This window comes from Tinamus guttatus, unplaced genomic scaffold (genome assembly GCF_059628265.1).
Source record: "Tinamus guttatus ecotype Peru unplaced genomic scaffold, ASM5962826v1 Tinamus_guttatus_pri_ptg000226l, whole genome shotgun sequence".
Lineage (NCBI taxonomy): Eukaryota > Metazoa > Chordata > Aves > Tinamiformes > Tinamidae > Tinamus > Tinamus guttatus.
In genome coordinates this window covers 2748380-2854750 of record NW_028288760.1, presented here as the reverse complement: position 1 = coordinate 2854750, position 106371 = coordinate 2748380, and the positions used below count along the sequence as shown (strand labels likewise).

Below are 106371 nucleotides of genomic sequence, written 5' to 3'. Positions count from 1 at the left end.
AAGCAGCTGCAAAACCCCCGGAGCACTTTGGTTTAACACCCGGGGTGCACGGACAGCCCCAATCCTGCTTGGTCCCTGCTTTGCAGTGCTGCTGCCCCGGGGCTGTGCAGCCTCTGCAGGAGCAAACCTGGAGTTTCCATCGCTCTGGCTATTCCGGGGCGAGAGATCCCTGCTCTCCACCTCTCTCCTTTCCCTGCTGCACACGGTTGGGAGCATCCCCGCTCCATGTGCAGGGAAGGCTCCGCGGGAGCTTTGCCCGGGCTTGTTCCCCGAGCACCCAACGCGCCGCGTGCTCCGCTCGGCTCCGCTCGGCTCCGCTCGGCTCCGCTCATTCCCGTCGCATTCCCAGCACCCGCGCGGTCTCCGAGACACCCGGGATGCTCCGGGCATGGCCAGGGCATCCTGAGGGGGACAACAACCCCCTCGTGTTTCCCCAGGTGCTGGAGGGCACGAGTGTCCCGGCACGGGGATGACACCTCCGGCACGGCCACGGAAACGCCTCCCTTTAATCCATTATAGCCCTTTCGGAGAGCTGGAGCTGCCCATCACCGCCGTCTTCCCCCTCCAGCATCCCCAAGGATCCACAACGAGCTTAAAGTGGGGAAAAAAAACAGTGGGGGAAGCAAAAGTCAGGGGCAGCATAAATCTTTTTTCAATAAATGGTAAATATGACATAAATCCAGGGAAAGTTTCCATTTCGAGTGGTCTTTGGGGGTTAAAAATAATGGGATTTTAGGTACTTTTTAAAAATAGTGTTCATAAAGTGCCTCTCAGAGAGACCTTGGCACTCATCCATGTGATTAGGGAGTTAAAAACATAAAACCTCCCCACATGTTTGAAAAGTTTTAATAAGTTGAAATTAAACGAGCAAAACTCTGGGAATATTTTTTTGTTACTGCAAGCTAAGAAAATTATGTCCGTTAAGCAAAACTTAATACAAATATAAACAGGTAATGCACATCTGTAAATTATTTTCATGTCTCCAGGGGCTGGAAAAAAAACTAAGTGAGACCAGCATTCTTATATATATTTTGCCTTGACAGCTCAGGAAAAAATTTGCCAAAAACCAGAGTTAGAGCACTGGGCTGGCGTGGGAAAGTTGGTTTAGTGAGAAATTTGCCCTAGGCTATTTAAATAAAAACAGGCCTTTTTTTTTTTTCTTGCTTTTTTTTCATGGTAAAAGCCTGTTGAACGCAACCGCGGCGGCTTCCATTCGCTTGAGTAACCGGTGTGCTTCTTTTTTTGGGCCACTTTCATCTCTTTTTATCATTGTGGTGGATATTTCGCTGCCGCATGACGGCGGCAGGAGGGATGCGGCGGCGCTGGCATCAATCCGGGTGGCTCCCGCTTCCCGGGAGCCCGTGCCGGGGCTTCGCCCTCTTCCTGGCTGTGCACGCACACGCTCAGCACACACGTGCCAAAAAAAAGAGGGAAAAAAAAGCAAGTTGGGTAATTATCCGTGGATCCCGGCGGGTAGCGCATCCTGGAGAGCCTGAGCGGATGGAGCTGCAGCCGCCCACGGAGGCTGCGATGTGGAAGTACCCAAAGCTGCCCCGGAATGGGATTGCGCTGCAATTCCTGGGGGCTCCAGAGAAAGCAGGCTGGATTTGCAAGGATGGTCCAAATCCAGACTTTATTTATTTATTTCCCCCCCTTTAAACAGGGGGTTGTGAACGGGTGCTCGCGGGACGCACCGCGCTATCCGTGCCTTTCATTCCCTGAAATGTTCCCTGTGGCGCGGAGGCCATTGGGCACTCGCCAGGTTGGGAGCATTTGCTCCCAAAACATCCTGCTCTTTGCTTTTCCCTCCATTCCTGCTTTCTGCTGTTTGCATTGATGCTATTTGCATTGGGGCATCAAAATTCCGGGCATGAGCCCCATGCTCCAGTTCTGGACCGCTGAGCGATGCTGGGGTCGTCACTGTCACCACTGGGTCCCCAAGGGCTGCGCTTCCCTCCTTCCCTTCTCCCTCCTTCCCTCTGGTCCTTCCCAGCATCTTGGAGGTGCCGATGCTCCGAGACGGAGCCGCCGGGGCCAGCACCTCCTATCCCGGCAGCATCCAGAGGCAGACGGACATCAAAGCAGCTCCGACGGCAGCGGATAAACAGGAAGGGACGGGAAGACAAACACGGCTCCCTGCAACCGCTCGGGGACAAAAACAAGTTGCCCCACGGCGGGGGGAGGTCGCTGCCCTCCCGCCTGTGTCCCCAGGGCCCCGGCTGGCAAATGGGACAAATGGGCCAAAAGGGCCGGGGGGCCCCGCGTGCTGCAGCGCAAACGGGCTGCACGCAGCGGGTGGCTCTGGGCTGCGCCTCGCTGCGTGAAAAATGTGGAGAAATTGCAAAAGAGAAAAGGAAAAAATGCAAAAAAAACCCAAATTGCAAAAAAAATGCAAAAAGCGCCCTGTGGCTTCCTGGTGCCAGGGCTGGTGGATGCCCCCGCACATAAGGCCAAGCAAAATGGCCTTGGAAATCCCGAGGGGATGAGGGGAGCAGAGACTCCTTCGTCCCGGCGGTGCCGTGTCCCTGTGCGGGGCCGTGTGTCCCGGCTCCTCCGCGGTCTCGCCGGCTCAGGCTCCGCTAATAGGATTAGGGGCCTCGTCGCCGGCTCATCCCGACCTAATCCCGCCGGGAGGGGAAAAGTCAGGCTGGGACAAAAGGCCGGGAGCGCCGGGGTGGTCCCGCATAGAGCCCGGCCGCAGCGCGGGAGCAGCGGAGCATCCAGAGCCTTTTCCAACCGGGAAAGTGGAGCGCGTGGCCGGGCGGGTGCCCAAAGCAGCTGGGAGCGGGTTTGCCCAGGGTGATCTGGAACCACCTGCAAATATTGGTGCTGCTCGCCTGGGTTTTGGGCTCCCCGTCACCACCCCGATGACTTGTGACAAGTTCCTGGGTTGCAGCTTGCGGCGCCCCGCGAGGTTCAGCAGCTCCTGGGGCTGCTCCTCCCTCTCCTGGTGCAGGTTTAATTGCTGGGATGGGTCATGAGAGCGCGGAGGGGTGGGGGGAGAAAAGAAAAAGCATCTGGGAAAATAGGACCTGTTCGGGAGAGTCCATTAATAACAAAATAATTGTTGTTCTGCATGTGATTCAGACAGCTGCCTAATTGCTAATTACCTCGATATGAGAATAACAGGTAATTACAAGGCTACCTCATCAGGATCTGACTTTTTTTGCCTGCCTGGGTCTTTTCTTCGGGCGCACGCCGGAGCTGGAGCCGGAGCGTGTTCCGACAAGTCGCTCCAGCTCGGCTCCGCGCTGCTCCGGGCCTTCCCGCAGGGCTCCCGGGTGGCTTTTGGGGCTCTTCCAGCTCCTGGGAGCAAACCCCAAGATGTGGAGGTGGGGACAGACCTGTCCTTGTCCTGGGCCACCTTCCCGCCCACAGGGACGTCCCGGCTGCTCCACGGGGCTACGGTCTCCGAGCAAGCAAGAAGCGGGAGTTCTCGGTGACCTTGGCCATCGAATTCCCGCAGATTGCTTCGTTCAAGAGGCATTCCTGAAATGTTTTCTTCCCATTCATCGGCTGCAAGATGTGCTTGCTTTGCAAATGTGCACGCGCATACACAGACACATGCACATGTGTGCAACCACATGTAACATGTGCAAACACGCATGCATATGTGTGCAAACACGCGTGCGTGTGCTTAGGAACACCAAGCAAGCAGCAGACAGAGACAGGACTCCATCCTAAGCTCTTTTGGCCCAGGGAACCTTGCCGTGTTCCCTCTTCCAGGGGTGAGAGGATGGAGGAATAAACAACCCGTATTGAAAGTGCTGGTAACATCTGTGTAACCAGTGACGCCGCTGCTGGGGATTTGCCACCGCAGTCCCGGTGCACGAGACCCGATCCCATGCCAGGCATGCCCAGGTGCAAGAGGAGTGGGATGCAGAGCCGGATTGATCCCGGGTTTTTTTTCTCTCTCTTTAGCAGTGTGATTTTGGGCAGCGACAGCTCAGTGTGTGCCCTGCAATTTTCCTTCCTGCTCCTTTTTATCTTATCCAGCACTTCAGGTTTCTGCAAGAGGGAGAGTCATGGAAAAAGCCACATCCGACAGGAGCCTCCAGCCACGCCGGGGGCCCTGGGCGTTCACACCAGAGAATGAAAGAAAAGTGATTTCAATCCAGAAAAAGCTGTGGAGCAAATAGGAAGCCTCGCGCCGCGGTTCCTGTGCTGCGGATATTTATAGCGGGCTGCAAACGCTCCGTGTTGTTCTGCCCGTCCCACTCTCACCTGCGTTTTGGGGAGGAAACGGCACATCCCGCTCACGTGCCATTCAGCCCATTGCTCTGGCACTGTGGATGCTCCCAAACTTCCCAAAAACCTGAGCGCTGGTTGGGCTGGGAAGGAAGGAGCTGGCTGGGAAGCCGGGCCCTGCGCACGGGCTCCGTGGGGCAGGTTGGTGGCCATGGGCCACCCCCAGGCAAAGGACTGGCCCCGATCCCTGCCCGCAGCGATGACAGCGCTTTGTTTTCCTAAGCAAACCACCAAGAAGAGGCTAAATATATATTTTCCACAGAGGCCCCCAAAGCAGCGATAGGCGGGAGCCTAAAAATAGCCACTCCGGATTGTGCCTGGTGCAGAATTAGGCGCTGTCGGACCAAACCTCCGCTCGGCTCCATCCCAAACTTATCCCTTGGGATGATTCACGGCCGAGAGACGGGAACCCCGCAAGGGCTGAGCGGAGTCCCCCCCATCCCAGGATTCTGGGACTCGGAGATGCCCCCAAGCCTGAGCCTCCTCCAGCCGGGGCCGGCTGCTCCCCGCCGCTCCCTGCACCGCTCAGCGAAATCACTTCTTTGAAAGGGAAGCGGGTGGGAAAAAAGTCCCCCAGACCCCGTAAAACTCTCCCGGGCTGCAGGGGCTGCTGCATTCCCATAACCTTTGCACCAGGCGCCGCTCACGGCGGCTCTCGGGAGACGGGATTAGCAGCCAGCGGCGCGTGGGCCCCGCGCGCTCGTGGGCGCCGCCGCTCCCCGCTCCGCCTCGGGAAACACGCGGAGCACAGGGAAGCGGCGGGAGATCTGTGCCAAGCAGGAAATATCCCATTAATGCTTGTCCCCGGACAGCGCGAGGGGCTTCGCACGTGGGGAGCTGCGGGGTTTGGGGAGAGGTACCGGGGGGCTGGTCCTGCCCCGTGGCGAGACGAGGTCGGGCTCTTCATGCAGCTCTGGCCCCCTGGAAATCTGCTCCTTCCCTCACCATTCCCAGCTTTTTTCCTCCAGGCCTCCCTCCCCATCCCCCCGAGAAGATGTGAAAAATAGATCCATCTGGATGCTGTTTCCACCCAGGCCCGGGGCTGGGAGCCAAGCGGCTGCGAGCGGCAGCCGTGGGAGCCGGGCGGCCGCGGCGGCCACGGTCCCGGTCCGGCCGCCGCTCGGGCTCGCTCCGCAGGGAAGCGTCGGGATGCAGGAGCAGCCCCGGCCGGGCCGGGACCGGCCACCGCTGCGGGGTTTGCACCGTTCGCCCCGGCAAAAAGGCCGCGGCCCCCCCGGCGCGCGGCACGGGAAGAGCCGCTTCCTGCTTCCCAGGCTTCCCACGCCGCTCCGCGTTATTTATGAGCCGCCGCTTTGCAACCGGAGCGGCGGCCGGGGGCGGCCGGAGGTCCCGCCGTGGCGCTCCGGGCCGCTGCCGCCCGCCAGATCCCGGCGCGCGCGGAGCCGGCGCTGCGGGAGCGAAGCCCTTATCCCTCGTGAGTGGGATCGGGATGGGAAATAAGCAGGAGCCGCCGTTGGCTTCGTTTTGCCGGTGCCGAATCAAAGGATTTCCTGCGCCCGGGTCCCATGGGACAGCCCAGGTGGGCAAAGCCACCAGGGCTATCGCTGGCCATGGTGGGACGACGCTGCTCCCAAAGACGCCTTGGGAGCCAGGGATAGGGAATGGTCCCTTGGGGATGGCCAAGCACTGGCAGGAGGGGAGCAGGTGCCTGGGGGTCCCTTGGGGCTCAGGGTGGCTCCGTTGGGGACACGGCCGTGGCCTCGGGACGCCTCTCGCTTCCCCCCTTCCCAGCGAAACCTCCCGCTTCCTCCCGCCCGCTCACATCTGATGACGGTGTCAAAACAACCGCGCCGGATGAGCGGAGAGAAAATAAAGAGCAGGAAAACGGGCCTGGGCGCGGGCGCGTCGGGCCGCAGCAGCCATGGGATCCCAGCCCGTGTCCCGAGCGCGGATGCTTTGCATCTGCACGGGGCTTCAAACCCTCCAAAAACCAGATCTGGTGTTTGCGTTTCGCTTAGTTTCTATGCGCCCTCAGCGAGTCCATGAGCACAACCGTAACTCGGAGCAGGGATGAGAAACCGGTTTCTGTCCGCGGCGCGCGTCCCGCTCCGCGCTCTCCGCGCCGGGGCCGGCGTCCGGCTGCCCCTTCCCAGGTTCTCACGCGTTTCGCACAGATGTAGGAAGCTCGAGTTCATCGTCCCGTGGGGGAACCGCTATATTTAACCACTTGAACGGAAAACAATCTGTTCTCCCTGGAAAAAGGAATGCAGGAGCGGGGGCTTTACGGGCGCTTTTATAGGGCTGCTCCTGCCGACGCTCGCGCAGCGTTTGCACCGGGGTTTGGAATATGCTGCCCGTTTGCACTTGGGATGCCAAGAGCAGCACCGTGAGCCGAAGACGTTCGGATCGCGGAGGCAGCAAATTTGGGCAAAACGTGTCCAAACGGGGATCCAGCACCCCATGCTCCCCACACTGGGAAGTGGATGCCCCTTTTCCCCCTGTCCCTCCTCATTCTTCTCCTTCCCTGCTCCTGGGATTAACCCTTCCTCCCTCTCTTGCTGTTGCAAATGCAAAAAAAAACAGCAGCAATTTGGTGGTGTCGAGGGGCCGGGCTGCTCTGCAGCTGGACCCGGCAGCTGTGCGAGGAGGAGGAGGAGAAGGAAGGAGGAGGAGGAGGAGGGAGGAAGCCATGCCCAGGCAGGCAGGAATCTGCTGCCTCTGTGGTGCAAAATCCCGCTCGGGATGCCACCCTGCACTCCCACCCTCTGCCCCGTCCCGCTCCGGAGCATCCTCAGGATCAGACGGGAATGGTCTGGGGCTGGGCATGGAGCAGCCTCTGGCCCCCCGTTTCCTCCTGGTGTTCTTGGAAAAACAGCCCCCACGAGGAGATCCTGACATGGTGATTTTGGGCCACCAGCTTGGCACCCTGGGCCATTTGTCCCACATGCCGTGGGCTTTTCCCCTGGGGCAGCCCCATTCCGACAACAGGGAGCGGGAGCCCAACAGGGCCGAGGAGGCCGAGCCTCCCCGGGCACCCTGAGCCCATCACCCCGGCCTCGAGCCGCCGGCCATCCCGCGAAGACGGGAAGCGGCGCAGGGCGAGGGGACACCCAAGGAGAAGCAGCAGAGCAAGGGGAGGGAGAAGTCGCCCCATCCTTGGTGCAACAGGTATCGGCAGGACGAACCTTCGGAAAAGAAGGGGGAGAGGAAGCGTTGCCGGGGGGGGGATCCCCCTGGGAAAACACATACATGTCCCGGGCGCGGGAACAGCAGTGCTCATTACTCATGAACAAACAGAAGTTCTTTTCAGGCATCGGCTTCCAGCAACAAAGCCAGATTGATGGAAAGGGGAAAAAAAAAAAAAAAAAGTGCTTTTATTTTTCCTTCGCCCATAGAGGAGCTAAAAAAAGGATGCAAAGAATAACCCGGAGAATGCGGCGAGTCAGCTGGGGGAGCCGCTCGCGGGGGCTCGCGGCCGGCGCGCCGCCCCCGCGCTGCGCATTGTGCTGCCGAATCCAAACAAGCGGCCTATTCTTATTGCAATTCCCCATGCGATTCCCTGCGCGATTCCCTGCGCGATTCCCCACGCGCGGGAGGCCCCGCTTCCCGCGCGCTGCCCCAGCCCGCACGGCTCCGCGCGGCTGCGTTTTTGGGGGCAGAAAGGGGGTTATCGGGCGCCGCGGCCGCCCTCCCCGCCGCGCTGCGGCTCGAGCGCGCGGCCCTTGGCAGCCGGACCCCCGGCACCGGCACAAAAGCGCGATTGTTTGCAGCAATTTTGCCCTCAATTGCTTTCCCCCTCCCCGCTCCGCGCGCCTGCGGAGCGGCGCAGCCAACCAGCGCGCCGAGCGCGCGCCGCCAGCGCCCGCGGGGGCCGCGGGAAGCTCCGCTCGGCTCCTTAGGGGGAGGGAGGCCTCTTTTTTGGATTTATTTCTTGCAGTTCCACGGGCGGGCTCCGCTGGGGGGGATGCTGCCCGTCCTGGCACGCCGCGTGCCAACGCGCGGGCACGCTCCGTGCAGGAGGCAGCGACCCGGCGGGCGGCACGCAGGGATCCGCAGGGACCGGCTGGCTCGGCCGCGGGGACCCTCCGCCCCGGCGCTGCCGCAAAGCCCCGTCCCGAGTGTAACGAATGGGTTGGTTTTGGCCGGGCCCCAGCTGGAAGGGCGCCCGCGCCTGCAGCCGCCCTGGCCCTCGCGGCCGCTCGCCAGGATGGGCCCCTCGCCCCGGCATCCCGGCTCCGCGCGGCTCCGCGCGGCTCCCGGTGTCCCCAGGAGCTGGTGGGGCTTCCCTGGCACCTGGAGACGGATGGAGGAGCAGGGCCAGGCTGGGGATCTGGGACACGATGGGGACCTGGGGCGTGATGGGGACTAGGGAAGTGATGGGAAGCCGGAATGGGAAGATGGGACATGATGGGAACCAGAGATATGATGAGGACCTGGGAAACAGGGAGGACCTGGGACATACTAGGGACATTGGGCATTGGGAGCGTTTTGCTCCCAAGCGGGCGCTTATCCCGAAGCACTGCGGGAATTTGGCTGCCGTGCACGAGGGAAGAGCCACCGCGGAGAGCAAAAGAGGGGGATGTCCCCGCTCAGGGGCACAAAGTCCCTGTCCCCAATCCCGGTGTGGGGCGGGGGCTGCAGCGTGGGCTCCCGTTGGGAAGGGCCATGGCAGGAGCTGCACGGGGTGCAGGAGGCTGCCCGAATCAAAGCGGGAATTTCATTAACATTTCCAAGCGGGCGGGATAGCACAAGGAGCAGGTCCGCACCTCCACCGGCAGCGCTGGCTCTGTCTGCGCCGGCAGCCGGGCTTCATTTGCATCCTTAAAGAGCTTCTTAATTGCCCGAGCGCTGGAACGTCGCAAGGAGGGGAAACCAGAGAGGACTTTTCATGTCTGGGCCTCTGCAGAGGCCCCGGTCGTGCAGCCTCCCCAGGTGGTGCCGCGCGCGTCCCGCTCAGCCGCGCGATGCCCCGCGTGCCGGGTGCTGCAATGCGCTTCGGTGCGAGCTCGATGCTGTGCAACGCGTTTCAGGGTGAGCTTCATACATTGTGATGCATTTCCAAATGAGTTCGATGGGATCCAATGCGTTTTGAAGCGAGCCAGATGCACGGCAGTGCATTTTGGGGTTGGCTTGATGTGCTGCAATGCTCCTCGAGGAGAGCTTGGGCCATTGCAATGCATTTCAGGGCAACCTCGATGCGCTGCAATGTGTCTCAGGGTGAGCTTGATGCACTGCAATACGTTCTGGGGTGAGCTTGATGCATTGCAATGTGTTTCAGGGCGACCTCGATGCGCTGCAATGTGTCTCAGGGTGAGCTTGATGCACTGCAATACGTTCTGGGGTGAGCTTGATGCATTGCGATGTGTTTCAGGGCGAGCTTGATGCACTGCAATGTGCTTCAGGGTGAGCTTGACGCATTGCAATGCGTTCCAAGGTGAGCTTGACGCATTGCAACGCGTTTTGAAGTGAGCTGGATGCACTGCACGGCATTTCCGTCCGAGTTCCAGCCTCCGGAGCAGGGAGCAGCAGCTCCGTCTGCGCGGGTGCTCCTTGCTGAGCATCTTCCCATTGCATTGGCCGCTGTCCCCAAAGCACCTGGGCTCTCCCGTTGCTCCGACGTCCGCAGCGGGACCTGGAGCGGAGCCGGGGAGCGTCGGGAGCCCTCGAGCTCCCTCGAGGAAGCGGCGGGAAATAAACCCGGCAGATGGATCCCTCGCGCCCAAGAGAAAGGGGCGCCTTTGTGCGGGCCGCGGCGCCGGAGCCAGCCCCCACCTGCGGCGCCGGCCGCGCTCCCGGCTCCGGAGCCAGCGGCAGCAGCTGCCCGGCTGCTCCGAGCCGCCCTCAATGCTCCCTTTGACGGCGCGGCGCGTGCACCGAGCGCCCCGGCTCCGCGCGCCCCTCCGCAGCTCCGTCTGTCCCACCATCTGCTCCCATTCCTGGGATGCTCCGGGCGCCCGCCGCAGGGCTGGGGGCTGCCCGGCATTCCCGGGAGCCGGTCCCGGGAGCCTTTGATCCGCCCCAGTTGCTGGGCCGGGATTACGGCCCCGGCTGCCCCGTGTGCAGCTGCGCCGCGATCCCCTTCCCGGGCACCCGGTGCAGCTGCCAACGTGGCCCCGGCACGAGGTGACCGAGGGGACACCGGCCCCTGATCCCCCCCGGGCCCGGGAACACTCGGGATTTGGGGAGGGAGCAGCCCCGGGAGCTGGTGGGGCTTCCCTGGCACCTGGAGACGGATGGAGAAGCAGGGCCAGGCTGGGGATCTGTGACACGATGGGGACCTGGGGCGTGATGGGGACTAGGGAAGTGATGGGAAGCCGGAATGGGAAGATGGGACATGATGGGAACCAGAGATATGATGAGGACCTGGGAAACAGGGAGGACCTGGGACATACTAGGGACATTGGGCATGATGAGGATCTGGGAAATAGGGAGGACCTGGAACACGATAAGGGGGGATCTGGGACACAATGGTAAAAATGAGAACCTGGGACATGAGGAGGATCTGGGACATGGTGGGGACCTGGGGAATAGGGAGGACCTGGGACACGGAGTATCCAAACGGGGAAGATGGGGCCGGGGCAGGCGCAGGGTGACGCTCCAGCTCCTCCTGCGGCTCCCTGGCCGAGACGGTGGCGCTGGAAGCGCGGCTGTGCTGGGAGCGTTGGTCGCTTCCGGAGAGGAAAATGACATAATTTGTCACCCAGAATAATTCCATCCTTAAAGCAAACGCCGCCGTATCTGCCGGGGAGGCCCTGGGACCCCCCGGCCCCTAATCTGCAGCCTGGGGCACGGGCGGTGGAGCTGAGGTCCAGCGCTTGGGTGGTTCAGGGGGAGTTTGCTGGGAATCAGTGCAGATTAGGAGGGATAACAGCTCCGAAGACGCCCGGGCCCATCATTCCGTACGCGGAGCCGGGATGTTTGGCAGCAGCATCAGAAAGGAGCTCAAGATGCCTAATTCCCGCTTACCCCCAAAATAACTCGGAGCAGACATGACTTAACTGGGAAAGTGGCCCGGAGCCATGCCGGGCGGAGCGGGTATTCCCGGGGAGCGGTATTCCGGAATCGCGGGGCCCGATTGGGGCAGGATCCCCGCTGTCCCCCCCACCCGGCCTTGACGTTCCCACCCGGAGCCGGGGCCTGCGCCTGGTTATCTCCCCAAGAGGGGCCTGGAGCCATCAAGATCTGCTACAAACAAGCGCTTCCTTTCCCAGGCACCTTCCCGAAGGGAAAAAAAAAAGACAAAAAAGCCCAAACAATAAAAGAAACAACAAAAAAAAACCCTAACAAAGCGCTCTGCTCCGGCGGAGCTTTCCCAGCGCTGCCGCCTCTCTTGCCTTGTGCTTTCCTGTCCCCACATCTGCCCCGCACGGGGCTTGTCCCTGTGGGAGCCGCATTCCTGGGAAGCGCCGTTTTGGGGGGATTTGCCTCTGCCGGGCCTCCGGGATGGAGGGTCCCCTCTTTGGTGGATCCGGGCGCTGTTCCCATGGCCCCTGGTCCCCGCGGAGCCGCGGGGCAGCTGCGGGGGCCGGACCCACGCGGACGGGGGCTCCGTAATCCATGGGCTGTGCCCGGAGCTGCCGCCGATTGTTCCCAGCGCCGGCCCTGGGGACGACGCCGGCGTCCGACCCCCTGCCCGGCCGCCTGGTGCTGCAAACGGCGAGAGGCCCTGGAGCCGCTGGGCCCCGCGCACGTGTGTGCTCTTGTGTGCACATGCGTGCTCTGGCATGCACACACGTGTTCTTGTGTGCACACGGGGACTCTTGCATGCACACGTGTTCTTGCATGCACACATGCACCCTCTTGCATGCACACATGCACCCTCTTGTATGCACACACGTGTTCTTGCATGCACACATGTACCCTCTTGCATGCACACGTGTGCTCTTGTATGCACACACGTGTTCTTGCATGCACACACGCACGCTCTTGCATGCAAACGTGTGCTCTTGCATGCACACGTGTACTCTTGCATGCACCCTCTTGCAAGCACACATGCTCTTGCATGCACACATGCACCCTCTTGCATGCACACACGCACCCTCTTGCATGCACACGTGTGCTCTTGCATGCATATGTGGGCCTTCACACGTGTGCAAGTGCACCCACTGTCCTGGAAAAGCTCCCAGGGGTCCGTGGAGGAACTGGGGGCTTTGCTCCGCTCGCCTCTGTGAGGTTTTTGGGGCTTGGGAGCCAAATTCCCCTTCCAGTGTGCCTTTTTCCAGGCTTTTGAGGTTTTTGGAGGTCCGTTTCCTGCAAGACAGCCTAGAACCAGCAGTTTTGGGCAAAAGCTCTCTGGCTTCCCAGTCACAGGGGATTTTGGGGTGCAGAGGAGGAGTGTGGCCAAGAGCTGCCCGCGTGGGGTCAATGCCCATCACAGCGAAGCCTCCTTGGAGGACACAAGGGCTCTCACCAAGGGGAGCAGCCACAAGCACTTGCGTTTTTGGGGTTCACAGCAGCCCAGGAGCACCTTCATGCACAGGGACAAGGGAGAAACCTCTCTCCAGCCCCAGCTCTCCTGATTAATCACCACGCCGAGACCTGCTGCTAATCAGGCTAATTGCTGCAGGCAGGAGGCTGGATCTGGAGCGAGTGCTTAAAAGAGCGGCCGGGGGCAGGACCCCCCAAAGGTGCTGCAGGATGGATGGGGAAGGAAAGAGCTGCTGGAGAGGGAATTGCACAGGTAGGGCATCCAGAACAGGGATTTTCAGGGCTGAGGTGAGGAGATCGTGATGAGGCCGAAGGGCTGAGCTGCCCCACACCTCTCTGTGCAAGCCCCGGAGGCAGCGAGGAGGAATTCCCCATTCCCTGTGCCAGGGCCACGTGATGCCAGAGGAAGCCAAGGGAGATATCGCTTCCCTGGGCTGCTATCTCCTACCCTTTTGCCTAGAGTTTTCCATGTGTGGAGCAGCTGGTGCTGGTGATAGGAGCAGAGAAAAGACCCCCTCGCAGTGCCTGGCTATTCCTGTTGATCTTGGGCTCCTGCTCTGCCGGCGGCTTCATTTTCTCATGCGTGAGCCCCTGTCCTGTGCACGTGGGCTGGATGGATCCAGCAGGATGGCTATGGCAGGAGAGGGGCTGGATCAATCCAGGAGAAATCTAGTGCCTAGAGGGTAGGAGCAAAAAAGCTCCAGGCTGTTTTCGGGGTCATCCCCGGACACGGGAAGCAGAGGAGCATCCCTGGCTGTGGGGCTGCTGGTGCGGAGAGCAGCAGTGCTGGCTGCTCCGGGCCTGGGAGCGTTCTCATTTTTATAAATTTAGCTTTTTTTTGCGTGTCAGAGCCATGGGTTTTGCAAACCACAGGGTCTTTCATAAGCGGGGGGAAGTTTTGCAAGGCTGAGAACCTGCCTGCGCCCTCTCTGACAGCGTCTGACCTCGGCCCGCGCCGCTGCCTTCCCCTTTCGGCCGCGGGGGCTGGCACTTCTGCCACGAGCTTGCCAGGCCTCGGGGACCGCTGGGATGCAGCGGGATGTGGAGCTGGGATGCGCTTCCAGCTGGGAGCAGCATCGCTGCATCCCTCTGGCACGGCAGGGAAGAGGGAGAAAGTCCCAATGGGGTGAAATGGAGGGGGAAAACGGCTCTCCCGGCTGGGATGCGGTTGGGGCCGGGAGCTGCCGAGGCCCCTGCGGTGTCCGCAGGTCCCGGCTTCCCGCTCCGGTTGTGTCTGGAGCGCTCGGCCTCCACAGCCGGAGGTCACGGTCAAAGCCCCTTCTGCAGGGCGCGAAAGCTGCTCCTTCCGTTGGGAAGAGGCTTTTCTCTCCCTGGGAAACCTCAGCCGGGGATCATTAATCACCAGGCGGGACAGCGGTATTTGCTGCACGACGGGGCCGGGGTTTCGGGCGGATTCGCCGCGTGGCTCTCGCCGAGCACCAGGCCGGCCCCAGAGCGCGGCCCGTGCGTGTCCAAGGCGGGAGGAGGCTCCGAAAGCGGCCGGCATCGCTCCTGCCGCGGGCTGGCTGCGGAGAGGCTTGTGCATGTGAATCCAGCGCTGCCTTTTCAAGTGCAAATCTCCTGCGAAAACAAAAGGCGTCCTGAAGCCGGAGCACACGCTGCATTGCAATAAGCTGCTCTTGCAACATCCACCCCGGAGCTGTGCTGAGCTCTCCCTCCTCCCGTGCCCGGGTCCTGCCGGGGAGCTCCTGGCTCCTTGTTTTTGTGCCCTGCTCGTTGTTTTTGGCTTGCACAGAAGAGGCACCTAAGCACCATCCGGAGCAGCCCCTTGGCTGTGTCCCCCTGTGCTGTGCAAGGGGTGCTTGTCCTGCAGCTCTCCTGGCCCCTTCTCCTTCCAGCTTCCTCCTCTGTTTTCCCAGACAGAAATGCTCCGGGTTTCCCTGTGGTTGGGAAGGCCATGCCAATTCGTGACCAGGTTGCCACCCTTTGCAGAAGGGAGAAGGACTTGGGAAGAGGTGCATGTGGCTAAGGGGAAAGATTTGTCCCCCCCTGGCCCGTTTCCCTCTGCACCCTCCAGCCCTGCGCTGGGGTTGCTTCAAGTTGCAGGATGCTGCGTTGCATCTGTCTGCAGGGAAACGAGTTCATCCGGTCTCAGCCTCTACTCGGGCTCTTCTGCTCCTCTCCTGCCCCAGGGAGAGGAGCATCTGCTGCTTTCCTCCTGCTGCCCCAGGGTATCCGGGTGCCAGGGCAGCTCCTCCTTGCCCGCATGTAGATGCACCCGGATGCTCCAGCCTCTCTGCCTGCAAAGCGGCAGCTTTTTCCCCATCCTGGTGTCGTGGCAAGGTGGAAGAGCAGCGCTCGGCTTCGGTGTCAACTCTGCAAGAAAAGGGGGGAAAACCTGTGGATTCTGTCAATCGCTGGGAGCGAGGCTGCCCAGGGGACAAGCAGCAGCTCTGTTCCCCCACTGAAAGGCCCTTTGAAGTCTGGTTGCCAGCCAAAAACTGACAGAAACAGCGGCTGTTCCTGCGCAAGGGTCCGTTGGGGGCGGCCCCGCGTGGCGGCTTTGGGGAAAAGGCTGCGTTTTAGGGGCAGATGTGGGGCCAGGTCCTGGGGGACGGAGGGGCAGCTTCCCCCTGCCATGCGGCTCCATCCCTTGGGAGCAGCGGTGGGGACAGTGCTTTGCTGGGGGACGCACACGGTGCCCTCTGTTTGCAAAGGGCAGGGGCAATGGCCAGGGCTGTGACTCGTCCCCCTGCTCCCTTGCACAGGGTGGCAGTTTTCCTGTCAAGGATGGGCCATATCCCGCTGCTATCTGCACGGATGTTGCTTCTGTCCCTCTCCTGTGCCATGGGGACGCCCTGCAGCACCCCGGCGTTGCAGAGCAGCTCCCCGCGCCGCCGCGCTGCGCTCGGAGCAGGGTTTGCACAGCCGAGCTCCCGCCAGCCGCGGGGACGTGCCCGGGCACAGCCCTCATCCCTGTGTCCCTGCGGAGAAATCCCACGGTGCGGAGCCGCCGCCCGGGCAGGTGGAGCGCCCGGGGCCACCCATCCCCATCCAAACCACACGTGTCCCGGCGCCGATAAGGAGGCGGGAGCGCGCGCGGCGCCCCGGGCGGGAGCGCGCCCGTGCCGGAGGCCAGCGCGTGTGTTGCGCTTCCAAGGTGCGCACGGCTGTTGCATTTGCACACTCGGACGTAAATAACAACAGGAAGCGCAGGCAGCGTCTCAATCAGTCCATGGAGCACCCAGTGCCCCGGGGGGTTTAACCTCGCTGTCTCCTGTAGCTTTTCCCGGGCAGGCATGAGGTGCTGGTTCATCCAGGGGCTGCAGAGCCTCTCGCTGCATCCCAGCGGAGCTGGGGACAAGCAGGATCCAGCAAAGCACCTGGAGAAGCTCTGGGAGGGCACTGGGCTCCCCTGTTCTTTATCCTGGTGACAATCAGGCTGAATTCCTCCACTAGCCACTGAAGAGTGGCCAGGACCTTCCTGGGGAGCCGCTCTTGCTCTTTGTAGCCGCCTGCTCCGGTGGGAGCAGCGAGGGGCTGGACTGGGACCCTGTGCCCACTGCTCCATCCCGACTCCATCCTGGCATCCATGCGGTGCTGCAGCGGGAACCGGCCTCTGCCTGGGCATGTCCTGCAAGCGACTGGGAGAGCCGGGCTGCGCTCCTGGCCTCGCTCCTAGCTGAGCGCTGGAGCAGGGAGCTGAACGTGCCGTCCTGGTGCATCCCCAGGAGGGTCTGCTCCTCCCCAGGGGTTTCCCCGTGGATTCAGTCCCTTGCCTGGTGCTAGGACTGCAGGGAGCACAGGGATGCTCTCCGATCCCCGTGGCACCGCTGCCTCATTAAGAGCAGACTAAGAAGCACCAAGCATGTGGTTCTCTCTGCTACTTTGGGCACCAGAGCCCTGCACCAGCAGCCACCCCAGCTCAGATCCACCCATCCTGGGGCTGCAGGAGCCTCTTGGATGTCCTGTGGGCCACAGAGATGGGTGGAAGGTGTCAGGGGGCTCATGCATTTCTCAGTTTGCTTTCTGACTCGTTAGTTTGGAGGGCCCATCTTGACCAGCCTGTGCTCAGCAGCTGAGCGTGGACCCTGGGCCTTGCAAGGCCTCCATGGGCACCTGCACCCAGCCAGGAGCATGAAGGAGTCCCGGCCTGTCACTGGGCCCAACACAGGCCTGCAAGCCCGAACCGAAGAACCTGCCACGTGGAGGGATGGAGAAACCCAAAACAACCCGACTACACCGTAAAAACATCAATCATCGCTCAACATCCGTGCGATGCTGATCCTTCCCTCCTCGCCTGGTATTTTCTCACGCTCCGGAGCTGGCAGCCGGCGCTGGGAAGCGGTGTTGGAACTTGTCCTGCCGTCCCAGCAAGGCCGTTTATCTCCCGCATCGCGCCCCGGAGCCAGCGCGCGGCAGGTAGGGGCAGGGCGCGCTGCCGCCTTCCCTTGCGTCACCCGCGCAGGGGCTGAGCCGGCGCCCCGGGGCCAGATCCCACACGCAGCGCCGTGCCCGGTCCTGCCCGTCCTGGCAGCCCGTGACACCGAGTGCCATTGGGAGCCCTTCCTGGCCAAGGAACCGAGGCGGCACCGTGTCCGGGTGCTGCACGGATGAGGTGTCCCCTGGACGTGGCCCTGGCTGTTTGGGGACGGGAGATGCTGGGGAGGAGCAGAGCGATGCCCCGGGGCCGCCCTTGGCTGCAGCAGTGGGATGGGGCACCTGCTTTCCCTGTGGATACTCGGCCGCGGCGTGCTCAGTGTGGGATCCTGCTCAGAGCAAGCCTTGTTAATTAAGGCAATTAACAGGCAGGCTGCTCTCTTGCCTGCTCCCTGATGAACCCATGGGTTTGAAAAGCCGGCCGGGCTGCTCTGCACCCTCCTCCTGCCACCGCAGCTCCCGGCCTCCCGCTTGCACACAACGGGGCTCCCGCTCGGAGCCCCATCCCGTCCTGGAGCCCGAGCCGGGCCCTTTGCCTCCCCGGCCTCGCGCCCTCTGCTTTGCACCAGGGCTTGCTCAGCAGCCTGGCATGGCATTGCATGGCACGGCATGGCATTGCATGGCACAGCATGGTGTTGTGTGGCATGAGATGGCATTGTATGGTGCAACACGTCATGGCATTGCATGGCACGGCATGGCACTGCATGGCACGTTGGGACCTGTAGGCATAGTGGTGATGGGTTTATGCTTGGACCTCATCATCTTGAAGGTCTTTTGCAACCAGAGTGGTTCTAGGTTTCCATGATATTGCATGGCATGAGGCAGTATTGTATGTCACAGCATGGCAGGGCCACCACGACCAGCAGCTCCATCCCCCTCACCCTTCCCACCTCTGGCCTTGCCCTTGGGCAGGCAGATGTCCCATCCCTTGTCCTGGCAAAGCCTGCGGTGCCATCCCGGGCCCTCGTGCAGCATCTCTGCAGCGGGGCAGGGAGGCCACCGCTCTCCCGAGCCTGGAAGGACCCCCTTTTCCCAGGAATCCGGCCCTGGGTGCCGGCCAGGAGCGCGCCGCTATCAGGAACGGGAAGCTGGAGCTCAGTGAAACGTTATTGGAGCCACAGTGGCTGCTGGCAGTGCTGCCCGTGGGGACACGACCAAATCGCGGTGGCTGCATCGGGCACAAACCTGAGGGACACGAGGGCTGCAGCAGCTGCTGCTGGGAAGCCAGGGGAGCAAAAGTTCCCTTGTTTGGCTTGTGCCAAACCCCACGGCTGGGCGAAGATTCCCTTTGCAAAGTCGAGCACTCAAACGTGCTCTTTTGGGACCGAGCGCGCTGTTTATTCGCTCCGTTTTGAGGTGACATAAAAGCCAAAGGAGCCGCAGGCTTGGGGAGCGTTTCAAAGCAAAAAGCCCTTGCTGAGCGGAAAGCCGCAGCGGCTCGGGGTGGAAAGCGTTAAAAGGCAGCTCTGAAAATATTTATCTTGGGCCAGCTATGAACTTCCTTTTTTTAACAGAAAAAAACAGTCTTGTTCAAAAGATTCTGCAGGATCCTCCTGTTCCCCCAGGCCAAGACCTGCCTGCAGGTTAGCAGCAAGGCGGGTTTAAACCCTGCAAAGCCATGGAGTATTCCCAAAAAAAAGAGGAGAGAACTAGCGAATTTGCATGTGTTTGTGCAGGGCACTGGGTGGGTGATTTCCCCACGGCCGGGTGGGCTGCACCAGGGCTGCCACCCCGGGGCGCACGGGGGTTGTCCCTGTCCCCGCGAGGCGCCCGGAGGCCGTTGCTGCCCCCAGGGCTGGGCGCAATTAGTGCCGAGGCTTAATTGTGTGCGCTAATTCGACATCTGGCGACTTGATGAGGCTGCGGGGACTGTTTGCGCTCGCCTCGTGCTCTGTTTGGTTAGCGATAGGAGCCTGGCAGAAGGCGATGCTGCGGGCACCCCCTTCTCGGCCCGTTTATGGGGGTTTCCTATGAGAAAGGCAGAGATAGGGCTGAGCCCTGGCAGCTGCCCATCCAGACCTGCTTTCCATGTTTTTTTTTTTTCCCTGTTTAGCTTCTACCTCATCTCAAATAAAATGAGTGATTTAAAAGGCTTTGCAATAAAGCAATTCAAACAGAAGTCGGGTGCAGCACCTTGTAAGGGGGGAGCGGGCTGCGCTATTTGCTTAACTGAGCGTCTCTGTTTGTGCAGTACTTGTGGGTGAATTGCTTGCAAATAACAGGTGAGTTTATTCCTGCTCCGAGCCCTGGGATTGGAGATTAGAGCTGGGATGGGAGACAGGAGGCCAGGGGGCCCTCAGGACCGCGGGTGACCCCAGCAGGTCCCTGGTCCCTAGGGACCCACAGGGTCTGATCTCCATAGGGGTGTTGGGGGCTGTGAGGATGGGATGTGGTTTTGCTGGAGGCAGCTGGTAGCAGCAGCGTATGAATCACGTGCACTTTATCCTTTTATAAGTTGCAGATAAGACTTAACTGCTTTATGGAGTCACCGTGTAAAATGAAGTCCATTAAAACGGGAGAAGAGGGAAGGTTGTCTGAGCTTTGGGAAAACCTGACTTCAGACCTTGGCTCAACCATAAATCTGGGCAGGTCACTGGCTCCTGGGTCGCTCCAGTGGGGCCCATGGGAGCCCTGCGCCATCCCCTGGGTCCATCTCCCCATCTCAGACCAGGGCACTGCTTCATTTGGAGGTGCAGGAAGGAGAAATCGCTGCCCGGGCCTTGGCCACTGCAGCAGGGGGGTGGATTGAGGCTCGGAGGGATCACGGCTCATGGAGTCGGGAAGGAAGCGGAGACCCGCGCGGTGCTGGAGCGTGCCGGAGGCAGCGGCGTGCCCGGCGCGCGCGGGTGCTGAGCGCTCCCGCCGCCTCTCTGCCTGCTGCTTTGCCTAAGCTCGCGCTGGCGCGCGGCGCTGCGGGTGATGCAAAGCCGGCACGGAGCCACGGGTGATCCCTAGCCGTGATCCGGAGTGTGGGAAAAGCGCAATCGCTGCAACCCATCAGAGCGGAGCCGGCAGCAGCATGCCGCGAGCCGGGGAGGAATTCGGAGGCGCATTCCAGCGGGGATGACAAAGGAGGGGCCGGGAGCGGGCCGAGGGACATGCTCCGATTTGTTCCGTTCCTTCGCCCTCATGCTCTGCTTGGCTTTCGAGTAAAGTCGTGCGCGGCTGCAGGTGGGTGGGTGGTTGGGAGCCGGGATGCAGCAGGCACCGGCTCTGCTGGGTGCACAGCCGCCCCTCACCGTGCTGCCAGGCCTCCCGGCGCCCAGGGAGCACGGCTGGTAACATGTCTGCACTGCCCCAAGGAGGAACGTGTCCCTCGCAGGGGATGGCGCAGCTCCTTGCTCCTCTCCCCAGCGATTCCCAATCCCCTTCTGCATCGCACGGCCGGAGCCAAGCGAGGGGGATGCGCAGGGCGCGCTGTGCCGGGCAGAGCATCCGCGCGGGCAGCAGAGCCCACGCTCAACTGCGTGCCGATATTGCAACGGGGACTGGTGCTAAGCTTGCCAAGCAGAGACCCAGGGGGGACCCGGGCTCTGCAGGGGACCGAGGAGCCTCCGGAGCTGCTGGGGACGGTGTTGGGCTGCCCTGCGCCGGGTCGGCTCTTGGCGTGGCCGCCACGGCCAGCCGGGAGCTCACAGTGCTCGATTGCTCGTTTGCTTCCCTTTGAAGCCCTCCAAGGTCTGTATTGATTGGGGACTCCGGGAAAGCATCTGCCCCTCTCAGCCTTCATCAATGACTTTCCCACATTAATCCACCTCTTCCCTTGATAACCACGCTAATTAAGCTCAGCTGAGCTGGCTCTGGCTGCGGGGAGCAACCTGCTGCATGGCCTGTTGTGCCTTAAAGCTGCACGTCCCTGGTCAGGACTGGCTTGATCCTTCATGGAACTGGCTGTGCTGGGAGCACGGAGGCATGGGCTGGCGCAAGGAGGTGTCTGTGGTGATGGGCACAGGGCGAAAAGCAGGAGGAAGGTCCTTCTGGGGAGGACTCTGCCCCGTCCTGGTGCTAAAGGCTGTGTTGCACCAGGCCCCTGGTTTTGGGGCAGGTCCCCAGAGCTCACCTGCAGCTAAGGACTGCAGCAAGCAAAATGCACTGGGTCAGTGGGGGATTTCAGGATGCAGGGGCTGTAGCAGGTCCCTTTGCCTGCGAAGAAGCACAGGAGTTTGTGTGATGGGACAAGGCTGCTGCTGGTGCAAGCCCGTTGGAGATGCGTGCTGCTCAGAACGGTGCTTTCCATTCTCTGGACTACTTGCCTCCCAGGGAATTTCTGCTATTTTGGCAGGGATTGTGGCCCCTGACCCTGTCCAGGTGGGATTCGCATCCCGACGCCTTGCCTACGGCCACCAAGGCTCGGGAGGGGGCTCATCCATCCGAAGGGCTTCCTTGGCTCTGCTGCAGGCTGCTTCAGACCACCATGGGAGGTTCACACCCTTCAAGCCGGGGTGGTCCATGCATGAAATGAGGAATTTTCCACTTCACCTGGATTTCCTTGGAGGGGGGAGAGGGGAGGTGTGCAGTGCCGTGACCTCCTCCCCGCTGATCCGCTGCAGTCAGGCCTGTGGGCAGGGATGCAGAAAGGAGCCGCTTGGCTTGAAGGCTGGATGTGTTTCCGAGCAGCTCGAGGACAAGGGACTTGTTCCAGGCGAGATGCTGGGGGCCCTTGAGGCCTCCACAACCCCCGGTGCGTGAGATCTGTCTTGGTGCTGCTGCTGCCCTGGGCTCTGCAGCTCCCTGAGGCTTAGGGATGACACGGGAGCTGATGCACGGCACAAGGAGATCGGGGTTAAACCAAGCGGAGCCTGCTCTTCTTGAGAGCTAATGCAGGAGGGCACGTCCCGACCTGTGATCCCGGAGCGGCAGAGGTCAGGAACGTGCCAAAGGGACCTGCTCAAAAGAGTGTGAAAGCCCGAGGACAGGAATCAGCTCAGCAGCTGCTGCAACAGGAAAGACTGTGACAAACAAAACTTCAGGGACCTTGAGGGTGAGATTTAACCCTGATCCAGCCGGGATCTGGCAGCTGTGGGACAAGTCTAAGCCGTTTGCAGGGCTCACGTCACAGCTCTGCTGCCTTCTTGAGGCAGATCGACTTCATTTTGTACAACATTTTTGTGTGTTTAGGATATAGCGAGTTAGCAAATTTAGCCTGGCAAGGGGAGGGAGGTGTGCTCCTCATCCATGCGAGTCCACTCCTGACCAGCAGATATTCCCTATCTGCTTTATAGCAAAAATAAGAATCCCTCTCCAAAGTCAAAGCTCATTTTTCTCCCTCTAGAAGAGAGCATTTTGCTCACAGTTTTCATAAACATGGTGGGCAACACAAGCAAGCGCCCAGTGGACGAGTGCCCATCGGTGGCTCAGTTGGGAGACACTTTCCTGGTCTCTCTCTCCCACAGGGCACCATTAGCCTCTCAGGAGGCAATAAACTCTGCCTAGAGGGTAGCAAAGAGCCAAAGCGGAGCGCGCCGAGGGAATGTGGAGGCGTGCGCCAAGGAGCCAGCATGGAGGCTCAACGGTTGAGGAGCTCTTGTCCGCCCGCATTGTCCCAGGAGGGTGACGCTGTAGCGAGCAGGAAAGGGAAAGCAACACAAGCCATGGAGACCTATCTCGGTGTTATTTACTCAGGCGCGATTGCAACACAGGCTGCCGCCCCCGCGTGCCATCTGCTCTGCCCCGCGCTCCGGAGCGCGCAGCCCTCCGGGCAGGACCGCCGGCTTGGCCTCCCTTCCTGGCCTTTTTCCAGTGAAAGGCAACTCCATCTCGGTGAAAACGCCCATCCCGGCCAGGAAGAAGCCCTGTGAGCTCAGGAGAGCAGCCGGGATGCAGGGAAGGCCTGCGCGGGGCCTAGGCCTGGTAGCCATTTCTGAGGCGGCGCCGCCATCTAGCGCCATGTTGACCAGCGCGCCCGTCCCGAACATCCCAAAAACTGTTCCCAAAGGAAACCGCTTTCCACCAGAGAGCAGATCTGCTACAAGGGTCAAGGATAGCTCTAACCCCCTGTCCCCACTACTGTATTTCTTCCTCCCTCACTCAAGAAAGTAGTGGAGGCAGCGGGCCAGCAGGTCTACCCCCTTGGTTCCCCCAAATCACTATTTGCAGAATAAATGAGTTTTGTGGAGGCAAATCCCCCTCGGAGAGTGGCCAGGTGTTCCTAGGTTGCAGCCACATGCAAGGTGGACCTCATGCACAGGTGACAGGCTCCAGCCTGCCCCACTGGGCTCAAATTTGCAGCTTCTGTGTAAACATGATATCTAGGGACAGACTCAATAGGAGAATTTGAGGGGAAACGGCTGTTCCAGCTCCCCAGCTGACCTGATAACCACAGGGACCGAGCCAAACACAGTCTGATCTGGAAAGAGATCCGCTGGGATGTTTCCTTTTCCTCAGTTCATTTTGCAAATGTGCTTGATCCGAAATAAAAGTGCTCCTTCCTTTCTTCAGGTCATTTAATATCCTTCAAAACCTTTTTTTAAAAATTATTTTATTCTTACACTGAGATCAACTTTTCAGGGAAAATGTCCCACAAAAGTCAGTCATTTTCACACTCTCATAAATGTTTATTATCTGTAAAACCAAGGAAACCTCACTTCCTAAGCCACCCGGCCCAAGCTAGCGTGGCTCTCCCACTCCATCTTGCTGTCACCTGGAGATGTTGCTCCCTCCTTGCTTCCCTCTGATTTTTTTTCCCCGAAGATTTCCGGAAATGTGCTCAGGATAGGAGTGTTTCTGGGGCTGCAGGCAAAGTCAACAGAAGTTGCTGGAGCCCAAGCACTCTCCTTGGTGCCTTTTGCAGCCCAGACATGGTGGGGGCTCGATGGCTGATGCGAGATGGCCAATGCGGTGCCCTGGGACAAAGTGGCCACACCGACTCCCTTGCAGACCGAAGCAGCCCATGAAGGGCAACCCCGAGTCCTTCTGCTCGCTCACACTGGGACTTTCCCCCGGAGAGTCCTGGTTTCCCGTTGGCGGGTTGCAGCGAGAGCTTTTCCTGCGGACGGAGCTACCACATCCAGGAGCAGCCACGGCGGGGTGTGCTTCTCCTTCTTAAGCGCGCGGGCAGGCGCTCACAGGGAGCTCGTGCCGGCTTGGGAACCACGCGAGCACCTCTCCCCTTCCCCATCGCTGCTTCCTCCTTCCCGGAGTCACTTCAGGACTTATATTTAGCCCCAGGTGCTGCGAGTCCTTTTGCTTCGCTCCCGCGGAGCGACTTGCGGGATCAGGGTTGCTGCTGGCAGCTCCCCTTCTCCCGTATTGACAAGGGATGAGGGCAGGTCCTGGAGCAGAAGGTAACTGTTCCTACCCTGCAAGGAGTTCGTTAAAGCTAATTTAGCTCTCTCAGACAGTGAGTGATCCGAGGACAAGCTGCCGTGACCAGGAGGAGGCCGGGGGAGCAGTGGCCTTCCCAGGCGGAGCGGCAGGCACTGCATCCCTGCACCGCGGTTTTCGGGACCCCCGGCCCAGCTGCTTGTTTCCAGGATGCCTTTTGGAAAGTGCTTTTTCCCACATCGCTCACTCGCACCAGGGGCAGGAGGAAAGGCAGATAAGGGGTTGCCTGCGAGGACTCACTTTCCCCGTCACATCAAAGCCCCCGTGTTTATCTCCGGGGGCCCGGCTGGGCGTGCGGAGCTGCTGGCCGGCTCCTTTTGGACAGGCTGTGTGGGGAATGGGATGGATTCTGGTCTCGCTTGCCCCCGGGTGACACCGGGGGAGCAGAGCTGGGTGAAGCAGCCCTCCCGCTTTCCACTGCTGCTGATCCGGCTCCCGCGGCCCCAGCGCAGAAACCAGCGAGTAAATTAACCACCTTCCCCATCCTGATGAACCTGGCGATGGAGATGCCTCCTGGGGGCCGTAGAGCCAAGTGCGCCGTGAGCGATTGCTTCTCCTAAGCATCATTGCATGGAAAAGTCTGGGCCTCCTGGCCTCCAAGGATGCCAATGGGAGCAGGGTTCCCTCCTCTGCACAGCTCTGCCACCCTCCCTGCCCGTGCATGGGGCCACCACGCTGCTGAGAGCTGTGCTTGTCCCCACGGGAGCCCCTCTGGTGGCATGGAGATGGCTTTGGTGTCCCGGCAAGCACAGCACGTTTAGGAGGACGACAAAATGCATCAGGGGGTTAAAACTCAACCTCTCTCCCAGCTGTGGCCCCAATGGGGCAGAAGGAGCTTTCTGAGGTTATCAGCCGGGGTCAGAATCTGGAGCAAGGCACTGAGAGGGGACTCGGGGCACCAGGGTGGCAGTGCCACCGGTGGGGACCAGCCCTGCTGTGCATGGAGCTGTGCAGAACATCACCGGGTCCTTTGCATCCTGCCCAAGCTCCTGCACGGAAGCGAGTGCATCCCGCTGCAGGAGCCCTGTGTGAGAGGCAGCCCCGAGCCTGCCGCTGCCCTGCTTGGATGTCATTAATGTGACAAGCAGAGTTAATTAAATGTGTTTGGAGAAGGCTCCGGCTTTCCTTCCCTTCAAGGGCTTTCACTTCAAAGGAAGGCAAAAAGGGTGAGCATCTCCCTGCCTGACATGCTTCGGGGTAAGCAGCCCAGACCTGTGGCTCCCAGGCCTGGCTCGCTTCCCGCTCCCCTGCAGCCGGAGGGGAAGAGCCTGGGAGCCTCTCCTGGTGCTTTGCTGTCTGCCTGCTCCTCACTCCTGCATCCCTGCTCCGCATCCCATCTCCATGGGATGGGATGCACCGCATGTGCCACCTTGCTCACCGGCGGGGATGCAAGAGGGATGCACAGAGGGGTTGGAGCTGGGGACGCCGGCTCCAAACACATCCCAAAAAGGCAGGCCTAGGAACGGCAGCAGGAGCAGCCTGGAATGCACGGAAAGCCGCCCCGGAGCTGCGGCCAGCGCACGGGCTGCTCGCCAGGCCCCGGCGCCCGGCCTCAAACGGCTCTTTGTGCGCGCGGGCGCGAGCGGGACGTTCGGACGGGCACAGCGGAGTACGAATATCCCACCCCTCGCCCCCGCCTTCCGTGACCCCGCATCCCTCCGGCACGCAGCTCCCTCCCGCCGTCTCCTATGGGCCCTTTGCAAGCCCGGCTGCCCTGTGGCTGCGCTGCAGTTTTGCACGGCCGCGGGGCTGGTCCTCGCCGTGTTTTTTTGGAGCGTTGGTAGCAAAATAAGGCTGTTACTGGCCTCCCTTTGCATCTGTTTCCTCTGCCTATATATCTTTCAGAGCCCGCTCGCCCCAGTTTGGCCTTCAAAGCGCGGACGGGAGGGCTGCAGCTGCGAGAGGAGCAGAAACCTCCTTGGCACGAGCAGGATTCGGGGCTGCGGGAAGTGCTATTCTTTGGAGCAAAACAGCACCTGGGAGCCCCGCACAAGCAGGCCGGTCTTCCCTGGTTTGCAAGGGTCAGCACTGCTTTCCCTGGGGGATTTTGTGTGCAAAGAGCAGGGAGAGAGACAGGCTGAATGTCTCATAGCTCGACGGGGAGATGCAAGAGAAAATAAGGCTAAGTGCCCAGGGAAGAGGCTCTTTGCAGCTGCAGGAATCGCCTGTGTTGAGGCTGCAGGACAGCGGCTCCCAGAGCTGGAAATGGTGGGATGCTCCCGGCCATTCCCGGGGCTGGTGGACCCGCTCCATAGGCTCCATAGGCGCCTGGGGTGCGCGTGTGCCGAGGGATGGACACGGAGCCTCCTCCGTCGCGCAGCAGAGCTGCTGCTATTCACTGTGCAGGGAAGGAAAAAGCAAAAGTCGGAAGCGCAAAGCTCCCCACTCCCTTCCCAGGGGAGTTTGCTCCTTATCTATCCCTGCTCTGGCTTCCTTCTGGGATAAACCAGGAACAGGCGGCTTCGCTTTCCTTCGCTTTGCAAGTGATAACGGGGGCCGGGCGCTGGCAGCCGCAGCGGGATGGGGAAGCACCTTGGGGCTCCTCACCCTGCAGGGACACAGGGACATTCCCGTGCTCGGCGCCTCCAAACTGCCTGGGACAGATGGAGGAATGGGAACACGCTAGGAAATCAGTGGGGCCTCTTCAGCTAAGATTAGGTGTGTTGTAAGGGAGCCGGGGGCTCCCTGGGAGCTCGGGATGCGGCGGGACGCGCGGCCGCAGCCGGACGCTCCGCCGGGATGCTCCAGGGATGCGGCAGGGCCGCGTGCGCCCCGATCCCGGCTGCCCCGCGCGCCCCGGCTCCCATTTCCTCCCCGGGGCGGCCGCGGCAGGCGGGATTAGTGATTTATTAAGGGAGCCGCTGGGGCGTGCCGGGCGGAAACGTCTGCTCCGAGAGATTGGATAACCCCCCGGCCCGCTTCCCTTCCAACGGCCGCGCTCCCGGGGGCACCGGATCCTCTCCCCCACGCCAGACCTGGCTGCCCCCCTTTGCCGGAGGGGCAAAACGTGCGGCGGGAGCAGCCTGGATTACCCGGTCCTGCAAATAACAGGGTCCCCGCTGTTATTTGGAACGTGCTCCCTCCAGCATCCACTATCAGCTTATTATAACTGGTGATAGCGGATGTTACCATTCCTGCTGTTTTAGGGGCAAAAAATGGTGCTCTTTTTAACTATGGGGAATGGTAAAAGCAAACACGGAGAGAAAACTCGTTCCTCCTGGGCTCAAGTCTCGCCTGGGTGAAACTGCAGCCAGGAGCAAATATTTATGGCTGAAGTGTAAATGCCTGGGAGGAAGGTGGTTTTCCCTGCGGAGATGCCGTGTGCTCTGCTCCGCTGCCGCCGTCACTCCAGCCTCCGAATGGCTGGAAAACAAGGAGTTTGCTCCAAGCAAGCTCCATCACCTCGGGATTCCGAGACGCTCCCGTTTCCCCCGTGCCGGCGCGGCCGGGGATGCTCCACGGGCCGCAAAGGCTGCGAGCGCCGGGCGCCGGGGCCGCTGGAAGCGACATTCCTTCGGAGATGGGCCGTTCCTGCTCAGGAAGGCCTGAAAAAAGCCCGGGACAAAAGGGGGAAGTGATGGCGGCCGCGGGCGCAGTTATCTCGCCGCCGCAGCCGCCGCCGCGCTCGCCCGCCTGGCTCCCGCGCGCAGGAAACGCTCATCTCCGCCGCGCGCTTCCGCGGCCCCGGCACCCCCGATTCCCCGTGTCCCGGCTCCGAGCAGCCCCTTGGATGGGGGGCGATGGGATAAAGCGGCTTTTGCCCCATCCCGCTCGCTTGGTTCCCTCGGAATGGGAAGTGAAAGAGCCGAGGGGCGTTTGGCCTCACCCTGGCTGCTTCCGAGCAGTTTTCTCCCTCTTTTGGGGTGGAAAAATCACACACACATTTTCAACCCGATGGCACCAAAAACCTGAGCAAGGAGCTTATCTCCCACAGATCCTATCGTCCCCGATAACCCGGGACGTGGTTTATCGCGGCTCTGCACGCTCCTGTGGGCTGTGCTGGGAGCCCGGCTGCAGACTTAAGTTGCATTTCGGTATCTTCCAAACATTTCTGCAGCTCTTGCAGGCACCAACCCCTTGGGCTGCCTGACTGAGGCTCCCACCTGGCCCGTGTGTGATCGCAGGCCCCCGAGCTGCTTATTTTTACAACCCTTTTGGTATTATTTGCTTTGCAAATGGCAGGTTTTTTTCAGGGCCCCGTTAGCAGCGATGCCTCCAGCCCGCGGGAGCCCAGCGGTGATTCCAGGTGCTTTTGCTGCAGAACTGGGTCATTTTTACAGCTTCTCAAGCGAAGACACAGAAGTGCAAGCGAGCCAAGCAACCCGGTGCCCGCGCTGAGCGTTTTTACTCTAGTAACAGCTCTTGGAGGGCCAAGTTCCTAAAATCCTGCAAAAACAGGGCTTTGTCATGGAAATGCTGAGGCGACATTAATGACCGTGTCCCCAGCAGCTCTAATTAAAGAGAGGAAGGAGAACTGAGGCAGGATGTCCTGTTTGGCGGCCCGGGATGGAAAGCTTGTCACAAATAAAGTGCGTTCTCGGCCTTTGTCTCCATCCCTCCGCACGCGGCTTTCCCAGATCTGCAGACCTTCATTTTCTTATCTCTCCCAAATTCTTGTTTCTTTCCTTTGCTTTTGCAAACAGCTCCCTGCAAGAATGTCGTTTCTCGGCCGTATTCACGCCGAGCGCTCCGCCGTGCCGAGCAAACCCATGTCACCTCCTCGAGCACAAAGCCAATGTGCTTTGGATTCCTTGCACAAAATCACTCGCACACAAGATTTTGCTCCATGCAAAGAAACTTCCCTGTGAACATCCCAGCAAAAGCTCTGGCAAGCAAGCGGGGCAAGGTGGTAAATATTTCCTTTTGGAAACAGCCTTTCCACTGAATTATCCTGGGATTTGCTGCTGCCAGTCTCGGGAGTGATTGCTCTGATAGCAGAGAAAGAGATCAGAATCCAAACAAAGCAAAAAAATAAAATAAAAATAGGGAGGCGAAGATTGAGAAGAGGGTGTAGGCAAGTGATTTGGTTCACTGTGTGCACATGGGTCCTGACCCAACTGATTTGTGCTCATGCAGATTCTCCTAAGTTTTGGGACCTTTGGGCTGGCAGGGCAAGGCCTGGGTTTGGGGTTTGTGGGGAATGAGGCGCAGGATCCCGGCTGGAACGGGCGCCTGCGGAGACGGTGGCGCTGGGCACGCGGTGCCGACCCGCTCCAACGACCCGGTTTCTCCGGCATCGTCGGTATCCTCAAATAACCCTCCATGGGTTCCCGGCTCCGTGGGCTCGACCGTTGCCCAGCACCTTGTCCTGAGCCGGAGCATCAGCTGCGCTGGGGGACGTCACCTGGGCACGAGCTCCCCATCATTCTCGCTTCTCTCCCTGCTCCGGGCAGGTCGGAATGGGCAAAAACACCATTTGGAGCTGCTGGATGGTGGCACTGGGCGCACTGCGTCACCTCCGCCCCACGCCAGCCTTGCTGCCCTATAACTGCGATGGAGACGATGCTGGACCCGCTCGGAGGAGCTGGGATTTTCGCTCTGGCGCCGCATCCGCCCCAGCTTTGTCCCTCCGAGCGCTGGCCAGAGCATCCCTGCAGCTGCGGGCGGCGAGGCCGGACAACTCGGGAGAAGAAAAGTGGCAACGTGCCAGGATGTGTTTGGAGAGCAGCAGCCGGGGCACCGCGCGGTGATTCCACGTGAGCTCAGCTGCCCGGTGCCCGTGATGCTCCATCTGCTCCCCGGGCCCCTCCACACAGGGATAAGCCGGGATGGCTCCTCCAAACCCAGCGGGGCCGCACGGATAAAGCGGGATGGAGCAACACGGGAGCACAAAACGGTCGCCTTGGCCATTTGGCTGAACTCATCCTTCCCGCATGGATCGCCGAGGAGGGAGCTCCCGCTGGGAGGAATTGGTTTTGTCTCATTAGTTTCTCTGCCCCTGACATTTGCTGCTGACACTGCCCAGGCGCCGCTTCACCTTCTGAGCAAATATTATCCTTGGGTGGGAGCAAACCTGCTCCGAGGAGCTGGCGGGAGCGCGTGGGAATGATGATGGGGGCCCTGTCCCCGGTGCAATCCCTGCTGTTCCCACGAGCAGCCCTGGGAGTGATGGCTCCAATGCACCAAAGTGCTCGGTGCTCCCAGGGGAAAGATGCTCAAGTGCTCTCCAAGCCTCAGGTCCTGTATTCCCCATCTCCGGAGATGCCTCGGGAATCCAGCTTGCATGGGGGGAGAGATAAATACAAAGGAATGGTGTGGGCTTGGTAGGACCTTGTCTACCTTTGTGGCCTGAGGTTATTCAGACCCACAAAAATGGGGGCTTGGGCCATGGCTGGGACTCATGGGGAGACCATGCAGGTCATATAGTGACAATTAGGGAAGACACCGAGGCCTCGGGACAGATGCTTTTTCCAGGAAACATGGAGAGGGTTTTGTCATTGACTGGAAAGGGACAAGAGTGAGTCCTTGGCCATGTAACAGGTTGAGTGGACACCCTATAAATAGGTCTTTAGGGGAGGAAGGCAAGGGGATCTCCTAAATCTCATCTGACCTCCTGCACTGGCAAAGTGCTGGGAGAGAAGTAAATATGGCAAATGGTAAATATTTTGCAAAAATAAAGAAAAAAATAAAGAAAAAAAAGCCTAGGGACTGTCCCTCCTGAACTGGAACCGTTGACAGATTTTGGTGACGCCCTTCACTTAGGACAGCTAAGAGGGACCTGCGCGACACAGCGCAGCGTTGGGATGATGGAGCTTAAATCCATGGCAATCTTCTGTCAGGAAAGGGCCTCTGTGACTATATTTGTGCAGGCTGCTCTAAGTGCTTAGACCTTTATTCTTCCAGGCTTTTAAACTAAAGGTCATTTTCTCTTCCCTTCCAGAAAAAAAAAAAAAAGAAAGAAAAAAAGAAAAAAAGGTGAATTCCTCTTGACGCAGATCCCCTTCCCCTCTGGATGGGAGTTTAATTGTTCTTGTGAGCAAACTCCAAATCTGCCCCTTGCATTCGCTTCCTGTTTCCTGCCAGAAAGGAAACAGAGATTTCTGACTCTGTGAACTGCTCCTTTATTTAAGGATACGAGAAAATAGCTGAACGCTAATTCAGAGCAGCGCGAGGCGCTTGGCCGCGCCACGCAAACAAAAGCAGAGAAACACAAAGCCGCCCTTCCCCGCCGCGGTGCTTCGAGCGTGATGGATATTTATGAAAGTTGCACTAAAACACAGACCGAAGCCCCGTGCAAACCCCAGCCGCTCCGTCAGGAAGTTTCTAGCTCCCAAAAATACTCGCCAGGGCTTGGCTAATGTTTTTCAGGATCGCGCGGTTCTTGGGAATTTCCTCTTCCCTCGGTGGAGATAAGTGATTAAACAAAATAATGGCCGTGGCCATTTTGATATATGGCAACGGGGCAGGAGGACACGTATCAACAGTTCTTTTTTTTGTGTCTTTTTCCTAAGTCTTGACTTCTGCATTCACTGCTGGGCTGAGGCTGAATTCCACTTCTCTATTATGTTGCTGAAATCCAGTGAAGTCAGCAGAAAAGATGTGAAAAGTTTCCTTGCTGGGACTTTTGAGCCAAGGTATAAGACCCACGAATGGGGAGACATTTATCTGTTAGACACCCTATTAATTTTATAAAAAAGACCTCGAGCTCTGCTCAGCTCTGTGTTATTTGGCTTAATATCCATAAGCACCAGCTAACTCCTGTAGAAGACCATTAGTTTCACGTCCCTTCCATTCTTCTGGGCTTCTCCATGGAGATCTCTTCCGGATTGAGTCCCCCGCAAATGAGATCAGAATTGTCCTTTTGAGTGGGTTTCTCAACACACCGCATATTTTTGACAATGAAAACTTCGAATCATTTGCAAGGGCTCTGCATCTGGGCAGGTTTTAAATTTCAATTATTCTCGCCTGTTTACTGAGCAGTAAAAGTTGTTGGGAAAGGGAGGGTCGGCTGAAAGCACCGAGGAGGAGGAGGAAGAGGAGGAGGAGGAGGAGGAGGGCTCTGCAGCTCTCAGGGCTTCAGTGATGGATGGAGCAGCCCCCAAGTTGCCTCCCCAGGACCTAACACATTTTGTGCCCTGCAAACAGCTTTGCTGGGAAGGAAATATTTCCTTTTTCAGTAGCTTTACCCAGAACCAGCATTGTGTCGGGCAGCTGCCCAAGTCTCCTGCTTCTCCACGTGCAGAAGCCTGCCTGCTCCAAGGGCTTTATTCCCTCCTCTCCATCCCAACCTCTGCCAGGGGATGGCTTTTGCTCTTTCCCCTCTTTTTTTTCCTCTCAGACATTCCTCATGAGGTTGCATGAGGATTTTGTAGAGATTGTCACTAAACATAGCCCAAAACTTGTGTAATTGGGTCCTTTGTAGGGGACTGCAGAGCGCAAAGAGAAGAGCCCAACACCCAGATAAGTCAATTCTGGAGAAATCCAGCTTGTGCCTCTCAAATCCACGTGTATGTGAGACGTGCATTATAGTACCCGAGTTGTTGCAGTATGACTCATTAAAACACTTGTTAAGTTTCATTAGTTCTGGAAATGTCCAGAGCAACTCACTGAAAAGGGAAGGGGCATTTTCTTGCTACCTCCTCAAAAGGGCAACAGATCTCGGGTGCTCTTTATCCCTTCTATCATTCAGTGTTAATTTAAGGGGAGCATCCAAAACACTTATATTTTGTGTCTCCACTGGAAGAAAAGCTCTGTGCTCACTGAAATTGCAGAGGCTCCAGCGCTTGGACCCGGGTCATCCCAATGTAACCCTCCTGCACCTCCTTTTCCCTCCATTTACGGATCTCGTTGAGCAGGAGCAGCAGGAAGAGCCGTTCTGGGAAGGCCTTTGGGCCAGACGTGGGTTCATGGAGATCCCAAAGCCCTACTTCTTTGTGCAATATCGTGTTGAATATCCGATTGACAAATCGCAATTAGCCTGTGGTGTTAATGAGCTGCTCTTTGCACTGATGGGCCCAGTCCGAGGGCAGGGATGCCCCTTGGGTGGAGAACATCCCAAAGGAGGCACTTCCAGGAGGAATGAGAGCACTTTACCAGCACTGATAGATTTTTTAACCAACATGGGCATTTCTTTGGGAAAAGCACAAGGGCAGTTCATCTTTCAAACTCCTGGGCCTCCATCTTCAAAACTCCATTTTTTAACTGAAAGATTCTGAAAGTTTTGGAGGAATTTTCTTTGAAACGAGGCTCATCAGAGGTGGCACTTTCCGAGATGGAGAAATGCAGCTAAATGTTCTTCTCGGAGGATTTTCAGCAGGAAAAAAACAAATCTGTTTTGCAGCGGGGCTGCGGTCACCCTCCAGGCTCCCGAGGTCCTCCCCGCGCAGCGAGGCCGCGCTAACGAAGAAAACGGCCTCTGAATTTGATTAATTACGTCTGCAGTGCCCGGGTATTCCCACGGCACCCTCAAAACTCCTCCGGTCCTGCCGCAGCGGGCCGTAAAATCCGGGATGGATTATCCCGGCGGCGCCGCCTCGTTTGCTTTGCACCGGCATCCCCGGCATGGGCCTTGGCGATGCCGCTGTCCCCCGGGGCTCAACGGGCAACATCTATGGGTGGTTTCTGTCCCAGCCCACGTGGTTCTCCAAGGAGATGTCCTCTACTGCGGGAAAGGACAATCCGGCTGATCCAAGGGATGCGGGAGGCGTAGGAAAGGCCCTGAGGGAAGAACCCTGGATGTGCAGGGCTCCTTCTGGGCATGGTGTCCAAGCAGGGAGCTCCAAGGATGTCCATGGAGTGCCATATTTCACCTTATGCTTCCAGGTTCGAGCGAGCATCTGCTGAGAGGAGAACTAGACCCCGTGAGCGTTTGCCACCCCCGAAAGCAGGAGTTGCGTTTCCGTAGCAGGTTTCACGCAAGGGTTTGAGATCCATGGGTGTTAGTCGGGTAAGGAGACCTCTGTGGTGGGGCCCAAGGAGAAGCCAGGCAAGAGGGGCTCAGAACGCTCAGTGGATGGAGGAATCCAGTGGGAACAGGACCCAGCATCCTGCACCCCATGTCCCGCTCTCACGATCATTCCCTGTGCTCCCCAAGAAGCAGTTGTCACTCTCAAGGCTTTGCAGTGGCCCGAGCCTGGAAAAATGTGACCTTATGTTCCTAAATGTATCCCAGCTCCTGAGCCAGCTCGATGGAGCCTCCTGTGACCCCATGGCTGCTCTGCCAGGCAAGGCTGGGCTCCCTTGGCCTCGCTGCATGGGAAAAGATGTGTTGGCTGCAGCTGTAGTTTCTGCCATCTGATTTTCCTTTATTTTGGGAAGCGCTGCACCTTGCTACGGGACAGCACGCTCCCGGAGATCTGGTCTTACCATGATTAAATGCCAAGCGGCTGCAGCACCGTGGCAGAGGGCAACACGGCAAGCAGCCCCAAAGGGGCAATAAACTCACCCAGGTGGATTTTACCTTCTTGGGATTGGCTGAAATTTGAAGGGCAAAAAACCTGCTTAGGAGAAAAGTTTCTTGCACTGACACACTGGAGTAAAACCGAGTTTAACCCAAATGCGGCCTCAGCGGGATTAGCACGGCCAGGGGCTGTGCGAATGCAGCCCCCAGAGCAACATCCCGCACTAATTGACCAGAGCTAATAAGGATCCTAAAAATCCCTCCATCCCCTTGGCTGGTTCATGCCTGAGAGAGCCTGAATGCCACCGGGCATGGGGCAGAGCAGTGGAAGGGCCTCCCTGGCCTTTGTGTGGCCATGTGCTTTGGTGGCTCCAGCTGCTTCCACGCCCCTGCAGGCTTCCCAAATAGTCACGTTTTCCAGGGAATGCAGAGAGCGCAGGAGCGGCCGCTGCTGTGCGTGCATGGGGGGATGCTGCAGCTGCCACCGCGGCGCGCTGCACGGCCGAGCGTCACGATTTCCAATGCAAAAACACACGTTCTGGTGGCCTCTCGTGACCGCTTCCCACCCCGCCGGCTACTACTAAAGAGGAGCCGGTGGGTAAACAGGAAGAGTTTTCCACGCATCCCGTTTCACTCCTGCTGCCGGGGCCGGAGCAGATCCGCTCGGCTCAGTGAGGGCGGCTGGTAGGTGGCAGCGACGTCCTATGACCTGTGTGGGGAAGGTGGCATGAGCCCAAACGGCAGCTGCTGGAAGGGATAAAGGTTGCTGGAAGGGCTGGAGTTTTCCCCAAAGTTCAGGTGGGAGTTTTAGAGGAGTCTGAGGTCCTGGGAGCCTTTGCAGAGACTCTGCACAGTGCAGGACTGACAGCACCCAGTGCAACATGCACAATTGTGCATGCACACACACGGTGTAGCATGCACCATGGCACATGCAGCCCCACATGCACAACTGCACGAGTGCAACACGCGCGATCACACACGCACAGGGTGCAACACGCACAAACTGCACCGCACGCGCGCTGCAACGTGCTCAGCTGCACGGGGCTCCTTTGCACGTGCGTTTTTCCAAAGTGCCTGTGCTAACGGCGAGCGGCACGGGTAGCACAAGGCCTCCGATTCTTGAAAAGCACCGCGGGCGGCTGCAAACAGCCTCCGAGCAGCCCGTGCCAAGGAAAACACGCGGGTCGCCCTCTCGCCGGGCGCTTGCACAAACAAACACGGCGAGTTTGCACGGCCCGGCCGGCCGCCCCGCGCTCCGGCTTGCTGGATGAGGCCGGCAGCGATCCCTGCCTGCAGCTCCACGGGCCACCCTGAACCCGGGCTGCGTCCTTAGCGCGCGCTCGCCCTCGGGAAGGAGGGAATTGGGGCAATTTGGGTGGTTTTTTGTGCCTTTCCCTGCAGGCTGCCTCGGGCACGGCCATGGTGCAGGGGGCAAGAGCGGAGCCCTGCTGGGACCCCCATGCTGTGGGTCAAGGGGACCCAATGGAGCCTGGGGGGATCGTGGCCTCCTCTCCCTGCCGAGCTCGTCAGGACGGGGCCACACGAGGAAGTGGCCACTGGCACCCGGCACCGAGGGCCTAAATGGTGGCGTCTTGGCACGGGGGGCTCCAAACTGCCCCCATTCACCATCCCAAGGGGTAATGATGTCCCCAACCCCAATGTGCATGCATGGGGGATGCCAAAATTGCAGGAGGGCAGCGCGGCCCCGTTCGGCCCGTCCCAACGTGGGGCGGTCGCCGCGTGGCCCCTTCGCGGCGCCCCGGGATGGCGGCGGGGGCCGTGCCGCCGTGGGGGGAGGTTTGGGGCCGGCCGTGGGGCGGGGGGCAGGCGGCGGCCCCCTCTCTCCCCCTCGCCGCCGGGGCCGCCGTGTTTGTTCTGCCGCCGGCGGCCGTTATCAGCGCGCCGCACACGCAGGAAGTCCTGTCTGGGATTGTCCATCCCCGTCCTGATTTATACAGGAAGAAAAGCTTAAAAAGCCGCCCTTCCACCTCGGCGGGGACCGACCTCCCGCCGGCCCCGCGAGGATGGCGGCATCGACGGCGGCATCACGGGGACGCCCCGGGCCCGCTGGCCATGGCGGTGACGGTGGCCAGGAGCCGAGCGGGCACCGAGACGCTGGCAGGTGGCACTCGGAGCCCGAGTGGCACCCGGGGCACTACAGGTATGGCCGGGGCTGGAGCAGGGTGACAGGGTGGTGGCAGTGCCCGCGGGCCGTCCCCGTGGGACCCGGCGTCCTCCTGCCTGGGGATGCACAAATCCAGGAGCCGTTTTCCAGATTCCCTGGACAGCAGCATCCGGGGAGGATGGACGGTCTCTTATCTCCCGTGCGTGCAGCAGGCACCTGCACCGCTCCTTGGGAGAGCGCTGGAAATGCCCGGTGGATCCGCTGCGTTTCCATCTCCTACTCCCTCCTTCCACTTCTCCCTCTCCACCACGGCTTGGAGCCGTGGATTCCAGCCGCAATATCCCGCCGCTCCGCTCGGATAACGCTGTGGGATGCGGAGCAAAGCCGTGCGTGCAGGGATGCACGGGCATCCCGTATCCCTGTGCACGCGGCAGGGAGGATGCAGCGGGACGGTGCCAGGGAATAGCTCTGCACAGAAACCATCGGGCACGAGTTTTTCCTAAGGTCAATTTATTTTATGCAAAGAGCCAAATCTAAATAGCAAGGCTGTGTAAGTGGTAAAATTCCATTGGAAAGAGGGCTGGGGAGCGCCTGCTGCTCCCACCTCCGGGATGGTGTGGGAGACAGGAGCTCAGATACAGGAGCCAGAGCCAGAGCATCCTCAATAACTTCATCCCTCTCCTGCATAAAACTGGGGCTAGGATGGGCACAGAGATCACCGAGTGATCCCTGTGATCCAGGGATTAATGCTGGGGATTGAATCAGTTCCTATGGATAGTGCTAAACTCTCACCTCCATGCAAGCTTCCCTACAGATAAGGACAAAAATATAGAATTTGGGAGCTTTGTTTGATTGAGCCATTTCCCATCATCTGCTGCAGCTGGGCTGGCTCCGGGGAGCAGATCTATCAACTGCAGCAAATTAGAGTAAATGAATCTGATTCACACCCACACTGGCAGCTGAAGGGCTCTGTGGGGGAAGGTTTAACTGGAACTTCCAACTTCCAAGAGAAGGGTAAGGAAAAGGAGACTGAAGAGTGGTCTGCAAGCAGATGAGGATCTGTCCTTTCTCCCAAAGCGGATTCCTGGCTGCTCCCTGGGAGGTGCCTGCAGAGAGGAGCTCAGGCTTCTGGAGCTGGAGACTTTCTCCGGGTATAGAAGCATCATCAGAGCTTGTTAAAGACTCTATTCTGAAAGCGGCTGCTCGCGGGTAAGAGTGAGATTAGGAGAATGACAAGGCTGTGTGTGTAAGCTGCATTTATTCCTGCTGCATGTTCTGGGTGCTCCCTGGGGAGTGATTCACTGGAAAAAATGCAGAGAAGAGCAGGGTGAGGGGTTGTTCTCCGCTGACTAATGCCACTTTTTTCACCAGGGAGATTTCATGGAAAACAGTGAAATTCAGTATATTCCTGGATGAGATGAGTCATTTCCCAGTATTCACACAGTAGCAATTACTGTACTGTGTAAATGCAAATAGCTCATCTGTGAGTAGCAGTAACAGGAGAAAATAAACCTGGCTAACGGTACAGGATGTTGCCCTGCTCACCCGTTTGCTTTTGCGTTGTTAAAACTCTGTCTTAATCATAGTCTGGAGTTGCAGCATGCCAGTCAGGAGGTCTTTAGTGTTTGTGAAGCCCTTACCCAGGCAAAACACTTGCTTTGTGGGCTTCAGATCTGGGTCATAAATGCATAGCCCTGTGCGACTGGTGACGACAGGCCGAGTGCTGTGGGCCAAGTGCTTTTCCTGGTTTGACCTGCTTTGATCCCGCTGACATCAACGGGCTCCAGGAGATTTTTCGCCGCGATAACCGCGGCTGACGCCAGGGAGGACAACACGGGATGGGGAGGATGGTGGGAGGTCTCTTCCCTCGCCGAGCGCTGCGGGACGGGGGCTGCTCTGCGCCCTGAGCTTCGGGGCAGGGTTTATCCGCAGCCTTGCGGAAAGCGGGAGCAGTCGCTCCTAGCGCAGGAAGAGCCGACGCTCCCCGTTTTCCAAAGCCCCGGCGCTTCAGCGAGCGCTTCCAGCCCTGTGTGAGGCCAGCGGGAGCGAGGGCCGGCCCAGCTTGGAGCTGCTGCCGCGTTTGGCATCCCTGTGTGTGTCACTCTGCTGTCCCTGCCCATCCATCTCTATCTGTCACCATTGCGTGTCCGGCCCCAACGCGGGGAGGCCCTGGCGTATTCGGGTGCGGGACAGGAGCCCTCCTCTCCGGGAGAGGTTTCACCTTAGTGCTGCCCTCCTATCAACTCTCCCCTGTTAATCATTTCTTTTTCACGACTGCAGAGCCTGAGCTGTCTCCTGAGTAAGGAACCAAGTCAGGTTACCCCGCACTGTCCCCAGACAAGCTCTAAACCCACCTGATGCTCCAAGGCTGAAGGCCACATGGCCCCTTTGATCCTCGGTCTGCGCGGATCCCAGCAGGACAAGGCAGAAACTAGAGCTGGGCACTTAGGAAGGCTGTGGGATGCAGCTAGGAAAGGGAGGGTGGGCAAAAGCATCGCCCTGGCATCTGATCCCAGACCTGGTCGGTGCAGGCAGGTGGGGAATCTCCTAATTCACCCCAGTGGTTAAATCTGCGTGTCAAGGAGAGGCCGTTTTAACTTGGTTAAAGCCAAGAGGGAGGCTGGGCAGAAGCATTTCTCTCCTGGCCCGGAGACAAGCGTTAATATCAGATGTCGTGGGAGTGAACTTCCAATGTGCAAGGGAGAAAGAAAGAAAGGGAGGGAATGTGTAAAACAGCAGTCCAGGGAGGACCTCCCATCCAGACAGGCTGGAAAGCAGGAGCCAAATCCCTTAGGGCCACGGCTGGAAACTTGTCACACCTGCATTAACAGAGCGGCAAAAGGGACCCCCTTTGCTCTGAGCTGGCCTCGCTCCACCGAGCTCAAGGGAACGGTGCCAGGCTGTGTCCTGGGGGATTTCCTCCCAGCAAAATTAATATTAGCATATAAAACACGGAACCCTCCCAACAGGCGGAGGATTAAATGCTCTTTTAATGGGATATAGGCAGTTCTTAAGTAGATAACACGGGTACTTGCTTGAGCAAAGATTTGACCTAGTAAATGGAGCTGAAAAGCAAACATTTTGCAATTAAATTCTGCAGTTACTTTTAAAATGCCGCGGGGCGCTGGAAGGGTCCTGCAATGGCCAGGGAGGCTCCGGCGGAGACCTTGAGCGGAGCCGTGTTTAGTCCTGCCCAGTGCCTCGTTATCTAGCGAGGAAGGAAGAGCAGCTGCGGATGAATCCATCCCCTCCCGCATTTGCCATGGGCATCCTGGGCATTTGTGCAAGGATGTCCCGGCAATCCCCATCCCTAAATGAGTGCGTGCAACCCATGGAGGGGAGAACCGGGACCCACGGGATGCTCCTGTTGGACCCGCTCTGCAGATCCGTATGGGCAGGAGAGGAGAAGCGGGTCCTGCTGCCGGCACCTACCCGGGCCTTGGCATCTTTGCAGGATGAGCTCGGAGCCACAACCAGGCACCGGGTCCCTGTCTGCTCCAGATCCAGCCTTCACCCTTGTCCTCTCCGCAAGATGCTGGGGAGCATCCCGGGAATCGCACATCGGTCCGTCATGGGCAGAGGCTGCCTCGCTAACATCTACCTGCAGGAAAAGGGGAGAGTAACAGAGGGGATTTGCTTTTGTCTTCCAACAGTGAGAAACCAAGATGCTCCTTCAGGAAAGGATCCGTGCCCAGGGTGAATGACGGAGCACCACGGAGAAGGTGAGTGTTCCCGGCCGCAAAATTCCATCCTCCACTTTCAGCACGGTCAGACAGGGAAGATTTCCACCCGCAAGTCCTTTAGCAACTAATAGCTGAGTACCAGGCTCTGTTCATCTCCCCCTACACCAGAAAAAATCACGATCTGAGATGATGCCCGTCCCTTCCAAGCTCTCGGGACAAGTTGGCTGGGCCTTGTGCTTATGAGACGGAGCTGAGAGCATTCCCGGGAGGCTGCCGGATCCAGGCAGGCCGAGCCAGCCGTTCTGCTTCCCACTTCCATGGGGCTGGTGAGGGGCTGCGTCCCCAGCACCCCCGAGCTCCATCCTTGGAGCCGGTCCCCTTCCCCAGGAGTGTTTGGCCAAAGGGATTTAGGCTCCTTTTACACAGATCCACCCAAAGGCACCTCCAGACCTGGCTGGCACCTGCATCCCAGGGCAGCTCCCATCCGTGAGGAAGAGCAGGGGATGGCCCAGCGATCCCGGGGGCTTTTTTGGAGCCGTTTCCGTGCAGCTACTGAATATTCCTTGTAAATGCCTACGTGCTTTCAAAGACACGCGAGGCTCAATGGGAAGAACATTCCCATGGGGGTGTATCCCGCCGTGCGCACGTCAGGCGCCGCTATCGCTGCGGCCGCTGCCGCCCGTGGGCAGGCGCCGGGGCCGTGGGGAAAACAAGGGGCCTCTGTGCTCCGACGGCCCGGGGAGGAAAGTGGGCGAAAAAAGGGGCAGTTTGGCGCAAAGGGAACTGCGTAATTTTCTTTCACAATGAATGCCTGGTTATTCATCGGAGCTGGCGGCTGTGGCTGGGGTCCCCGCTGGGCTGTGCGGAGGGCAGGTGACAACACAGGGGACACCACAATGTGTCACCCCCATGGCCAGGCTGTGCACAGGGGCACCTGCCCTGTCCCACTGTGTCCCCCCATCAGCGCCAGGCTCTGCTCTGTCCCTCAGTGTCCCCTGTCCCCCCTCCACAAGCATCAGGCTCCAAGGAATGGGGACCTGCCCTGTCCCCTGCATGTCCCCCCCAGGGCCAGGTTTGTTTGGGGGAGGGGGCTGCACTGTCCCCTGGGTGTCCCCTTCCCCCCAGGGCCAGGCTCTGCCCTGTCCCCCCATGTGCCCCTCCAAGTGCCAGGTTCCTGGTGGGGACTGAGCCCTGTCCCTGCCCCCGGGCTGATTTGAGCCCTGTCCCCCCAGTGTCCCCCTCCAAGTGCCAGGCTCCTCCTGGGGATTGAACACTGTCCTTCCCCCCTCTTCCCCCTCCACCCTGTGCCAGGTTGAGCCCTGTCCCCGCGTGTCCCCCTGTGTCCCCCCCGTGCCGCACTGAGCCATGTCCCTGCGTGTCCCCTTGTCCCACTCCGAGCTGATCCCCGTGTGTTTCCCGTGTCCCCCCCGTGACCCCCTCTCCGAGACGGTCCCCGTGTGTCCCCCCCGTGTCTCCCGTTCCGCTCCGAGCCGATCCCCACGTGTCCCCCCCCGTGTCCCCCTCTCCGAGCCGGTCCCCGCGTGTCCCCCCCGGTGCCGCTCCGAGCCGGTCCCCGCGTGTCCCCCGGTCCGAGCCGGTCCCCGCGTGTCCCCCGCGGGCGCCTCGGGGCGGGGAGGCGGCGGCGCCCCCGGCGCTGCCCCCGGCCGGGAGGCTCCGCTCCGCTCCGCTCCGCTCCGCTCCGAGCTCATTGGGCCGGCACGGAGGCACCGGCCGGGCCGGGGGAGGGAGCGCGGGGGACGCGGCGCGGCGGCCACTCGGCGGCTCCGCCACGGGCTCGGGTGAGTAGCGGCCCCGGCTCCCCCCGGCCCCGGCTCGGCTCGGCTCGGCTCGGCTCGGCTCGGCTCGGGGCTCCTCCTGCTGCAGGTGGGCGCCGAGCCCCGGCCCGGCCCGGCCCCTGTATGCTATCCCTGTCCCTATCCCTGCACCCCGTCCCTGCTCCCTGCGCTGCTCTGCAGGGTCCTGCATGCGCCCGTCGTGCCCCAGCACCGTGTTCCACTGCGACCGTGTCCCTGCGCCTGTGTCTGCAGCGCTCCCCGGTGCCCGGCGTGTCCCTGCGCCCCGTTCCGCGGTGCCTGGCATGTCCCTTCACCCTGTTCTGTGCTGTCCATGTCCCTGCACCCCGTTCCGCGGTGCCCGGCGTGTCCCTTCACCCTGTTCTGTGCTGTCCGTGTCCCTGCACCCCATTCCATGCTGCCCATTGTGTCCCTGCACCCGTTCCGTGGTGCCCACTGTGTCCCTGTGCCCCCTTCCGCAGTGCCCGGCGTGTCCCTGCACCTTGCTCTGTGCTCTGTGTCCCTGCACCCCATTCTGCAGTGCCCATCGTGTCCCTGCACCCTGCTCTGTGCTGTCCGTGTCCCTGCGCCTCATTCCGCGGTGCCCATTGTGTCCCTGTGCCCTGTTCCGCAGTGCCCATCATGTCCCTGCACCCTGCTCTGTGCTGTCCGTGTCCCTGCACCCCGTTCCGTGGTGCCCATCGTGTCCCTGCGCCCCATTCCGCGGTGCCCATGTCACCGTGCCCTGCTTCGCAGTGTCCTGCAGTACTTTGCCTGGCATCGCTGTGCTTGTTGCTCTGCTCCGTGCTCCCCGCATCCCTGTCCCCGCTCTGCTCCGTGCTCCATGCATCCCTGTCACCCCGTGCCCCGCAGCGCAGCCCAGGCCGTGCGGAGAACGGAGAGGATCCTCCTGCTCCCGCTGTGGGCTCGGGAGCGGCTCCGGGATGAGGCTGGAGCAGCAGGTCCCCGCGCAGGCCCAGGCCAGGCTGCCCAAAGACGTGTCCTCACCCCAGCAGGAGGGGACTGCGCCCTTGCGAGGACGTTGGATACAGACCCCGTTCCCACCGCTGGCACCTCGGGGCATTTTGGGCCCGCTTTTGTGGGCAGAGCTGCCGTTTTCCTGCGCTGGGCTGGGCTGACGCAGGTTAGAAGCCCTGCAGGGAGGTTTGGGGCTGCCAGGGACAGGGACCTGCTGCAAATCACAGGAGCACGAGGTCGGCTGGGGACTTTGCTGCCCCCTAAACCTGCAGACACTGAGATTCAGCTATGGAGCTTCCCATCCCCACAGCACCAAGCTCGAGAAACTGGAGCCTGTGCAAACCCTGCTGGTCTTTCCTTTTTCTTTTTCTCTTTTTTTTTTTAAACATGAGAATGTTTTTCTTAAATTAGGTGCTTTAGAAATGAGCACTCAAGAGGCAACAGGTTGGAGGATCTTCTGCAGCTTTAAAGGTGATGATCTGCATGGAGTCATTAATACACATGTAGATTCTATAATTTCTTTCATTTTTGAAACTTTTTCTGGTATTAGCCATCACCTTGAGATGCAGAGGGTTATTCTGACTGCTCGAGCTGCTCACCTTCCAAGAGAAGCAAACGGAATATTTGTCCTATTAGAGCCTGGAGAGAGTGGATGGAGCAGCTGGTGCATCCCTGCTCTGCGCTGGGATCTCTCCAGAAGGCCTGGGAAGGGAGAAGACTTTTCCATGATTTTTTTAAAACCTTCCTCCAGATCATCCAAGATTTCCTGATGATGGAAATACCACGTATTAGTCATTAGAAGGCTAATTAGAAATAGTTTTCATTTAAATTCTAGATAGCTCCCTGCCTCTGCAGTTGGAGCGGGATGTTTCTTGTCTCCTGCATCCCACTCCAGCAACTCCTCTCTCAAAGCTTAATCAGAAAGCCTGATCCTTTTTGTGCTTGGCGTGTATTTAAGGTGGGTTTCTCTATTTCCTCCTCCTTTAAATGCTGCCATCCAGAGGCCAAGTGTTTTGTTCAAATCAGATGAGGTTTAAATTAGATATTGATACTGACCTGCATCATGTCTGTCCTTAGAAACCCACGGCCTCTTGCAGCGCGGTCAGTACTTGCTCTCAGACTGTGCACGCGGCCTTTAAAGCCCTTTTTTTTCCCTCCTTTGGCAAAAGCCCGTGTGTTTTAAAGGAGGCAGATCGGATTTCAGTGCTTGGGGTGGGAACAGGCAGCCCTGCAGCGCTCCGTGGATTAGGAAATCGCAGCCCGCTGTCTCGGCCCTGCCGCCGGCTCCGCGAATCCCGGGATCCGGGAGCCTCCTGCTGCGGCGGGAGCCCTCGCGCCGTGTCCCTCGTGGTCCCCTCTGCTTTGGCAGTGTCCCCCTTGCCTGCTGGCTGCAATGAGCCGCCTTGCGTGACGGCTCCGTCCCGCTGTCCCCACAGGGGCACGCAGCCCTTTGGTGGCACCGGGCAGACGCTTCCTCTGTCTCTTCAGTCCTTGCAGCGAGTCCCAGGGGGACAGGGGGACATTCTCACGCCGCTGCTCTTCCCATTCCAGGCTCCAGCGCCGAGACATGCGGTAGGAGCCGGCGCCTCCCGTCGGAAAACGACGCTCCATGGCGGCACACGGGAAGGGCCGGGAGATGCCCCGACGCGGCGCCTGCCTCCTCGCAGGGCTCCTCTTGCTCCTCGGCGCGGGCGCTTTCGCACACGCAGGGTGAGCCCTGCGCCCTCAACACAGCCCTAACCCAGCCCCATTGCGGGACGCATTTCCCACCGGATTTTACAGCAAAACGCTCTCCTCTAGCATTAAACCTGTTGCATTCGGAGCATGGCGGAGGTGACAGGCTGAGTGCCTCTCTCCCAGCCACGCTCTGCAATTAGAACTTTGTTTTAGGATTTGCAGAGCAAACAATTGCTGTTTATAAACTGCATCTTCCATCCCATTAATCAGGGGGCTGAGGGGAGATTGCTGCAGTTAATGGAAGCCATCTGATGTCCGGGTTAATTCCCAGCCTTTTTATTCTAGTTGGGCTGGGAAGCGGAGGTGGATAGGCAAGTTCCTAAGTGGGGCTGAATGGCTTGGGCTGGAAAAGATTGGAAAAAGACTCTTTACCCGAGACCACTCTGGCTGTTCATCCCGGGAAAGTTTCGGCCTGGATCTCTGCAGTTATCTTAGGGAAAATAGAGGGCAACTTTGCCCTGGGCCTGACCCTGTGAACTCGTGAATTTTTCAGTGGCCGCAAGGACATCAGCGGTGGGGATGCGAAAGTCTCAAGGCGGGGAAAATCCACCCAAAAAGCCAATGGTTTTAGGGGAAGGAGGCTGAACGGGAGGAGATGAGCTGGACGGGCACTGCGGTGCTGCGGGTGACGCGGGCCCTGGGGTGACGTGGTCCTGGGGTGACGCGGTCCCCGGGTGACGCGGTCCCTGTGCCCGGCAGGCGCCGCGTGTGCTCGGCGGAGGCGCCGGGCCCGGCCGTGCCCGAGTCCCACGTGCAGCCGCTCTACCAGCCCTACCTGACGACGTGCGCGGGCGGCCGCCTCTGCAGCACCTACAGGTGAGCGGCCCCGCTTCCCGGGATGTCCCTGCTCCCCGGGATGGCCCCGCTTCCCAGGATGTCCCCGCGCCACCACCGGCCTCACTCCTTGCCTTGCAGGACCCTCTACAGAGTCTCCTACCGGCTGGTGGCCAAGCAGGCGGCCCGGCCCGCGGCCTCGTGCTGTCCCGGCTGGAGCCGGGCGAGCGGCTCCGCGCTCGGCTGCAACAGAGGTAACCGCGCGGCACGGACCAAAAATACACGTTATCGGCTTGTTTGGCATCAAAACATTGTCCCCATGGGTCCCCAGCACCGCTCCGGATGGTGCTCCACAGCTGGCACGATGGTTTATCCATGCTCTGCCTGGCTCTCCCTGGAGGGAAGCGTTCACATTTTTGATAGCGCAACGCCAAGCAGCTCCATTTCTGCGGTGTTTCTAGCCTTTCTGTGCAGCTTCGCATGCCTTTCTCCTTTGGGATAGCTTATTAGCTTGCGAGTTAGCAGAGGATAAATGAAATAAGTTCTTTCCGTATAAATCAGCAGTGATGGAAGAAAGATGCTTTCAGGAAAAAAAAAAAAAAGGAGATGCACAACACAAAATAACTGCAGAAGGCAGCAGCAGCTGATCCCTCCCCAGCTGAGCACGGAGCGCGGCATTCCCAAAGCGCCGTGAGCGGGAGCCGGCCGGGATGTCCCCTCCTCTCTGGGTGCTGCAAACCCTGCCTTGCTCTCACACCCCGCGGCTCTCGGCTCCATCCTGCCGGCTCCCGGACCACACGGAGCATCCCGGGATGGGGGGGTGTGTTGGGATCCGTGGCGGGAAGGGCTCCGGAGCGGGTGCCTGTCCCGCTGACGCCCGTGTCCCTGCTCCCGCAGCCGTGTGCTGGGTGCCGTGCCGGAACGGCGGGAGCTGCGTCTTCCCCAACAGATGCTCCTGCCCGCCGGGATGGACGGGAGCAGCCTGCGAGACGGGTACGTCGCTCCCAACGCTCCGGCCGGGCATCTCGGAGCAGCGGGACGGGGGGGATGCTTGGGGGTCAGTGAATCCTGGAGCTCCCTTTGGCATCTCCGCTGCTCCCAGCCCTCAAGCCTGGCCCTGCTGGCCACGTTTGCTCTCCAGCACTGCTGGAAAATCAAAAATAAATGGGAGGAAAGGGAAAACTCGGAGGCCTCCAGGTTCATCGCTGGTGTGAATGCAGGATGCTCATTGCCAGCCCAGGGGCAGAGCAGCTCTGCAGACCTCGGCGTGCTGCAAACGCTGCGGCCGTGGGGCAGAGCAGGAGCACGTGGCAGTGCCGGGCAGAGCCGCCGCTCACGGCTCCGGCTCCAGCGCGTGGAGGAGAAAGGATTTTCCCACTGCCTGGAGCAGCTTCTGCCGGGCGTGGGAAGCAGCTCTGCTCCTTCGGCTTTGTGGGAACAGCTTTAATAACTCCCCCGTGTGAGGAGAGGTTACTGGGTTTTATACATACTTGAAAGGCTTGATAGCTCCTCGCCGCGGCCGGGCTGGATCCAAAACCCCGGCCATAAATCCAGGATGAGAGCCAAGGCTCGGAGCGGCGGCCTGGGAACAGCCGCTCCGGGGCTGCTGCCGGCCCCGGCCACGGTTTGGACCTTCCTGAGCACAACTTGTGCTTCCCGCTGTCCTGATGCGGAGCGGGAAGGAGGTGGGAGATGCCCCCAGGAGGAAACCTGGAGCAAAGCCCATCCCAAGGCCGGTGGCTCCCGGGCTCTTGTCCTGCTCCCCATCCGCCCACGCTGCCCTCAAGGGGAGGCTGTGCCAGGGGACAGGCCTTGTGGCGCCCTGTCCGCCCCTGCCACCCCGTGTCCATCCTCGTGTCCTGCATGTGCTTTCAGACGTGGACGAGTGCGCGCGCCGGGGCCACGGCTGCAGCCAGCTCTGCACCAACACGGCCGGGAGCTACCGCTGCTCCTGCCGCGCCGGCTTCGTCCTCGCTGCCGACGCCAGAGCGTGCGGACCCGCCGAGCCGGAGCCAGGTAACCGGCCCCTTCCCGGCCGCTCCGGGGCTTGGGGAGGGGACGGCAGCCGCAGCCCCTCGCCGTTATTCCCGACGGCACCGGAGTCGTCGCGCGCAAACGCGGCCCTCCCTGCGCGAGGCCGGCGGCGTCGCCGTCCCCATCATCGCCGCGAGGAGCAGCGGGCACGGCTGGTGACGGCCCATTATTACTTTTGGTACGCGCTGTGACACTTCAAACTCGTACCGTGAGTAATAATGCGCTGTGGCCAGCGCCGGCGGCACGCGGAAGGCGCCCGGCAGGACGGGGCACCCAGCGGGACCGCGGAGCCTGCACCCCCTGCGCACGGGACACGGCGGTCACCGGTGCCGATGGCTCTCCTGACAGCACAGGGGCAAAAAGCCGGGCTTTTCCCCAAGCAGGTGCTGCCCTGGGCGCCTGGGAAAAGCCCACTTTGTTCCAGGTATTCCAGTGGGAATTGGAGGCTGGTTCGTGCCTCGGGGCTGGTGCCGGGGATACGAGCGGGATACATCCTTGCTGCACTGCTCCAGGGATCCTGCACGGGGAAGCAGCTCCCTCCCCTGCACTTGGGCAATGGATTTTGCACTCACTGGCCCTGCTCATTTTTTTTTCCAGGTCCGTCCAGTGAAATGAAGGAAGAAATGAAAGACTTGAAGGCCAGGGTGGAAGCGCTGGAGCAGGTGAGCGCCGCTGCCTTCCTTCCCTCTGCCCGCGGCTGTGCGCACAGGCGGACACAACCCCCGGCCGGGGCTGTCCCTCCACCCCTGCTCTGTTTTTAACGTCACACCGGCCTCGTGCTCGCAGCGATCCCCGCTGTGCTGGGTGTCACCTGCCAGGTGACACCGCCGGGGTGCCGAGGACGTGTCCCCAGCTCCTCTTGTCCCCGCAGAAGCTCCAGTCGCTGCTGGCCCCCTTCCATAACCTCATGCCGTCGGCGCCGGACGACGTGGGCGCCGACCCCATCAGCCGGCTCTCCCACTCCCTGCAGCAGCTGGACAGGATCGATTCCCTGAGCGAGCAGATCTCCTTCCTCGAGGAGCGCCTGGAGACCTGTAAGTGCCCGGGAATGGGATGGTTTTTAGCACCACACGTCGCCGTTCTCCCCATGCAGGGGGGCAAACCTCAAATTCAGCAGCATGTAATTAATAAAAGACGAGCACAAAGAGCCTGATAACTCCATTCCAAAGCTCCTCCAGGGCTGCAGCACCTGATTACCCTTGTAGCAGCCAAAAGAGAGGAGCCTGGACCCATGGCCATGGGGCAGAGCAGCGGGAGCCTCTGCTGCAAGTCCTGGCTCCGCTCCATTGCTGGAGCATTACAGCTTCACACAGGATGAAATGCAAGGAAAGGCTGTAACTCCTAGGGAATTAACAGCCCAAGAAAGTCAATCAGAGCAGTGCAGGGAGCGTGCTGAAGCCGGCAGATTTACGAGCCTGGGAAGTCTCTAGGCCCGTTTCTTTTGAAGTCTGCAGCCCCATGGAGAGGGTTTATTTTGCTTCCCAAGTAGCAGACCCTGCGAGCAGCTTTAAACAGGAGCCCCCGGAGCAGGACAGGCTGCAAACAGAGCCACGGAGCCCGGGTTAAATCGCCCGGGTCCACGCGGAGGGTTGTACGAAGCTTGTGCTGAATCACTGCAGTTTGAGGCACAGCTGGGCATAAAGCAGCTCAACGCCTTGGTACCCAGGGCACGGGCCGTGCCAGCCGTGCACATGTGTAAAGGGAACCTCCAGGATCTCTTCTGAAGTCTAAGTGGTTGCAAATTGACACTTAAAAAGAAAAAATAACTCAGAAAAGCGTAATTAATCATCAAAGCCACTGGGTGTCCCAGCAGTGCATGCTTCCTAGCATTGCTCTATACCTATTATTAGTGACAACATTGAGCAATTTCAGCAGCGTCACACGGATCCACACATGGATTTAGTCCAAGGAATGACTCCCAAATCCTGAAATTGGCCTCTGCCAAGGCTCCTCCAGCAAGTTCAACTTGCTTTTGTCCTGCTCACGTTCTCGAGGGTCCCTGCAGGCCCCGCAGGGGACGTTTCGCCCGTTTGCAGGGCACCCCCAGGGCTCTTGCGGGCGAAGCAGGGACCATGGCAGCCCCGGGGGTTTCCTTTCCATCCACCGCAGCGGGTTTTCCCGATGGAATTGCGATCGCGGCCGCTCTCCCGCCTGGCACTGACGGGCAGCCCGTGCCAGCGCTGTCCCCGCGCGGGGCCTTTTACAGCATTTCCCAACCCCACACTACGGTGTCACCCCACCCTGCAATTACCTGCTCAGCGCGGGTGTGAGAAACGTTTCATTTCCCCTAACCCGCCAGCACGAGCGCAAGGGCTAATCTCCTCAAACCATAACAATTTTAGCCCTTCTAAGCCTGAATTACCCCGTTCCGCACAGGCTGTTGCTGTGGGCTGTAACCCCTCTGCTCTACAGAGAGCCCGACACGTGGCTGCATTTGGTGCTTTGCAGAGCCCAGAAAAATGGAATTGAATTCCCTCCCGGGGCTCCTGTTTGCTCCAGAAAGGGCTCAGCTGAGCTGGGAGAGCAACAGGGTTTGGCTACAGTCACTGCTGCCTGGCTGGGTCCTATCTGCACCTTCCTCCAAAGGCTAAAACTTGCTGGATGCAGCCTGTAGCAATGGGGTGTTGTCAGTACAGGTGGCCAGATCCCTGCAAAAAGCTGTTGGAGAACAGCCTAACGCTGACAGATGCTGTCCTGGCCCTTGTCAGCCCCAGGGACAGGAGTCTTGCGTTACCCACAGCACCGGTTGTTGTCACCAAGCTGAACCCCGGATAACAACTCCGTTGGGTTTCTTTTTTCCACCTTTCCAGGTTCCTGCAGGAACGAGCTCTAGCCACGCGTCCGAGGGAGCGGAGCAAGATGAGCACATCCAAACCTCTCATCCTGACTGCAGAGACGTCGCCTCCTCTTCGGGAAGACACAGGGTAGCAGGAGAGGCTGGTTTTCCACCAGCATCTCCATCATCTCCAACCTCAACGTACTGAAGGTCACGCAGCCACTTCCAGACTGGCCGTGCAGCCCTCAGCATCTCCCGCTCTTCTGCTGGAGCAGCAGAGAATAAACATCTCACCTGGTGCCCGTAGCTGTGCCCTGGCTGCTCAGCTCTGCCCCGGGGTGACCCGGGACTGCGGTGCTGGTGCCACCCGTGCACCCTGGTGTCACACAGAGGTGGCCTGGCCAGGGCAGGGGCTTCTCCCTATGCTCGGCCTCCCTCTCGCCCTCGTGTCCTGCGGCCCCCGGCTTTTGTGGTGTGCACAAAGGGGCAGTTTGGAACAGAAAACCCTTCCCCACGAGCCTGCAGTGCCCAGCACAGAGCGGCCTCGGGCCAGTGCCATGGGCAGTGCCACCGTGGCGAGGTCAAGAGGGGCCAGGGCCAGTGCCCTGTCACCTGGGGCCTCCCCCCCTGCAGTGACACGAGTCACTTGTCCCCAGCGCCCTGTGCTCAGGCCCAAGGACGTGGGGCCAGCCTGGCTTCCCGCAGAGCCATGTGGCACAGGGGCAACACGGGGCTGGGGGGACACTAAAACCACCCCTTGGGACCAGCTGGGGACAAGGCCGGGCCCTGCAGGACCAGCAGCACTTTTGTTCCCACATCAGCGCCTCTCCCCCTGCCCTCCGCTCCCCACAACACGACAAGAGTCTCCTTTATTTAAATAACCAAGGGTGGACTTTTAAAAAAGCAAATACATCAGCAACCCGCTTCCCCGTGAACAGCGGACACCCCCGCCCGGGGACACCGTCCCCTCGCTGCGGGGACGGCCACCACGGGGGCTGCACAGGGGACACCTGCCCAGCTCCCCCGTCACCCCCAGGGCCAGGGGATTTTCGCCTCCACGACACCGTCCTTCCCTGCTGCTTTCCCAAGTGCTGCTTTGGTTTCAGTCCCCGCCACCCCGATGCAGCCTGCGGGCTCCCTCCTTTGGGGCTCGCTGGTTCTCCAGGAGCTGCTCGGTCCTGAACGGACAAAATCCCCCCCAAAGGTCACCCTGAGACAGGCTGCAAAAGCCGTGGCCTGGAGAGGGCCCTCACGGCAGCACCCAGGGGTGCTAAAGCCTCCCCAGCCATGGTCACAACCTTGAGCCACCGCTCAGAGCAGCTGCAGCCCCAGGGACACCCCAGGACCCCGCTAGCCGGTCACCCCAAAACCCAGGGCAATGAGCCCATGGGGACGCGTATCCGAGCTCCCTGCAGAGCCCTATGGAGCCCATGGCAAGCGGGAAGCCGGGCGGCCCTGGCTCCCTGAGCAATTTCCAGAGCGGGAGCTCCTCCAACAGCAGCGCAGAGCCGCGTCAGAGGCACCATCTTCCGGCCGGCCCCGACATGACAAGTGGCCGTTCGTGCAGCGGAGCCCACGGCAGCACCAGGGACCACGGTCACCTGCTGTGATTCCCTCGCCCTGAAGATGCTTCTGGGGAGACGGGGGCAGCATTTGGCTAAGGACCCCCCAAGCACCCGCTGGCCTGCTCAGGTGCTGCCTCCCTGTGTTTCCGAGCACTTGTACAGACAAGGAATGAAGCCCTAGGACCCCTCTCCAAGGCTACGCGGCCCCACACATTCCCCTTTCCAGCCCTGGCTCCCTGCTTCCACACACAGGCTTGGCACAACCCCAGCACGAGGCGCCGCTGTGGCCCGAGGGAGCTTCCCAAGGAGGGAAGGTCACCGGGCCCTTGAGCTCTGCTCCGGATCCCCCTGGGGAGGACACCACATTCCCAGCGTATGGAAGGGTTAAACGGGCAGGATCAGAGCTCAGGCTGGGCCCCTTGCCTGAACGCCCGCTGAGAGCGATGCTCAGCCCCAAAGTTGGGATATTTTGGCCAATTCTCAGCCCTGCCCAAGCGGTGCCAGGGCTGCTGCCCTGCAGTTTTCCAGCCTGGACTATGAGCCACCTCCCTCCCTGCACCTGCAGGGACATGGGCACACACGAGGCAAAGCCCGGCTGGGTTTTTGGCACTGGTCCCCCAACCTGAGCTGGGGGGACTCAACTCTCTGGTCAGCGAGCCCTTTGGTAGCACAAGTTTGATGCCTGAGAAACTCAGGGAAAGGAAAAAAAAAAAAAAAAAAGAGATTTCATTACAAGATAATGAACCCACAAGAGAATTCCACTCAGCGGGGCTGGCTTGACACCCCGTGTGTGCCAGAGTGGTGTCCCCAGAGTTAGAAGTCACTGCAGAGGAAGAGAAGTCCCTTTGGTATTTGGCAACAGAGCGGTCCCTTCGGCCACCACCACATGGTGCCACCACTGGAGAGGCATCTAGGAGGAGCCCTGCGCTTGGGCCGGGCGGCCCGACAGCCTGAAAAGGGTCTCCCGCATGAGACAAAAGCACCTGTCCGTGAGCGCCGAGACGTCGTCTGTTGTCAGCCCCTTGGTCTCTATCGGTGGCAGAACCTCAACCTTGATTTTGCCTGGGGAACAGAGAAGGTCTGTGAGGAACCTGTGTGTCACAGGGGCCCTCCTGCAGCCAGGAGAGCAGCCTGGTGTCCCCAACGGGCTCTCTGGCTAGGGGAGCTGCTCCAAGGCTAAGCAGCACTTGTGAGGCTCAAAGGCAGCTCTGCTCTGAGGAGGACCCTTGAGCACCTTCTCCTCCCCAGATCAGTGCCACCTCCCCTCGCACCCCCAGCCAAGCCGGGCAAACTGCCCCTTCCCGAGCTTGGGATGGGAGGTGCTGGCCAGGGGGGAGCACGGGGTGCAGGACCTGCTGTGCACAGCCGGCACTGGCAGTTTTCCAGTTTTCCCCTGCCAAAACCCAACCCTGCCTCCTCCTGACTGCGGAAGGAGTGGCTGGAGCTATGGCAGTTACGTGCAGGAGAGGTGGTGCCCGGTGTGGAACCAAAGCCTCCCCTGGCACGCTTAACTGCCCTCTTTGCCCAGGGAGCCCAGCCCATGCTCTGGTGCCAAGTGCTCTGACACAAGCGCTCCACGTTTCTCCCAGGGAAAGTCTTCCTGTTTATCCCAACTGCCTCCCGCGCAGGAATGGCTGCAGCTCCAAGGGGCTGCAGAGACTCGTGCTCTTTTGCTACCTGATTTGAAGAGCTTCTTCTTCGGGTCGTAGAAGGAGGTGTAGGAGGAATACACCACAGGGATCACAGGGACCTCGAGAAGGAAAAGCAGAGAGTTACTTGTGCTGCAGCACTTGGCGCACGGAGGGAACCCGGGCAGGCCAGGGACCAGCAGCAAGTTGCAGGCAGCAGAACCTGGCCCAGCCCTCGGCTCCCTGAGCGGCCCCAGCAACAAGCCCCAGCGTGGCCGATGTCCCAAGGTTGTCACCGTCCTGATTTGGGGGCGCTGAACCGCAACCCAAGGGACAGGGACATGCTCAAGGGCTCCTCCTTCCAGGACAGCCTCCAGCACCCCAGCGCCTTCCCAGCTGCAGGGTTCCTGTTGGAACAAGCCCTGCCGTGTTTCCCAAGCACGCGCCGAGGCCGGGCCTCCGCCACAGAAGGTGGGAAGGCCCCGTCTGCAGGCGATCCAACGCCTCCAGCAGGCAGGGACGTGGCCAGGAGCCAACTCGGCTTCTTTGTGGTGACAAGAGACCCTGACCTAAGGGCAGTGCCTCTCCGGCAGTGCGAGCAGAGGGGATTCCTCTTCCCAGGGTTGTGCTTTCCCGTCAGCAGCATTGGTGGGGCCCAGTCTGCCCCACATTGGCCCAGCTCCTCTGCCAGAGGGGAGCCAGCTCCAAGTTTTCCACCTACCTCCCTCCTTTCGCAGCTCTGGGGGTGGCAAATGCCAAGCCCATAAGCCCAGAGCTCTGCCCAGTCCAGCCCCACGGCTCCTTTAGGAGCGCTGGCAGCTCCAGCACTGCCTTTAGGAAGGCTCAGAGCACTCGTGTCACCCTTCCCAAAGCAACACGTTGCCTCTGTAACCTGAGGGACCAAGATAGGAAACTAGAGCTCCTAGGAAGCCCGGGGGCAAGGTCACAGCATGGTGCTTGCCAGGCTGCCAGAGGCTAGAAGAGGCTCTGCTCCTGCTAGGCAGCACTTGTGACACACCTAGGCTGAGGATCAGGGATTGCGTGCTGGGAATAGAGCACGCCAAGACAAACACAGCACCTTGTTGCATAAGCAGCCTGCAATAATGTGGCAAAAAAACCTGCCAGGAGCCCCCTCACCTGCGCCTGCACGGCGATGTGGAACGCTCCTTTCTTGAAGGGCAGCAAGTCGCCGGTGCAGTTCCTAGTGCCCTCCGGGTACACCCAGACCTTCACCTGCGCACGGGGACACAGAGCCCTGCTCCGGCAACGCGCCCGCACGGCTCCCTGCTGGCCACAGGGCAGAGGAGCCAGCACTGGGAGCGCCACACAGGGCCACCCTGCCACCAGCGTACTCACGTTGTCTGCCACCATGGTCCTGGCCACCTCAGCCATCACCATCTTGGCGCTGCTGGTGCTCTTCCTGTTGATGAAGATGACGCCGCCCAGGTAGATGATGAGCCCCACGCTGCCGGCGTACATGAGCTCCCTCTTGCCCACCTGGACACAGCCATCGGGCAGGACCTCCATCAGCCCTGGCGTGAGGGCAGAGGGTGAGACCCAGCAGCCACCCGCCGGCTGCGGGCGCTGGCACGCGCAGGGGCCACAGACACGTGCCCAGGTGGGCACAGAGGCACCAGGGAGAGGTCAGGGCCTTGTTTCTCTGCTGCCTTCTGCTGGGTTGACCAGGGTTGACCTCAGGGCTGACCACAGAGCACATTAAATGGGGTCAGGCCACCCCTCAGCCAGGAAGCCAATGCTGGGAAGCACCAGAAGTTGAGCAGCACTTGGGATGCAACATGGGGGCTTCTGCCTTCCTCCTAACTAATAGAGCAGGCAATTTGCCAATAGAGCAAGCTGGACAGGCTGGATCTGCAGGACAGACTGGGCAGGGAATGGGGGCAGCTTGGCCAGGAATCCCACCAGGAAAACCCTGCACAAACAGACCAACATCTGCTCTTCCCCCAGCCAGCTCCTCACCCATCATATCAAGGATGCTCTGGTGGTTGGACACGATGATAGCAGGACCCTCCACCTCGAAGTTCTCCAGGCCTTTCACCTCAAACTTCAGGCCAAAGAAATACTTGAAGCTCTTGACCACAGCTTTGATGATTCTGTGGAAAAGAAAAGCAATTAGTCAGCGGCAGAGCAGGAGCAGGATGGGGCTGCACACAGTGATCAGGAGGAGGCAAAAGGAAAAAGCTCTGCCACAAAGGAGGCCTCCATCTCCTCTGCTCTGTGGTTCTCCCAGGTGTCTACATGCATGATCATTCCTCTTGCTGCTGGTGCCATCCACTCTGTTTGGTGGCTGTGCTCTACCCGGTGCTGGCCAAGCTCCCCTGCCGCAAGGAGGAGATCCCTGTGCTGTTCAGACAGCCCTTCCACGAGCTGCTGCTCTCCAGCACGTGCATGGAGCTGCACCGCCTTCCTCCAAGGAGGGCCACGTTAATCCTGCCCCTTGCAGGGCCGGAGATGCCGCTTAGCAGCGCTAAGAAACACGGAGGGTTGTTGCCCCAAGGACATCCATAAAAATGAATAAAAGCAGCAGAGTAAGAAGTGCCTCCCTATGCAAAGGGATGCAGGTGGTGATGGTGGCAGGGGGGTGAGGAACCTTGGGCACATTCACCTGCAGGCCAAGAGCTTTGGTCCACTGGGGAGCTGCAGGTCCCAGCAGCGCCAGGTTCTTCCCCCCAAGGCCTGGGGCCACCAGCAGCTCCCAGGGACCGGCCAACGCATCCAACGGGCTCCAAGGCCCTTGCTGAGCGCCCCCGGCCCACGCAGAACCACCACGGAGCAGAGCCCATCTGCACCAGCCCTCGGCAGGGCGAACCTGGGCACCCTCCAACTGGGCCAAAGGACAGCGCAGGAGCTGGCAGCACTAAGGGCTATTTTGGGCAGGAAGGCACCGCTTGCCAGGGCAGCGGGCAGAGCAGCTCGCAGCTGAACAAAGCCTCCCAGGAAGGGACACGAGCTCGGCCCTGGAGCTCCTGCTCTGATGCGCCCCGTGCCCATCTGCTGCCTGCCGGAGAGGGGACAGAGCCTGGCTGCCCGCCGAAGGGCACCGAAGCTGTGAGAGAAGCTGCGAGAGCCTCAGCGCTGCTGGGGAAGGCTCCTCATCCCCGTATTGCTGCTCCCAAGGGCAGGGAGGAGCCCCCAGCCGGAGCCGGGGACACCACTGCCACATGAGGGGTCTCGGGGATGCTCTTTGCCGCCTGCTTGGCAGCCTCCCCTTCCCGGCCAGGGCTGCGAGCGGCCCCGTCGCTGCCATCGGCCTCTCTGCTGCTACCTGCAAGGCCAGTGTCACCGGGGTGTCCCCACGAGCCCCGACACGAGCGTTCAGGCCAGGCCGGTGGCCGCGGGTGACACTATCAGCCCGGTGGCATCCAGAGCCGCGGCAAAGGTCACGGCCGCACCCAGGATGAGGGAATTGCCGCATTCCCGAGCGCCGGCACGGAGCAGGGCGGCACGGAGCCCAGCCCAGGCGCGGGGAGGAGGGCACGGGTTAACAGAGCCACGGTGACACGAGGCGGTGGGGACAACGCCGTGCCAGACTGACCTCAATCCCACTTCTCCGCCCTCGTGACTGCCAACCAAAGCAGAGTTCGCCGCTCCGGCAGCGCCTGGGAGAGGCTGGTTACACATTACTCAAGAGCAAAACATCCCGCTCCCCCCTGCCAGGAAGGAGGGAGCGTTTCCTTGCACAAGATGTGGGCCGAGCAGCCGGCAGGCAAAGGGCCAGAGCTCGCACGTGGGCAAGACCTGGGCAGCCAGCAGCGGGGCTGGACGGAGCCCGTTACCGTCCGCAGGACCCTCCTCTCCTCCGCTGCTAACAGGAACCACCCCGACCGGTGCAGCCAGCGCCACAGGGAGCTTTAAATGCGACCACCTCAGCGCCTGGCACCGGCAGCGAGGGCAGCACAGAGGGCAGGGGCCCTGACTTGGAAACGCAGCGATTCCGCAGGCTCCGCTGCCGGCTGCTCCGATTCTGGCGGCTGAACGTGGCTGCTTACCTGGTCGGCAGCTCTCCCGGGGGGTTTTGCCACTCGATAAACATTTCTATCTCTGGCAGGCACCGAGGGCAACCTCTTCTGAGGGAGCTGGCTTGGCAGGGGCACGGTGAGGGCAGCGTGCCCCGGGCCACACAGCAAAGCCATTACCTGGCCCCCATGTGGGCTCTGCTCCAACCCCTTCCCTGAGCCCCACGAACAGCCTGGGATGCGGCAGGAATACGGAGCATCCCAGGCGCAGAGCTCCCGGGACACAGGAACACAGCACTCACGGGCCACTGCCAGCACCTGGAAACCATGAGTTTCTGCGACAGGAAAAGCGCAGATCTGGCTAAAACTCAGCTCTGAGTTTCAACAGGAGGATTATTCCCTGCAAGGAGCCCTTGTTCCCAAAGCATTCATTGCTAAGTTTATGGAACTTGGGAAGTCTGGGGGGAAAAGAGGGCCTGCAGAAGCAGCTCCCGGGGCTCCAAACTTGCTCTCCGGCCACTCTGCAGCTCCCGGTGCTGCCGGAGCGGATCCCAGGCCGGGGGCTCCCCAGGGCAGGGCAGGAACCCGCACGGATATTCGCTCCGTGGCGCACGCGGCGCTTCCCCCCCAGGCGCAGCGCTCGCTCCACCCAGAAACCACACACCAAAAGCTGCATCACAGCCAAGAAACGACCAAAGTTCAGCGCCACCGGCTGAGCCTCGGCCCCGGTTTTGGAGCAGGAGGATGCACTGGGGCTCCCTGCTCTTTTCCAGGAGATTCCCCTGCCGTTAGGGCTTAGTCTGGGCCCAAACTCCCCCGGCTGCTGCGGATGCGGGCAGCAAGGCAGGCAACGGAGCCTGCAGCCACAGAGGCCTCCTAAGGCAGCTGCAGCAGGAGCGCAAACCCTGCCCTCAAAACGCTCCTTGGCCTCCAGGCAGGAGCTGCTCTTCTCCAAGCGCTCCCTGCCCACAGCCTGGACACGTTTCCAAGCATCCAGTTTTTTCTGGGAACACAGAGTGAGGCTGTGGGCAGCTCTGTGGATCGTAGCCTGGAGCCTCCCGGGAGGCCCGGGTGCTCTCCACAACCTGGATCCCGCCGGGCAGCTCTCCCAGCCACTTCCAGGGAAAAGCCACCGGCGTGGAGCACTTCCCCCAAAAAGCGCAGAGCATTTAGCAACACCCCTGTTGCTCCAAGGCGGTTGCTGTCACCCAATACACCCTGATGGCCACACAGGGGCCGGGTCTGAAACTCATCTACTGCCTTTGCTCGCTGGGGACACGGCATCTTTCCTTGCTTTCCCCTCCTCGTATCCGATTCGGAAGCACCCTGGAGCACCAGAGGTCAGCCTGGATGTGAATTTCCTCCTGCCAGGGCAGTTCGGGGTTCCTAGAGGAGCCGCGTGCCTCCAAAACGGGCTGGCTTGTCCCCCTCCGCACAGGGGGACTGCAAGGAACCGCCTGTGCCACCCGCTTGGGGACATCCCTCCTGCCAGAGCCACCACCCCGAGGCAACAAGATCCTGCTTTGAAGGCCCCTCTATCCCGCTGGACAGCGGGGACAACACCGCTTCCTCCAAACCGCTCTCCCTATCCTGGGCCTCCTCAAGCCTCCCTTCCCATACGGACCCCAGAACAACAGCTCCTTCCCAGGAACAACAACCAAAAAAAAAGCCCCCAGAATAGCAGAGGGGAAGGCCCCGCCACTCGCCTCATGTTCTTGACGGAGCGGCCGCCGTTGACGAGGATGCAGACGGGCGCCGCAAGCGTGGAGCCCAGCACGCAGAGCACGGAGTAGAAGGAGATGCGCAGGGCGAAGTTGGCCGTGGCGCTGAGCTCCATGAGGACGTGGAGCCCCAGCAGCAGCGCGGCGCCCCATAGCAGCAGCCAGCCCAGCTCCATGGCGCCCGGCGGGGTCCTCCCGGCGACGGACGGCGACGGGGACGGAGCCGCCGCCAGGGCCCGGGCGGCCGCTGCTCCCGCCCTCACGGGGGCGGCGCGGCCGCCTCCCCGCCCCGCCGCCGCCGCCGCCGCCGCCGCCGCCGGCTCCTCCCGCCCCGCGCGCGCGGGAAGAGGCCGCGGCCTCCGTGTGGCGCCGCGGGGGGAGACCGGGGTGGCCTTGGGGGACGGGCCCCCGTGTGGCGACATGAGGAGGGGGCTGTGGGGTCCCGTCGGGGCTTAGTGTGGGGGGTTTGGTGGTCCCTCCGTGGTGTGGTGAGGAGGGCTCTATGTGGCCTCATGGCATGGTGAGGAGGGCTTGGTGTCCCCTAGTGACATAGTGAGGAGGGTTTGGTGTCCCCCCCCATGGCATGGTGAGGAGGGTTTGGTGTCCCCATCATGGCATGGTGAGGAGGGCTCTATGTGCCCCCATGGCATGGTGAGGAAGGCTCCATGTGCCCTCAGGACATGGTGAGGAGGGTTTGATGTCCCCCTCATGGCATGCTGAGGAGGGCTCCATGTGCCCCCATGACATGGTGAGGAGGGCTCCATGTGCCCTCATGACGTGGTGAGGAGGGTTTGGTGTCCCCCCTCATGGCATGGCGAGGAGGGCTCCATGTCCCCCACATGGCATGGTGAGGAGGGCTCCATGTCCCCCCATGACATGGTGAGGAGGGCTCCATGTCCCCCACATGGCATGGTGAGGAGGGCTCCATACGCCCCCCGTGGCATGGTGAGGAGGGTTTGGTATCCCCCTGCCATAGCATGGTGAGGAGGGTTTGGTGTCCCCCCAATGGCATGGTGAGGAGGGCTCCTTGTCCCCGCCATGACATAGTGAGGAGGGCTCTATGTGCCGCCATGGCACGGTGGGGAGGGTTTGGTGTCCCCCCTCATGGCATGGTGAGGAGGGTTTGGTGCCCCCCTCCATGGCACAGTGTGGTGGCCCTTGGGTCACTTCCAACACAAACATGGCGACTTCTAGGGTGTTCCTCACAGCAGGGTACAAGGAACCCATGGGGTCCCCTTGTACCACCATATAGGGGCTTTGCGTCCCCTCATGGCACAGTGAGGAGAGGATGGGATCTCCACAGGTACCTTACGTGCCCTGCTGGGGTCCCTATCTGCAGGAACAGCAGACAAAACCGACTTCACCGGGGACTCCAAGCCTCAGGCGCTAATAAAATGCCAACCTGCTGATTCCTGTGGCAAACTTGCTCCGCTTTAGCTTGATTTGGGTTTTTGCGGGCGCAAGCGTGTCGAGTGGGAGGGAGTTTCCCCCTCTGGCAATGGGGTTAGGTCAGGATCAAGCCTAAAAGCTTTTTGGGTGCCAGCTCACAAGGGAGATGAAAGCCAGTCTGCTGAAACCAACGCGAATCGTTTCACTGGCTTCGGCACGTTTTACAGTGACTCTTTATAGTAAAATCCCACTGCCAGTGAGGATAGGGACTTACCAGGTAAGTTGTGGCCCTAGAAATGTGGGTTTATAGCCTTGGTATTGCCAACGCGAACGTCCTATCTCCTGTTGCTATCGGGACATCACACCACACAACTGGAAAACTGGAGGAAAAGCAGTTATCCCTTTCCAGATAACCCTTGTTCCCTCCACCCTTCCTAGACTCAACAAGAGGCTGTTCCCAGCGGAGCTCTCACCAAAACAAGGGGCCGGTTTGCTGCATTTCCACGGTCCCTCGGCAGCTTTCACCAAGAGCCCGGTTATTTCTCTGTATTGCAGAGATCAAGGCCAGCGCTCCCCGCGGCTGCCAGGCTATGACATCTCAGAGCCGGTCTCATGATTCCTGCTAATGCCACAAAGAACCATTATTGTATTAGCATCTAGACACAGTATTAGATTAATCCCTGGGGCCTGCGTTAGCCCTGCTCCCGCACTCCGCCACCCAGCATATGCTCACGAAGACTGCGGGTCCTGGAGCATTTTTGCAATATCCTCGTGACTTTTGCTTTTGCCGACTTGGGAAGGAAGTCAGTAACAATCTGTCACTCGTGCGAGGCGATCAGCCTAATTCGTGGATGCTGGCTGGCATTAGAAAACCGAAATGTGAGCTGCAGCGTGGATGCTATTAAACACAGTGCATAAGGAATCTTATGCATTTGTTTCATGCATATTCTGCTAGACTAATGCCCTTCACTCCAAGCTCTCTAGTACATTATTGGGAATAACGCAAATGAAACAATTTACTCTGCAGCTCAAGGAAGGGGAGCAGTTTCTGATGCCAGATTGGAAGTCAGGCATGGGCCTGCATGCTAGAAAAGCTGTCGTGCTGAGTGATTTCTTAAGGAAAACGGCTTTGCAGATGCTGCCAGCTGACGACAGCCTGTGCATTGATGTTATCACAACAAAGTGCCTCATGGAGCACAACCCACGGGTTCCAGTGCACGCTGCGAAGTGCAGCAGGAATCATGTCGTCATCCCTGAAAAACGGCCATTTCCAGGGAGAGACGCAACTCGGAGGAGAAGCAACCCGCTGCCCTCCCCTTTCGGGCACAATTCAGCAGCCAGAACGGAGCAGTTCCAATTTCTCAGAAAAAAAAAATACTAGATTGCACTGCGTGTTTTGCATGTTTTAACCGCTAACTGAATTATTTAGATGCGCTGCAAGTGTGCCCTGCAGCTAGGCTGGGGAGCAAAGTCCAGAAGCATTGGCAGAAACCAAGGTCTCGGCAGCATGGACAGATGGACTTGGCCGTGGCAGCTCTGCCTGTCCGTGCTGGGCACGTGGGGTCCGCTGCTGTAGAGCAGGTTTGACTGATACCCCTCAAAACTGCCTCAAATAAAGAGGGTAACAAGGGCAAAGCACCGTCCTGCCATGCAGCTTCCAGCCCTGGGAGCAGAAGGTCCACGCAACGTGGCTGACATTGGGATTTCTACATCTGGGCATGTGAAAAGCTGTAAAAACAAGACTATTCCTATTGCTTTTGGCCCTGAGCTCTTGTAGCAACCTGTTCTTTGCCTTCTATTTGCCCCAAAGTTTTTGCTTCCTATGGAAAGTAAATACAAGATGCGACCACTCTTTTAGTGATAGCTCCTTCCTGGAGAAGAAGGAGACCCAGCAAGAGGGAACTAGACGACTGGATGGTGTCTAGAGGTCCCTTCGAACCTCAGCCACCCTATGGTTCTGTGAACATCTCCCACCTATGCGGGGAGGTGAATGGAGAAGGGAAGAAAGGGAAAGCACTTGGTGGGTCCAAAGAAAGATGAAGCAAATCCAGCACGTGAGGCTCCCGGAGAGGCTCCGGCTCTGGAAGGAGCTGCTATTTCCAGGCCGGGGTCACGCTCCGCGCCGGCTCGTCCAGCAGCTGCCCTTGACTTCCCGCTGCGTCTTTGGCAGCTCCAGCCCCGCGGCCTGTTTTTCCTCTCCTCCTGCCAAGGGAATCGTGTTGAAAGCGGCAGCTGCTTTCGGCGACATTAGAGGCGGAAGGAGCAGGAAGGGGCCGGCCGGGCTCCTCTCTCGGCGTCAGGGCGCCCGTGCGCGTTGCTGACCTTGGCTGGGAGCGAGGACTGATAGCGCGGCCAGGCGGCCCCGACCCTGCTGGGGGTGCCAAGGACGGTCCCTGCCTCTGCTCCAGCCTCTTGCAGACCCCTGCCCGGCTTCCCAGCCCGGCGCTTCTTTGCTCCCATCCCCGGGCTCTGCTGAGGAGCATCGTGGTGTGGAGGCCGTTGTGCTGCCGTCGCTCCCACGAAGGCTCCGGTTCGGACTGCTGACCTGGGCCATCCGTAAGGAAAACTGCTCCAAGGGCTGCTCCCCGTAAATGGCATCCCTGAAACCTGCCCTGCATGGGGATGGAGCGGGTCTGAGCCCGCAGCAGCGGCCCCGCAAGGCGCAGAAGGACCCTCTGTGCTTCCTGGGGGTTAATCCTGTTTCTCCTCACGCGTCTCAGCCTCAGAATCCCTTCTACCCTCCTTACACGGGGCTGGGAAGCAGCCTGGCCCTCCGTCCATCCCGCGCTGGCACTGGGATCCATCCCGCCACCGTGCCTGGTTCTGCTGCCGCGGCTCCCGGTGCCGACACCACGTTATTCGTGGTGCATTTGAGCCATAACACGTTGGTGCTCTCATGACAACGGAGCAAACACTCGAGGAGCGCTCGGGCTTTGACCCGCTGTGGTTCAACTGTGAGTTCTGCAGTCACCCCCAGAACTGCGCAGGTTGCACACAAAAACCAGGAGCTCGAGATTGCTAAAGAAGTGCCCCGACGCTGGGGTTCTGGATGTGCAACTTTTAGTGCTGGCTCGAATGAGAAAGAGCCCGAGGGAGTCTGGTTCCGGGATTGAGCAATTAAGAGAGAGAAAATATTACAAAAGCCTATTATAGAACTCAAAGCCTTCCCTTCCTGCAACCTTTACCCACCTGCATGTAGCAGGAAAGCAAAGCCTTTATCTGCTAGGATGCTGGCTGCACCCAGCTGGGGTTTTATAGCCCCTTTTTACAGGGGATCCAAGGGCTCTGCACATGCAATATTCCTGCAGGAATCGTCCCTGCGGCTCTGCCTGCTGCCGGTACCGGCCTGTTCCACCCGCAGCGCCCAGGCCGTGCAAACAAGGGGCATTTGTTTACCCATCCACTAGGTTTCCACCTTGCTGCCTCAACCAGCAACTGTCCCAGCAGTTATCAGTGTTTTCCTGCTGATAACAACCGCCCTCCAGCAGCCCATATAGTCCTAAGACACCTCCAGCCATTTCTCAGTTTTTCTTTTTAAAGCTCCGATTCTGCCTGCTGGTTTCTCTGAGCTTGTCTTACCTCTGCCTTGAAAAACTCAGCCAAACTATTTAAATCCACAGAAGGTGCAAGACTGAGTTGGGGCGATGCTTGTAATGATGATTAATGCCACGCAGGAGGTCCCATTTAGCTCCATGGCTTTGCTCTCGTGGCACTCGGTGCACATGAACTGACTCATTTGCAGGATCAGTGCATCATTACTGAAGCATTATTGCTGGGCCGCACGGTCCACCCTTTCCCCAACACTTTTTTAGGTGTTTTTTCTCCTGGTAAAACATGCCAGGAGCAAAAGCCAGCAAAAAATGTGAGGCTTTCTGTTGCATTTGCATCTCCGTGGGCTTGATGTTGTGCAAGACGTCGCAACATCCACACAGAGGCTCTGCATAAAACGAGGACGCACCGAGCACGAGGCACAGCCTTGGAAACAGAACCTCACCTGGCTGCAGCTCTCAAGCTTCTCCTGGCCCAAGGCTGTAAAATCTGTGTATTTTTCCCCCTGGTTGCAATAGCATTTGGCTTTTCCCCAGATGTCATGTGTAAATACAGGGAATCAAACTGACCGTTTCTCGTGGATTTTATGCAGGTGAAAGGGAGCGGGTGGTTGACCTGGAGACTCATGGGGTGATGAAGAGGAGCAAAACCACGAGGCAGGGGCTTTGCCTGGGGACAGCTGGTGCCAGGGGGTGCTGAGTGTTCCAGGGACCCCCAGGAACCCCGGATTTGCCCCCAATTCGGGCCAGATTGAGCTGAGCAATTGGGTAATTCCCAAATGATGGGGATGCAAAAGGAAAACAAGCAAGGGCAAGGTTGTATTCCCACAAAACCCTGGCCATTCTGCCCAGCCATGGCTCATCAGAGCAGCTGGGAATACGCTGTCCAGAGGGGAATGTGCTCGGGACTGTGCCGTGCGCTTGGAATCTGGTGGGAAAAGCACGGAGCTCCAGCGGGAGCTCCATCCCCTCGGCCGAAAGGGATTCCCCGTATCCCGAGGCTCCCGCTGTGCCGGCTCCGAGGGGAGGCCGAGCCCTCCCCAGCAATGCGGAGCGGCCGCCGCGCCGTCCCCACCTCCTTCCCGGTGAGTCACTTGCTCCTTGTTTCGACTTGATCCCGTGGAGATACCGAAAGGGCCTTTGCCCTTTGGTCTGCGATGGTGGAACCATCCGCTCCGCTTCCGAGGGCAGGGGGTTCTCCTGCGGGGTGAACTCGAGCCGTGCTCTGCATCCCGCGCATCCCTCCGGGCATCCGGACATGCCGGAGGGCACCGGCTCCCTGGACACCCCCGGGAGAGGTGGGATTGGACACGGGTGCTCCTGCTGTCACAGCCACCCTGTGCAGTCACCCTGGGGCCATCCTGTCCTGCTCCTGGGTGCTCCAGCTGCGTTTCTTCAGCCTTCTCCAAGGAGAAACAGGCGCCAGCACCTGCATGGACACTTGGGCTGGACGCAGGAGCTGCTTAAGAAGAAGAAAAAAGGTCATTTCTTGAGGGAGCTGGGCCTGTTCAGCCTGGAGAAGAGAAGGCTGAGAGGGGACCTGAGCAGGGTCTAGAGGTACCTCAAGGGAGGCAGTGAGGAGGATGGGGCGGCCTCTTTTCACTGGTGGCCACTGACAGAACTAGAGGTAATGGCCACAAACTGAAGCACCAAAAGTTCCACAGGAACTTAAGGAAAAATTTACCAGTGAGGGTGCCAGAGCCCTGGAACAGGCTGCCCAGAGAGGTTGTGGAGTCTCCTTCTCTGGAGATCTTCAAAACCTGCTTGGACGCAGTCCTGTGCCACGTGCTCTAGGTGACCCTGCGTGTGCAGGGGGTTGGACTGGATGATCCCTAGAGGCCCCTTCCAACCTTAAGCATTCCATGATTCTATGATTTCTTCATCAGAGCAATGCAAACGTGCAGATACCTTGTGGGCAGCAGGGGAGGGACAGAGGAGGAGCACAAAGACTCTTTCTCCTGCAAAGAGCTCCTGTCTTGGCCCAGGAATGATCCCAGACCAGGAGCACCCTGTCCTGAGCCACAGGATAGGGATGAGCTCAGCCACAGGGGTGGCCCCGTGCGCACAGCCGGGCAGGGACTGCAATTAGCAGCAGCACGAGATGAAAATCAGCACCCAACGCAGTGGCCACGAGGTCCCGGAGCTGCTCAGCCCTCGGAAACAGCGGGATATGTGGGGAGGACTCGCAGGCCACAGCCGGAAAATCCAGCCCCGTCTAAAAATACGGCCAGAGAAGCTGTCACGGAGCCAAGTGGTGCCGCGGGAGCTCGGAAATGCCCTCCCTTCCTTAGGGAGCTGTGTGGGAAAAGAGGCCCGGGAGAGCCGGGGGGTCGTCGTGAGCGGGGGCAACCTGGGACCAGGCTCCATGGGTCCCGTCTCGCGGCTCCTCTCGTTGCCCCACGTGGCCGGAGCTGCCAGGGTGGCGCGATGGGCCTGGGAGCTCTCCAAGTGCCGGAGTCCAGGACGAGGCGAGCTCCTTTCCTGGCAGCATTCCCTGGAAATGGAGCACGGGTGTGCTAGCACCCACACGGGGGACGTGCCCCCATGCACCGGGCGGCTTCTCTTTCCCTGTTATCGATTAATTCCTTTTAATGATTCCGGCTAAGAAAAACCTCGTAGCTGCTGCCTGTCAGGGGAGATCAATGGAGCTGCATTAGCAGCAGAGGGAAAATGTCCCGGGTGAGACCTGGGCCAACGCGGCCGCTGGGAGCAGCGCCGCCCAAGCGATCGATAGCTCCCCTGGAGCTCCAGGGCAGCAAAGGCTGCTCCGGGCTGCCACAGGGACTGCCTGATAACGGTCCTGGTTGAGCTGGTATGTAGGGAATTGGAATGGGAAACCCTCCGTGCCCACCCGGGGTGATGGACCGGGACGCTTGGATCCCGCTCGTGCGATGTGGGAATCTGCTCGGCAGCACCCGGGATACTCAGTTACTCACGACTCATCCTCAGGGGTTTCCCACGTGGTTGCCTATCCCAAGGCCTTTCCAGGGCTCTCCACTGCTACCCTGGCATCAATTCCAGCCTGGAGGAGGTGCAGGATGTCTCCTTTGCTCTGTGCCTGCTGGGAACCCCCTGCCCTTTAGCACAACGAGCCCCAAGCCAGAGCTGCTCTCCTGCAGATATGTTATTAAGGAAAGAGCACTTGGGACATGCAGCCCGTTACAGACCCCGGAGCCACCTGCTTTTGCTCCTGGCACTGCCCCACTCGGAGGAGCCGCGATATTTCACGGCTCAGAGCCAAGGCTCCGTATGGAATTCCTTGCAGCTTCGCTGTGGCGATGCTGTGCGTTAGTGTCACCAGCTGGGAAAACGCCATTCCCGCTGCCCTGTTCCCAGCTGGACACCCCCGTGCTCCGGAGGCCACGGGGACCGGTTACCGGCTCCCGTTTGCCCCGCGGAGCTGGCACAAGCCATGACCGGGAATGAGGCCCTGGGAGCTCAGGCTGCTGCTCCAGGCTCCTTTTCCTCCTTGGCTGGGAAGAGCCGCTGCTCAGCGCGTGACAGAAATCCCAATGAGAGCAGCTCCGGGCGGAAACACTGCATGGAAACCGCAGTGGGAACCCCGGAGGCATCGCCCCGGCACGGGGCATCGGTCCTGCACCGGCCTCGGCATGGGACGGCTTTATCCCAGCGCTCCATCCTTGGAAGCCCCTCGGGCTGGGGTTTTGCAGGTGACGGGGATGCCTGGCCAGCAAATGAGCCCCAAAAGCTGCATTTCTAACCCCAGCAGCAGGGCCCGGCGGTGCCTTGCGGAACCGCGGAGCAGCGGCCTGGGGACACGGCGGTGACGACGGCACCTCCGGAGCCGCGGAGCGGGTGTCAGCCCTGCTCGTGTCCCCACCTAGAGGAAGGCACCGGGCAAAGACCGGCCACCGCTCGGGATGGAGGCAGGGATGCAAGGAGGGAGCAAGAAGGGATGCAGGGAGGGAGCAAGAAGGGATGCAGGGAGGACCTTGTCCTTGGGAACGGGGGCTTCTCCACACTTGGATGCCAGCCCAGCTTTGCGAGGTGGCACATTCCATAGCGACTCCATTACACAGCACAGACGAGCTGGAGACCCTTTTCTTGGACACGCTCGAGATCCCTGCGGAAGATCGTCAGGTTTCCAGAGCTCCCCAAGCCCCTGGGCACCCTCCGGCTGCCCCCGAGGGCGCCCGGATCCTCGGGGGGCACCGGGGTCCCTGCTGACCCTCTGGAGCGCCCGCATCCCACGGGCACGAAGCTGCTTCCAGAGCGGCCGGGCAGGGCGCTCCGGGATCGGATTTATCAGGGATTATCCAGGATTTCGCAGAGCAGCTGACCCAGGAGACACCTCAAGCTGTTAGTCAGGGACGTGGGCAGAGATCCCGGCACGGAGGAGCGAGGAGCCCTTGGCAGCCGGGATGCAGAACCGCAGGCTGGGGGGTCGTGGCCTGGTTGGGGGTAACGAGAACCATGTGTCACCCCGATAAGATCAGAGAGCAGGGACAGATTTTGCTATTTACACCAATCAGGAACCGCTCGGTCCCAAAGGCAAAGCGACCGGCTTGCGTTCAATGTCATTCCACGGAAAACCCGAATGGGAGCGAGTGCTTTAAACCACGTCCAAGGAGTAAACACATCATTTGAAACACTAATAATGAGGAGCAAGGAATTATCTTAACCCCAGCCCTTCGGGCGGCCTCCCCAGCGCCCTTGGCACCATCCCGCTTTTCCCCTCGCTCTCTCGTCCATGTCTATCCCAAACCCTGGGCCCCGGGGTGGCCGCTGAGCACAAAGTGGCCGCTGTCTCCACACGGGGCTTCCTCATCCAGACTGTGCAAACAGCGAGAGAGAAACCGCTGCTCCCGCCCGGCTCCGGGATCCGGGAGCGACGGAGGGAAGGGAAACGAGGGAGCTCAGCTGGAAGATGCCAATGCCTTGGCCAGCAGCGCTGTCCAAGGATGCTCCCCGTGGGACCGGGGCACCCCCGTGGTCAGGATGCCGGGTGGGATCCGTTTGTCGCTCCTGGGTGTTGCAGGATGCCGGGTGGGATCCGGGTTGGTGGGACCCGCGTGGGGCCCCCGGGGAAGGGGGTTGACCCGCAGCGGAGGGGCTGGATCCCGGTGCGGGGGGTTATCCCGAGCGGCATCCCGGTGCGCCGGGATCCGGGTGGGATTCCCGGGCTGTGGGCGGGATTTGGGCGGGATGCGACCCCGGCCCCCCGCCCCCCCCCGCCATTCCCGATGCGTGGGACGAGCCGCGGGCGGGGCCGGGGCGCGGGGAGCGACTGCGGCTGTGCCGCGTGCGCCGAACCGAACCGGGCACCGAGCACCGAACCGGGCACCGAGCACCGAACCGGGCAGCACCGGGCACCGAAACGGGCGCCGAGGCGGGCACCGAAGCGGGCAGCACCGAGCACCGAAGCGGGCACCGAACCGGGCAGCACCGGGCACCGAACCGGGTAGCGGGCCGGGCCGCGGCCATGCGCGGCGGCGCCTGAGGCGGGCGGGCGCTCGCAGCATGCGGAGGCTCCGGCGCCTCGCGCATCTGGTGCTTTTCTGCCCGCTCCCCACGGGCCTGCAGGTACCGGGAGGCCGGGCCGGGGACGGTACCGGGTCGGGTCGTTGCGGGGGGTTGGGGACACGCGGTACCGCCGCCCCCGGAGCGGATCCGCAGCGCGGTTGCGTAAGGGGCAGCCGGATGGTGCAGGAGGGATGCGGTGCCGCCGGGAGCCGCGGAGAGCCCATCCATCCCCCCCCGCATCCATGCACGCATCCGTGCATCCATGTATCCGTGCCCGTATCCCTGCATCCATCCCCGCACCCACGCGCCTGCCCGGATAACCGCCCAGGGCGCTGCAGCGGGAAGGCTCCCTTGTCTCTCCTGCTTTATCCTTCTCTCCCCTCCTCCTTTTGCTGGCAGCGGGGGCGGCCGCGCGAGAGGCCCCTCCGCATTCCCGGGAATGCTGGGGGGCCGGGGGGGTCTGGCCTGGGGGTTTGCAGCCGAGGGATGGGAATTCCCCCCCTCTTGCCAAGGCTCTCCGGGGAAAGGCCGGCTCCGTGGGGAGGACGGAGACAGGGCAGCAGGAGCCGGGATCTCCAGGCAGCGCTCGCGGCCCGGGATGCTCCGTGCGCAGCCGGAGCAGGGGCCTTTGGCTGCCTGCAAGGACACCGGGAGGAAAGGCCCTGGTGGAGCTGCCGCACGGAGCAGGGAGCTGCACCGGGAGAGGCGAGGACGAGCTGAGGGTGCTGCAGGGATGTGATGGTCCCAGGGGTCTCCTGCACCCGACACCCTGCTGAGAACGAGAGCGGGGGCAACTCGTGACACCGGCTGCAGGGGGAGCGGGGACGGCGGCTCCGGTGCTGGAGCACCGTGAGGTCCTTGTGCTGCTCCTGCCTTAGCCCTAAGACTAAATCTGCCTGGTTGACCAGGGAAGGAGCCGCCCTGGCGCGCGCCCTCTGCATTTTTGGTCTGGATATGCCAAAAACGAACAAAAACCCCAAAACAAAACAAAAAGGACACTTTGACCCCTCTGGAATGTCACTGTCCCCGGGATGTGTCTGTGCTATCGAACAGGCCCGTTACCTGGAGCAGGGACTTTATCGAGCAGCAGTGTCCATCGCCCAGGCTCCATCCATGGATCATGCTGTGACCTGTGTCCGGCTTCTCCATCTGCTCTTCCTTTCCCAACCGAATGGCAGCAGATCCCGGTGGTCCCGCGGCGCAGGGATACCTGGCCCAGGGCAGCCTGGATGGCCCCGCGGAGCAGAGCGCTCCGACCGGCTCCTCCGGTGTCACCTCCCTGCTTTTAGGGAATTTTAAGTGACCTACTTGCAGCAGGAGTTGCATAAGAGTCTGGTGTATCTATATATCTATATATATCTGTGTGTATATATCTATAGATATAGATACACGCCTGTACCTATATATCTATGAAGGCTGAAATTGGCCCCAGTGCTCAGGCCATTGAGGGGGGGAAAGAAAATCCCTATGGAGACCTACGCATGGGCCGTTTGGATCCAAGGGGAGCAGGAACAGATCCCCTGTATCCTGGAGCAAGACGCGTGCTCCGAGGGGGACACGGATGGGGATGAGGCGCCCTGGATGGGGCCCGTTCCTCACGCGCGTTCCCTCCCCTTGCAGAGCCGCCTGCCCGGCATCAAGGTGAAGTACCTGCTGGTGCTGTGGCTGGGCATCTTCGTGGGCAGCTGGGTGGCCTACGTGCACTACGCGTCCTACTCGGAGCTCTGCCGCGGCCACGTGTGCCGCGCCGTCATCGTGAGTGCGCCAAAGGGAGCGGGAGCGCCGGGAACGCCGGGAACAAGCGGGGATGCTGGGCCTGGAGCGCGCCGGGGCCGTGGGATGGGGCAAAGCGCAGGGTGCACTTGCAAAGTGGGGAGATGGGTCCTCATCCCATCAGGATGTGGTGTCTGCTGCTCCAGGCACAGCAGAATGTCCCTTTTTCCCCAAAAAGTCCCCCAGCAGAAAACAAAAGAGGCCTGGGGAGCACGGGGGGTTGCCCATGGGTGGCCCCAGCCCTGGCAGTGCTGGAGGCAGCCGGACCCCCAGCAAACACCCAAAATCCCAGTGGTGCCATCGCAGCTCTGTCCCGGAGAGCCTCAAATCCCAGGACAGAGGGACCTGGGGCAGATGCAGCTCCTGCCTCCGGGCAGCGTGGGTGGCTTCATGCTCCGACGTGCCCGTTTCCAAAGGTGTTTCTGCCTCCCTCGCACGCAAGACGGGCACCAAAGCAAAGGAGAGAGGCCCAGCAGGGACATTGCTGAGACATGGAACTGTCAGAGCCATAAAGCAAATCGAGGAACAACAAGGGAGAGGAAGGAGCTGGCGTAACCACCCGCCACCAATTGCCACCCTAACTGTTAATTCGATGCTAGTAACAGTAATTCAGGCGCTTCCCAAAGTTGCTGTCTCCCTTGCTCAGGCTGCAGGATGGTTTTGAAGTGCCCCTCAGCCTCGCTGGGGTTTATTTGCTCATTACTGTCAGCTTAGCACCCAGTGACACTGGTGCAAGAGGAGGGCGAAGCCCCAAGGACGCGGGTTGCACTGTTTGCAATTCCGCGCCTTGCTTGGGCCAAGGAGTCCAAGGAGTAAACACATCATTTGAAACACTAATAATGAGGAGCAAGGAATTATCTTAACCCCAGCCCTTCGGGCAGCCTCCCCAGCGCCCTTGGCACCATCCTGCTTTTCCCCTCGCTCTCTCATCCATGTCTATCCCAAACCCTGGGCCCCGGGGTGGCCGCTGAGCACAAAGCGGGTGCTGGGGAAGGAGAGGGGCTTTGGTGGGGCCGGAGCCCTGGGCTCGTCCCCGGCACCTCTGCGCTTCCCGTCCGCAGTGCGAGCAGTACAGGAAGGGGATCATCGCGGGCTCCACGTGCCGGGAGCTGTGCGAGGAGCTCACCCTGCGCTTCCAGCGCTGCCTCTCGTCCTCCGCCGCGCAGCAGGTGGGTCCCGCGGGCGCAGGGAGCGGCTGCCATCGTCCCCAAAACGGTGCCCACCGAGCGCTGCTCCTTCCCCCCGGCCTTTCCGCAGGTCTACAGCGGCCTCTGGAAGGACAAGGAGGTCGTCATCAAATGCGGCATCGAGGAGGCCCTCAAGGCGGAGGGCGGCCCGGACGCGGCGCCCCGGCGCGACGTGGTTCTCTTCGACAAGCCGACGCGCGGGACGTCCATGGATGAGTTCAGGGAAATGCTCCTGAATTTCCTCAAGGTCAGTGTGGCGCATCCCCCCTCCAGGAGCCTCGAAAGCCTGGGGAGCTGCTTTGGTAGGAAAGAGCCCAAGAGAAACCCACCTTCCCTTTAAATAAGAGCTTTCATGGCCAGAGGCCTCCCGTGGGGATGCAGCTCCCTGTGATGCTGCAGGGCCGGCACCGGATGAGCCGTGGTCTTGGCGAGGCGCTGCCGGTCTGTCCCATATCCCCACACAGCAACGGGTGTCCCCCAACCCCAGGAGCCCGCTGGCCAAGAGCAATTGTGATTCCCATCACAACACCCCCCCGGACCAGATCCAGCCCCGTATCCCGTCGGCTGTAACCGCCAGGGATGCCCCATCCAGCATGAGCTCCGAAAGGCTCTTTCCCATCCAAGCGCTGGGCAGCCCTGGGTCTGGTACAGCTGTGCTGGAACAAACCTCGTCCAGCTCTGGGATAACCCCAAATTCACTTGACCCTGGTGGCTGGGGCGTCTTCCTCCCGGCCGAGCGCTCGGCTCTCTGTTTTCCCAGTTCGTTTCCATGAGCTCCGGGAGCTCCGAGGGCTCTGATGCCCCTTCTCTCCCCCCCGCAGTCCCACCTCGGAGACCAGCCGTCCCTCGCAGCCTTGGTCGGCCGGATCATCGCCATGGCCGACGTCAACAGAGACGGGAAGGTGTCCTTGGCGGAGGCTAAATCCATCTGGGCGCTCCTGCAGCTCAACGAGTTCCTCCTCCTGCTCTCGCTGCACGAGAAGGAGCACACGCCGAAGCTGCTCGGCCACTGCGGGGACCTCTACGTCACCGAGAAGATCCCCCACACATCCCTGTACGGGACGGAGGTTCCCCGTGTCCTGCAGTCGCTGCTGCCCTCCGCCGTCCAGCGCCTCGTCCACCAGTGGGTCGCGCCAGCGTGGCCCCGACGGGCCAAAATCGCCATCGGCCTCTTGGAGTTCGTGGAGGAGATTTTCCATGGGACGTACGGGACCTTCTACATCTGCGAGACCAGCTCCAGGAACGTGGGCTACAACGACAAGTACGACTTCAAGATGGTCAACCTGAGGAAGGTGGCGACGGAGACGTCGGTGAGGGCCTTCCTCAAGGGGCGGCACTGCGAGCAGAACGGGGACTGCACCTACGGCAGGGACTGCACGGCCGCGTGCGACAAGCTGCTCAAGCAGTGCAAGGGCGACATGGTGCAGCCCAACCTGGCCAAGGTGTGCAGGCTGCTGCAGGACTACGTGCTCCCCGGAGCGCCGGCCGAGCTGCGGGAAGAGCTGCGGAAGCAGCTCCGCACGTGCACCACCCTCAGCGGCCTGGCCAGCCAGATGGAAGTGCATCACTCCCTCGTGCTCAACAACCTCAAGACCTTGCTCTGGAAGAAGATTTCCAACACCAAATATTCCTAGCGGGAGAAGCCGGAGTCTCCAGGCTGAGGGCGAGCCGAGGGTTGGAGCTCTTGGGCTCTCCATCCTCGGCCCCGCAGGAAAACGAGGGGAGCTCCGCGTTGTGCAGCCCCTTCTCCTTCGTGACAAGCAAAGCATCGTGACTTCCAGCACCCGCAGCATCATCCACACCGCGTTTCTGCTCTGCCTGCTGCAGAGCGGGAGCATCCGGAGCCTGCGGACAGGCTGGAGGAGGAGGACGACACAGGAAGAGCTCGGGAGCCAGAGCCCAGATGGGAGCATCCAGCTTCCATCCGACTGCTCCTCGGTTAGCAGCAAAGCAGTGCGGAGAGGCAAGGATGAATCACCCATGCTGTACTTGTCACATCTTATTTTGATGAGCATCTTTGATGTAAATAAATAGCTTTTCTGTGAATCACACCACTACATCGACAGCAAAACAGCAGCCTCTCCAATACCAGCTTTTCTGGGAACTAAAAGAGAGGGGGGTAGAGCTGCCCTACCCAAAAGGGTCCGAGTCATTTGCCATAAGATCCAGCTGCAACTTCGGAAGCAAAATAGGCGGCTGTTCCCCCACGAGAGGAGCCTGGCACCGGCTTCACTCCTTGTGAAGGAGGAAAGGGCTACAGCAAAGGGCTGCGACACAAACAGTTCTGACAGGCTACATATGCTCCATACTCCAAATATATATATGGGGGTGTATATATATATATATATGCTCCATGCCACTTGGCGTCATACTAAGCCCTTCAAGGATAAGTCAACCCCTTAATTATTCCCTTAAAATTAAGCTACTTTGCAGAGGTTGAAGGTTAATATCAGAACAATCCACCGCTTCTCCCATTATTAGGATAAAATTCCAGGGAGCCTTGCAACAGCTAGGGAGACGTTCCCTCCTTTGGCTGTATAAATATGAGCAGGGCTCCAACTGCAGTTCCATTTCCTTTAAACACTCAGTTCTTCAGCCTTTTAAGACAAGGGCAAAAGGAGTTTTTGTGTGAATTCCCGAGCTTGCTGCTGGTCTGGCAGGATATGTGGCCTCCCAAGGCCTTTCTGAATGTCTCAGCTGGAAATTACGAGCCCTTTGGAGGAGATTCCCGTAGTTGCTCCTGGTAGTTCTATAGGATCATCGTTACCTGTTATTTATGGAGAAAATATTTTGGTATCAACAGTGCTCTAAATCTAGCCCAGAGGTGCTGCAGGTGCTTCCCATGGAGAATCAGCTTTCCAAGGCGATCCCTCCTCATCCTTGGGGGCTGTTCTGAAGGATGGCAAGACCCTTGAGTCCCCTTTAATTCCGTATTCCCACCTTCATTCCATATTTCCAGCTGCAGATGCTGGACTGGAACATGCAGCTCCGGGTTCACCTCCCATTTGCAAAGGGGCTTTTGGGCAAAGCGGGAGGGCAAAAACTGGATTATTTTGAAGTGATCCATGTAGCTACCACAGCTTTTACTCTATTGTCCTCCATTCCCATGGCAACTAGCTCTACTGGCAAATTAATTTTCTCCTGCTATTAGAAAAAAGAACTTGAATATTCCGTACCTTCCATTCAGGTTTTCCAGAAAGTTAATTCTGGTCCTGCAGTCTCCATGTTTGAATTCCTATCGTGAACTTTTTCCTAGAAATATGAAACTCCCTTGACATTGAATTTCCTCCACCCCAAAAGCAACACGATCAGACAAAGCAGCCAGAAAGACGGAGGGAAAACAACCCTGTTCCTTGCTTATCCACATAATCCCAAACAGTGGGATCTCTTTCAGCATCTATGATGAAAACACGAAGTTCAAGGAGAGAGACAAAGTACTAAACAGAATTAGTTAAGACAGCTTTATTCAAATAAAGACACTTTTGACAAAAACTTCTCACGTTTCCGTCCATGTCATTAGTCTCAACACTAACATCTGAACACACTGGACTGACTCAAAACCAGGCCTGCGACTCACACATCCTGCTTCCCATTTGGAAAACAAAACTGGAGTCTTGTCCCTCACTAAGAAAAAGCACAAGGGTTCCTGGACACGTATTTATGGTTTACCAACTACCCTACAATATGGGAGAAAAGGCAGTCAGGGCACCAGGGACACCCTGCCCTTCCCAGGAGCTGCTGCTGCAGCAGGGCAGCACATTCCAAGGGCATTGGGAAGGCAGGGATGGGAACGAAACTGCTGCTTCCCCTGTTGAAGGCAAAGCCACAAACCATCCTCATACACACGAGGAAGAATCCTAAATCCCAAAAAGGTCAAATATGATTATTACTTCAGATGCTATAAAAATACAAGCACAATAATTTAAAACTTACTGTAGCTGGCATCTTAATTTCATTTTTGTTTTTTAGCCTTATTTATTTCATTTTTGTTTTTTAAAACCCTTCTTAGCCATGCAGACGAAACACCATACTCCAGAATCCAGCTGTGAAAACATTAAATGAGCCCAGATTACTGGGAGAAGGGAAGATTACAACTTGTGAGGTGCATCCAGCAGGAGCACAGCAAAAGCAGAAGGGACACTTGGAGCACAGCAGCTCTCATTTTTTTTAAACTGACATTTGCACAGGTTGCAGCAGATATTCGGGATCACAGGGAATATCCCATGCACTTCCACCGACTGTAGTGCTGGAGTTGGTGTGAACCTGTGCGTGAGGAAAGATGAAGCTCTGGGAACCTTCAAATGCCGACACCGCTGGAGGCAGCTGTGCTGGGAACCCTCAATCTCATGGTGTGATCTGCAAATAGAACAAGAAAAAAAAGCCCCAGGATGTTAGAAAATAACTTCAAAAGCCAGCAATCTTCTGCAATTCCAAAGCACTTAAATTATTCAAGTTGTACTATCGATGAATCTTTGCAACACTTATTTATAGGGTGCATTTAAATTCTCCTATTTTCATGTACCGGTGACTTTCTTTCATTATGCCCAATACATTAAGCCTCAACAACAGGGAAATCTGTAGTTTCACATCTTTGAATTTCTCTGTTAGTTAAAAATAAATAAATACATTACAGCTGAAAGCCAGGTTAATTCATTCAGTACGATAATATTTATAGCCTGGGATTGTTGCTTGGTCATGGGTTAGCAGCAAATATGTGAAATCTACCAAAACGTTTGAAAAAGGCTCATTACGCACTTAGTATCCCTACAAGACCCTTGATTTGAATAAGAAATTGATGAGAAAAATCAAATATGTATTTCAGGGTTAGAAGAAGCCAGGAAATTAAAATAGAATGGCTGCATCTTAATGCACACTCTTTGCATAACCATATCCCAACAACTTTATTAACCTTTTCCAAAGCCACTGCTGCTAGTGTGACATTAACAGGTCACAACAGTGAAACCCTGAGGACTTGGGACTATTACAATAAATACTGAAGTCTGCCATTCCTCCCTAATGGTGCCAGATGCTACAGGCAAGAAGCTTGAAGTAGCTTTCAATCTTTCTGCTGTGGTGAGACCTTGGCTGCAAAGTCACCTAGGTACAACTTAAATGCCTTAGGTCTTATAGGTCTAAAAATAAAGCCTCACCTTTGTTCTGTGAATCTCTTCTTTGGTGTCTGCCTTCATTTTTTTTAATCTAAAAAAGACAGATATGAAAAGGAATCAAGAGCAAGAAAAATGGATGTGAGAACTTAGAAGGATTTTTCAGAGACTTAAGGAACCAGGAGGGAAAAAGGCAATGCTAGTTTCTAACCCTACCCCTCCACGACTGTGGATCCTCCATCTTTCAGGATTTAATATTAAAAGAAAAAAGATAAAAGTGAGAAGCAATTGTCAGGCTGTGGATCATCCCTGGGCACCCACAGGTCTGGGAGCACCAGCAAAGACGGAGCCTTTTCCTCTCTGCCACCTAATGACACAAATGTGACACAAAAGTCACACTTGCAACACATGGGGCATGGGGATAAGCGACATAAACTTGTAGGAACCACTGCTCACCTCTGGTCTTGGAGAAAACCTCCTGGATTTGCCACGTTTACCCATGTTTCTCTGAAAAGGAAAAAATGATAAATACCTAAAGTGTCACAGTAGCTATTTTAGACATATTTCAACACCTGGTGATGTGGCTGTTGTTTCACTGCTGACACAAGTTTGAGACAGCCAGTGCAAGAGGCGAATTAAAGATATATAAGCACAAAAAGGCAGCATATTTTTACCTTCAGAAGAGGAAGAAAGCCAGGACTAAAGGTACGCAGCTCCCTGCATCTGCTCCCCCTGGCCACCAGCTTCAGATCACTTCAACTCACAGTCTTCCATCTGTAATACAAGTAGAAACCTACATGCCAAGTGTGCCTACAGTTTTTGAGATTAAGTATTAAAAAAATGCAGCTTTTCTGCTACACATTGGCTCAACGGATACAGGACATAATGAATTTCTACTGCACACAGATTTCACTCAAATGAGAAGAGTCAAATAAAAGGGAAAAAAAGGAGAGCTTTGGTTTCTCAAGAGCCTCCTCATAAAAACCAGTCAGTTTATAACAGTGTCAGGCTATTAATCACTCTGAATGCTCACAGGTCGCAGAACAAACGAGCGTAGAACAGTCTGTTTCTCTCTGCCACCTAATGACACAAAGATGTCACAGCAGCCACCTTTGCAACGCCTATAGTGGCAGGAACCAGCTCAATATAATTACGCAGATACAGAAACTTACAGAAATGTATTAAAAAAATCTGAAATATTACATGTAAGATTACAACGCATCAACTGGGCGCAGAGTGTAAGGTTAAGGCCAGGCGGGTCTTAGGACCTGCTAACCATTAATAAATCTGATACCCCCCATAGCCCAAGTTGAACTATTTCACTCAGCAAAATCAGTGCCATAAGGGCAGGTATTTATAAAACCAGATTCTTAAGGCAAGTCCATCACTATTCTTACTCTTACCCTTGATTTATCAGGATGGAGAGTCTTTCCTCACTTCAACCCATGCATCTTCTGTTAGGCAAAACCATGAAAAGAAAGCAAAAAGAACACATTTTTAATAAAATACTCAGTCTACTCGATCTTCTTCCTGAATTACACCACTTAACGCCATCTCAGAAAGACGTTAAGTAATTAGCAATAAGTTAAGCCAGAAGACTGTTTTCTGTTTGTTTGTTTTCAGGTAATTTGCCGCACAGTTTCTTTACTCACTCAGATCCTTACAGGCGCTTTCCTCAAGGCCCCAAATGGCCGCCTGGAACTTTCCACGCTCCTTTCCTGGTGCCTTCCCCGGCTTTATTTCATCCCGGCCACCCACCCGCGGGGACCCCGCAGACCCCAGGGCTCCCTCCTCCTCCTCGCAGCTCCATTCACAGCCCCGGGGAGCGACGACAACGCGGGACACGAGGCGGGATGGGGGCCCCGAGCGCGGAGCCCCCCGCGTGGAACATCCTCCCCGTTCCGCGCGCCCCGCCGAAAAGAGGGAAGAACGGCCCGCCCTCCGCTTATATAGCGGGCGCGACGGCGGCGCGGAGGGGCCAATCCGCGCTGCGCCTTCGCTTTCCGCCTGCGCCCCCTGCTGAGCGGGAGGGCGAGGAGCAGCCGAGAGGAGGGGACGGGGACACGGGGAGGGGACAGGGAAGGGCCAGGGGACACGGGGAGGGGACAGGGGACACGGGGAGGGGACAGGGAAGGGGCGGGGACACGGGGAGGGGACAGGGAAGGGCCAGGGGACACGCGAGGGACACAGATATGGACACGGGAAGCGGACAGGGATGGGGATGCAGCCACGGGAAGGGGACGGGCGTGAGGATACAGTCATGGGAGGGGACAGGCATGAGGATACAGTCATGTGAAGGGGACAGGGACATGGAAAAGGAGCCAGGACAGGGGGGACATGAACCCATGGCCAGAAGCTAGGCTTGGCCTAAGCCCTCCCACAGGGATCCAAGACCTTTTCCCCAGCTCCACATTGAGGTTCCCAAGCCCCCATCTCAGCAGCCCCTCACGGCTGCCTTGGACACAAGACGTCCCCGCTGGGGACATTTGGGGCTGGGGGCGACAACGGAGCTGCCCCTTTGGACATGGACTCTGGGGGGGTCCCCATCTGCAAACCCCCTCACACCTCAAACCATCCACCCGCTGCGTTTGCAAGGAAAAACATAAAAGACCACTTAATTTGTCAAGAAAAAAATGTGATTTTATACAAGGTTGCAAGCTCAGAACCAGGAAGGCCACACGACAGAAGTGTCTCTGCGGCAGGGACAAACACAAGGAAAGGAAGCGGGACTGGCCCTGCTCTGTCTCCCCTTGGCTCTGGACGGCGTTTTTGGGGGTGGAGAGCAGGACAGGGAGGTTCTAGCACAGGCAGATCCTCCGCTGTGGTCACTGCAGGACAGAGTGACAGAGCTGGGGGTGCCAGAAGGGACCAGCTCTGCCCAAAGCCCCATCTCCGCGTGCCCCCCGTCAGCAGGGCTCGGTCCCTGCTGTCCCCTGGCGGGCGCCAAGGGGCTCTAGGCGCCCTCTGCTCTGCTCTGCAGCTCGTCGAAGACCTCGCGCTGCCGCCTCTTGTCCTTGGCGCGCACGATGGCCATCTTGAAGAGCTTGCAGTAGAGCTCCATGGCCGCGGGGCTGTCGTCGTTGCCGGGCACAGGGTAGCTGATGAGGCAGGGGTTGCAGTTCGTGTCCACCACCCCCACGGTGGGGATGTTCATCTTGGCCGCGTCGCGGACGGCCACGTGCGGCTCGAAGACGTTGTTGAGGCTGCTGAGGAAGACGAGGAGGTCGGGCAGGCGCACGCCGGGCCCTAACTGCACGTGGGCGTTGGTGAGGAGGCCGCCCTGCCAGTAGCGCGCGTGCGCGTACTCCCCGCACGCCCGCGCCGTGCTCTCGACCAGGTGGCAGAACTGCCGGTTGCGGCTCACGAAGAGGATGATGCCCTTGCGGTAGGCGACGTGCGCCGTGACGTTGAGCGCCAGCCGCAGGTGCCGCACGGTCTGCTCCAGGTCGATGATGTCCTGGCCCAGGCGGCAGCCGAAGATGTAGGGCTCCATGAACCTGCGGGGACACGGAGGGCGACACGAGGGGACGGGGAGGAGACGGGAGTCCGGAGTGGTTGAGGTTGGAAGGGACCTCTAGGGATCATCTAGTCCAACCCTCTGCTCCAGCATGGATACCCAGAGCAGGGGCATAGGGTGGCATCCAGGTGGGTTGAAGATCTCCAGAGAAGGAGTCTCCAAAAGCCTCTCTGGGCAGCCTGTTCCAGGGCTCTGTCACCCTCACAGCAAAGTTCTTCCTCACACGGAGACTGGGTTTCAATTTGTACCCATTACCCCTTGTCCTGTCACTGGCCACCACCAAGAAGAGTTTGGCCCCATCCTCTTTGCATCCTCCCCTCAGGTATTTGTACATGCTGATAAGATCCCCTCAACCTGCTCTTCTCCAGGCTAAAAAGGCGCACAAGGTTCTGCAGGATCATGCAGGCAAGAACATGGGTCTACCAGGCAGTTCCAGCACTAACCCGAGCTAGAAGGACCTCCAAAAAAGCCTAGGGAAACGTGTGGGATTTCCACAAGTGCTGGAGCGCGGAGAGGGGTCACTCACCTATGCCGGCAGCCCTTCTTGTGCCCCAGGTGCACCCGGGCATCGAAGAGATCCTTCAGGGAGAAGAGCTCCTTCACGTTGAAGAAGTCGGGGTGGCTGAGGGGCTCGGTGACCAGCCTGTCCTCGGCGCCTGAGGGAGGAGGGAAAACGTGACCGCTCCATCCCGGTGCTCGCAGCACATGAGCCGGGACCGGAGAGTCTTGGGACACTGTCCATGGCACCCTGGGCCCCGATGTGCACCCCTGGCCAGGCACGTGGCAGGAGGGACAGCTCAATAGGACGTGGCAATAGGAGCAACGGCAGCCTTGTGTCCTGGCCTGGGTGCTGTGGGGTGGCAGCTGGGTGACACCGTGAGGTGCAGGGGCGCAACCAGGCAATGCCATGGGGTGCAGGGGTAGAGATGGGCAATGCCAGGGGATGCAGACAGGCAATGCCATGGGGTGCAGGGGTGGAGATGGGCAATGCCAGGGGATGCAGACAGGCAATGCCATGGGGTGCAGGGGTAGAGATAGGCAATGCCAGGGGATGCAGGGGTGTAGATGGGCAATGCCATGGGGTGCAGGGGTGCAACCAGGCAATGCCATGGGGTGCAATCAGGCAATGCCATGGGATGCAGACAGGCAATGCCGTGGGGTGCAGTTGGGACATGCAATAGGATGCGAGGTGGCAGCTGGGCGATGCCCTGATGTGCAGGAGTGTACGTAGGCAATGCCATGGGATGCAGACAGGCAATGCCAAGGGGTGCAGAAATACAACCAGGAGATGCCATGGCGTGTTGGGCAATGCCATGGCATGCAGGGGTGCAGACAGGAGATGCCAGGGGGTGCAGGGGTGCAGCTGGCTGATGCCATGGGTGCATGGATGCAACCAGGGGGTGCAGGGATACGGTGTGGGGATTCCAGGGGGTGAGGGGTGCAGCCAGGCAGTGCCATGGGGCCGTTTCGGGGCGCCCCGTCCCCGTCGACACTTACCCCGGGGAGGGCGGGCGGGCGCCGGGGCCAGCACGGTGCTGTAGAGCCGCGGGGCAGCTGCGGGGGAGAAAGAGGCAGAGCGGGTCACACGGGCCGGGCTCGGTCCCGCCCGGTCCCGCCCGGCCCGGCCCGCTCACCCGCCCGCAGGAGCCGCGGCGCCGCCATGACCCGGCCGGCGGCGCTGGCCGAGGAGGAGGAGGAGGAGCGGGAGGAGGAGGAAGGTCAGGCGGCGCTTTCCGCTTCCTGGGCGGCTCCGGACCCGGTCCCGGTCCCGGTCCCGCCCGCCCCATCGGGCCCCGCCCACAGAGCGGCGGCTCCTTTAAGAGCGGCCGCGTCGCCTGGCAACGGGACGCGCCGCGGCCGGAGCCCGAACCGGAGCCCGAACTGGACCGGCGCCCCAAGCCCCCTGCACGGCCAGAGCCCGAACCGGACCCGCGCCCCAAGCCCCCTGCACAGCCGGACCCCGAACCAGAGCCCGAACCGGACCGGCGCCCCAAGCCCACTGCACAGCCGGACCCCGAGCCGGAGCCCGAACCGGACCGGCGCCCCAAGCCCGCTGCACGGCCGGACCCCGAGCCGGAGCCCGAATCCCCAGCGCGACCTGGGCGCTCTGCCCGAACCCCAGGCCCGAACCGGGCTCGGACCCAAGCACCGGTCCAGATCCAAACCCCAGCCCTGAACCCAGTGACAAACCGGAGCCCGATCCTGCACCCAAAGCCCAGCCCCGACCCTGCTCCCGCACCCCAGTCCTGACCCGATCCATTCCCCAATCGCCAGCCCCAGCCCAGTCCCCAGAGAGACCCCAGCCCATCCCCATCCCCCCGGCTCCAAACCCCATCCCAACCTGGATCCCGACTCCACCAACCCCCCCTCCATCCCCCTCCCCAAGCCCGACCTGCAGCCGCCCCCCACCCCAGACCCCCGTGACGGGACCCCCGTCCCCCGCCGCACGTCCCCGTCCCCGGGTGGCCGCCCCGAGGGGCCGTTCCCGGCGCCGCGGGCCCCCCGCACCAGCGACTTCTACGGCGTGAGCGAGCGGCTGCCGCCCCGCTTCGAGCACCCCGCGCGCTTCCAGGGCTACCGGTGCGATCCCGACCCCGCGATCCCGACGGGTGTCCGTGCTCCGGGCTTAATGTCCCGTCCCTTAGGAAAAAGGAGCCTCACCCGCTGTACAGGACCAGCAACCAGAGCTACGGCAGCAGAGCGCCCACGGTGCACGAGATGCCGGTACGTGGGCACCCGCCGCCAGGAAAAGCCTCTTTCAGGCTTCTCTCCGAGTTGCCTTAGTTGCTTAGTGCTTAGTTGAGTGCAATGATTCCTCTTTTCTTAAAATCTCTAGATTTTTTAAGTCTATATGCCTAAACACCACCATCCAGCTAATACTAGCTGTCCATCTGTGGTAGCAATTGCAGCTTTTACACATACACGCAGGCAAGGTCTTTTCTTGCTTTTGGTATCAGCCAAGGTGCACGCTTAGCAGAGGCTCTGCTAAGGTTTTACCTGAGAGGATAAGATAGACAAGAAAAATTGGGTTATCAGTACAGTTTCCATCACTTAGGTCTTAGGCTGGAATGGGCTTATGTTTAACAGGGTAAAAATCTCCTTTCTTCCATGTAAAAGCCAGGAGAATTCTTCCTCGTGGGACTTTTGCTGCCAAATGCTATCACCAGAAGTACAAAGTATTTCTAGGCGAATTCCTCCACGCTTATGCTGCACAAAAAGTGCAATGGGGAGGATGGTTTTGGGCTCTGGGCGGGTTTGAGGGTTTTGCTCTCACTCCAGGGCAGCAGTCAATGCGGAAGGTTCGTGAACAGATGAAATTCATTTTTCAGGGCATAGGCTCTGAACCCTCGATTTTACGGTTGGACTCAATGATCTGGAAGGTCTTTTCCAACCGTAACGGTTCTAGGATTCAATCCATTTTTGGCCTCTGCGACACCCTATGACAACGCACTGCCCCGAGTGCCTGGAGACGAAGGGCCCTCGCTGTTTTACCCGTGTGTGGCGGGTGTTATTTATATGGTTATTTATATGGGTGTTATTTATATGGTCTCGCTGTTTCCTGCAGACCTGCTACCGCATCACCTCGCACGCCTTCTCCAGCACGCTGGCGCCCTGCGGAATGTACCGGGACAACGGGCTCAACACCCACCTGGACAAGAGCCGCGTGACGGGAGCCGGCAACTTCATCACCGCCTGTGACCGCCTCAACTTCCACCCCAGCTACAACCCCAGCCGGCCGTCCTTCTGCTAGGGCATCCGCGGCGTCGGTTCCCTGCCGAAAAGAGGGAAAAAAGCAAGTGAGCAAGCATGAAAACCAAGCAAACATCTCCCAAAACCAAGCAAACACCCCCCCAAACCAAGCAAACATCCCCCAAACCAAGCAAACACCCCCCCAAACCAAGCAAACACCCCCCCAAACCAAGCAAACACCCCCCCAAACCAAGCAAACATCCCCCAAAACCAAGCAAACACCTCCAAAACCAAGCAAATACCCCCAAAACCAAGCAAACATCCCCCAAAACCAAGCAAATACCCCCAAAACCAAGCAAGTGCCTGCACTGACCTTACCCTGAACACGCTGAGCCTTGTTGGAAGCACCAGCGCACCTGAATGGTGCAGCACTGTGATGGGTTTGGAACAGGTTTCTGCTCCAAGCTTCAAATATTGTTCCTGAGCTTTTATCTTAATAAAATAAAAAAAACACACATGTTGGAAAATAATGGGCTTTTTTTCCCTAAATGTGCTTGAGTATAGAGGAATATTGTGGCTGTTAAAGCAAAAATGGACAGCTCGCAGGCAGCACTTGCCCGTGCCACGCTGCTCCGTGAATGCTCCAGGAGCAACTATTATTTGGGGATGTTTTATTGCTCACTCAGTATTGATTCTCTAGTAAGATAAGCTGGGAAAAGGCCAATTTGAGCTGCAACAACAGCTTCTGCAGCATTAACGTGGGATCTGTTGCAGGAAACCTACAGTACTTGAGCAATACTGAAAATTTTGGCTGCTCTCATTGAGCAGAGAGACTGTCAGGACACGGATTCATGTAGTGCAGTAACCAGCAACAGATTAACCAAGATCATTCACAACATTAAGAGTGTTAATATGATTTTTTCCTCTGGTTGCAGGAAAAAAAAATCATCCAGCTTGGTAATATGACATTTCCCACAACAATGTGATGAAAAAGCTACAAAATTAACCCATTAAAGATAGCGGTATATTCATTAAAAAAGGACAACAGAAAGCAACCACCCTTAAAAAAAACCATAAAACAGGAGTCCGGGGGGTTTCGTTTAACTAGTGAAGGCCACAAAGTTAAGTTGGGAGAGGGCAGTATTTTAAATACACCTTGCAACACTACAGCATCCTAAAAATTGCTTAAATAAAGGCAACTCATTCAAAGGAAAGATATTTTCTCAAGTTTTATTGCAACAACTGTACTGATGAAACGGTATCATTTATACAACAACCCCACTTAAACACTGTATCACGTTTTCCCTAAAAACTAGTCTTGAAGAACTCTGCCTGTTTATAGGTGAGAAACAGTCCCACTTTACAGGTGTAACACAGTAATAATGTGTATCAAAAATAAGCATAATACTATTATTCCAGCTGTTAGCTAAAAAAACCCACCTGCAGAACAGTGTGTTCAAGGGTGTATAAACACATTTGCAAGGTGCAGGTATTCTGTTAATCAAATCGCTAAATAAAAATCCAAAGTCCAAAACTGAGCTGCTTTCAAGCCTGTAGTTGTGCTTTAATTAAACATTCAACCCCTATAGCTACATATTCCCAAACCTACCAGGAAGATTTAAATTATGCCCACAAGACCCAAAACCACCTGGCTAAATTTGCCTTTGCTGAAAAGACATCAATACATTTGAATAAGTAAATAAGCTAAGCACAAGCATTGCCCTGAACAGTTAACTTTTTAAATGTTTAACCTGGAAAACAAGCAACCCTCCATCATTCACTGCTTTTCTTCCATTAGACTCCTGGTAATACCTCGAGTTTCTCATACCATCCCCTTCTCCTCCTGAAATGAAAGGCAACATAAAAAGCAGGATAAATACAAACAACTCTAATAATTTAGACATCTTTTGCTCTACCTGCTTCTTGTTGTTGATGGGATTAATTTGGGGTGAGACTCACTTAAAAACACAAATTTTGTGGCCTGCATTATTTATTTTCCAACTCTTTGCATGCTTTATCTAAAACTATCCACGTCCCTCTTGATCTGAGAGCTCTGACACTGCAGACAGGATGCTCCGAGTTACCAATAACCATAACAAAATATACCAAGTAGTTTAATAACTCAGCACCCAAATTAGCAAGATGTGTGCCCGGGCTGAAAAAGGTGTTGCATGTTAAAAATATAGACCAGCAACCATTAAAAACAAACAAACGAAATCAATCAAACAAAAAAACCACCGCTACTTCTTTACTTACTTGAGTAGAGCCGAGTTTATAGTTCTGGATTTGTATTGCAATAGCTAAAGGATTGAAATAATGCCTAGGGAAGTGGGAAATCCCAGGAAGAGGCAGTTTGTTCTGGGCACTCAACCAGCGCCTCCTCTGCTGCCACTGGAGCTGCTGGAATCGGGTCAGGAGGGGGATCCGAGAGGAGCCCGGGGGAACTCGGTGTTAGGATGTCCCCAGCGCGAGCAGAAACGATCCCGGGGGTCCTGGAGCGCCGATCCCGGGGGTTCCTGGCGACTTTCCCGCAGGAAGGATCCCCGCCGGCTCCGGGAGCTGCCGTGCGGAGCCAGGGCGAGCGCTTCCCATGCGAATCCGAATTGGCACCTGCCAAATCCTGCTGCAACAGGGGGAAACCCCAGGCCCGGGGAAGGGCCCCTCTGCTGCTGCTACAGGAGAGGGCCGAGCACAAGGAGAGACCCCATTTCTTCACACAAACTCAGGGAAAATTCCTTATGGTTTTGCTGCAGGTGCAAACGCCATTCTCACCTCTCCAAACATCCTCCTTGCACCCATTCACTTATGGGCTTTGCAGATTCTCCTCCTCCACTTCTGGTTATTACGAACATTTGTCTAAAGAGGGATCTTTTAAGATGTGGATTTTCTTTATCCCCTGAAGTCACGTTCTGTGGTGAAACAATGAAGTTTTGGGACTTAGAGTGACATCCTTCACTCACAGCAGTACTGGCACAAGCTAAGCACATCTTTGGACTCATCTATGGAGGAAAAAAATCAGGTAACGGAAAGGACTGTGCACTAAAGGTGATGACACAAACCATAGGAGCACTCTCTGGTTTCACAGTTCATAGTCAGAACCCAATTTATTAAACATTATAAACTTATCAATGTACACCATTTCCTATATACAAATCAAGTTTATCAATTAAAAAAAGTGCTGCTTGAAGTTAGATTTTATTTAAAGCACAAGGGAATGAGAATTGCATCTTAACTGAATCAGTTCAAGAGTAGCACTGAGGACACAGACACATTGACAGGGCACAAAACATCTTGTAACTCTTAATGTTGGTTTACTGAAAACTTGGAGGATAAAACATTCAGCAAAACATTCAGCTTATTTTATACAAACAGTACATACTGCTTCCGCCATCTCTATTAAAATCAATATAGTTTAATCCTTTTAAAGCAAGGTACTCTGAAAACTTCTATTTTAAAATACCAGTCTATTTACCAATGCCAAAAAGGCCCGAATCCTGCAACTGAATCAGGGCAGACAAAAATATATGCCCACACAGACTGAGTGCAGGCTGCGGGCTAAGTGAAAAACCACTTTTTGCAGGTATTCTATCACTAAAACGAGGGGATCTAACATACTGATCTCTCCAACCAACCCAAGGACTACAAAAACGTGGCCAGAACAGCCAGATATACCAAGTGACCACTACTAAAATGTTTCAAACGGAACTGCACAACAGTCTAAACACACAAAGGCTGTTACTGATTTCTCCACATGCCACAGTTACTTGCTCTACTCTACGCTGCAGTTTGCCAGTGTTCTGCAAATGCACCATACCGGGGGGTACGAGGCGCTACCGGCTCCGGTTTTGCCTCCTTTTGCTCTTTTTTGCAAAATTAAGGCTTCTAAGAAAACAGCTGAAGCGGTTCAGAAACCAAGTGACACGAAATGGTAGTTTGGGTGAGATAAGTTGTGTAAAAAAGGAGCAGATACAGCGAATCCTAAATCAATCCACAGGGACAAGAGGTAAGAACCAACTAATCCAAGGACTTCACAACACAAAAATGAAGATGAAATAACTAGTCAACACCATAAATTCACACCTCTTAGATTTTTTTCAATGAAATCTGTGTGGAGACACTTACTCTGATATGAATGCATACTTCAGTGTCATTTAAAATTAACACAGATTAGAAAGTAGTAGTGAAAAATTGTTTTTTTTTCTAGCTATTAGAAACAGAGGCAGAGAAAGCTCCATCAGTAAAAAAAAGGAGAGAGCTGAGAATATCCTTGGCATTTACTTTAGGGACCTCCTATAGCAAACCTAGCTTTGCTCTATTGCACCAAAGTAGTAAATGAAGGTAAAAGTTCACAGAAATGTAAAATTTTAGAAACTGCTTTTGAAAAAGGAAAGGGAGGGCACTCCATGCAAGGAAGTTCATTCAGAAAAACAAAAGTCACCGTCGGGCAGCCGCAGGGCATCGATATTAGATTGGAGAATAAGAAATTGTTTCCGCCTTGCAGGCCCCAAAAACATGTAAATCCAGTGAAATCCACAGAAATATGGGTGTTTGGATGGACACACTCCTGCTGCGTGCTCGTTCTCTTGACTTGGGCTGCAGTTGTGCTCCGGATCAGCTGCAAACAGGATTTTGGTGCTCAGAGGGTGTTTGAGATCCCTTTACACGGGGACGTCGTGCCTGTGACAGGGTGACCCATTTTACTAACCTGTCTTTGCATGTGGCTCCACAGGGATGGATCCCTGCACCTTCCCGGGGGTTTTGCTTGGTGAACTCGCTCAGCACCTCTCAGCCTCGCAGAACGGAGACCCAAGAATAAATCCACCACCTAGAATTGTCCTAAGGCAGCTCCAGTGCCAACAACTGTCAGATCCTTTGCCTCAAAAGCACAGCGTTGCTACCAAATGCTGCGTTTTTCTGGGTTCTCTCAGCAGATTGCCACCTCCAATAGGCACAAAACCAGCTTTCCTTCTAGTATACGAAGAGAGGCCTCGTAATTTAAAGCACAATTAGCCATGGTAGCTTTTTATCTACATAGCTACAGCCTTCTGTAGTAATGCAAGACCTAAAAATCATTATAAAAAATATTTCCTTAGAGAGCACTTTAAATAATTTACAAAATTCTACAAAAAAAGCCCTAAGTATGCTGTTAAATAGAAGCATTTTTCACATTAGTGTGTATATATTTATCAGTATCTCCCCCTTTCTCTCTCCTTTTGTCTTTTGTTTGTCAGGATAATTACAGTGATAGTTATTTTCTTAAAAAGGCTGTTACTGTAAAAAAAGGTGTGTACTTCAGGTGTGTACTTACATATTTGACACCTTTCTTTTCAAGAGGGAATCTGCAGGGATGTCAGTAACTTTTGCACAATTTTTGCCTAAAACTTCCTGCCCTTGGTCCACTCCACAGGCGATTTCCCTGTCTTGGAGGACTGGTATTTCTCCTCCTGAACTGGAGCTGGATCCCTGAGTTTCTTCCTGCCTGTCACTGTCCCGGGGAAGAGCAGTATCTTCTTTCTCAATGCACATGTGCATATTCCTATCCACATATTTTCCTCCCCTAGCTTTATCCAGCGTTGCTGCTGCTGCATTTAGGCCCTGCAACACGTTCATGCTCTGCTGAGAGGCTTCTCCACTAACTGGATCTGCTTTCCCTGCTGCCAGACTGGGCTCTGGCAGGCGGGGAGCTGGATGTGACCCTGCCCGCCTGTCCCTGTGGGCATCTCCTTCCTCAGTGCATCTCGGGGTGTTCTCACCTGCCTTTCCTGCTGCCACACTCTGTTCCTGCAAGGGGAGACGTGAATCTGCCTGTTCTCCCACGGAATTACCCTTTCTGCAAACCCCTGCTTCCTCTTTGATACACAAAGGAGCAGCCTCCACTCTTTTACACGTGTCTGCTACATAGGGACTTGATGCTTCCACTGAGAGCTTTTGAGAAAAACTGGATTCTTTTATCCCTGTCTGTTTCTCTCCACCAAATTCACCCTTTGGCGAGAGGGCTTCTTTTCCCTGCTTAAGTGCATCAGTAGCTGGGGAAGCTCCCTCTGCTCCTAACGCACTGCCCTGGGTGAGTGACCCTTCTGCTTTCTGCCTTTTGTTCAAAAGCAAGGATTTCTGCCTGTCCCGAGCGTATTTCAGACCTGCTATGAATTTACTTGAAATCTTTAGGTGAAAAGTATTCTTTCTTTTAGATCTAGGCTTTGCTTTAAAAAGTTTTTGTACTTTACGCCCATCATTTTTGCTGGTTTTGGGTGGATTCTTTTTCTGCACAGGCTCTCTGCTAGAGATTTCCTTTTTAGTTGCTGCATTTCCTTTTGCAGGGAACTCACCAGCAGCAAAACCTTTAACCCCCAGCACTCCCTGTTTAGCTTTCGACTGACCAGTAGTATGAAGATGCACATTCTCTGCATGTGAAGCATTTCTCTCACTGTCAAGTAACATTGCACTTTTCCCTTCCATTCTCGGACAGCTCCTCGACTCCTCCGTTTGAGGAGATACCTTAGTCTTTTTACTCTGTGCCAATAAGAGGTCAATCTCATTTTCAGCTGGCTGTTGCTTTGCTTTTCCTTTATTAGCACTTTGCTTGGTCACTCCCAGTAAGTCAAGAGCTGCATCATCTCTTTGCATCTCTGGATTGCCTGAAGAGTCTTTGGCCTTTTCTGCCAAAAATTTCTGAATTTCTTGTTCGATGCTGTCATCACTGTCAAGTGAACTGCTGTCAGCAGCGGCTGATGCAGCTGTGAAAGCACATTTTTTATTTTTAGCTATCTGCAGGTTGTTCTGGCTTGAAACTGGTTTACGTTTACATCCTTTTTTAAGCTGCAAATTAAACTCTAAGTTCTTCATGGTTTCTGGTCTTTCATTCAGAAGCTTGATGCTTATGTTGTCTGAAGGATTTCTGGCTGCATTCTCTTTCACAGCTTTCCTAGATTTTGAGAGGCAGCTTTTCAGTAGCACAGGACTTTTACATTTCCATTTGTTTTGCTGGAGGCTACTAAATTCATCCAGTAGCTGAGTTTCTGTCTCGCTGAATCTGACTCTCTTCTTGCACTGAGTTTTCTGGTCTTTAGGCTTCTTCTTTAATTTTCTTTTAGAACGTAATAGGTCCTTGATAGCACTATCGAGATCCTCATCACTATCCAGAGAACTGCTCTCATCAGCTGTACCATCCCTCTCTTGAGTTGGGATTGTATTTTTAATAAGCTTTCTTGTGCTACTCTGAACCTGCATAAAGGGGTTTGCAGAGTCCAAGGCCACACATTTGCCAAGAGACTCGGACGACTCAGAGGATATTGGCTGCTGCTGCCTCATCTCTTTGCTACTGAGCCCATGGGCATCACAGAGCTCTTCAGGGTTGCTCAGAGCACATCCCTCTTGGAGCACAGAAAATTTGGGGCAATAATCTGGCTGCAAAAATCCCTTCTCAAACTGTTCAGGTGTTTTTGAGGCACCTTGTTTTGTCGTTCTGTCTTCCCTCTTGAGTCTCCTTTTACGGCTCAGTGACAGCTTCAGTGTTTTGGGAAGAGGAGGCTCCAGGGTACCCGCGAGGTTTTGATCAGAAGGCAAAGGCACCTGGGCTGCGTGTGACGGACTTGGTGGCTTCGTTCCAGGGCTTTCCGACTGGGCTTTGAGAGCCAGAAAAGCCCGGATTTCTTGCTCTATGCTATCGTCACTGTCCACAAGGCTGCTGTCACTTTCGCAGTGAGATGATGAGAGAAGCTGGGGAGCAAAGAAAGAGTCTGCACCAAGTGACTTGTCGTCACCTCCCGTTTGGGATGGCAGGATTGTTTTGGAAATATCCAGGATAGCCTCTGCACACATGAGCTCTGCAGATGTGTCTGCTCTGCAAGAGGCCTGCAACGTCAGCTCACAAGCAGAAATCTTGTTTTCCGCAGGTGCTAAATGTCCAGGTTTTTTCAGTGGCTTAAACAGCTTGTTAAATTCATTGCTTGTGCTCTCTAATTCTGCTGACTTTGAACAAGTTTCTTTTCTCTTGCTGCTTGTAGGGCTTTTATGGACTTCTGGTGAGGCACTTCTTGTTGAGCTCATCGTCGGGCTTGCAGAAAAGTCTGCTCCACCCTTTGCATCAAATTGTTCTCTTTGCAAAGGGGCACAGTCTGTTGAGGGACCTGCCTCTTGCCTGACCTTCTCCATCTGGTAAAGCTGAATGGCTTCTTCGATACCATCATCGCTGCTCGAGTCAGATGCGGGCACGCCCTCAGTGACGAGTTCTCCCCTTGTTCCCCAAAAATTAGCTCCACTTTCTTCATTTTGCTTCAGTAACCAGGGCTGGCTACCGGTGGCCATTTCCAGATAGGCTTGGCTCACTTGGCTGAAATCACCAGGCTCTTCTCGGACTTTGGACTTCACACACTTGGGCTGAGTGCTGGTTCTCCTCAGCTTGGGATGGTGTCTTAGGAGAAGCGCTTCACACTCTTGCTTTATAGCACCACAATTTGCTTTGTTAGTTGTTTCTTTATTACATTTTAAGGCAGATCTCACAGGGGAATCTTTTTTATCTTCCCCAATTACACACTTACTAATTTCTTGCTGCTTCTTCTCATTCAAGAACTGCACTATTTCAGCTTGTATGCTCTGCTCAAAAGAGTCATCGCTACTGATGCTCTGAGGAGAAGCAGGCTGCTGCCTCTTACCAATTCCCAAGTGGTCAGAAAGATATTCCTCAGAGAGCACCTCAGCTTTAAATTTCACAGGGAGAAGATTATTAGCCATTTTGCTTTCAGAGAATTCTCTTTTAAACCTTTTGTCTGTATTTTCAGAACACGCTGTGTCTCTCTGCAGCGACTGCTCACTCTTGCTTTTTGCTTTCAAGTACTCTTGAATGGCTTCCTCTATATCTCGGTCAACAGAATCGTCACTGTCAGAATCCAGAAGGAGAGGCCCAAAATCCACATTCTCTTCCACTTCGGAGCCGTCAGAATCAGCAGGGCACCTTTGCCTGTTATATTTATGGTGTTTCCGTAGCAGCGCGGCGCTCGACGCAACTCTGTTACTAGGGCCCTTTTCTCCCTTTTGTTTCTTCTGAGCAAAACAGTCATACTCATTGTTCATACCCAGGGGAGACTCTGGACTTTGCAGGTTGTTTATGATCATCTGAACTTTTGCACTCACAGAAGTTTTGGTGACATCCCCTTCAGCCTCAGAGAAGCAGACCGGGTATCTATAACTCCTTGGCACTCCAAAGGATCCCCATTTTGCTTGCAGAGCTACCAGAGGAGACGCATTCAGAAGGAACATTCTAGCAGACAACAGCAAAGTTGAGGAAGGAACAGTTCTTCAGAACGGTCTCTTTTCCATCCTAGAATAAAAGAGAGAAAAGTACTTTTCATAATGTATCTGACCCTTGAAAGTTTCATGTAATAACACTCGGTAAGACAAATTGTAAATTACTATCAGTCACACTTACTGTGCCACATAATCCCCTAAGTTACTCCTCAACATGTTTTTAAGCAGTAAATCGGTGACTACTGCCATTAGGGATAAGACGAAATAGTCATCATTTGTTGTTATCAATATTTTCTGGTACAGCTACAATCTAATTCCAGTAACTACCTTCACTTCGTAAATTCCTCCTACACTTTTCACAGAGGATAGCGCTGTCTTTTCATTACATTCCTAAATAACCACCCACCCGCTGTCAAGACACAAAGACTGACTTTGACTGTACTTCAGCAGATAGGTGGATATGACCCCTTTCTGCACTAACATTAATTTAATACTTCTGCAATGATTTTAGTACTTCTGCAATGAACTTTGTGGCAAAAGAGCGATTTTAAGGGAAGCTTTCACAATGCAATGGAACTGGTGGGAGAGCAGAATGCTGCAAAATATTCTCCTCCCCATGTTTCCTTTGGCATAATTGCCCTTTTAAGATAAGTCCTGCCATGCACAGCCCAGCTGTTTAGCCTGACAACAACAGCAGTGTTGCCTACGTCTGCACGGTATAGAATGGGCGGATGGGAATCAAGGCTGCCCGGGATGTGCAGCACAAACCAACTCTTATTCAAAGGGCAGAGCGTGATGCCAAGCCTGGAATCACACCCTATCCCAAGGCAGCTTCCACTAGCGCTAAAGTGGTATTAAAAACACACAAATGAAGGGATTTTGGGGAAAGTTTTAAAAAAAAGAGGAAAGGGAGCTGTTTTCCGTATCGAGAACACTCTTCCTTGTTGGCTGGTACTTGGAGCAATCTGGCATGTGCTGTTATAATTTTCACCTTTTAGTCAACAGCAGACAGTGTGGATTTATTTCTCCTCTATACATGCCAATAAAATACAAGCACTGTACACGTCTCATGTTTAAGCCACAAGCTAATTTGGGAATTGTCTCACAGAAACAGCTTACGAGCCTACTATATATACAGGTGAGACGCTGCAATGTTACCAAAAACACAAATGCACCATTTCTAAAATATTCTCCAATACATTCACTGGGGGGATGGTAAATTAAAAATGGTCTTACTTGCAGTAAGCAGCGAAGGATCAGAAAGGCAGAAATTAGAATACCTAATTATCCCAAAGAAATGCAATTAACACACTTAAGCTCCCAGCTTCATTAAAAAAAAAAAAAAAAGAGAGAGAAAAAAAATGCTTCCCGTTAACCTATTTCCATAGTTCCTAGATAAGGGGCAGATGTCTTCATTATCCAACATGGTGATTGCTGCCACACAAATAAAATTACATGGGATTGGGATTAAATTTGCATGTCGTGCTACTCCTTCCTAACTCCTGCGGGCCTAATGAGAGCTGCTGAAACTTGACTGCGCGATGCTAAATCAAAGCAATAGGCGACAGATCATCATCGCCCTTGCATTTATTCAGCATTTTTACTGCTAAAAGATCCCAGAATATTTTAAGGCTGATTCTTGCAACTAGTATTTGACTCGCTGCTGAAATAAAGCTGCTTTTGGGGATAAAAAAAAAAGGGACACTGTGGGTAGGAAGGTAGTAAAAAGCTGGAGTCTTGGAGGGGGGACTGTGGCTCTGCACCAGGAAAGGGCTGAGAGGAGGCAACTCGGCTGCTGCCGGCACTGCAGGACACCTGCAAAAAATATGTCACAAATATGTGGGGGACGCACAAAAAATGTGAGGGGACACCCATGGAGCCAGCTACCCCTGGTACCTCGGGGATGGATGTGGGGACATCTAGCCCTGCAACATGCATAGAGAGGGATGAGGGGATGTCAATCCTGGGGACATGCAGAGGGATGATGTGAGGTGACATCCACCCCTGGGGCTAGTGTGAGGTGACACCAAGACACCCATGGGGACAGCTGAGGGGGCACTGAGCACCAGGGACACCCATAGGGATGGCTGAGGGGACACTGAGCATCACGGATACCCGTAGAGATGGCTGAGGGGACAGCAAGCATCAGGGACACCCATAGGGATGGCTGAGAGGACACTGAGCATCACGGATACCCGTAGAGATGGCTGAAGGGACATCGAGCATCAGGGACACCCGTAAGGATGGCTGAGGGGACACTGAGCATCACGGATACCCGTAGAGATGGCTGAGGGGACACCAAGCATCAGGGACACCCATAGGGATGGCTGAGAGGACACTGAGCATCACGGATACCCATAGAGATGGCTGAGGGGACACCAAGCATCAGGGACACCCATAGGGATGGCTGAGGAGACAGCGAGCACCAGGGACACCCGTAGGGATGGCTGAGGAGACAGCGAGTACCAGGGACACCCGTAGGGATGGCTGAGGGGACAGTGAGCACCAGGGACACCTGTAGGGATGGCTGAGGGGACAGCGAGCACCAGGGCTGCTGTGAGGTGACACCCAGGAATCCCCACAGGGATGGCTGAGGGGACACTGAGCTGAGCATCAGGAATCCCCACAGGGATGGCTGAGGGGACATTGACCATCAGGGATACCCGTAGGGATGGCTGAGGTGACACTGAGCACCACGGACACCCTTAGGGATGACGTGAGGTGACACCCAGCACCTGGGCCACCCATGCGGATGGCGGAGGGACCACCTGCCCCAAGGACCCCCCCGGGGCCGCCGTGAGGGGTCACCCGTCCCCAGCAACCCCCACGGGGACCGCCGAGCGAACCGCCACCCCCACGGGTGGCTCTGAGGGGACACGCGGCTCGCAGGGCCCCCCCCGGGGTCGCCGCGAAGCGCCCACCCGCCGCATGGCGGCCGCGCGAGGCCCGCGCGCCGCCATGGCTCCCGCTTCCCGCCTTCCGCCGCCGGCCGCGCCGCGGCCTGGGCGCCGCGGGGCTCCGCCGCGCTCCTCCGCGGGCACCGCGGAGCCGAGGCGGGGGACGAGGAGAAGGGAGAAGCGCGGCGCTCACCTGCCGCCGCGGCGGAGCCCGAGCCGGGCCGCGCGGGTGCTGCTGCTGGCGATGGCGGCAGCGCCCGGCCCCGCGGGCTCGCCCGGCCGCGCCGCTCCGGCCGCTGCCCGCCGCGCTGGTGCAGGCGCGGGCGGCGCCTCCTCCGCCGCCGCCGGCCGCGGGAGACATGCGCCGCAGGGCCGCGGGGAGGCGGGGGCGGCCCGGCCAGGCCCGGCGGCCCGGCCCGGCCGCGGGGGGGAAGGCGGCAGCCGCGGGGCCGCCATGCCGAGGGGGCAGCCCCGCGGCGAGCGCCCTTGGCCGGGGGAAAGCCGCGTCCCTGGGGCGCGGGGTTTACGTTTATGACAGGAATTTAGGGCTGTTTGTTTAGCTGAGGGGGCACTCCGTGCTCCAGAGCCCCTTGGGAGGGGAGTTGGGGGGGTCTTGTGCATTTTGGAGAGTCCCGACATCGCTGCGAGCCCCGTGCCTGCGAGACACATGTGGGAGAGAGGAATAGGGGATTTCAGGCATTTTAGCGAGTCTCACCATCACTTTGAGACCAGTGCCTCCCAAACACAGTGTTTTCCCCCAAAACACAAGGCCTGAGGCCACCCTGCAGCGTAGTGCCCAGATTCACCAGTTCCACGCTCACTCAAGCCACCTTCCATGGGAAGGGAACCAAAACCAGCCACGATTAAATCCTCACAGGGATCTTCGCTCTTTGGCAGGTGGAAAAACAACCAAACCTGCCCTGGTCCTGCCTGTGTGGAGATGCAGGAGCTCACTGTGCTCCGAACCTGTGATGTGCTATAATGGCTCGTTTTAATTTATCTCCTGCGCTTATCAGAGATAAGACAGAGCTGATAAATCGTATTCGTCCCTCTTTTCCTTTCCCCGAGATGCCTAATGTCCTTTAACGCTCCGAAACTGCTTGCTCAAGTAAGACTGCTGCAAACAGCACAGCGTGCAGAAGGAAACATTAAACCTCCTTTCCCCCAGCTGCCAAATCGCGGCACAGAGGTGAGGAAACTTTGCTTGTTTCATGATGTTCCTCCTCGTGCTACTCAGGAGCAGAGAAAGGGCCCTTGTGTTCATGTTTCCTCCCAGGCCAAGCCGATTTGCATGTGAATGCACTTTAAAAGTAAAATTAAAGTCAAAGCTGCGGCTGGGAGCCTGATAAATGTCCTCGTGCATGTGTCCTTGCTTGGGAGGGATCGGCCGGACATGCCACTGTTAAACCCTCCCCAGCCCTAGGATCTGCTCATCCCCTTTGCAGCAACAAATTGGCAGCAAAAAGGGCTGCTGGGTCCATATGGAGCTCAGATTATTGCTGTTTTTTTTTTCTTCATCAAGAAAAATAGAAACAATAAGGATTAAAGGACTTACCTTGCAGGTTGGTATCGGGTAAACTTCCGTGGCCAGTTGCAGTTCTGGTACTGAGCTGTGCTAAAACTCCAGGTGTTTCTGCTGTGAGGCCCTTTCCCTGGAAACAGGGGTCCCGTTTCCCATCTGTGCCTGGGATACTGGGGAAACCATCAGCTTCAGGCTTTGCAGACCTTTTTCTTCTGCTTGTGGCAGTTTTGCATTCTCCAAACACATCCCTGAATTCCGGGGTGAAACCAAACGGAAAGTGTCAAGTGCAGCTGCTGCCATTGAGTTTTGGTGGAAGCAGCACAGATGACCCAGGTGAAGTCCAGTCTAAGCCTCGAGCTATTTGGGGTACAAATATTGTGTGGCTTGACCAAAATTTTCCTGCACAGCCACCAGGAATGATATTTTGGTTGATCAGACCAGGACCCTGGATCCCACATCCTCCCATACAGCCTGTGCCGTTCGGATCCTTCGGCCTCCTTGCAGGCAGCTGCATGGAGGACACCCGGATCGTGTAGCAACATGGTAAATTGAAGAGTTTACTTGTTATTTAATAAATGCCAGGGAGACTCACGAGGCCTTGAAGTTGTAATAGAAAAATCTAATTTAGAAAGAAAAAGAGCAGACATGTCTCTGAAAGCTGCTGGCAAACAGCTCTGGATATTGAACATTTCTATTTACCCTCTGAAAGGAACGGGGGTGGTGTGAGCTCCTTATCAGCAGGGCTGCGTGCCAGCCAGGGGGAGAGGAGGAGGAAAAAAAGGCCCCAAAAAAGCAAAACCCCCCAAAATTCACATGAAGCGAAAGAAAAGGCTCCTAACATGGCCATTTATTAAATGGCCATATTAAACACTTGCAAGAAAATGTGTAGCGTAGAAACACGATCACAGAACACGTTTTGCATCGAGTCCAAGGGGTGAGCTCCCCATGACGGTCCATTACCCGAAACGTAGCTGCAGAGGGGCACAACCTCCTGCTTTTGAAGCAGTCCCTTTTCAGTACGATCACCTGGACGTGTGACCTCAGACGGTACAACCTGAGAAACACAGCCTAATGCCAAGGGATTTCATTGCAACCCTTTCCTCACTGCCGTACTGCATAGACCTGCAAGATTTCAAGGGAAATGATTATTCCTCTATTACATTTTGTAGCTACAACCCTTTAGCAGTTGACGGATTCCTATCATTATCTAGGTGAAATTATCATCTTGCCCTGCTATTCATTTTACAGGATTAAAAAAAAATGCTGTGTGCACATTCTTGAATTTTTCTTCTTAAAAAAAAAAAAAAAAACCCACAGAACTCTTCTATTTCTGCCCTGCTCTGGGGCAGCGCTATCTATATTTCTTCTGCCCGCAGGACATTTCTGGCTTCTCGTGGCAGTTCTCCGTGTGCCCGTTAGGTGCCAGACTGTGATGAGGCTGCCTCCGCTTTCCGGGACATTGCGGAGACAGGCAGCGGATACAACCCCCGTGCGGGGGCAGCGGCAGCTCCTGGGATACATCCCGGATCATTTCAGGGCCGGGTCGTCCTGCCTCCCATAGCACTGTCCCCTCTATCCAAGCACGAGGTCTTCGTGGGCATTAGGTGTCACTGAGACAGGGGACAGCAATGAAAAGGGACCAAGTGCTTCTATTTAAGGGGCAAGATCAAATACACCGTGAAATAGATACATCCCCCCCGTACAGAAAGAAAAGCAGTGGTGAAAGTGAGATGTGGTGCAGCAAAAGGAGGCAGCTCTGCTTTCACTTTGCACTGTGATTGCCAAGAGCTTTTCTAAGGAGCAGGAGGGAAACCTTGATCACACCGAGTCCAAGGGGCAGCAGTTGCTCCAGTCCCTTGGTGGGTCTGGGATTTGGCTCTGCTTGGATATGGGGCACGGACACACTGGAGCCTGTGGGGCTGGAGCTGCTGGATGCCACCAGGATGGGCCCCCTGCAAAGCCTCTGAGCATCTTGACTGTCCCCAAATTCAGGACTGACTTGGTCACTGTCATCAGGGGTGCCCCAAAGTGGCTTTAGGAGCAGGATGAGGCTCCATCAGTCACACACTCAGGCAGCTCTGCCGGTTTCCACAGAATAACTCGGCTCCCCAGCAGGGCCAGCCAGAGCCGAGTCTGCTCCTGCATTAGCTCCGAGCGAGTCATTCTGAAAGGAGCGCCCTCCTAGGGAACCTTTTCAGCTCCTCTTCCAGGAATACTCTATTTTCAGCCTTTTTGGACTCTTCCTGCCCGCGAGCAAGCACAGCCTCCGCGGTGAATTCCCACCGGGGGAGCTGGCGGGATTTCAGCGCTCCCCATTGAAGTCCGGCACAAAGAGCGGGTTCTCCCGAGCTCTCCGTGCGGCGGGGCCGAGTCCGCGGCCAAGCACCCGCTGCGGATCCTGCGTTCCAGCTGCGCCGGGAGCGAATTGGGAAGGCGGAGGCCGGCGCTTTGGTGCCCAGCGGGTCTCATTTGCAGAGGGCTTTGCAAGTGCAGAACACGCTTGTTGCGAGCGGCCTTTGAGTCGGGGTTTGCAAACAACCGCGGTTTGGCTCCGTGGCCAAAGCCCTTCTTTAAAGGAGCTTTGGAGCAAGCCAAAAAAGCCACCACTACACTGAGATTCCAAACTGGGCCGGAGGGAGGGTGATGAAGGGCTTTGAGGTGGCTTCTCCTCCAAATTAACGCAGAGCAGGTCACCGTCAGCAGAGCGGCCAGACCCGAAGCGGCTCTGCAGGGTGAGGGGATCCCCCAGGAGCACAGCCAGGCTGGCTGGAGCAGCCTTTGGCAAACACATTAATATCATTTACCCATTTGTTTTTCCCCAGGCCTCTCCCTGCTCTCACCAGCGCGGCTCAGAGCCTCCTCCCGATGCTTTGCATTTTGCTGGCTTGCTCCTCTCCGCATCCCACGTCGTGCCAGGTGAGGGACATCAGGCCGAGGACACCACAGCGGCTGCTGCCTTTGGGGTATGACCAATGTTTCCTTGTGACTTGCACAATCTGCAGGGGCCTGATCCATATGCAGGTGGTGGGATCAGACCTCCCACCTCCCCTTATGTCACAGGAAGGGAGAAGTCCTTCTACCCCCTCATTCCCTATGGAAAGGGAGCTGGGAACAGAGAGGAGCGATGCTGCTGCTGGAGAGGAGGAGGGTCCTTTTAACTGCTCGCTCCCATCTCCATCAAGGTGATGCATTCAAGTGGCCCTGGCACATCTGCTCAGAGACAGCACTAATACAAATCCAGCTGAGCAGTAAAATTGCCTTCAGTGCTGCCAATTCCAGACTCAGGGTGTGTGGTCAGCCTGTTTGCAGGCAAAAGGAGCCTTTTAAAATTGTTTTTTTTCCATGCACCAGCCTTTTGGCTGTGCCCCCTTGCCCTGTTCCTTGCAGCCAGCAGCAATCACACTCCCCCATGCAGGGCAGTCAGCACAGCCACCCTTGAGCCCTTCTCCCCATGTGCCTACAGCACAGAAAACACCCTCTGGGCTCATCTATGTGGCCCTGAACACATTCACACCTGCTGAAGGGCTCACACCTTGCTCACAACCAAGCTGCTTTGCCCTCCTTCCCCATCCACCTGCCTGGATTTGCACCCTGATCCTGAACGGGGTCTCCTCTAGATGGTGCAACTGCTATAAAACACCAGCTACTCACCCAAAAAGCAGCCAGGCTCCTAATGCAAGCTCCATGAGCTGCAAGCACAAACACTCTGCTGCACCAGGGTTGGCACATAGAAAATTCCCTTACCAGGGGATTTATAGCTGGGGGCATCAGGCGGAGTGAACCCAGCTGGGTTTGGCAGCCCCTGGCAGGAGGAGCAGGTGGGGAGAGTCATTGGGAGCCCATCAGGTTGGATCTGGGACCTGGGAGAAGGGTCCTAGGCGTATTTCTCCCTGCAATATTCCGCATTTCCTTAGGCTAAAAACAAATAAATACCAGCTTACTGATTTGGGTGGAAGAATAGGAGAGATTCCAGCATAAAGGAAGGTTTCTTCTGATAAAGCTTTGCTGGCAAGCGTTAGCGCCTGTATTTTAAATAAATGTTATGGGTACATTTTTAAACACACCATATGCTCCCCTGTCGATCTTTCTGGTAAGTGCTAGAGCACAACTCCAGGCTGGCTTTCCTGCTCCTCCACCTCCAGATCCTGGTGGATTTTTCCCTGCCGCCCACTGTGCCCCATGTCCTGCCTTCTGCCATATGGATGGAGCCACATGTGAGACTGTCCCTGTCCCGCAGCCGGGATGTTGGCCCGTTCTGCACCGGTGCCAATGTCTCCAATGAGCATTTGGGTCAGCACATGTTGCAAAGTGAACTCGCCTTAAAGGCCAGGACATTTTTGCGGTGGCATTAGGCACCTGCCGCACATCCCTGCAGGAATCAGCTTGCAAAAAGGCTGATTTTTGCCACCCACTTACCCTTTCCAAGAAAGAAGAGCCCCCAACCCAGCCAAACTCCATCGAGTTTGGCCAGGGAACCTGCTCCCAAAAGCAGAAAGGCCGGGAATGCAGCTCGCTGTGTGGAGCAGCACCAGCATCTCCTAATGCTTCCCGGCCGCTGTAGATGGCACTCGAGCCTCGCCGTCGGCGCCCGCATCCCGGAGCAGGATAATGGACTTTAATGCATGCTGGCAAGGAGTCAAGGGATGAGCTCTGACTAAGTTTACAGCAGATTTTCCCTTCTGACAGATTACTGCTTCATTTGTAAGAGAAGAGCTTCTCATTAAGTACATTTTTGACATTTTGTTGAGAGGGGAAGAAAAAAAAAATAGCAGTGTTGCCAAGTGCACTGGAATCCGAGGCTGAGTCTTCGCAGGTTTGGGTGTTGTGTGTTTTTTCTGTTTTTCCCTTTGGCACTGAAGTCCCTTCATGGGATTATTCAGCTCTGAACACAGTTGCTGCTGGGTGGGAGGAATATTTAAAACAGAACCCAACAGAAAAGCCAGGGAAGATTTCACAGCGGAGCCGTGGCCGCTTTTGGTTCCCGCATCGCTCAAGTTTCAATGTGAATCCCTTCAAAGTGCATTTCCACAGCAGAATCCAACTGAGCATCCAATCCCGTTACCATCACGCTTGATCCAGGCACCCACCTGGGTCCTTGTGACGGGACAGCCCCGAATCCATCCCGGGAGCATCCAAAGGCAAAGCTGGGGATGGTTTTCCTGGAGCGGTTCTTTCAGGGATGGAAAATAGCCCCTTGGAAAATAATTTTTGCAAAAACATGAGACTTTCCTTCCCCTGAGTTTCTTTCAAGTGAAAAAATGCTGAGCAAGATGGTTCTCATAAGCCTCTAGGACATCTTCATTGATCCAAGTGGTACTTTTAGAGGGAGAAAGCAGCAGAAAACACCGGATGATGTTATGGATGTACTTTTAATTACGAAAAACATTGCAAACACTTTAAAGAAAGGGAATTCTTTGCAATAAAAAGCATTTCACTTATTTTCCCTTGGAAAGCACTCTTTCCTGTTATCCAAAGTGCTGAAATTGAGTTCCTCAGGGGCAAGGGCCATGTCTGCCTTCCCCAGCTCGCAGTGACCACAGCAGCACCAACAAAACTGTCTTAAACTGCCCCAGGGTTTCCCTATCCTGCATTTGTTGCCTTTCCAGCTTGGATTCTTCCCACCTCCGGCAAAAATACAGCTATAAATCACTGTCTGGTTGCCACTTTTTTACAGACCAAATGAAATGAGGGCGCCCCGGCCCTTTCCTGAGCTCCCAGGAGGAGCTGGGGTTTTGCTCGGCTGCTTCCTGCCAGGAACGCTTCCGGAGCCTTGGAAAAGCTCTTGGAAACCCGGTCGGGCGCTGGGTGTCAGCAGCTCCGCTGGGGATGCTCCGTGTGCCGCTCTCCCTGCAAACCGCCTTCCAAAGCCGGAATAAAACCCAAGCTGGAGAAGGCAAACGTGGTGCTTGTCCATGGGGAGCCGCTTTGGGGCTGCCCCACAGCAGGGGGGATTGATGTGGACCCAAAAGGGGCTCGGGGGGGTTCTGGCGAGGCCGGGATGCAGCTCCGCACAGGGAGGAGAGGCTCCCAGCTCCCAGCAGATGGATTCGTGGCACTTGACGGGCTGGTGGGAGAAGCTCTTATGAAAGACTGCGGCGACATTCGCAGCACAGATCTGCCAAACGGTGCCTGGAGTAGAAGGAGGGAGCACGTTGCACCGCGGCTAAACTGGTGCAGAGAGCGCGGGGAACGCGCAGCCGACGGATGCGGAGCATCCTGCCCAGAACCAGCACCGGGACACGGAACACGCACATCCGTATTGACGGCTTTTCCATTCAGGATGTTCTTTCCTCCTCAAACGGTCCTTTCCAGGCAGTGCCTGGGCTCCAGTGCCATCTCTCCTTGCCCTCGGGCCTCTCCTTCGCCTTCCTCCCATGCAAGGTCCCGGCAAAAAGTAAAGCCCCAAAAGCAACCCCAAAATTGCTGCTCTCCCACTCGCCAAAGTGGCTACCAGAGCAGCTACCTCCTGCTCTTCTATTTCCAAAGGGCCCTGCAGGAAGCGAGACGCAGCGCGGGCACCGCGGGATGCGCGCCTGGATGGATGCATCCGGGATGCTCCTGGCCGGCACGCGGGGTCTCACAGCCGCGGGAAGAGGCGGAGGAGCCCGCGCGGAGCTGCGGATTTAGAGCAGCTCATCAGTGGTTTTGGACTCCTAATTACATTTCTTTAATGAGCACCCACACGGCTCTCCGGGGCTCCTCAGGGGCTCCGTGCAGATCCCGGCTCTTAATTACTTCTCGCTCTTCATTTCCATCCCTGCGCTAATCCTTCGGACTTCCCTTTTCGCTTGACGCGAGTGATTTACTACCAGGTGCTGCACAAACGCACCTCACCCTCCTCTGCCCTCCTCCACTGCCCTTATTCCCCCCTTTTCCTTCCCCGGATGCAGCAGGAATCGCACGCACGGGCCCGGAGCAGCTGGGAGCTGCTGCAGCGGCGGCTGCACGGGCAGTTTTGGGGGAGAAGCAGCTGCCGAGAGCCGGGGCAGATGCTCCCCCGCAGGCACCGGCCCCGTTTGCAGCTCTCAGCCCAATTAGGGGACCCGGCGCCAGCTGCTCCCCGTGCGCAAGCGCCGCTTCGCCCATGATCTTCCCAAACCGGGAAGCGCCGATGCTTGGGATCCTGCAGCTTGGTGCTCAGCATTGGCAGGACCCGCATGAGCAGCGGGCGCTTGGGCATCGCTTTTGGGGTGAAAAAAGCAGCTTTGGTGTCCCTGTCGCACGCAGGATTTTGCAGAGCCCTTTTCCCAGCCGCTTCCCCTTCTCCTCCCTTTCCATCTCGACTGAAGCAAGAGGGTTTTTCAAAAGCGGGCCTTGAAGTGACAAATAATTGAAGGTGGTAATTAACAGCGTAGTCAAGTGCTAAGTAGAAAGAGGGGGAAAGAAGGAAAATAAAGGAAAGAGTGCCAGCTGCAATTCCGCAATTTAATTAGGTTCTTTGCTTTCTTGGTGGCTGGCGAGCCCTAAAGGCGAGGGGCTCCGATGCATGCGGAGGGAGGCAGCATTGAAAGGCAGAGATTAGCAAAACG

General features: G+C 57.5%; 6 protein-coding genes, 1 long non-coding RNA gene and 2 other non-coding genes across 10 annotated transcripts; 4 read left to right on the top strand and 5 right to left on the bottom strand.

Annotated features, from left to right (window-relative positions):
- Window positions 1-36782: 36782 nt before the first annotated feature.
- Window positions 36783-44877, top strand: LOC148594597 (uncharacterized). Its single transcript, XR_015913405.1, has 3 exons — window positions 36783-36860; window positions 40478-40546; window positions 44830-44877. It is a non-coding gene; the product is annotated as an uncharacterized LOC148594597 (long non-coding RNA).
- A 225-nt stretch (window positions 44878-45102) lies between these two features.
- Window positions 45103-50666, top strand: EGFL7 (EGF like domain multiple 7). Its single transcript, XM_088525444.1, has 9 exons — window positions 45103-45111; window positions 45301-45326; window positions 45715-45831; window positions 45931-46043; window positions 46687-46782; window positions 47665-47805; window positions 48397-48485; window positions 48695-48857; window positions 50634-50666. The coding sequence occupies exons 1-9, from the start codon at window positions 45103-45105 to the stop codon at window positions 50654-50656; spliced, it is 777 nt and encodes a 258-aa protein (XP_088381570.1). The 3' UTR covers window positions 50657-50666.
- A 2205-nt stretch (window positions 50667-52871) lies between these two features.
- On the bottom strand, window positions 52872-59663 carry AGPAT2 (1-acylglycerol-3-phosphate O-acyltransferase 2). Its single transcript, XM_010221746.2, has 6 exons — window positions 59473-59663; window positions 55770-55903; window positions 55149-55324; window positions 54930-55025; window positions 53842-53914; window positions 52872-53226 (listed from the first exon to the last, which is right to left on the bottom strand). Exons 1-6 carry the CDS (start codon window positions 59661-59663, stop codon window positions 53075-53077), a joined length of 822 nt encoding a protein of 273 aa, XP_010220048.2. The 3' UTR covers window positions 52872-53074.
- A 10193-nt stretch (window positions 59664-69856) lies between these two features.
- On the top strand, window positions 69857-74533 carry DIPK1B (divergent protein kinase domain 1B). Its single transcript, XM_088525468.1, has 5 exons — window positions 69857-69968; window positions 71529-71663; window positions 72743-72850; window positions 72939-73115; window positions 73690-74533. Exons 1-5 carry the CDS (start codon window positions 69906-69908, stop codon window positions 74500-74502), a joined length of 1296 nt encoding a protein of 431 aa, XP_088381594.1. The 5' UTR covers window positions 69857-69905; the 3' UTR covers window positions 74503-74533.
- A 3727-nt stretch (window positions 74534-78260) lies between these two features.
- Window positions 78261-78391, bottom strand: LOC148594596 (small nucleolar RNA SNORA17). The gene has a single exon (XR_015913411.1). It is a non-coding gene; the product is annotated as a small nucleolar RNA SNORA17 (small nucleolar RNA).
- Window positions 78392-78973: 582 nt separating this feature from the next.
- On the bottom strand, window positions 78974-79107 carry LOC148594595 (small nucleolar RNA SNORA17). Its single transcript, XR_015913410.1, has one exon. It is a non-coding gene; the product is annotated as a small nucleolar RNA SNORA17 (small nucleolar RNA).
- Window positions 79108-80910: 1803 nt separating this feature from the next.
- MRPS2 (mitochondrial ribosomal protein S2) lies at window positions 80911-83190 on the bottom strand. Of its 2 annotated transcripts, XM_088525467.1 has the most exons (5): window positions 83125-83190; window positions 82988-83044; window positions 82017-82146; window positions 81279-81470; window positions 80911-81176 (listed from the first exon to the last, which is right to left on the bottom strand). In XM_088525467.1, the coding sequence occupies exons 1-5, from the start codon at window positions 83150-83152 to the stop codon at window positions 80927-80929; spliced, it is 657 nt and encodes a 218-aa protein (XP_088381593.1). In that variant the 5' UTR covers window positions 83153-83190; the 3' UTR covers window positions 80911-80926. The 2 variants fall into 2 exon arrangements, with proteins under 2 accessions (XP_088381593.1, XP_088381592.1); XM_088525466.1 differs by having other exon boundaries at window positions 80911-81470.
- Window positions 83191-83960: 770 nt separating this feature from the next.
- On the top strand, window positions 83961-85241 carry PIERCE1 (piercer of microtubule wall 1; the record flags this gene model as incomplete). The annotated part of the gene is made up of 3 exons (XM_010221749.2): window positions 83961-84070; window positions 84136-84214; window positions 85056-85241. Coding segments are annotated over 3 exons (375 nt in total), but the record flags the coding sequence as incomplete, so codon positions are not given.
- Window positions 85242-89907: 4666 nt separating this feature from the next.
- PPP1R26 (protein phosphatase 1 regulatory subunit 26) lies at window positions 89908-94492 on the bottom strand. Its single transcript, XM_010220548.2, has one exon. The coding sequence runs from the start codon at window positions 94433-94435 to the stop codon at window positions 90485-90487; it is 3951 nt and encodes a 1316-aa protein (XP_010218850.2). The 5' UTR covers window positions 94436-94492; the 3' UTR covers window positions 89908-90484.
- Window positions 94493-106371: the final 11879 nt, after the last annotated feature.

Coding starts and splice junctions, on each gene's coding strand:
- PPP1R26 (XM_010220548.2), bottom strand. CDS start 94,435: ATGTTCCTTCTGAATGCGTCTCCTCTGGTAGCTCTGCAAGCAAAATGG.
- AGPAT2 (XM_010221746.2), bottom strand. CDS start 59,663: ATGGAGCTGGGCTGGCTGCTGCTATGGGGCGCCGCGCTGCTGCTGGGG. Junction 55,026..55,148: donor GGACCATGGTGGCAGACAAC/GTGAGTACGCTG, acceptor CCCCGTGCGCAG/GTGAAGGTCTGGGTGTACCC. Junction 53,915..54,929: donor ACATCGCCGTGCAGGCGCAG/GTGAGGGGGCTC, acceptor TTCCTTCTCGAG/GTCCCTGTGATCCCTGTGGT.
- DIPK1B (XM_088525468.1), top strand. CDS start 69,906: ATGCGGAGGCTCCGGCGCCTCGCGCATCTGGTGCTTTTCTGCCCGCTC. Junction 69,969..71,528: donor CGCTCCCCACGGGCCTGCAG/GTACCGGGAGGC, acceptor CTCCCCTTGCAG/AGCCGCCTGCCCGGCATCAA. Junction 71,664..72,742: donor ACGTGTGCCGCGCCGTCATC/GTGAGTGCGCCA, acceptor TCCCGTCCGCAG/TGCGAGCAGTACAGGAAGGG.
- EGFL7 (XM_088525444.1), top strand. Junction 47,806..48,396: donor ACCCGCCGAGCCGGAGCCAG/GTAACCGGCCCC, acceptor TTTGCACTCACT/GGCCCTGCTCATTTTTTTTT. Junction 48,858..50,633: donor CGAGGAGCGCCTGGAGACCT/GTAAGTGCCCGG, acceptor CCACCTTTCCAG/GTTCCTGCAGGAACGAGCTC.
- MRPS2 (XM_088525466.1), bottom strand. CDS start 83,152: ATGGCGGCGCCGCGGCTCCTGCGGGCGG. Junction 82,147..82,987: donor GCCCGCCCGCCCTCCCCGGG/GTAAGTGTCGAC, acceptor CTCCTCCCTCAG/GCGCCGAGGACAGGCTGGTC. Junction 81,471..82,016: donor AAGAAGGGCTGCCGGCATAG/GTGAGTGACCCC, acceptor GTGTCCCCGCAG/GTTCATGGAGCCCTACATCT.